This window comes from Helianthus annuus, chromosome 6, assembly GCF_002127325.2.
Source record: "Helianthus annuus cultivar XRQ/B chromosome 6, HanXRQr2.0-SUNRISE, whole genome shotgun sequence".
In the NCBI taxonomy this organism is placed as follows: Eukaryota; Viridiplantae; Streptophyta; class Magnoliopsida; order Asterales; family Asteraceae; genus Helianthus; species Helianthus annuus.
In genome coordinates, this window is record NC_035438.2 from 612,741 (window position 1) to 756,919 (window position 144,179).

Sequence of the window (144,179 nt, forward strand, 5' to 3'; positions counted from 1 at the left end):
CGCAAGTGATAAATAATCCAATTAAATCATTCGTTTGATAAGTTTGGTTTTTATGGAACGTATGTTACACCCAAAATTCGATAAAAGGGGTCAAGTATACTCACAGTGCGTATTCGGTTAGGTTAGCGGAATCGGTGCCGGAGAATGTCCTGATTTCAGACAATTTATGTGAGTGATAGATTACTGTGCGTTAAACGGTATCGATTTGCGTGAAATCGGGCAAAATTGGGTTAAAATTGGACAAAATGGTGAAATTGGGCTGGCCCAGTCGAACAGGCCACTCAATCGAGTGGGCCTGGTCGGTCGGACGGATGGGCCTGATCGATCGGACGGATGGGCCTGATCGATCGGACGGATGGGCCTGATCGATCGGACGGCTTGATCGATCGAATGGGCCGTTCGATCGAATGGGCCACTCGATCGATTGGCCTGTTCGATCGAATGGGCCACTCGATCGACTGGTCTGTTCGATCGATTGGGCCACTCGATCGACTGGTCTGTTCGATCGATTGGGCCACTCGATCGACTGGTCTGTTCGATCGATTGGGCCACTCGATTGGCCATCCTGTTCGGCTGTTTTCGATGATTTTTCGAGCGTTTTTCGGCGTTTTGGGTCGAGTCGTTACGACGAGGTGTTAAGCAACTGAAATTCCGTCACTTCCGACCTGTTTTAACGGCCGGGAATCACCCCGTTCGTCGGAACTGGTCGTTTTTGTCGGTTTTTCCGTGTTTAACCCGAAATCGATCATTTTATCACTAGAAATCAGATCCTAGACCAACACAACACTAAGAAATGTGTAGGAGATTGGTCTAAGTTCTGGTTTTACCATTTTTATGTATAGATCTGATGTAAAAACCTTGATTTTACTTAGGAAATGCCTTAGATCTGAGTTGTTCTTGATGATATGAGGTCAACACTTGAAGTTCATAAGAACTTTGTGATGAAATCTATCCGAACATCCCAAATCCGTGGCCTTTTGATTAGAAAAACATTGATTTGGTTGAGATTCATGAAGAATCGTATGTAAATCATCCGAATCTGAGTTGTTCTTCATGGGATGACATCACCTTTGAAGAACTTTATGGTGACATCACCTTAGAACACCCCAAATCCGTTGATTTCACGGTTAAAAATTGAGATTTGAAAGGTAGAAAGATGAAGGATCGCATTTGGATCAAGAAAGTACAAGATTCGGGTTGAAAACTTACAAGAATCGGAAGAAATCGAGAGATTTGAGGGCTGGAGCGTCTTGGTCGGCTAGGAGCAGCAACACAAGTGTTTAGGAGTGAATGGAGGGGTATTTATAGGCAAGGAAGGAGAAAGGAAGGCAAAACAGTGACTGGATCGGCTGGCCCAGTCGATCGGCTGGCCCAGTCGATCGGTTGGCCCAGTCGATCGGCTGGCCCAGTCGATCGGCTGGCCCAGTCGATCGGCTGGCCCATTCGATCGGACTGGCCCATCCGATCGGCTGGTCCATCCGATCGGACTGGCCTATCTGATTGGGCCGGTCTGACCAATTGGACTAGCCTGATCGAATTGATCCGTTCGGAAGCCTTTTGATCCCGTTTTTGGTGCGATTTCGACGGTTTGAACCATATTTTCATATATTTATATAATTATTAAATTATTTATTATTATTAATCACAAAAGGGCCGTATATACGTATTTATGTATCCAATTCTCAGTGCGGTGATCGAATTACGCGTGCCTTCGAGTGCGTTCTTCGATGTGATGTGCCACGATGACTACCGGGGCACTACTTACTCGTATTGCCATCATCGTCATGACGGTTAGAGTCATAGTACTCACCCGATAGCCCTCGTTAGCGTCGATTACTTACATTTTGACACCTCACGCTCGTCGAGAAGGGTAGATTAGGCCCTTATTCGACATCATCGTGAGTGTTATGCAAAATAGGTTTGTAATAGCGATAGAATATGCGTAGTTATTCGATTATACTTTGATTTAGCGATATAACTGGTATGATTTCATTATGATCCGAATCTCCGGTGCTAGGCGTAACGAGTGTGTCGAGTAGTAACAACGCACGAAGGTGCGGGTTGTTACAGTATCCCCTCCTTTAGGAAATTTCGTCCCGAAATTAATCCAATAGTAGGGTCGTAAGGGTTGATGCGATTGAGAGTAGAGATTATTAGCGTCTAGATAACGAGCGATCGATTACGATTTGGCGAGTGAAAATAGAGAGAGCATACGATTCGATTACTTAGAAGTGATAACACATACAAAAAGAAATTTTATAGCGTTTTAAACTTACCAATACTCGATTAATTTCCGAAGTTAATTAAGAAAAATCTCCTCATGGCGCGGTGTCGACCGTTTTGATGTCCACACCAGCGCTATGTGGAGGGTTTTGTTATTTGATAACAGGTTTTGAGTTTTACATTTTAAAAGAATCAGGTGGCAAAATAAGTTTTAAGAAAACTTTCCTACAACGTGGGTTGGAGCGGAACTCGACGGCCGAACCCTCGTTCTCGGGAAGATTCCTGTCGGTCATTGCAAAGGTTTTTAAGAAAAGAATTGGACTTATGAAATTTTCATTGGGCACGGAGCCAAACTGATTCAATGTTTTCTCCATGTTGTAAGGAATTTCATTTGTCCAACGGTTTTAGTAAAAATTTTATAAAAATAGGTTTTCCTTAATACTATGGAAAAATAACTTACATCGGGCCCCACGTGGCACCTTCCCACAAAAGTTCGTTAATATGGTTAAAACACTTATATATAGGAAGTACCAGCGGCGTATCCACCATGCTTTACCCATATTAACTCTGTTTCATGAGGCAGTGTCATGCGTGCCGATAAGACACAGATAGAATTTCGATTCCCTTGGTCCAAGCGATAGGGTGCTAGACCGAGCCTTAAGATAGGAGTGAGTTGGATGCAAACCAAGCATGGGAAGTGAGTGCGAGTAGTTCGGTTACACAAACGCTGATATGGTATGCTTGGTTGGATAACGAATGACACGATTTTGAGTCGACTAGATGCGATTTAGATTTGATTCCACACAAACTTCGCATGGCACGTTTCCACAAGACTTGCTAATACGACAAACGCCACGTTTTCCATGTTAGTTTTATCTTGTGAAGCGATGTCATGTCCCCTAACATTACACCACCTGCGATGACTTCCAAGTAACATTCGAATATCGATAGGCAATAGGTCCCGACAGATTGACAAGCGACGATTGTTGCGTTGCGAGTGATAGACGATTGATTGAACTGATTACACCACAATTAGTACTAATGCTAGTCCACACGGCCTTGTTCCACAAAAGTCAACTAATACGGTCAAAACATCACCATGTTTCAATCTTATCAGTTTCGTCTCGTGAAGCGAGGTCTTGCACGCTAACATGACACGTAGAATGCATGCATCGATAAGTAGTAGCGAACCGCGATAAGAGTATTGAGTTGATGGGTTAGGTGCGAGGCGTGTTAAAGTAAAAGGCGGCGAGTGATTCTCGATACTCGTCCAGCGATTCACAATAAGCGATCCATACTAGTTGATAGAGGTTCACACGATAGACGATAACCTGCGTTTAGAGATTCGCGAGACGAACACATGATGCGATTGCGATTTCGAGCCATATATCGATGGATTTGGTTGCGAGATAGATCTGGCAAAACTGCGATTGATTTGCATTCTAGACTTTACGACCAGTCTCGCGTTGCTCCAATTGCTCTTCGGGGTGAACTTACCCAAGTTCATTGATGTGGCAATTGCGTTGCGCACGCGGACTTACGAGGAGTCTCGCAGTGATGCGATTTGGTTTGTTACGCCTTGAGATTGATTGTAGAGTGTCAAATTAACCATAATAGTATAATAGGTCTAATAACGTCCAACTCCACATGGCACTTTCTTCACGAAGTTTCGGTAGTATGGTAAAGCGTACCCCCGCGTCACCCCTACTACTTATGCCCCGTGCTTTGGTGTCACACTTTGTTGACACGACCAAGACCCTTGACCGTGCTTTTAAACGTTATGGCACCATTAGAACTTCACTACGATCTCCGTGCACTGACCAAGATAATCCCGTGTGCACCCGTGATTAGTTGTCCCTTGCACGTATACCGTACCTCATTCTAAGAGTGTTATAGGGATAAAATACATAATATAGTACATAGTGTTAGCGTTTAGATAGTGCTCGATTGTAAGAGAAATAGAATCCACATACGATGATATATGAAATAGTTCCAGAAATGATAGCGATAAGTCGGATTATTACAACAACATTAGGATCAAAATAACGTTGTTGTGGATACTTGCGGAGACGGCGGTTGCTGATGACTTCCTTCCAGGTCACGGTCCTGTACGGCACTGCGACGTATAATGCCCATACCAGTTGCAATTTGCGCAATAGCGACATTTTGCTTCTAGCGGGTGATGATACGTGCATGTGAAACACAGGGGATGAGATCCATTGTAAGCGCGTTGTGACTGAACTGGGACTGATCGGAGAGGTTCGGGTTGCGGCAGTCCAGTTGTTGAAGAGTCTGGGCTCACGGTCCTTCGTTTGCGGCTCGGTTGGGCTTCTTGAGTTGATGCAGTGTCGTCTTCGGATTCGCCTGACGATTTAACGGAGGCATTGTCGGAGCGATTCTTGGAAGAATCCTCCGAGGCGCGGTCAGATGAACCATCGACCGATTCTCCAAAGGAATCGTCAGATGAGTTGATGATGATTGCTTGATGAGCTCGTGTGACAGGCTTCTTGGAGAAGGATCCGTCCACGACTCGTTTGCTGTTGAGCTCTGCGGCTAGACGGTAGGCTTCTTCGATGGTAGTAGGTTTTGCAGCTTCGACAAAATCACCCACACACTCTGGTAAGCCACGAATATACTTCGCGATAGCTTTCTTTGGAGTGTCGACTTGACTTGGGCAGATTATGCTAAGCTGTTTGAACCTTGCTGTATAGCACGCATTGTCACTTTCGGTTTGCTTGATTTCCCAAAATTCGTTCTCTAGCTTCTGGGCTTCGTGAGGAGGGCAATATTCTTCCTTCATGAGTTCCTTCATGTAACACCTCGAAAAATTTCGTCCAATAATGTCTTGACACGTGTCATAAGGTTCCGTTATGTGAAAACATACTTTAGAGGGACTAAAAGTGACAAACAGTGAAAACTATGGAACGTAAGGGTCCAAAGTGTCAACAATGGATAAATAGACTCTATGATAACCCCACATAATGTTTATAACCTTTAACGGATGGTTCATGGATCATACGACGCGGAAATTGCACAAAAGTGAAGTATTGTAAACTATAGGGGCCAAAAGTGTCAACATGTTTAATTTATACCTCTGAGTGAACTTTTGGCAGACCCGAAGCTTTGTATAGCTAAAATATACTCACTAGGATATGTGGTAAAAATTTCATGAAGTTTCGTCAACGTATGAGAAAGTTATGGCCAAAACCGTACTTAAGGGACTAAAAGCGTCAACGCCGAATTCAGGGCTTTTCGGTTGAGCGCAAAGTTATTCGAGGGCATTACCATGTTGGTAAAAGTCCTAAGGTTCTTAAAAACCAAGTTTGGGGGTTTACGGGTCGAGAAAAGTAGCCGAAACATCGCGTACAAGTTCAGGGGTCAAAGCTGTCAACATTGAAAGTTGTTTGGCTGAAACCAGGGTCAGGCGACCCGCCTGGGAAAGCCCAAGCGGGCCGCGTGGGACTACCAGCGACAGAAAATGGGTTTTGGGTCGAATTGAGTCCGAATTTGAAGTGGAATCCAGTTGTTTTCGCCTCCAATTGCACCAATAACCTTTCATGCATGCCTACATCTACAGTGGCCTCGAAAATTTGTGTTTAAATCAGATTATTGATCACTTTTGGTCATTTGCAATTGAAGAACATAAGCTCTCAACATTCAAGAACTTCAAGCAAGCTTTCTGGAGCATTTCTGAAGATCAAGGCCGACTCCTAGTGATCATTTAACATCTATAGGACTCTTGTAAGCCTTCAATTCGTTCTTTAATCCGTTTTTGTAGTGATTATTGCTAAAAGTCAAACTGGGTGTTCATAACCTTTGACTTTCTGATTAAACGGATTTCTTTCAGTAATTTCTCGAATTGAAACTTGTTATAGATTGGTATTTATGTGGGAAACAAACCCTCTAAAGGTTACTAACTGATTCCCACTACATGCATGCTTAATGTCGAGTCAAACCTGTTTCTAAAAAGTCAACAGAAGTGATTTTTGTGAAAAATGACATGATTAATGATATAGATGACATGCAAACTGATTGATCATTAAAAATGACTTGTAATATATATATAAAGGTGTTTTAATCATCATCAACTCGACAATCTATAGTATAGCCACGAATCGGAACCGAAAGTCTTGTAAAACGATTATTTCGTAGACTATCGATTTGGATTCATACATGCATGTTCGAGATCTGTATTGGAAAGTATTTTTGACTATTTTTATTTTAGTTAAACTTTCTGGAATTTTCTTTGATTGAGTCTATGCTTAGCCTATTCGAATGCTTGTTTCCGGTTTATGCATAAAGTTGACTATTTTGCCCTTTTTGATTTAAAACGGGATTTTTGGAAAAGTGAAAGGATAGAAATCTTTATTTTTATTATATAAACTTGCACCGAAAGTTTCGGATCAGTTGGTGGTCCAGATTGTGAGTTATGGCCATTAGCGTAAAACTATATTATAAATTTACATAAACGGTCCTTTTTGCGTAGAACCCGTTTCTGGCCACGTTTTGGTACAAAACTTTTTACCAACTGATTATATATAATATTCTGGGAATTTTGATGATTTTTAAGTAATTTTTGGCTGAACGGATCCTAGATCACCTAGTCATATCGGCTTATGTCGGTTTTGACCGTTTTAGCCATAAAAGGAGTTTTACACACCCGTTTGACCCGAAACCTTTTTCTACTGATTTTGTATGATGAATAAATTATTATAAGACTTCTGGAAATATAAAAATCTCAGATTTACTGTGAAAACCCGAAAACGCCCTTAAACCGTATTTTTAGCGTTTTAACGCATAGTAAAGCGTTATACTTGTTTTAAACCTACAAGACTTATACCTACTGATGTAAATTACATATTTTCATATAATAACAGTAAGTATAATATTTTGAACTCAGGTTTCCAGATTTGGCATTTTTAGCCCTTGTGAAATTACTAAATTGCCCCTACGGTGCATAGTTTGGTTTTAAATGATAAATTTGATATATGGGTCATACCCTACTGATATAATATGTTATATTAAGTATATTTACTGTATGAACCAGACCCGAAACTCAGATTTCTAATTTTATCCTTTTATTATCTTTTAAATGACCAAAATGCCCTTCTAAGGCATAAATTGAGTTTAAAATTATCCCGGGCAATATAGGACATAACTTACTGATATAATATCATATTCTAAGCATATTAATTCAGGGAACTTGCATTTGAATCTTTTGGCTACCCGTATCGCCCTTATCGCGTTCGGTTCGGTTTACGTAACTAGTTTGCGTAAATTGACCAACACGGGTCAAACGATATCATTTTTACTTCAAAATCCAGAATGTATTTAGTATACCCATATTATACAAGTATTCAAACTTGTCGGGTCTAAATCACATTCTATCCGGTCTTTCGCTTAATCGTGCGTAAACCGCATCATTCCTAAAACTAACCGGTCAAAGCTTAGGCTTAAATAAAAGGCCGTTAGGAATCTAATAGGTTAATTATAAACCTTTGTTCCAGATTAGGAAGCCCGGTAAAAGCTACCAACACTTATCGTTTGTGACTTATACTTGCTCAGGTAAATACATTTTGACTTATTTTCCCTATACGGGCTTGGGGTACGGTATTTAAAATACCGCTTGATCGGGCGCACAAGTCCTGCTCCTTATAGGTGTTCAGTCTTGAATAGCTTGTGCGACTTCGTTTAAACAGTTTTGTCTTACTTAAAAGGCTTTGGGGGGTTGTTGACCGTGTCCCGGATATCCTTGGCATTTTCTTACGAGATGGCCACGACCAGAGCACGGGGTGTAGGCGTACACCCGTCGTGTATAACTCTTTAATGTGGTGTGTCAATTAAATCTCTAGCCCGGACAGTAGATCCCGGGCCACCAGAGATATAAGTGCATGTAATTCGTTCACAAGTTTATATTATATAATTATCCCAAGTTAATAAAAATATTTATGCCTTGTGCATTTAAATAAATTTTAAATCATTTTCAAAATGAGTCAGTCGATTTGTATTTACCAGTGTAAACTGACGTATTTTTCCCAAAAGATTAAGTGCAGGTACTATACGGAAATAGGCTGGCTGTTTCCTAGAGAGCGTCCACAATAGTCTCGCAAACTCGGACGACATTTATCTGTTGAACTATTTATTTCTATTTTTATTTGATCCGCCTGTGGATCCATTTCAACTACTGTGATATTTATCATTACACTTTATTTAAAAGTTGAAATGTTTCTATTCTGCTTCCGCTGTGCATTATTATATTGTGTTGATTGTCTATGACGATGCCAACTACGTCACTGTACCCCACACCGGGCCCACCGGTGACACGTGGAATTTGGGGGTGTGACAGGTTGGTATCAGAGCCAACGCTGAGTGAATTAAACACTAGTCTTTTGTGTTTAATCTCAGTTACACAATTGCACATTCTCGATTTTCGAGTCTAGACAAAGAACTTAGGAAATGTTCGACATTTCGTTTAATTTATTTCTATTTATTATTGCATTGTCTTACATATATTGTTGTGCAACTTGTTTGACTTTTGACAGGATCAGGATGCCGCCAAGGATGAGAGGTCGTGGAGGATTTCCTACATCGCACGATCATGAGGCTGGTCCCTCGCATAGGCGGGCTCCATCTGCTACACATAACACAGCCGCTAACGACCTTTGGAGGTCTATTGCCGAGCCTGCTAGGCATTCGGTTTCCGCGAGCACTTCTCCGTCATTACCCCACTCGTTTGGGCCCCATTCGGAGAACGGGCCCCATGATTCGCTTGGATCATACATACCGTTGCACCAGTCACCGCACCAGCATCCAGCGCCAGCCTACCAGGGTTTGTATAACCCTAATGCTTACGTGGAGGAGCCAGTGGGCCATAACCCACTTGGACACGAGGACCACTTTTCTGGTGGTCACGAGATGGACGTGGACGAGGAGACGGACCCTTCGCTCCCGCCATCAGGTACACCAAACCACCCGATTGAGATATCGGATGGGTCGCCATACACAGGATCACCATTTAATGGTGTGGACAGCTTCCAGGAGAGGTTCAAGCAGCATGATTGGTACTTCACCCCTAGCCACAACTCTCCTATGCTTCAATCACTCCATGGTACTCCGATGCTTCAATCGCTCCATGGTTCGCCGGTGCACTCACAGCACCACTCGCAGCAGCAGCAGCTCCAGCAGCAGCCGCCTCTACCGCAGGACCTATCTGAGGCCCTGTGGCGTGACGTGATCACTCCGTCACCACCGCCGCCGCCAGTCTTACCTCCTCCGCCTCAGAGGCCAAGGAGGAACGCGCGCATGTCTACGCGCGGAGGGATTCGCATAGGCACCCCTCCACGTGTTAGTAGCAGTCGCTACACGTCTCTTCCCGGGGAGTCTGAGACAGGGGAGTCTCAGCATCCCGTATCGGAGGTTACTTCTGTTCCGATCCCGCCTCTGCCGCCGCAGAATTTTGGAGAGCCGATTCCGGCTTATGCTAGTGCCGCTCAGTTCAACCCGTTCGAGCAGGTGTTCCCTCAGGGTTGTGACTACACGGGAGACCCTTATTGGCAAGCTGTGAACTACAGCTCACTCCCACATAGTGGTCCACTTGGAGACCCTTGGGCTGCTGGCCCATCTACTTTTGGTTACCCTCCGGGTTACCAGCAGCCACCGCAGCCGCAGCCTTACCAGCCGCCGCAGCCGCAGCACTACCAGCCACCACCACCGGCGCCTATGATGTCGCCGCCGCAGGTTCAGGAGATCCTGCAGGGGATTGATAGCATGCGACGCGAGTTTCAGCACAATATGCGAGAGGATCGCCGACGCACCAGTGGCATGTTTAAGAAGGTATTTGATTTGCTCAAGGGTAAGGGCAAGAAGGATCGTTGAATCCTTCGATTATCATTGCATGTACTCATGTCCCTGCGTGGACATTTATTCCAGTACTCTACCCCTGCGTGGGTATATCTATTTTTCTCTACCCCTGTGTGGGTATGTTATCCTGTTAACCCCTGCGTGGGTTTGTTTTATTTTATTTTATTATTGTTGCACTTGTTTAGCCCCTGCGCGGGCATGTTATTCATGCTAGTTATGTTATTTCAAAGTCCCGTTTAGGGCAATTATGTACTGGTATTTTATTTGAAATTTGAAATGATTAATTTGAATTTCTCATTTTATTTATATGCATGAATATAATATTAAAATAATGGAAAATATCAATTTTTATTCGATTTGCCATTTTATAAGAATCTTAGTAAGGTATAACCTAGCCTGAATGCCTTATTAACAGGCCTGGCCCTGATGGTAAAACCTGGTTGAAAGGATTCAACTCCCTGTTAACATCTGAAAACATGTTAACATTCTGGCTAAGCGTGATCTGTAGAATCACACGACCCACCTTTTAATAAATTATCTACAGATTCTATCTGTATACAAGTCTATTAATGGCTTGATACCTACGGGTTATGACTAGGTCATATAGTGGCAGTTGTGGTCTATGACTCCCTGCCTAGTAAAAGAAATATCTACAGATTTATCTGTACACAAGTCTATTAATGGCTTGATACCTATGGGTTATAACTATGTTATATAATGACAGTTGTGGTTTATGACTCTCTGTCTAGTAAAGGATTATTTGTTTAATTATACAATTTATAATCCTATAAAAATCTAAATTTATAATTTAGTAATTGTCCTTGTGACTAGGCCTATGGTGCCAATATATATATTTTCATTCCTTGATTGCTATTAAGAGCCTGAATGAAATTTATTAAATTAACTGCTAAGGTTTTTGATACCATGGTTAATAAATCGTCTAGGACGATAATACTGTTAGGTTCTGAATAAGACCTTGTCCTTTATTGTAGCTTAAAGCTACGATGGCCAAATCGGAAGAAACCAACAGTCATTCTGGGGAACGCTCAGATAATGCAAAGATTCACGTTACCGGTGCAGAATTGCAAGCACTAATTGATAATGCTGTCGCCAAGGCTATGGATAGACAGTTCAAAGAATCTAGTGGTACTCAGAGTAGAACCCGCTCAGTGACGCATGTCAAGGCTAAGACTCATTCTGGGGCTCATAGTAAGCCGCCGTCTAAAAAGAGTGAGCCGAAGAAAGCCGAGGATGATAATCATTCCTCCAACCACAGCAGCGTCCCAAAGCAGGAGATTGAACTGAAACATGACACGTACAGCAGGTCCTGTACGTACAAATACTTTGTATCTTGCAAGCCCAGAGATTTCACTGGGGAAAAAGGAGCCGTCGACTGCATGACGTGGATTGACGAGATGGACACTGTAGTTGATATCAGCGGGTGTGCTGATAGGGACGTCGTTAAGTACGTGTCCCAGTCATTCAAAGGAGATGCGTTAGCATGGTGGAGGTCACTCCTACAAGCTGCCGGTAAGGCCACACTGTACGGTTTGTCATGGGAACAGTTTGTGGCCCTGATTAAAGAAAACTTCTGTCCGCAGCACGAGGTCGAGCGAATTGAATCAGATTTCGTATCCTTAGTCATGAAGAACCTCGATTGTCAAGCGTATCTTACTACGTTCAACACGCTGTCTCGTTTAGTGCCTTACTTGGTGACCCCGGAGCCGCGTAGGATTGCTCGATTCATTGGGGGTCTGGCACCGGAGATTAAAGCCAGCGTCAAAGCTTCAAGACCTACAACATTTAGATCCGTAGCGGATCTATCCCTCTCCCTCACTCAAGACGTGGTTAGATTGAGAGCTATGAGGAGCTCTGAGGAGAACAAACGAAAACGTGAGGATGACACCTCACGAAAATCTGAAAAGCGACATAGAGGGAACAACGACCACAGGAAAGGGTCGGGATCTAGGAGAAATGATCATCAGTCGGGTGAAAAACCCAGATGCAAGTTTTGTAGGAGACACCACTTTGGGAGGTGTCGGTTTGAAACAAAATCCCAGTCTTCGGAGAAACGATGTGGAATCTGCAAGTCCACAGATCATAAGGCGGTGGATTGTAAGAAGATGAAGGATGCAACGTGTTTTGGTTGCAACGAAAAAGGTCACATTCGGCCCAACTGTCCAAAGTTTGCGAAGAAGGCCGAGGAAGGGAAGAAGACTAATGCGAGAGTCTTCAAAATGGACGCAAAGGAAGCAGTCCTTGACGATAACGTCATTACCGGTACGTTTCTTGTAAACGATGTTTTTGCTAGAGTCTTGTTTGATTCTGGAGCTGATAAGTCGTTTGTAGATAATAAGTTTTGTAAACTGTTGAACCTTCCTGTTAAAACCTTAAGCGTGAAATATGAGGTGGAATTAGCCGATGGAACCTTAGAAACCGCCTCGACTGTTCTAGATGGATGTGTTATATCCATTAGGAACCATTCTTTCCCGTTATCCTTGCTTCCCTTTAAGCTAGCTGGATTCGACATAGTGATAGGCATGGATTGGTTGTCGAGTAACCAAGCCCAGATTCTGTGCAATAGAAAGCAAGTAATAGTTAAGACTCCGTCCGGTGAGTCACTTACTATTCAAGGAGATACCCAGCATGGATTGCCCGAGCAAGTGTCCATGCTCAAAGCATCCAGATGTATGCAGAAGGGATGTGTCATCTATATGGCACAAGTTACCATTGATGAGCCGAAGCCGAAGATTGAAGATATTCCTGTTATATCGGAGTATCCTGAAGTTTTCCCTGAAGAACTACCCGGTTTGCCACCGGATAGACAAGTAGAGTTTCGAATAGATATCATACCAGGTGCAGCACCTGTAGCAAGAGCACCATACAGATTGGCACCAACGAAGATGAAGGAGTTGAGGACGCAGTTGGATGAGCTTTTAGCCAAAGGTTTTATTAGACCTAGCTCGTCTCCTTGGGGAGCGCCAATCTTGTTCGTTAAAAAGAAGGATGGTTCGATGCGTCTGTGCATCGATTACCGTGAGCTTAACAAGGTCACTATCAAGAATAGGTATCCGTTACCCAGGATCGACGATCTGTTCGATCAGTTGCAAGGAGCAAGTTACTTCTCCAAGATTGACCTAAGGTCAGGATATCATCAGTTGAAGGTCAAGGATGAAGACGTACACAAGACCGCGTTTAGGACTCGTTATGGACATTACGAGTTCCTAGTGATGCCGTTTGGGCTCACCAACGCGCCAGCCGCATTCATGGACCTCATGAATCGCGTCTGCAAGCCTTATTTAGATAAGTTCGTCATCGTCTTCATTGATGACATTCTTATCTATTCGAAGAGCCAAGCTGATCATGAGAAACACCTTCGTTGTATTCTCAAACTTTTGAATCAAGAGAAGCTTTATGCCAAATTTTCGAAGTGTGAATTTTGGCTTCGAGAAGTCCAGTTCCTTGGACATGTTGTAAGTGAGCGTGGTATCCAAGTAGATCCCGCTAAAGTCGAAGCAGTCATGAATTGGCAGGAGCCGAAGACTCCTACTGAGATTCGCAGTTTCCTCGGATTGGCAGGATATTATAGGAGATTCATCGAGAACTTCTCAAGGATTGCTGCGCCCCTAACTTCGTTGACTCGTAAGAAGATTAAGTTTGACTGGGGCCCTAAGCAGCAGGAATCCTTTGACATTCTGAAGCAGAAGCTGAGCAATGCGCCAGTGTTGACATTGCCCGATGGTGTAGATGAATTTGTGGTGTACTGTGACGCATCACACACTGGCATGGGTTGTGTACTCATGCAGAAAGGCAAAGTCATTGCCTATGCTTCTCGCCAGCTAAAGGTGCACGAGAAGAACTACACCACCCACGATTTGGAATTGGGTGCGGTTGTATTTGCTTTGAAGTTATGGAGACATTACTTGTATGGAACCAAGTGCATAATTTATTCGGATCACAAGAGTCTTCAACACTTGTTCAATCAGAAGGAATTGAACATGCGTCAAAGGCGATGGATGGAAACTCTCAATGACTATGATTGTGAGATACGATACCATCCAGGCAAGGCAAATGTGGTTGCCGACGCCTTAAGTAGAAAGGAAAGGGTTAAACCGATCAGAATCAATGCCAAGCGCATTGAAATAAGAAATAATTTGAATGAAAGGGTGTTAGCTGCACAGAAGGAAGCTGTGCTGGAAGCTAACTATCCTGCGGAAAAGTTGGGAGTAACTGAGGAGCAGTTATCCCACGACAAAGATGGAATGCTACGTCTAAACGGACGAATATGGGTTCCGGTATATGGAGGACTTCGGGATGTTATCCTCCAGGAAGCCCACAGCTCTAAATACTCAGTTCATCCTGGAGCTGATAAGATGTACCAGGATTTGAAATCAAACTACTGGTGGATTGGTTTGAAAAAGTCCGTGGCCGAGTATGTGGCCAAATGTTTGACTTGTGCGCAAGTCAAGGCTGAGCATCAGAAGCCGTCAGGTTTGCTTCAACAACCTGAGATCCCCAAATGGAAATGGGAAATGGTGACAATGGATTTCATCACCAAGTTGCCAAAGACGAAAAACGGAAATGATACCATATGGGTCATAGTTGACAGACTGACTAAGTCAGCTCATTTTCTACCCATCAAAGAGACGTATAGCTCAGATATGTTAGCTCAATTATACGTCGATAAGATAGTAGCGCTACATGGTATACCTATATCTATTATCTCCGATAGAGATACTAGATATACGTCACATTTTTGGAAGAGTTTCCAACAGTCGTTGGGCACTCGTTTGAATTTTAGTACGGCTTACCATCCTCAGACCGATGGCCAGAGTGAGCGTACTATTCAAACTCTGGAAGACATGCTTCGTGCATGTGCGATCGACTTAGGTGGTAGTTGGGATAAGCACCTACCACTGATTGAATTCTCCTACAACAATAGCTACCATTCCAGCATAAAGGTTGCGCCTTTTGAGGCCCTATACGGTAGAAAGTGTAGATCGCCCATTTGTTGGGCAGAAGTTGGAGATGTCCAGTTATCTGGACCAGATATCGTCTTTGAGACGACAGACAAAATCGTTCAGATCCGTGATCGTTTGAAAGCTGCCAGGGATAGGCAGAAAAGTTATGCGGATCCTAAGCGCAAAGATTTTCACTTTGATGTGGGTGAAAAAGTGTTGCTTAAAGTATCACCTTGGAAAGGTGTCATGCGATTTGGAAAGAAAGGCAAGCTAAGCCCGAGATATATAGGACCTTTCGAGATAATCGAACGTGTTGGGGCAGTCGCTTACAAGTTAAACTTGCCTGAAGAGCTTAGTGCTATTCATAATGTGTTCCATATCTGTAACTTGAAGAAGTGTTTCGCTGACGATTCACTGGTTATACCGCATACAGATATACACATAGACGAAAGTCTAAAGTTTGTTGAAAAACCTTTGTCGATCGAGGATCGACAGGTAAAGAAGCTTCGAAGGAAGCACGTGCCTATTGTTAAGGTCAAGTGGGATGCCCGTAGAGGTCCCGAATACACGTGGGAAGTGGAATCCACGATGCAAGAGAAATATCCCCATTTGTTTGAATAAATCTCGGGGTCGAGATTTCTTTTAAGGGGGTGAGGATGTAACACCTCGAAAAATTTCGTCCAATAATGTCTTGACACGTGTCATAAGGTTCCGTTATGTGAAAACATACTTTAGAGGGACTAAAAGTGACAAACAGTGAAAACTATGGAACGTAAGGGTCCAAAGTGTCAACAATGGATAAATAGACTCTATGATAACCCCACATAATGTTTATAACCTTTAACGGATGGTTCATGGATCATACGACGCGGAAATTGCACAAAAGTGAAGTATTGTAAACTATAGGGGCCAAAAGTGTCAACATGTTTAATTTATACCTCTGAGTGAACTTTTGGCAGACCCGAAGCTTTGTATAGCTAAAATATACTCACTAGGATATGTGGTAAAAATTTCATGAAGTTTCGTCAACGTATGAGAAAGTTATGGCCAAAACCGTACTTAAGGGACTAAAAGCGTCAACGCCGAATTCAGGGCTTTTCGGTTGAGCGCAAAGTTATTCGAGGGCATTACCATGTTGGTAAAAGTCCTAAGGTTCTTAAAAACCAAGTTTGGGGGTTTACGGGTCGAGAAAAGTAGCCGAAACATCGCGTACAAGTTCAGGGGTCAAAGCTGTCAACATTGAAAGTTGTTTGGCTGAAACCAGGGTCAGGCGACCCGCCTGGGAAAGCCCAAGCGGGCCGCGTGGGACTACCAGCGACAGAAAATGGGTTTTGGGTCGAATTGAGTCCGAATTTGAAGTGGAATCCAGTTGTTTTCGCCTCCAATTGCACCAATAACCTTTCATGCATGCCTACATCTACAGTGGCCTCGAAAATTTGTGTTTAAATCAGATTATTGATCACTTTTGGTCATTTGCAATTGAAGAACATAAGCTCTCAACATTCAAGAACTTCAAGCAAGCTTTCTGGAGCATTTCTGAAGATCAAGGCCGACTCCTAGTGATCATTTAACATCTATAGGACTCTTGTAAGCCTTCAATTCGTTCTTTAATCCGTTTTTGTAGTGATTATTGCTAAAAGTCAAACTGGGTGTTCATAACCTTTGACTTTCTGATTAAACGGATTTCTTTCAGTAATTTCTCGAATTGAAACTTGTTATAGATTGGTATTTATGTGGGAAACAAACCCTCTAAAGGTTACTAACTGATTCCCACTACATGCATGCTTAATGTCGAGTCAAACCTGTTTCTAAAAAGTCAACAGAAGTGATTTTTGTGAAAAATGACATGATTAATGATATAGATGACATGCAAACTGATTGATCATTAAAAATGACTTGTAATATATATATAAAGGTGTTTTAATCATCATCAACTCGACAATCTATAGTATAGCCACGAATCGGAACCGAAAGTCTTGTAAAACGATTATTTCGTAGACTATCGATTCGGATTCATACATGCATGTTCGAGATCTGTATTGGAAAGTATTTTTGACTATTTTTATTTTAGTTAAACTTTCTGGAATTTTCTTTGATTGAGTCTATGCTTAGCCTATTCGAATGCTTGTTTCCGGTTTATGCATAAAGTTGACTATTTTGCCCTTTTTGATTTAAAACGGGATTTTTGGAAAAGTGAAAGGATAGAAATCTTTATTTTTATTATATAAACTTGCACCGAAAGTTTCGGATCAGTTGGTGGTCCAGATTGTGAGTTATGGCCATTAGCGTAAAACTATATTATAAATTTACATAAACGGTCCTTTTTGCGTAGAACCCGTTTCTGGCCACGTTTTGGTACAAAACTTTTTACCAACTGATTATATATAATATTCTGGGAATTTTGATGATTTTTAAGTAATTTTTGGCTGAACGGATCCTAGATCACCTAGTCATATCGGCTTATGTCGGTTTTGACCGTTTTAGCCATAAAAGGAGTTTTACACACCCGTTTGACCCGAAACCTTTTTCTACTGATTTTGTATGATGAATAAATTATTATAAGACTTCTGGAAATATAAAAATCTCAGATTTACTGTGAAAACCCGAAAACGCCCTTAAACCGTATTTTTAGCGTTTTAACGCATAGTAAAGCGTTATACTTGTTTTAAACCTACAAGACTTATACCTACTGATGTAAATTACATATTTTCATATAATAACAGTAAGTATAATATTTTGAACTCAGGTTTCCAGATTTGGCATTTTTAGCCCTTGTGAAATTACTAAATTGCCCCTACGGTGCATAGTTTGGTTTTAAATGATAAATTTGATATATGGGTCATACCCTACTGATATAATATGTTATATTAAGTATATTTACTGTATGAACCAGACCCGAAACTCAGATTTCTAATTTTATCCTTTTATTATCTTTTAAATGACCAAAATGCCCTTCTAAGGCATAAATTGAGTTTAAAATTATCCCGGGCAATATAGGACATAACTTACTGATATAATATCATATTCTAAGCATATTAATTCAGGGAACTTGCATTTGAATCTTTTGGCTACCCGTATCGCCCTTATCGCGTTCGGTTCGGTTTACGTAACTAGTTTGCGTAAATTGACCAACACGGGTCAAACGATATCATTTTTACTTCAAAATCCAGAATGTATTTAGTATACCCATATTATACAAGTATTCAAACTTGTCGGGTCTAAATCACATTCTATCCGGTCTTTCGCTTAATCGTGCGTAAACCGCATCATTCCTAAAACTAACCGGTCAAAGCTTAGGCTTAAATAAAAGGCCGTTAGGAATCTAATAGGTTAATTATAAACCTTTGTTCCAGATTAGGAAGCCCGGTAAAAGCTACCAACACTTATCGTTTGTGACTTATACTTGCTCAGGTAAATACATTTTGACTTATTTTCCCTATACGGGCTTGGGGTACGGTATTTAAAATACCGCTTGATCGGGCGCACAAGTCCTGCTCCTTATAGGTGTTCAGTCTTGAATAGCTTGTGCGACTTCGTTTAAACAGTTTTGTCTTACTTAAAAGGCTTTGGGGGGTTGTTGACCGTGTCCCGGATATCCTTGGCATTTTCTTACGAGATGGCCACGACCAGAGCACGGGGTGTAGGCGTACACCCGTCGTGTATAACTCTTTAATGTGGTGTGTCAATTAAATCTCTAGCCCGGACAGTAGATCCCGGGCCACCAGAGATATAAGTGCATGTAATTCGTTCACAAGTTTATATTATATAATTATCCCAAGTTAATAAAAATATTTATGCCTTGTGCATTTAAATAAATTTTAAATCATTTTCAAAATGAGTCAGTCGATTTGTATTTACCAGTGTAAACTGACGTATTTTTCCCAAAAGATTAAGTGCAGGTACTATACGGAAATAGGCTGGCTGTTTCCTAGAGAGCGTCCACAATAGTCTCGCAAACTCGGACGACATTTATCTGTTGAACTATTTATTTCTATTTTTATTTGATCCGCCTGTGGATCCATTTCAACTACTGTGATATTTATCATTACACTTTATTTAAAAGTTGAAATGTTTCTATTCTGCTTCCGCTGTGCATTATTATATTGTGTTGATTGTCTATGACGATGCCAACTACGTCACTGTACCCCACACCGGGCCCACCGGTGACACGTGGAATTTGGGGGTGTGACACTTCAGCTCGTCCCATGAGAGGGCGTAAGCTGCGGAGATCCCACGTTTGTTGCGTTCGGCGGTCCACCAGTCGAGTGCTCTCGATTGAAATACTCCGGTGGCGCAAGTAGTTTGGAAGGCCTTGGGGCACCCACTCTGACGAAGGGTAACCTCGATGGCATCGAACCACTGGAGTAATTGAGAAACATCTCCTTCACCCGTGAAAGGCATTGGATCACAGGCTTTGAAGTGTTTGTAGAGGAATGCAGATTCCGTCTTGACGTCTTCCGGGGCTCGAGAGTGGCTTTGAGAGTGCACTTTCGCGACAATTTGAGGAATGAGCTTGGCCACTTCTTTGGTCACAATCGAGGCAATCCTCTTATCCGCGCGTCGTTGAGCTCTTCTCCTAGCTACTCGTCTCGAGATCGAGTTGTTGGAAGGCATCTAGACAGAAGGATTCGGAATGAGTTTCGGTCATAATGATTTTGAGCTTTTGATGCGATTTGATTCGATCAAAACTTGTTATAGAATTTAATTTAACACATAGGAGCCACATAGGAAAATTCTAGGTTCCTAAACTCTCACATAATTGATTCGTTTTGTATTTAATACATATATAAATATAGTTGTAGGTTATACATAGATATTGATTCAGAATTTGTGAGGACGTGACAAGAGAAATAGCGTAAGCGAATTCGAGTACTTAGGCGTTTGTTTTGTTGCGATCATTCGGTCTTTGTTTTAGATTGCGATGGCTGTGCAGGTTGTGCGCTTTGTAAATCGAGGTTCGTAAATTCGATAAATCGAGAAATCGGTAAATCGTAAAGCTTAAATTTGAAAACTCATAGACGTAAACCATACACGTAAAATTTAGATGGAATGCCTTGGGTGTTTAGGCGTTGACTACCCAAGTAACCCGACTATAACCAACAGGTTCGGGCATACGCGTTGACCTAGAGGACTCACGCTTCCACTGGGATGCAGCTCCTAACATTCGTCTCTCTAGTCTTCGCGCAGCCTGAGTCGTTGTTATGGTCGTGTCCTTGGTGAGAGCTTTTGTAAACCATTTTATAGAGTGGAACAGTTGATTAAGGTATGGGTTTCACCCCTGGCTTAACAACTTCGTTCCCATTGGTGGTGGCGCTCATCGAATTAAATTCGAGAGTTCCACTAGAATTTTGAAATGGAGACCTTTTGTCGAGATGCGGATGTCACTCCTGGCTCGATGAAGAGTTCTCGTGCTAGGAAGATACGCTGAGTGAGCGACCTTATCGAGAGTTCTTGGTTTTCACACCTGGTCTCGACTAGATCACTTGGTTTTATTGTACGAGTAGTTTTGAAAGCATGTGTATTGTGTCGGCCTTAGGAAAGGCTAAGTAACATTCTAGCCTTAGGAAAGGCTCTTTGTGTGAAGCTGTAGTATGCGGTGTTCACACAATAGTTGTAACTTTCAACAAATTGGATCGAGGGTAGCAAGTTGGCCCAAACAAACCCTAACGAGTTCGTAAGAGTCGGCCTGTAGGTACTTAGACTATAGACTAGGTCAATTTTTCTAAGACATTGACCCGGACTAGGTCGAGTCTCAAACTTTGCCTAATTCCCTATAGTTATGGCTCTGATACCAATCTGTCACACCCCAACCGATGGCGGAATCATCGGGGCGCGGCACTAGGCGAATCAGATTGCTCAAGAGAATCCATAACAACTATATTGCAATAATATTTATTACATTTGTCATCCCATACTAACAAACAATACAATCACGTAAGTTATCACGGATTTCTTGTCCTCTCGAACAATTCAAATCCGACAATCTAGATTTTAGATGAGTTTCTAGACTTCCTAGCTTGATTTGATGTAAACTTCGGCTAAACCTGCAACATACGTTAAAACTTTGTCAATACAAAAGTATTGGCGAGTATACAGGTTTGATATGTGTAGTGTGATAGATTAAAAGCGCTGCGAATTTCCACATGCATAAACGTAATACACAACATATATACTCACAAAACTGATACTACCAGCTAAGTCCTCGATGCTCGACTCTTTGATGGCATAACTAGACCCCGTCGGGCGAAATAGTACTATACTAGTCTTGGTGGGACGTCACGAGTATAAGTCCTAGCATACATGTACTAGCATCACGTTTATCTATGCAAACAGTTATTCGCAAGTGATAAATAATCCAATTAAATCATTCGTTTGATAAGTTTGGTTTTTATGGAACGTATGTTACACCCAAAATTCGATAAAAGGGGTCAAGTATACTCACAGTGCGTATTCGGTTAGGTTAGCGGAATCGGTGCCGGAGAATGTCCTGATTTCAGACAATTTATGTGAGTGATAGATTACTGTGCGTTAAACGGTATCGATTTGCGTGAAATCGGGCAAAATTGGGTTAAAATTGGACAAAATGGTGAAATTGGGCTGGCCTAGTCGAACAGGCCACTCAATCGAGTGGGCCTGGTCGGTCGGACGGATGGGCCTGATCGATCGGACGGATGGGCCTGATCGATCGGACGGCTTGATCGATCGAATGGGCCGTTCGATCGAATGGGCCACTCGATCGATTGGCCTGTTCGATCGAATGGGCCACTCGATCGACTGGTCTGTTCGATCGATTGGGCCACTCGATCGACTGGTCTGTTCGATCGATTGGGCCACTCGATCGACTGGTCTGTTCGATCGATTGGGCCACTCGATTGGCCATCCTGTTCGGCTGTTTTCGATGATTTTTCGAGCGTTTTTCAGCGTTTTGGGTCGAGTCGTTACGACGAGGTGTTAAGCAACTGAAATTCCGTCACTTCCGACCTGTTTTAACGGCCGGGAATCACCCCGTTCGTCGGAACTGGTCGTTTTTGTCGGTTTTTCCGTGTTTAACCCGAAATCGATCATTTTATCACTAGAAATCAGATCCTAGACCAACACAACACTAAGAAATGTGTAGGAGATTGGTCTAAGTTCTGGTTTTACCATTTTTATGTATAGATCTGATGTAAAAACCTTGATTTTACTTAGGAAATGCCTTAGATCTGAGTTGTTCTTGATGATATGAGGTCAACACTTGAAGTTCATAAGAACTTTGTGATGAAATCTATCCGAACATCCCAAATCCGTGGCCTTTTGATTAGAAAAACATTGATTTGGTTGAGATTCATGAAGAATCGTATGTAAATCATCCGAATCTGAGTTGTTCTTCATGGGATGACATCACCTTTGAAGAACTTTATGGTGACATCACCTTAGAACACCCCAAATCCGTTGATTTCACGGTTAAAAATTGAGATTTGAAAGGTAGAAAGATGAAGGATCGCATTTGGATCAAGAAAGTACAAGATTCGGGTTGAAAACTTACAAGAATCGGAAGAAATCGAGAGATTTGAGGGCTGGAGCGTCTTGGTCGGCTAGGAGCAGCAACACAAGTGTTTAGGAGTGAATGGAGGGGTATTTATAGGCAAGGAAGGAGAAAGGAAGGCAAAACAGTGACTGGATCGGCTGGCCCAGTCGATCGGCTGGCCCAGTCGATCGGTTGGCCCAGTCGATCGGCTGGCCCAGTCGATCGGCTGGCCCAGTCGATCGGCTGGCCCAGTCGATCGGCTGGCCCAGTCGATCGGCTGGCCCATTCGATCGGACTGGCCCATCCGATCGGCTGGTCCATCCGATCGGACTGGCCTATCTGATTGGGCCGGTCTGACCAATTGGACTAGCCTGATCGAATTGATCCGTTCGGAAGCCTTTTGATCCCGTTTTTGGTGCGATTTCGACGGTTTGAACCATATTTTCATATATTTATATAATTATTAAATTATTTATTATTATTAATCACAAAAGGGCCGTATATACGTATTTATGTATCCAATTCTCAGTGCGGTGATCGAATTACGCGTGCCTTCGAGTGCGTTCTTCGATGTGATGTGCCACGATGACTACCGGGGCACTACTTACTCGTATTGCCATCATCGTCATGACGGTTAGAGTCATAGTACTCACCCGATAGCCCTCGTTAGCGTCGATTACTTACATTTTGACACCTCACGCTCGTCGAGAAGGGTAGATTAGGCCCTTATTCGACATCATCGTGAGTGTTATGCAAAATAGGTTTGTAATAGCGATAGAATATGCGTAGTTATTCGATTATACTTTGATTTAGCGATATAACTGGTATGATTTCATTATGATCCGAATCTCCGGTGCTAGGCGTAACGAGTGTGTCGAGTAGTAACAACGCACGAAGGTGCGGGTTGTTACACATACGATTTACGAAACGAACACTATAACTAAACAACCAATTGTGAACTCGCTCAACTAGTTGTTGACACTCTGTTACATGCCTTGCAGGTCGTTAGGTACACATGGAGCTTGCACAGGGAGGCGCGGTCGTTGTGGACATGGATCATGGATGCGTTGTTAAACATTTATGACATTTCAAACTTAGTACTTATGTTTGGGTTTTCACAATTATGCTTCCGCTAAACACTTACTATGCTTTGTTTTGAACACCTACTTATTATGTTCAATATGATTGGTGGCTTGATCCTGGTCGTGTCACGCCTCCAAGCGGTGATACTCCGCGTGTGGATTTTGGGGGTGCGACATCGCATGTGGAAGATTGAATATCGCATGTGAAAAAATGGCTAGCATGGGGTGATGTGAAAAATGGCATGGGGTGTGTAGAATCGCATGTGGAAAATTGAATATCGCATGTGAAAAAAATGGCATGGGGTAATGTGAAAAATGGCATGGCGTGTGTAGAATCGCATGTGGAAGATTGAATATCGCATGTGAAAAAATGGCTAGCATGGGGTAATGTGAAAAATGGCATGGGGTGTGTAGAATCGCATGTGGAAAATTGAATATTGCATGTGAAAAATGGTTAGCATTGGGTAATGTGAAAAATGGCATGGGGTGTGTAGATGGAGAAAATCGCATGTGGAAGATTGAATTCGCACAGCTCATACAGTTCGCATGGAGGTACGAAATCGCATGGGAGATGAAGATCTGACGGCTGGGGTTATCGCGTACGTAATGTACGATAAGCCCTATTGTATGTTAACCGGCCTCTATATATACATATATATATATATAGAGAGAGAGAGAGTAGGGTTCCTGCGGAAAGTGTGTTTTTCCTAGATAGTCTAGGAAGCAATAAGAACGCGACATGTGGCATTGAAGGATTTTAACTAAAAGGGCAATTGTGTAATTTGAATATTATTTTAATTATGGATTATTTTATTAGGATAACTAACTAACCAGAAAATTATGGAAACTAAATATTCCATTTAAATCAAATTAACAGTTTCAATTTAAATCATACAAGACGTTGTGTTTCTTGACAATGTGTTTTAACAGCAAGCGGATTTCTTGACCTGTGTTTTAACAACAAGCAGATTTCTTGACGCTGTGTTTTAACAGCAAGCAGATTGCTGGAGGATTACTGACACTGTGTTTTAATAGCAAGCAGATTGCTGGAGGATTCTTGACACTGTGTTTTAACAGCAAGCAGATTTCTTGACATTATGTTTTAACAGCAAGCTGATTTCCTTGACACTGTGTTTTAACAGCAAGCAGATTTCTTGACAGCTGTGTTTTAATAGCAAACAGATTGCTGAAGGATTCTTGACACTGTGTTTTAACAGCAAGCAGATTGCTGGAGGATTCTTGACACTGTGTTTTAACAGCAAGCATATTTCTTGACATTGTGTTTTAACATCAAGCAGATTGCTGGACACACTGTCAGTGTCTTCGTCTTCAACACAACCCAATGTCTTCGTCTTCAACACACTGTCATCATCAACATTAAAATGGTAAAACACATAAACCTTAAAACACACTGCCATCATCAACATATTCAGATGTCATTTTAAAACACAATTACATCTGTAGGTACTGCCATCAAGACGTCTGTAGGTAGCCCCAATTACATCTAGAGCCCACTCTAAGATGTCAAGCATTGAGGTCAATTGACTAAAAATAAGAACCCGATTCAATGATAGATAAAAAAATTAAAACAAGTATGAAAAACAACAACCGATAGGGAAACATCACCGGCAGACCAACGATTCCGACTACTATTTGAACGATAACCGTCAACAACATCAACAACACTGATCAACTGTCAAACAGAAGGCGTGCCTGATGACGTCATGATCGGCTTATACCTCGAAGGAACCGATATATGACCAATCGGAGAAGAATATTTGCAGGAAATATGGCTGGTTCTTCTTTGGTTGCGGTTAGGGAGAGAGAGAGAGAGAGAGAGAAAGAGGGGAAATCCCATGATTTTAGAGATTGGTTATTGATATGGCAGTTTCTTGACTGATTTAAAACACATCCAATTACCAAAATACCCTCACTATATTAAAAGTCTGTAATTATATAACTCAGATATTACGAAAATGCCATCCATTTGATCTAAGCCATTAAAAACACCAATCGAAGGGCCCAGATCGCTTCCTAGACTTTCTAGGAAAAACACACTTTCCGCAGAACTCCTACTCTATATATATATATATATTTATATATATATGGACCCGCTAAAATAGGAACCACCTCCAGTTGTAAGAACCGCGAGAACCACTCTCAACTAATTAGAATTTGACAACCCAAAGGGTATTATGGTCATTTACCCCATATGTCTAATCTCTCTATCTCTTTTTATTAATTGTAGCAGGTTTTTCTATTGTTTTTTTATCTCTCCTCTCTCTTCAATCTTCTCTTTCATGTCTTTTAAATTCAAAACTTTCTCCCCATTTTCATCTCTGTCATCGTCGAGAAGAACACAAAAGATGCAACCCTCTCAAAACCTCTCATCCACTCCTTTCATCCACCCTGTTTCCGACAACAACCACCAGCCGAAACACCCCCCCCCCTCATCTCTTTCATCCCGTTTATGGCGGTGGGCTCTCCGGCGATAGTTAACTGCAACCCACCCACCCCCCTCCGTCTCCACAGTAATCTCCGACCCCCCAACTGTCGTGGCGACGTGTGATGCCGGTGGTTCAGTTCTTCAGTGGTGGTGGAACACGAAGAGAGAGAGACAAAGGTAGCGATATTTTCTTTGTGTCTGTAACACCTCGAAAATTTACGTCCAATAATGTACTGACACATGTCATGGACTTTGAATATGCGAAAACAAACTTTAGAGGGACTAAAGTTGACAAACAGTGAAAACTATGGAACGTAAGGGTCCAAAGTGTCAACAATGGATAAATAGACTCTATGATAACCCTACATAATGTTTATAACCTTAAACGGATGGATCATGGATCATACGAAGCGGAAATTGCACGAAAGTGAGGAATTACAAACTATAGGGACTAAAAGTGTCAACATGTTGAATTTATACCTCTGAGTGAACTTTTGGCAGCCCCGAAGCTTTGTAATGCTAGAATATACTCACTAGAATATGTGGTAAAAATTTCATGAAGTTTCGTTATCGTATGAGAAAGTTATGGCCAAAACCGTACTTGAGGGGTTAAAAGCGTCAACGTCGAATTTCATGACTTTTCGGGTGAGCGCAAAGTTAACCGAGAACATTACCATGTTGGTAAATGTCCCAAGGTTCCTAAAAACCAAGTTTGAGGGTTTACGAGTCAAGATAAATAGCCAAATCATCGTAACCAAAGTGCAGGCACCAAAACAGCAACAATTGAACAAAGTTTGGAGCTGCAGACCCCAGGCGCCCGCCTGAGGCCTTACGCGGGCCGCGACCCAGCGCCCAGATACAGAAACTCGCGACCAGCTGCTGTTGGGTCCGAATTTTGAGTGCATAACAGCTATTTCCACCTCCAAGACTCACCAATCATATTACATGCAAGTATGGACACCTGTGAGCTTCCTATAACACCTGAATTCACAATAAAATCTGATCAATTCACCACATTTTGAGGACTTGTGTAACAACCAAGAACACTAGCAAACTTGCAAGAACTCACAAGGCATTCCAGGAGCAATCTGATCGACAAGGCAACTTCCAAGTGTTATCTAGGCTTCATTAGGACCTTTGTAAGCATTCATATCATTCTCTAATTCGTTCTAGCTTTGATTATTTGCCAAAAGTCAATCCGTTGTTCATATAGTTTGACTTTTCAATTAAACGAATTTGGCTCTGTCATTTCTCAAATTAAAACCACTTATAAGTTGGTATTTATGTGGGAAACAAACCCTCAAAAGGGTATTCTCTGATTCCCACTCTAAGCATGCTATTTGTCGAGTCAAAGTTGTTCTTAAAAAGTCAACAGGAAGTGTTTTTGCAAAATCTAGTATAAATGGTAATGTAGATGACATGCAATCAGTTTGATCATCAAAAATAACTTTATTATGAATATAAGAATATATTTTACCATGATCAACTCGACAATCTTTAGTATAAACTCGGATCGGAACCGAAAGTCTTATAAAACGACTTTTTCGTTGACTCTCGATTCGGATCCATGCATGCATGTTTGAGATCTGTATTGGAGTTTATTTTTGACCATTTTTATTTATGAGTAACTCTCTGGAATTTTTACAACTTGAGTCTATGCTTAACCGATTCATATGCATGTTTCCGATTATGCTTAAAGTTGACTATTTTGCCCTTTTTGTTATAAAACGTGATTTTTGGAAAAGTGAAAGAGTAGAAATCTTTATTACTGATTTATAAACTTGCACCGAAAATTTGAGGTCAGTTGGAGGTCCAGATTTTGAGTTATGGCCGATATCGTAAAACTATAGCTTTATGTTAAAGAAACGGCGCATTTAGCGTATAACCTATTTAAGACCACTTTTTGATATAAAACTTTTTACCCACTGATGTTATATAATATTTTGGGATTTTTGAAGATTTTTATTTAATTTTTGGCTGATCATATCATAGGTCGCTAAGTTTGATTCGGTTAATACCGGTTTTGACCTTTTAAGCCATAAAATGAGTTTTATGCATTCTTTTGACCCCAAACCTTTTTCTACTGATTTTATTTGTTAAATAAATTATTTTGAGCATTCTGGAAATATAAAAATCTCAGCTTTCTTTCGAAAACCCGGAAACGACTCTAAATCGCATTTCTAAGCGTTTTTAACGCATAGTATGCGTTATACCCATATTAAACATATAAGGATTATACCTACTGATGTATTTAGCATATTTTTATAAAATAACAGTAAGTATAAGTTTTTGAACTCAGGTTTCCAGTTTTGACATTTTTAGCCCTTGTGAAATTACTAAAATACCCCTACGGTGCATAGTTTGAGTTTAAATGATAAGTTTTGTATATGGGTCATACCCTACTGTTATAATATGTCAAATTAAGTATATTTACTGTATAAATCAGACCTGTAACTCAGATTTCCAATTTAACCCTTTTATAATCTTTTAAATGACCAAAATGCCCTTATAAGGCATAAATTGAGTTTAAATTCATCCGGGGCATAATAGAACATAACTTGCTGATATTATATCATGTTTAAAGCATATTATCTCAGGGAACTTGCATATGACTCTTCTGGCTACCCGTAACGCTCTTTTAGCGCTCGGTTCGGTTTATGTAACTAGTTTGCATAAATTGGCCGAAACGGGTCAAACGTTATCATTTTTGTCTTAAAATTCCAGAATGTATTTAGTATACCCATATTATACAAGTATTTAAACTTGTCGGGTCTAAATCACATTCTATCCGGTCTTCGCTTAATCGTGCGCTTGAACCGTATCGTCCTTAAAACTAACCGGTCAAGCTAAAGCTTAAATAAAAGACCCGTTAAGAATCTAATAGGTTATTATAAACCTTTGTTCCAGAATAGGAGACCTAGTAAAAGCTACCCTCACTTGCCAATTGTGATTCATACTTACTCAGGTAAATACTTTTAACTTATTTTCCCTATACGGGCTTGGGTTACGGTATATAGAATACCGCTTGATCGAGCGTACAAAATCTTGCACCCTTGGGTGTTCAATTGAATAATTTTGATCGGCTCGTTTAAACAGTCTTGTTTTACTTTAAGCCTTTGGGGGGTTAATGACCATGTCCCGGATATCCTTGGCATCATCTTACGAGATGGCCACGACCTGAGCATGGGGTGTAGGCGTACACCCGTCATGTATAACTCATTAATGTGGTGTGTCTATTAATCTTTAACCCGGACAAGATCCCGGGCTACTGAATGCACGAGTAACATGTAATTCGTTCACAAGATTATATTGCATAATTATCCCAAGTTATAAAAATATTTATGCCATGTGCATTTAAATCAATTTTCAATCATTTTCAAAATGAGTCAGTTAATTTGTATTTACCAGTGTAAACTGACGTATTTTCCCAAAAGGTTAAGTGCAGGTACTACACGTACTAGGCTGGCTGTCTCCTAGAGCGTCCACAATAGTCTCGCAAGCTCGGACGACAATAAAACTGTTGAACAATTATCTTATTTTATTTGATCCGCCTGTGGATCCGTTTCAACTACTCGTGATATTTATTATTACATTTTATTTAAAGTTGAAATGAATCTATTTCTGCTTCCGCTGTGCATTATTATATTGTGTTGTTTGTCTATGATGACGCCAACTACGTCACGATACCCCACACCGGGCCCACCGGTGACACGTGGAAATTGGGGGTGTGACAGTGTCTCTGTTTTGGGGGTTTTGTTTGATGTTTTTTGGTTCTGTATTTTTGATGTTGTTTAATGTTTTTTTGGTTATGATCTTGACGTTTTTTGGCGGCGGTGGCCGGTGAAGGGGGATTGTTGTGGTGGGTTAGGGAGGCGGTGTGTCAGCGGCAGCGGCGAAGGTGAATGATGGGTGGAGGGGTGGGGTGCGGTGAGGAGGGGTGTCTCTGTTTTGGTGGGTTGTTTGATGTTTTTGGTTCGGTTCTTGACGTTGTTTGATGTTTGAATGTTTTTTGGATCTGGATACAGGTTCCTTGAATGATCCATTTGTATTCTTTGATTATGTGGGTTTTGATCGGTTTGGATCTGGATATAGGTTTGAATCTGTTTGAATATGTTTGAATGATGTTCTTGTTTCTTTTGAATGTTTAAATTGGTTGAATCTGGTGCCTTATTGAATCGGCGGTAGGGCTGTAAACGAACCGAACGTTCAGCGAACAGTTCGTAAACCGTTCGGCAGGAAGTTCGTTTATGTTCGTTCGATTAGCTTAACGAACGAACACGAACAAAAAATTTCGTTCGGTTAGCTTAGCGAACGAACACGAACACAGGTCTCGTTCGTTCGACTACGTTCGTGAACGTTCGGTAATATGTTCGTTTAATTATATTAAAAAATAATAAATAATAAACTTTTTATCTAAACATATTGAAAACTTGAAACCCTATTTTTTTTTAAGTTAGCTAAAATTTGGACATTCTAAGACATTTTTGAGGATAATTATGTCTAAGTTAGTTAAACTTTATTTATCGTTTGATGGTGTGGTAGACTTCTTATGTTTTAATTTATCACTTAATGGTTGTATTTAACTACCTATATCCAATGTTTAAAGATAACAATGTTTTCATTTTTTTAATTTCAAGTTAAATGTTCGTTTGCGTTCATTTTTATTTGCTTGCGTTCGTTTGTGTTCGAGACTAGTGTTCACGAACTGTTCGTGAATAATTGAATTTCCTTAACGAACGAACACGAACATAAACTTATGTTCGGTATGCGTTCGTGAACAGTTCACGAACATGTTAATTTCCTTAACGAACGAACACGAACATGGCCTTGTTCGTGTTCGTTCGGTTCGTTTACAGCCCTAATCGGCGGTGATGATGCAAAAAAAAAAAAACTGACGATGGCGCGACAAGGATGGTGGAGGGTAGGTTTTTGAACCTGCAACCCCACTTTGCAACATCTGATTATCGGAAAATCTGAGCCAAAACTTCGTTTTTTTTCAAGAATCCACTCGTTCTTTTGATTTTTGTTTGTTGGGTTTTTTTTGAGGCGTCGATGATGATAGGAAACTTTCTGAGACACCTCCCGAGTGTGCGATTTTCTGGGTGCGTTCGGTTTTGCGTAAAAACGTTTTTGTAAAAAAAAAAAGTTAAACCGGAAACTTTTTAACGTAAAACGTAAAACGTAAAAAGTTTTACGTAAAACGTAAAAAGTTTTACGTAAAACGTAAAAAGTTTTTCGCAAAACGTAAAAAGTTTTAGGTAAAACGTAAATCGTAAATTTTTTTTAGTAAAACGTAAAAAGTTTTACGTAAAACGTAAAAAACCGGCGCGTAAAAAGTAAAAACGTAAAAAATGTTAACGTAAAAAACCGGCGCGTAAAACGTAAAAAAACGTTAACGTAAAAAACCGGCACGTAAAACGTAAAAAAACGTTAACGTAAAAAACCGGCGCGTAAAACGAAAATAACGTTAACGTAAAAACGGCGTAAAAACGACGCTTGAAAAAGCCGGGCGTAAAAACGGCGCGTCAAAAAACGAGGCGTGAAAAAGCCGGGTGTAAAAACGTAAAACGTAAAACGTAAAAATCTGTAAATAAATCTTAATTTGAAAATGGTTAATAAAAAACTATGTTTAAAAAATAAAAAACTAATATAATAATACAAAAAAGTAATAAAAAAACAATAAAGACAAAAAGACAAAATAGTGTAATTTTACTAAAATACTCTTTTGGATTAAATATTAAAGACATAATAAGACAAAAAATACTTAATATTATTTTTAAATACTTTTAATCTCATCCATCCATCTTCTTGATTTAATAGCTAGAAAGTGGATCTCATGGTTCTTACAACTGGAGGTGGTTTTCATTTTAGCGTTCCCCTATATATATATATATATATATATATATATATATATATATATATATATATATATATATATATATATATATATATATATAGGGTTAGGTTAACGTACAAATGCCCTTATCGTACATTACGTACGCTACAATCTCAGTCTTCCGATCATCTTCCCGCATTGAATTCGCATGTTGTTTTTTTGTAACAATTTCGCATGTTGGTTTTTTAACATGCGATTTCATCAAAATTACCACATGCGAAATTGTTACAGAAAAACAACATGCTATTTTATCAAAATTATCACATGCGAAATTGATACAAAAAAACAACATGCGAATTCATCAAAAATTATCACATGCGAAATTGTTATAAAAAAAACAACATGCGATTTTAAAATGCGGGAAGATGATCTGACGGCTGAGATTGAAGTTTGGTCTAATGTCTTTTGTACTTTAAATTTTTTTATATGAACATATATCTCAAATTTATAATTTAAATTTGAAGATAATATTTTATTAAAAAAATAGAATGATTTTATCCGACATTCAAAGTAAGATAAGATTTAATTAATTGAAATAAGATAAGAACGAAAATATGGGAAATTAAAACGTAAACGCCTTCAATGAATGACATATGTCCTCCCATTGGTTTCTTTTATTATATAGTATAGATATAGATATAGATATATATATAAACCTATTTAATTTTCTACTAAATTTGTTGTTTTATAAAACAACTTTTGTTTGTTAACTTTCTTAAAAAACGGAAGCTATCATTAGCTTTTTTTTATATTCTAATATTTTTTTTTTTGAAAATGAGGTTGTATTCAAAATCAAGCATTTTTATTGTAGTCCATAGCGAATCGCTACCACTACGTTACTGTGATAAACTGAACCAATAATGATCAGCGAATAACACCATTGATAGTAATGGTATTATAAAAAACGGTATCGATGTTCGTTCATAAAGCACACATTTATTTTTTGGTTACATTGTACATCATTTTTGTGACAAAACCAGCGCAAATACATTATTTTTTCTATTGTAATATATGTTGAGTCCCGTTGCGTTCACGAACAGACCCATAACTAATTGGACAACATCAGTAACGTTAATTGGAACCCACATTGCTATTTGTTTGTTTATTTCCGATGTAAATCACATTTAAATAAGATCATTGTGTGTCAATTATGGTTAATTATAAACAATGTTTGTCGATTAGGGTAATGGGTGGACGATTATTATAAATTATGGTTATTTAAGGTCATTATGTGTCAATTATGGTTAATCATAAACAATGTTTGTCGATTTGGGTCATGGGTGGACGATTAGAATAAATTACGGCTATTTAAGGTTATTGTGTGTCAACTAGTATCCATTAGGGCCGTTAAGTAGTAATTATTATCTAGTTGTGCTTATTGATGTTCAACTAGAATTAGTGAAGTTCAACTAGGGATGTTGATGGTAAAGGTAAATTAATACAGTGATTTTATGGTAGTTAATTCTCAGTTATCATTTCTTGAGCTAGTGGGGTCATTGATGGTCCTTTAGGCCCATTGATTATAAAGGAATTAATACTGTAAATTATTAGGGTGAAGGAGTGGTTAAACAGGTGAAAGTGGCAAACTTCAAAATCGACCAATCAGAGTGTGTCATGTCAATCAGTGTGAAGAGTTTAAACTTTGGCGAAAAGTGTTGGCAGTGGTTAAACAGTTGAAAGTGGTAAACTTTATATATATATACACACACATCAACACATACACACACATCAATCATCATCATTCTCTCTTTCCCGATTCGGTGATGCTTCCCCGCTTGTTCAAGTTTGCCGAGCGGCAAAGGAGGCCGGCGGCGGTGTTGCCGCGCGGCAAACTCCTTTGTCGTCGAGTTCACCGCTCCACTCCCTTTACCCTACAATGATTTTATGGTAGTTGATTCTCAGTTATCATTTCTTGAGCTCAGCGTGGTCATTGATGGTCTTTTAGGCCCATGGTTGGTCTATTAGGATCAATGATGTTCAATTAAGATTATTGATCATCTACTTGATTAATGGTAAGTTGGGGCATTTATTGTTGTGTTTAGTCAAATTATGGTTGTTGACGTTTAATTAGACCACCCGTAGTGGGGCGTGGTTTTTAAAAAAAACTGAAAAAAAAACGCTCCAAAACGCCCCTCCCTCTACTACACCGGGCGTTTTCCGGCGTTATAATTCAAAATTTTGCAAGCCGGCGTTTAAAAAAAAACACTAAATTGGATGTGCAAACCGGCGTTATATTTGAATAATGTGCAAGTGGTCAAATGCAATAATGGATGTGACCAATGGGAGACTTCCAAGTATAAGGTGCCATTTTTTTTTCTTTTCTCTATAAAAAAATAATTGTTTATTGATTTGAAGGGGCGTTATTGGAATAATGCCCCACTACGCCACTTTTGCAATAATGCCCCATGCTGACTGGGATGACACGTGTTGAATAATGCCCCATGGTGGGGGCATTATTTTGTTCCACCACTACACATGGTCTTAGGATGAATGATGGTCCACTAAAAACATTGATGATAATCTAAGGCCAATGGATGGTGGATTGGAGCTGTTGATGTTCAATTATCGCCATTAAAGGTAAATCAAGGTCATGGATGTCCCATTTTGGTCAATTAGGACTAACTAGTTATTTTCCGCCCGTGTGTTGCGGCGGGACCCAATGACTACAAAAGGCGTGTCAGCAACGGCAAACAAATACCGAATATCAAAACAAAAATAAAATGACGTGGTAAGGATAGTCACTCCGTCATAAAAAACAATTTTAAATTACATAATATATAATAATAGGACCCACACGTCCCAGACGTTGGAAATTCGGTCGTTTTCAGTTCAGTTATTACGGTGCTAACACGTTAAAATATGGATGAGCTCGGTACCGGTAACCGCAGCGAAAGTACCGATCCGGAAAATCATCGAAATTAGGTACCGGCACCGAAAATGCTCGGTACAATACGGTATGGTATTTGAAGGTAAAAATCAATAAATACATGTATGGTGCTAGACCGGTGTCGAACCGAAAGTAACCATTCTGAAAACACCAAAAGGTGGGTACCAAATTCGTACCGAAAATGATTCCGTATAGTAAATTTGGTACCGATACGATACCGGTTCGTTTACAGAATTTGATACGATTTGCTCATCAATATTCTAAATATCCAAGTTAATTTTACATGCTACAATTCATTCATTACAGAAAAAGACAAAAAAGAAAGCAAAATAAGTTGTTGTGTATATAAAACCTCATTCAAACGAAATACAGTTTACTTACTGTGTGTATGAAAAGTAATCTAAACGGTGAAATTACTTGCATTGCTACAGGATTTGATGAGCTCGGTACCAATCGGTACCGAAAATACCGTTACCGAAATCCCCAAAAGTGGGTACTGGTACCGAATATACCTAGTATGGTACGGTTCGGTACCGGTCGGTACTGGTCGGTACTGGTACGGCACCGGTATTTGAGGGTAAAAACCGGTGAATACATGTGCAGAACCGGTACCGAAAATACACCAGTTTGATAAATTTAAGACCGGTACCTATACCCGATACCATTTGCTCATCTTTTAATGATATTACTATAAATTAATGATAAATTCTAATTCTAATTTTAATTTAAAAAATAAACTACTTTTCATTAAGTTTTTTTTTTATCATATATGAATGGTATCCGATTAGGGTAATTGGTGGTGGATTAGAGTCATTGGTGACCAGTTAAGGTTAACTTGGTCAACCACAATCAATGTTGGTTAAAATGATAGTCAATAGTGACACATTATTATCAAACACAGTGGCTTATAGTCATATGCAGGTTGTATGGTCGTTATGACTTTCTTTATGGAGTGTTATTGACTTATAATGTATCCATTACAACCCACCATGCCAATATATCATGACTATTAAGATACATTATGCCTACTAAGTATGGATCATTAAGAAACTCATGACCACTATAACTTAGACTATGTGTTATGGAATGACACCCTCATGCCAAATTAGAATGGGGGGCGCCAAGGGCACCCCGCCATTCCATTAACGGGAGTTAGGCAATTATTGGGTATTTAGTTAATGCTCAAATTCATATGTGGCGATAATGTGGCAATGGTTTAGTTATCGGTCTAATACCTTTATTGGAATCGGAAACGAAATCAGTATCGGTTTCGATACCAGTATTTCGGTACTTAACGTTTTGATGTCTTTTTTTTACCTAATCTCCATTTTTGTTTCAACTTTTCGTTTTCTAAACTTTGTTTCTTTCAACATTCGGTTTAGTTACAATTCACCAACCTTGGTAACAAACTAAAGGCACTGTGCAAAGTTTTCTCTGTTATCCTTTCTCTCTCTATGACCTTTTACCTTCACCTTCAGGCGTCAGCCACAATATGTGTCACAATAAAGCTGCTCTAAAACTACAATGGTGGATTGACAATCAGACGATCCAAAATAAGAAGGGTAATGTTAAAGCTGCTCTAAAAATCACGGTGGATTGACAATCAAACGATCCAAAATAAGAAGGGTGTTGTTCCCTACCTTACTTTTTAAATATAAGAGTAATGCTATATATATTTTATTATTCTACTTATAATGAGTTAATTGTATATAAATTACAAGCTTTACCTTTCAACTAGGATTAACTATAATTGACGCACACAGTCCTTGTAAAAATAAGGAAAAAACTATAGAAAGGCATGATGTTCGCTGATGCACCAGCTTAATGTCATAAGTTAATTAAAATAAATATGAAAGAACATTTGTTGAACCGGATTAATACATGAGTTTTTTAACCTAGTTCTATAGAAAAACAAATGAAACCGAGTTAAGAGGTTAACCAATTCTTAAAGAGGTCTTGGACCTATTTATTAGGTGTGTCATATAAATTTAGGTTGACATTATAAATTCAGGTCGACATGTATTATGAAACGGGTTGTTTTAGACAACCCATTATTTTATTTTAGTTTTTGGTGAGCGGTGTTTTAAATAGTGTATCATTCATTTGTGAATAATTATAAAATCATTATATTATGTGAAGGGTTTTGTTTCGATTTAATTAAAGTGTTAAATATGCCGTTCAAAAAAAAATTAAAGTGTTAAATATAAGGGTTGTTGGGAGTGTTAATAAATCACATTTTAGTTACTTGAGGGGGTTTTAAAGGTGAGTATCTACTTTGGTGGCCAATCTTTATGTTTAGAAACTTGAGGGACCAAAGTTTGAAAGGCTAGTTTGTGATTTCTTCTATATAATAGCCATATGGTGCTTGCTAGACTCCATGTACTCCACCCACCATTGGTAACAATGAGCTCTAATCGTATTTCATGTTGGCATTATAGCCTAGTGAGATTTTGGGGGTGGGATAAGGCTTATGACTATCGGGTTATGGGTTCGATTCCCACAAGAGGGTTTCTTCAAGATTTATTGAGTTTCCTCCTGAATTGGTGTATTGGCATATTGCCTAGCGGAGATGAATATGATCGGGTGGTCTCAAGTGGTCTGTCAGTGATCCAAATTTGTAGTTCAAAAAATAATTTTTTTGAGCAAACTTTCCCAGACGACTGGCATTACAACAAACATCGCTGGGAACAACACGAGTTGACAACCCAGGATCGTCATGAGGTGGGTTGCTACAGGTGGTGCCTCTCATGCAACATGACTCTTGACACACCAAAAGAATTCGAGGAACATGAAGTCACAGTTCATGGGTCATGGCTCCCCGGCTTTTGGAAATGTATGTGTAAATCATCATTTGATGACCTTGGTAGTCTGATAAGATGAGCAAGAGTGTCGAGATTATTGTAATGTCAATAATCGTAGACCTTGTCCAGTCCCCTCTTTCTCTTCTCTTCTCTTCTCCTCCCCCTCAAAGTACCCCAGCACGGCATTTCCGTTGATGTTTCAAGTGGTTTTAGGATCTTTGTAAGCCTCCTAAAGGTCTTAGTTCCATAACTGTTGATGTTTCAAGTGTTTTTTGGATCTTTGTAAGCCTCTTAAAGGTCTTAGTTCCATAACCGTTGATGTTTCAAGTGTTTTTAGGATCTTTGTAAGCCTCTTAAAGGCCTTGGGATTTTCAAGTTTGTGTACATGAGCCTGCTATTTCAAGTAAGTGTTTTTAATTTATGTTTAAAAATTTCGTTAATTCGGCTTGTTCGGTGGAAATCAATGTAATTCTACATGGGTTTTTAACCCAATTAAGCTAATTTTGTATGATAATAAAAGTCCAAACAATTTCATTGTTAATTTAGTATATAAGTTAATTATATATTATTTTAAAAATTGAGTTTTCTCAAATTTAGATTGGAGTTGTTGTTGTAATAATTAATTTTTCTGTTTGTTTTTTTACTCTTTTCAAACACACATTTCCATTTTAAGTTCAAGTCAAAATATTGTGCATTTCTAGCTACTTTCTTTTATTATTTTTTTTGAAGACAAGAGATCAGAGCATTTCTAATATGAGGTTTTTAAAATTATTTTCAACAATTCATCTCCAATTTAATGTTCTTCCATCTTTGTATATCCTCATTAATAATTAAAGAGCATATGATACATTTCTGCATCTGCATCTTCTTGTTTTGATTCCACCATGTCTTGACCATTTTTAGAGGTTCGTAGCATGGTCCAATAATAATTGCAAAGACCTACCTAAAACTTAAGTCATTTTAGGACTCATACCAAGAGAAATAATTATAGTTTCTTATGATTTACGGAGTATCTAAAATAACTTTCCATTTAATCTTTGTAAGGCTACTTATAGTGGGCATCATGCCTAGTCGGGTTAGGCGTTAAACACCATTACCAGTGTCAAGGACAGAAGGTCTTGCCCGTGAGTGACTCGGTGGGCTCGAGGGTGGAGGTGAGCTTGTGGACCCCCTGTGTCAGCCCATAGGCCAATGAGTCACCTTCAAACGGGAGGAGGGGGGGGGGGGGGGCGGCATCACAACGTTTAGTCTAAGAGCATCCGACGCATCTGAGATTAGTGTACGTATGAAAAATGTCACGTAGGCGTTACATAGGGGGTGTTACTGTTTCCCCTCTCACACTTGAATGGGGACGGAATACCATGTATGAGTGTAAATGGAATGGTATATATTTTACTTTTTTTCATTAAAATTTAAATCAAAATGTTTGAAAAAAATAAACATCAGTAAGTATTTCGAGGTTTTGAGTAGAGCAAGGTGGCAAGGCTTGTAAAATGGAATGGTATATAGTTGTAATGATGTTTTTGAAACAATGAAGATGAATGGTGGTGAGGTGTTGTATTTTGAAGATGAATTGTGAAGCCCCCATTTTAACTTGAGAGGTGTTCTATTTTGGTAGTTTGAAATGATGCTTTGCTTCTTCGATCTATATGCTATGATGTATGTGTCTTAATCACTTAATGTAAAGGGAAAATGTTATCGTAATATTAATTGACAATAGAGTTATGTTTACCTAGAATCACTTATGTGTATCAAATACACAGTCTTTATGAACCTTAACACATCTATTCGACCAAAATAGTCTCAAAATGCATGTCTACTTTAATGACCTGACTTATTAAAAGGTCCTGATTTGTAATTTGGATGGGTTTACAAAGGTAAATACAACGTAATTAAGTTCTGCTATATGATATATTTTGTAAATATATAGTGGATATTTACCTATGAAAACCTAGATTTGTACAGCATTCTTCACAGTTAATACAATTTCCTTTTCAAACATTCTCTGTGAATCTGGTTGATTTAGAAGGTGTATAGGAGTTAGCCGTTAAAATGATTAATATAGAATAAAGTTTATAGATAATGCATAGGTTAGATTCAAAGGTAATCGAATGTGGTGCAGTGGGTGGTGGCGGAATCGCATGTCTTCCTTGCAACTCTTCTACAAACACACTAGCGTGTGTTCTTGATGCAGTCAAATTTTTGTTTGAACTTGATGGAGTTTATGGTTGTGGTGGTGGTTTGATTGTTGCATATAAAGAAAAAGAAAGAGAGAAAGGGGAGAGGGGTAGGGTAGGAAAAGGTTGGACTCACTTTATTTTAAATATTATAATTGGTTTATTGTTTTAATTATTTTTATTGAAGTAAGGGCAATCTCGTCATTTCACATCTACCAAACATCAAAAACTAATATTCATCCGCTTCAGGGACTATCCCGATAACGAATGTGCAAAAGTTAGGGACTATAGGTGTAATTTTAGAAGTGTATGAACTATAGGTGAAATCTGAGCAAACTACAGGGGTTATCCGAAGAGTTTTCTCCTTACATTATATCGGCGATTCTTTGGGTTACCAACAAAAATCTATTGGTGACGGGCCGTCAGAAATATGTACATGAGTAATATGATATGTGATAGACTATCACGGGATCACCGACAAAAACAAGCGACAAGTTACCAACAACTTTTGTAGCGTCGTCCTTAGATGTCTATTTTAACATAATACCGACAAAGATAATAGCATCAACAAAGTAACAAATGCGAACCCAAATTATCCATTTTGCAACGGAAACAACATAATAAGCTACATTAGACATAAATAAATCATTTATTTTGTAATACTATGAATACATATTTAAAACATTATCCTCCATGCAAATGTGAAAATCATTACTCAGCGGATCTCACTCACTTGACGTAATCCTAGTATTTGTGCATTGTGGCGACTCCTCAAAATTATCTATGTTGAATCCCGCCAACATCTTTCCCACCAAAAAATCTAGCTCATCGCCATGGCGAGTAACCTCCAGGATATCCACCCAAAACATCACTAGTTTTATGCTTACACCCTTCAAATTTGTGAGCTTGCGGGTACTGATCACCCCGCTAATGGTCGACTTGTATTTGAGATTGTAACCCCCAAGTGATAAGTTACATGTGGCATTGAGGTTAACATGGAGCTCCCCGGTGTCTGTGTTCAGGGTGTATGATGTTATGCCAGAGGCAAGTAGACCTATTGGAAAATCATAATCTTCTAGCACTTGGTATACCGTGAGTGTCTTGGCGAATGTGAATAGTAGGGGGGCCAAAAAGAGTATTGGAGAAGCCATTTGAGAGGTGGTAGAAGATGGTAATGATACGCGTTCGAGTGCTGGTTTTGTACTCCAGCAAAAAATCCCAAAACATTCTACTTGTTTCATTGATATATAATTAATAAATGTATTTTTCAAAGTAAATGCAACCTTTCTATTTTAAGTATTAAAAAACAACAATAACCTAACTTGTCTCGTATTAGTTTGGTAACAGTTTCGACATCCCTAAAATAAATTACCAGTTTGTTTTTTTTTTCTAAATCTTGGGCTTATATAGACGATGTGGGTCGTCAGTTGGATTACGAATGTTTAAAAGTTGGTGAACAAATGGGACTTTAGATGAGAATACTTCTCATTAAGAAGTGTTTCCATCCCCAATGGGACATCCAGGTGGTAAAGTAGTGTACCAAGTGGTCGTGGCTTCAAATTGGACAGAGTGCAAGTGTTGTGATTTTAGGAGTAGAGTAGAGAGTATGTGTTCACGGATTAGAAAAACATATGAAAGAGAATCACCGCTAGTCATGTAACAACCCGCACTTTCGTGCGTTGTTACTACTCAATACACTCGTTACGCCTAGCACCAGAGATTCGGATCATAATGTACCTATATCAGATCTATCGCTAAATCAGAGTATAATCGAATAATTACGCATATTCTATCGCTATTACAAACCTATTTTCAATAAATTATAACACTCACGATGATGTTGAGTGAGGGCTTAATCTACCCTCCTCGATAACCGTGAGGTGTCAAAACGTAAACAAGCAACGCTAACAAAGACTATCGGGTGAGTACCATGTCTCCAGCCATCATGACGATGACGGCAACACGAGCAAGTAGTGCCCCGATAATCATTGTGGCACATCACATCGAAGAACGCACTCGAAGGCACGCGTAACTCGATCATCGCACCGAATATTGGATATATAGATACGTATATACGGCCCTTTTTGTGATTAATCATAATAAATAATTAAATAATTATATAAATATATGAAAATACGGCCCAAACAGTCGAAATCGCGCCAAAAACGAGGAACCAGGGCTTCCGTACGGACGGGCCAGCCAAATGGCTGGGCCGGCCGATCGGACGGGCCAGCCGATTGGCTGGGCCGGCCGACCGAACGGGCCAGTCGATCCGGCCCACCTTTCCTCCTCCCTTGCCTATAAATACCCCTCTATCACCCTCAAACACTTGTTGTTGCTGCTGTTACTCGACCAAGACGTTCCAGCCCCTTAATCTTCCGATTTCTCGCGATTCTTGTAAGTTTTCAACTCAAATCTTGTACTTCCTTGATCTAAATGCAATCCTTCATCTCTCTATCTTTAAAAATCCGACTTTTAACCGTGAAATCAACGGATTCGGAGTGTTCTAGGGTGATGTCACCATGGAGTTCTTCAAAGGTGATGTCATCCCATGAAGAACAACTCGGATCCGAATGGCTTCCATGCGATTCTTAATGAATCTCGTCCAAATCCATGTTTTCTAATCAAGAAGTTACGGATTTGGGATGTTCTAGGGTGATGTCATCATGAAGTTCTTATGAACTTGAAATGTTGGCCATATTCCACCAAGAACAACTCAGATCTGAGAAATCCCACAAAGATAATCAAGGTTTTCATATCAAATCTATACACAAAAAAATGGTAGAAACAGAGCCTAGACCGACCTTCTACTCATTCTTAGTGTCGTGTTGGTCAGGGATCTGATTTCCTACCGAAGTGACGACCAATTTCGGGTTAAACACGGAAAAAAACTGCCAAGAACGGCCAGTTCTGATGGAACGGGGTGATTCCCGGCCGATAGAACACGTCGGAATTGATGGGATTTCAGTTGTTCAACACGTCACCACAACGTCTCGACCAAAAACACTCAAAAACCATCGAAAACAGCTGGACAGGCTGGCCGATCGAGCGGCCCAGCCGATCGAGCGGCCCAGTCGATCGAGCGGCCCAGCCGATCGGCTGGACCAGCCGATCGAACGGCCCACTCGATCGAGTGGCCCACTCGATCGAGCAGTCCATCCGAATGGGCCAGCTCAATTCAATTTTAGTCCAAATTCGTGTAAATTCGTTACCGTTTGACGCGTAATCCGATACTCATGCAATTAATCTAAAATCAGGACATCCTCAGGCACCATCCCGCCAATCCAACTGAATACACACTGTGAGTATACTTGACCCTTTTTATCGAATTTTGGGTGTAACATACGTTCCTTAAAAATCGAACTTATCAAACGAATGATTCAAATTGTTAATCTATCACTTGCGAATAACTGTTTGCATAGATATACGTGATGCTAGTTGCATGTATGCTAGGACTTATACTCGTGACGTCCCACCCAGACTAGTATAGTACTATTGCGCCCGACGGGGTCTAGTTGTGCCATCGAAGAGTCGAGCATCGAGGACTTAGCTGGTAGTATCAGTTTTGTGAGTATATATGTCGTGTATTACGCTTATGCATATGGAAATTCGCAGCACTTTTAATCTATTATACTATTACATATCAAACCTGTATACTCGCCAATACTTTTGTATTGACAATATTTTAACGTATGTTGCAGGACTAGTCGAAGTCTACACCAAATCAAGCTAGGAAGTCTAGAAACTCACCTAAATTCTAAGTTGACGGATTTGAATTTGTTCGAGAGAACAAGGAATCTGTAATAACTTATGTGATTGTATCGTTGTTATTATGGGATAACAAATGTAATGAATATTATCGCAATATAGTTGTTATGGATTCTCTTGAGCAATCTGGTTCGCCTAGTGCCGCGCCCCGATGATTCCGCCATCGGTTGGGGTGTCACAGATTGGTATCAGAGCCATAACTATAGGGAATTAGGCAAGACTCGACCTAGTCCGGTTCGACGTCTTAGAGAATGACCTAGTCTATAGTCTGAGCACCCACAGGCTGCCTCGTACGAACCCAGTAGGGTTTGTATTGCGCCTACCTGATGCTTCTGATCGAAATTGCAAAAACTATGACTTCGTGTGAACCCCGCATTACTACAACTTCACACGAAGAAGCCTTTCCTAAGGCTGAAATACTACTAGCCTTTCCTAAGGCAGACATAATACACATGTTTTCGAAAGTACTCGCATCTCACAACCGAGCGATCCAGTCGAGACCAGGTGTGAAAACCAGTAACTCTCGATAGGATTACTCACTCAGCGCATTTTTCTAGCACGAGAATCTTTCGTTGAGTCAGGAGTGACATCCATACCTTGACGAAAGCCTCCCTTTCGAAATTCTAGTGAAGCTCTCGGATTTATTCAATGAGCGTAATCACAAATTAGGGACGAAACTATTAAGTCAGGGGTGAAACCCGTACCTTAATAAACCGTTCCACTTCCTAAAATATTTTTTCAAAAAGCTCTCACCAGGGACTCGACCATCACAACGACTCGAGCCACGTGATGACTTGGAGGATGAATGCCATGAGCTGCATCCCAGTGGAAGCATAAACCTCCAGAGTCAACGCGTGTGCACGAGCTTGATGGGTGTGATCGAGTTACCTTGGGTAGTCGATGCCTAAACACCCGAGGCACTCCAAGAATTTTGCTAAGCCTACAACTCGCCGGATTTTACGATTTGATGAACTCAGTTACGTTTTATGTATTTAATTGCGATTATCAATTTTCGCTCCCTGTTTTACAAAACACACAACTCGCACAGCCATCGCAATCCAAAACAAAGACCAAAGGATCGCAACAAAACTAATGTCCAATTGTCCGATTTCTCTCGCAACCCCTCTCTCAACGCATCCTCGCGCATTCTAAACTATATATATGTGTGTATAAGAAAGAACTACGACTATCTATATCTAAGTACAATCAAGACGTCGCGTGAAAATCTAGGAAGTTCGTGTCTCCTATGTGGCTCCTATGTGAAGTCTATTTATATTGCACATTACAAGTTTCGACCGCGCTCAATCGCATCGTAAACTCGAAATCATTATGATCGAATCTCATTCCAAATCTCTCTATGTCTAGATGCCTTCCAACAACTCTATCTCGAGACGAATAGCTAAGAGAAGAGCCAAACGAAGAGCCGATAAGAGGATTGCCTCGATTGTGACCAAGGAAGTGGTCAAGCTCATTCCTCAAATTGTTGCTCAAGTGCACTCTCTCAGTAACTCTCGAGCCACGAAGGACTCTAAGATGGAATCGCCGCAATCTACTTTCCTCTACAAACACTTCAAAGCCTGTGACCCGATGGAATTCACAGGTGAAGGAGGTGCGACCCAACTGCTCCAGTGGTTCGATTCTATCGAAGTCACCCTTCGACAAAGTGGGTGTCCCGATAGTTTCCGTACTACTTGTGCTACCGGGGTATTTCAATCACGAGCACTCGACTGGTGGACCGCCGAACGCAACAAACGTGGGATCTCCGCAGCTTACGCCCTCTCTTGGGACGAGCTGAAGGAACTCATAAAGGAAGAATATTGTCCCCCTCACGAAGTCCAGAAGCTAGAAAACGAATTTTGGGAAGTCAAGCAAAACGGAGGTGACAATGCTGACTACACAGCAAGGTTCAAGCAGCTTAGTGCAATCTGCCCAAGTCAAGTTGACACTCCAAGGAAAGCCATCGCGAAGTACCTCCGCGGCTTACCTGAGAGTGTGGGTGATTTTGTAGAAGCGGCAAGACCTGCTACCATCGAAGAAGCCTACCGTTTAGCCGCAGAGATCAACAGCAAACGAGTCTTGGACGGGATTTTCTCCAAGAAGCCTGTCAAACAAGCTCGTCAAGCAATCATCATCAATTCATCCGACGATTCCTCTGGCGAATCGATCGAGGAATCATCTGACAGCTCCTCTGAAAGCTTTTCTAAGGATTGCTCCGACAATGTCTCCATCAAATCATCAGGTGAATCCGACAACGACACTGCATCATCTCAGGAAGCACAACCAAGCCGCAAACGAAAGACCGTGAGCCCAGACTCATCAACAACTGGACTGCCGCAACCCGAACCTCTCCAATCAGTCCCAGTTCAACCAAAACGTGCTTACAATGGGCCCCATCCCCTGTGTTTCACGTGCACGTATCATCACCCGCCAGAAGCAAATTGTCGCTATTGCACAAATTGCAACTGGTATGGTCATCGTACACAGCACTGCCGCGCAGGACCGCAACTTTGAAGGAAGTCAGCAACAACCGCAGTCTCCGCAGGTGCCCTCCACATCAACGTTAATTTGCTTCTAATGTTGTTGTAATAATCCGACTTATCGCTATCGTTTTCTTTTATGTGTGGAACTTATTTCATCAATCGTCGCATGTGGACTCTATTTCTCTTATACTCGAGCACCATCTAAACGCTGGCACTATGTACTATGTAATGTATTTTACCCTTACAACACTCTTAGAATAAGGTACGATAGACGTGCAAGGAACAACTAATCACGGGTGTACACGGGATTATTCTGGTCAGTGCACGGAGATCGTAGTGAAGTTCTAATGGTGCCATAACGTTTAAAAGCATGGTCAAGGGTCTTGGCCATGTCAACAAAGTGTGACACCAAAGCACGGGGCATAAGTAGTAGGGGTAACGCAAGGTGTGCTTTACCATACTACCGAAGCTTCGTGAAGAAAGTGCCATGTGGAGTTGGACGTTATTAGACCTATTGTATTATAATGGTTATTTTCGACACAATACAAATCGATCACAAGGCGTAACAAAAACTAAAATCGCATCACTGCGAGACTTCTCGTAAGTCTGCGTACGCAACGCAATTGCCACATCGATGGACTTAGGTAAGTTCACCCCGAAGAGCAATTGAAGCAACGCAAGACTGGTCGTAAGTCTAGAACGCAACTCAATCGCAGTTTTGCTGGATCCATCTCGCAATCTAAATCACTCGACATGTGGCTCGAAATCACAATCGCATCATGTGTTCATCTCGCAATCTCTAACGCTGGTTATTAACTACTGTGTGAACTTCTACCGCCTGGTGTGGATCGCTTATTGCGGATCGCTAGACGAATACCGAAAATCACTCGTCGCTTTTCGCTTTAACGCATTTCGCGCCTATTTCATCGACTCGATACTCTCATCACTTGTTGCTATCACTCATCGATACTCGTGTTATCTGTGCTATCTTAGCAGGCACGACCTCCCTTCACGAGACAAAACTAATAGGGTCGAAACATGGTGGTGTTTCGACCATATTAGTAGACTTTCGTGGAAAAAGGCCATGCGGGCTAGCAATGGTTACTGATTGTGGTGTATTCAACTCAATCGAATCGCATATCATTCACAACGCAACAATCGTCGCTTATCATCTATCAGGGTCTATTGCTTATCGATATTCGAGTGTCACTTGGAAGTCATCGCAGGATGTGTAGTATTAGGGTACATGGCATCGCTTCACGAGATGAAACTAATATGGGAAACGTGGCGTTTGTCGTGTTAGCAACTCTTGTGGAAACATGCCATGCGGGTTTTGTGTGGAATCGAATCGAAATCGCATCTAGTCGAATAAAAAATCGTGTCATTCGCTATCGCTTATCAATCGTCATCTAACCCTGTGTGCCATATCAATGTTTCGTATAATCAAACTACTCGCACTCACTATCAACGCTTTGTCAGTATCCAATTCGCTCCAATTCAAGACTCGGTCTAACCTCCTATCGCTCGAATGATTCGAACTTATCAAACGAATGATTCAAATTGTTAATCTATCACTTGCGAATAACTGTTTGCATAGATATACGTGATGCTAGTTGCATGTATGCTAGGACTTATACTCGTGACGTCCCACCCAGACTAGTATAGTACTATTGCGCCCGACGGGGTCTAGTTATGCCATCGAAGAGTCGAGCATCGAGGACTTAGCTGGTAGTATCAGTTTTGTGAGTATATATGTCGTGTATTACGCTTATGCATATGGAAATTCGCAGCACTTTTAATCTATTATACTATTACATATCAAACCTGTATACTCGCCAATACTTTTGTATTGACAATATTTTAACGTATGTTGCAGGACTAGTCGAAGTCTACATCAAATCAAGCTAGAAAGTCTAGAAACTCACCTAAATTCTAAGTTGACGGATTTGAATTTGTTCGAGAGAACAAGGAATCTGTAATAACTTATGTGATTGTATCGTTGTTATTATGGGATAACAAATGTAATGAATATTATCGCAATATAGTTGTTATGGATTCTCTTGAGCAATCTTATTCGCCTAGTGCCGCGCCCCGATGATTCCGCCATCGGTTGGGGTGTGACAAGTCAACTTAGGAGAAGTTGAATTAGCACAAAATACCAAGAATATTATTTATTTACATTGACTAGATTGTGTAACAGTAAAATTATTATTTGTTGAATTAGATTATTTGATCGATTTATATTTGTTATACGTGAATACCTTGACTATTGACGATATGACCGAGGAATTGAACCTCCTCAAGCCAAAATTCACACTTGGAGAACTTGACGTAGAGGCGATTCAACACAATTAAGATTCAAATAGTATTATGTAACACCCCGAAAATATAAAACTTTATATTAGAATTATAAAGTATAAAATAAACGAGAATAAACTGACTAGGACTAGATAACCCAGTTAGATACAACGTTGCGAAACCAAATAAATGGATGGGAACTCCTAAATTAATAAACGAAACAATAATTGAGGGACCTAAGTTACAAAGTTGGAAACTTGGGTGATTTTAATCAAAATAACACACACTTAGGTGTGTTTGGTCGAACAAGAACACAGGGGGCGACACAGGCTCCCCACCAAACCCTAGTGCATGTCAAAATTGATCAAATTGAGAGTTCAAATCAGCTTCAAATCGATTTTCAAGCACGAATTAATGATCACCTTGTTGAGGGGATCATAAGGTAAAGAATCCGGGTCGTCAAGTGGACAAGCTGGAGGTGATACACGCTTGAAAGGTGTGCTTTAAAGGTACGTAACTTTCGGTTTCGTTACAATACGCATAAACAATAGTCTTAGAAATGTTGATGAGATTATAGTGTCAAATGTGAGTTTGGTATGTCATAGAAGTGACGAAGTTCACTCGATGAACCAAACGGGTCAAAAAGTTAGTTAGATATGTTGGTTGACGATATGGCTAATTAGTTATTTTGGAATGTAAATAAAGTGATGTAGCATACTAGATAAATAAATGGGTTAAATGTTAGTTAGAACAAGTTTGGTATGTTGTAAAATGGTGGATCCCATTAAACAACCAAACGGGTCAAATAATGGTCGAATTTTGTAGTGTTGAAGTGATTAAAACATCACTCATTAAAATTGAGTTATAAAAACATAATCCATGGAATGGACATGATACGCTGAGATTGACAAGCCCGGGAATGGGTAATTTTAGTTAGAAACCAATGTCGTTGAATTACGCAAGTATGTAACTTGACCGTTACATTTAAGGAATTGTCGTTAAAATATGCGTAGTTGCATTCTAGACTAGAAGTTGTGTTGATTTTAGTGACCATGATCGTTATTTGAATTAATAGGGTTAGAATTGATAAGGAATCCGTTTGGTAGTCATCATATTGGAGGATTCCCACAAGATGAGCCAACGGGTCGAATAATAATGTAAATTGTAGTACTAGTGTTTCAATTTGTTAGAAATGGCGACATTAATCACAAGAGCATTAAACCATGGGATTGGTAAGGAAATGCAAGTGATACTAAGCCCTGGATGATGGGCATAAGGCGCCATAGGCTTACTAGCGAAATGGTAGTAAAAAGGGTAAAGTTAGAACGGGTCGAATAATTGCATAGTGACATTTAGTCGTTTGGTCCGTAAATTATTCGGTATGGTAACTGTAATGGGCACGTCGGTAATGAATTTACAGATGTATAGGAAAAAGAATCACCTAAAACGGACTTACGAGTCAAAAGTTATGGCCAAACGAAGTTGAAAATCTGAATTTCCGGAGCTGGCAGCAAATGCAGGTCACAAACCTGCACCTGCTGGAAAAACGCTTCTCCCGCGCCACACGGAAGGATCCTTTAGATCCCCCGCGACACGCGACAGGTGCCGCGATACGCGGCAAAATGAATAGAACCTGCCGCGACACGCGGCGGGGTAACTTTCGAAATTTTATTTTATTTTTCATGTTTCGATGTCTGAACTTGTTTACATGTACTATATCAATGTCAAAACTAATATTCTTAGTGGTTTTGACCTTAGGTGACCATGGGGGTCTCACAGATGGCGCTCAAGCAAGTTTTTGAAGAACCGAACACACTTTTGAAGCTTCCGCGATATCTAACTTTAATAGACAATGTTTTTGGGATGTAAACAAGTTGCTAAACAACTTATGATTATTCGAATTAGTCAGTAGTTGACTAATGTTTTGTTACTTTAGAACTTTACCTTTGGAACTTATGTTTTAATTGGACTTCTTTATTTAAAAAAAAATCATATGAATTATTATTAAATTCAAATAGTAATTGGACGGGTGTTACCTATTATTTCTCATTATGATCGATTGTCTCCAGTGTAAAAGCATCACAAAACAGGAAGTATGACGAGACTTGCCAAGATAATAAAAGTATCGAAACGCTAGGCGTATCATTAAGTGTGCCATGCCATCATCAATGATCGTTTTATCGTGAAACATTATTAAATCATACCATAGCCAATCGTAAACATATAAATAACAAGTGTGTTCCTTTCACAAACAAATAATAATAAGTGTATTGCAACTTTTAACACTTTAACTTATAACAAAGAGTGGTGTAAGAAAAAAAAATTATGAAGACTGATAATGATAAGATCAGGATAAAATGAATCTTAGAAAGAACAAAAAGATATAATTTTGACCTATATATTAAAAAGAAAACGAATTGAACAGTAATAATAAATTTAAATATTCAAAAGAGTGTTCAATGAAAACTAATAGAAAAATATCAAATTTACCAAAGTGAGTGTATTTTCGGTATCCGTTCGGCATCGGTATTCATCGGGTTTTACCCTCAAATACCGTTGTCGTACCAGTACCGTCCGTATCAAGCCGTACTGTACCAGTTATATTCGGTACCGGTACCCATTTTTGGGGATTTCGGTAACGGTATTTTCGGTACCGGTTGGTACCGAGCTCATCAAATCCTGTAGCAACGTACCAATGCAAGTAATTGCACATTTTAGATTACTTTTCATACACAGAGTAAGTAAACTGTATTTCGTTTGAATGAGGTTTTATATACACAACAACTTATTTTGCTTTATTTTTTGTCTTTTTACGTAATGAATGAATTGTAGCATGTAAAATTAACTTGGATATTTAAATTGTTGATGAGCAAATCGTATCAAATCCTGGAATCAAACCGACATCGTATCGGTACCAAATTTACTATACCAAATCATTTTCGGTACCAATTTGATACCCACCTTTTGGCGTTTTCAGAATCGTTACTTTCGGTTCGACACCGGTCTAGCACCATACCTATATTTATTGATTTTTACCTTCAAATACCATACCGTATTGTACCGAACATTTTCGGTGTCGGTACCTAATTTCGATGATTTTCCGGATCGGCACTTTCGGTGCCGTTACAGGTACCGAGCTCATCCATATTTTAACGTGTTAGCACTGTAATATCTGAACTGAAAACAACCGAATTTCCAACGTGTAGGACATGTGGGTCCTATTATTATATATTAGGTTATTTAAAATCGCTTTTTTAGGACGGATTGACTATCCTTTTCACGACATTTTTATTTATGTTTTGATATTCGGTATCTGCTTTCCGTTACTGACACGCGTTTTGTAGTCATTGGGTCCCCGCCGCAACGCGCGGGCAAAAATTTAGCTGGTTAAATATAAAAAAACTTAACAAGATACTTTTCTATATAAGTTGCAAAACTGTTACGAATAAAGCATTACACAAATATTAGTATACAATACAATAGCTTTTACTAATTTGTGTGGATCTACAAAATGTTTGTGATGAAAGAGGCTGATCTTATTCACAATTTAATATATCTTGTTTGTGTTCGCTTTTGTTCGTAAATGTTTGTTTGTGTTTGTTATCTAATATTAAAGAACGAACACAAACACATTCATTTCCTTACTGAATAAACACTAACAACGGAACTAGAAATCCTATTCGGTAAGTCTTCATGACTAGTTCATAAACACATTTATTTCCTTAACAAACAAAGCCTTACACGTGTTCGTTCGCTTCCCCTGTAGCCTTAGAGTTAACTGCCATTTTCGTCCCTGTGGTTTGGTCACTTTGGCCATTTCAGTCCATTTTTCAAAAATGCGCCATTTTCCTCCCCGACGTTCTGGAAAGGTGTCATTTCAGTCCAAAAATCATAACCCAGTTAAGTCAGTTTGTAAATAAGGACTGATTGTGTAAATTTGTAACATAAAGGACCATTTAAGGAAAATGGCGCATTTTTGAAAAATGGACTGAAATGACCAAAGTGACCAAACCACAGGGACGAAAATGGCACCAGTTCGTCTCTCTCTCTAAACCACCACCACCACCATCACCTTCACCTCCACCGCCGCCGCACCAGTTCCCACCACCGCCACCACCTCCTCTCTACACTCTCCACCACCTGCATCACCAGTTCCCACCACCGCCACCACAGCCACTGCCACCACCACCACTCCGATCTGCCACCAACATCTCATACCACCATCTCCGCCTCGTTCACCACTAACACACCACCACCACCACCACACCTGCCTTGGCCGCCATCAACATCTCAGGCCACCGTCACCGCCTCGTTCACCACCGTCACCATCCAATCCATAACCTGCAACAACTCCGACTAACCACCTCCGACACATTTCAATAACCACCTCTGTTTTCCGCCATAACCACCACCCTCCTTAAATTCCGTCATCATCTCCGGCTGTTTTCAACACATCACCACATCATCACCTTCAACTTGTTCGACCACATTCTCCTACCATTGTTCCGGTCACTCGAACCTAACCTCCTGTCATCATCTTCTTCACCGTTCAACGTCGTACATCATCTTCATCTCCGGTCATCATCTCTGTTTTTCTCCGTCATCATCCTCACCGTTCAACCTCGTCGTTCTTCGTCTCGGTCTGTATCTCCATCATTCATCGTCTCACCACTGAGTCCTCTGATCACCTCCGACCACCGTATCACCGGCGAACCACCATTCCGTTCCGTTATTACCGTTCTCTGCCGATCATAATCATCTCCGACGACCTCCGATCATCCTCCCGTCGAACACCACCATAAACCTGCATCAACCCACCTCCGTTCACCTTCTGGTTTGCCTTTTTTCATTTTTCATTCTTCAACAATCGTTGAAGAAGATCGATTGCGGCGGCAGAGATCATTAAATGACGATGATGACGTTGATGGTGGTGGTTCCGGCGGCCGCGGTGGTGACCACCGGAGCTCCGGTTCCGGCGGCGGTGGTGACCACCGGAGCTCCGGTTCCGGCGGCGGTGGTGTGTATACATTATATATATATATATTATATATTTTATAATTATATTAATATTTATACATTTTACTTAAATGGTCCTTTATGTTACAAATTTACACAATCAGTCCTTATTTACAAACCGACTTAACTGGGTTATGATTTTTGGACTGAAATGGCACCTTTCCAGAACGTCGGGGAGGAAAATGGCGCATTTTTGAAAAATGGACTGAAATGGCCAAAGTGACCAAACCATAGGGACGAAAATGGCAGTTAACTCGTAGCCTTACAAGAAAGTAAAAGACAACATTTTATATTTTATGTGGGCCAGTTTAAAAAAGTTACGGGCCTTATGCATACGAAACCCAGCATATGAACTGGGCCTGTTCGCTACCTAAAACCCAACCCAATCTCACAATCTACATTGTGTTAATATACCCTAGCTAGCATGACTCCTCTTTTCTGTGGATACACCATTTGTTTTTGCAGGTACCAGCAGCAGCAGCACCCGCCGTTACCATGGTAATATTACTCGCCTGAACCCTAACTAACTCTTATCATTCCTGCTTTCTAATTGATATTTATGCTTCGTGATCCAGGGTATAGATCTCGTTGCAGGTGGAAAGAGCAAGCGGACCAAAAGAACCGCCCCTAGATCCGATGATATCTACCTCAAGCTTCTCGTCAAGGTGTGAACATACATCGAGCACATTTTTGTTTACTGTTTGCTGTAGGTTTTGTAGAATGAACATACCGATTGTTTTTGTTTTCAGCTTTATCGGTTTTTAGTTAGGAGAACTGGAAGCAATTTCAATGCTGTGATTTTGAAGAGGCTCTTCATGAGCAAAATCAACAAGCCTCCGATTTCGCTTTCTCGTTTGATTCGTTACATGTCTGGCAAGGTATTTTATGATTTGACTTGATTTTAATAGTTAATTCATGATAGATAGATTTATTTATTGATAGGAGTCAGTGTTATGATTAGATTTTAACTTTTAATACGCGTTAAATAGATCTTTTCATCCGCAGAAGTTTTCTCGGTTCAATTGCAGAATCACTACTAATATTTGTCTCAATTTTCACTCGAATTCATATGTTATAGCATTATAGAGTGTGAATTTGTTTTATGTTTTAATGATTTTGTTAAGTTATTGTGTGTGTTTATTTGATTTTATTATGTTTTGCTGTTATTGGTTATGTGCATTTAATTTCGATGACTGGATTTATATAAACAGGAAGACAAGATTGCTGTGGTTGTGGGCACAGTTACCGATGATGTTAGGGTTCATGAGATCCCTTGCATCAAGGTTACTGCTCTCAGGTTTACAGAGACTGCTAGGGCAAGGATTGAGAAGGCTGGCGGTGAATGTTTGACATTTGACCAGTTGGCTCTCAGAGCTCCACTTGGACAGAACACGGTATGCCGCATTGTCACTGCTGTGTTGTTATTTTGAATGCAACGTAGGGAAAAACATCTGATGACTTTCAAACGCATGGTTGTTGTAGGTTTTGCTAAGAGGTCCAAAGAATGCTCGTGAAGCAGTGAAGCACTTTGGACCAGCGCCTGGTGTCCCACACAGTCACACCAAACCCTATGTGCGATCCAAGGGAAGGAAGTTTGAGAAGGCCAGAGGAAGAAGAAACAGCAGAGGCTTTAGAAACTAAGTTTTCTTTAATCGTACTTCTTGAGTTCATGCCATGTTCTATACATTTATCTTTATATTTCATCGCAGATTAAGGCGTTAGACTACTTTTTATTATGAAATTATTGTTCTTTAGGCATCTGTTTGGTATTGTTGAGTGTTTTGAATCTTCAAACATTTTCATTTAGATTTCTCTTATGATGTTTCAGTATAATGTTGATCTGCGGCGTTTAGAATGACGCTTGGTCTTGTTTTATTGTTCATCATTGATCATTTGAAAATGTGATGCGGGTAGGTAGCATGGTTAATAGTTGCTTAGCTAATCTGTTGTTTAATTTTAATTGCAATATGATCTCTATAGAGCTAGATATGAGTTGAGATTGGGCTCATTCTGATTTCTTGAGTAGACTTGCTTGAAGATATAGCCTTGAGGCTACCTTGATGTCACAGATCTGTCGTGTGAGCGTCCCCTGATCTCCTAAAACTGTTTTTTATGACTAAAATTTTGGAAAGCTGTAAAATATGTTTATAGTTGATTCGGAACTTGATTTCGAAATAATTATCAAAAACTGTTTTTTTACGGTGGAAGTTTAAAAAAGTATTTCTTTGGTGTTTTTTCACTCGTATACTTATCGTTTACAAGACAATGCCGTCGTTCACCGCGTTCAATTCTTGACCCTGATCATTTTTTCTCTGTCTTAATATTACATCATGTAAAAGCACAAAATGTTTGTGCAATTAAAAATTCAGATATCTGTTTTTATCCCTTACCCAGGCCCACAGGTCATGATGCGTGATTCTGATTTGTGTATAGCAAATGCGTATCTACGTGAGTTTGACGCAATACAATAGAATCTAAAAGTTCGTATTTGATTTGGACACCTAAGAGAATATAGAAAAAGTTAGCATAACAATATTTACCTTTCTTAAGTGAGTTATTTTGAAAATAACCTTCATATTTACTTTTATGAAGCGAGTTAGTTTTTTATATTTGTGTAACATGGTTTAAAAGCCTAAAATAGTTTATAATTGAAGGCAAACATAAAGCCAAAATGAAAATGAGGCATATAATCAAAGCTACATGTTGTAATTCAGGTATGAACATTTAGATTTCATAATTGTATTGTATTAAGTATATAAATTTGAAGACTATAAGATAGAAACTAATTTGATTTTACATTTTTTTATAACGATCATTACTAGTTTATATTAGCCCAACTAATAAACAAAAATAAGAAAATATATACCGTTTTGGAATGGGTTGAGGTTCCTATCCCAAAACATGAAAGTGGTCATTTACCCCATTACTTTGTGCAATGCTATCCTCACATTTAAAAGCATAGATCCCTTAACTTTAATATGATGACACCCGGGATTATATTCTCCTTACATATTTGTATATACACACATACATATTTGTATATACCAGCAACCTAGCTCTATATATACCTGGCTTCATCCCCTTTTCCTCTCTCACTACACAATTCAATATGGCTGCCTCACATCACATTCTCCTACTCTTATCCTTCGCATACTTGGCTGCCTTCTCCACCGCTCAAGCTCCATCGATGTCACCAATGATGATGCCCATGGCACCGACGATGATGCCCATGACACCACCACCAACAACAATGCCCATGACACCACCACCAACAATGATGCCCATGACACCACCACCAATGATGATGCCCATGGGACCGCCACCAATGATGATGCCCATGACACCACCACCAACGATGATGCCCATGAGCCCAGGACCATCCATGATGCCAGACTCCCCACCAGCACCCATGGCACCTTCCATGGCACCTGGACCAGCAACCATGTCGCCTGGACCTTCCATGATGCCTGAGACTCCGCCCAACGGTGCTATCATGCAGTATTCTAGCATCACCATGTTGGCATTCTGTGGAGGGCTCCTCCTCATCTAAACTAGGAAACCATTTGTTTTTTTTAGTTTATATCCTTATGTTTATTTATGTACCACTTTTCTTTCTATTTTTTGTTTTGTATTTTCTGTGATATGAAGAGATTCATCATGTGATGAATGTCGGACATTTTTCATATTTTGTAATAAAGAAAGCTCGATCTGAGTTGAGATTGTTGTAGATCCAATGACCGGTAGAATCGATTCTAAACAAATACGACGAATGCTAACCGAGTTTATTATTTATTATAGTTATTAGTATCTGATTTATTATTCATCTTTAAATATGTTTGTTAGTTATGAGGATAATCATTATCATTAGTTGGTCAGTTTTATCATTATCTGTTTCACTGTAATCTTTGCACATAAAGGGTCCGATTTTCATTTATTCGGTACATATAAAATATTATTGATCAATACAATACAATTTTTCAGTTGTTTTGAATTCTTTCACATTAAGGATTCGTCAACGATCTCTTTTGTTAACTTCCAACAAATGCAAACTAGACTAGATTCAAACAATTCCATTGAAAAACAAATAATTAGACGAAACAAACAAAAACAGTATATGACATCCGGTAAACTGTTCAATAAGGAATGGTGTTCTTGAAGAAGGGGAGGGGGTGTGGTGATAGTAACAGGAGGAATAGGTGGTTGAGGATGAACCATGAGATAAAGTATCCAAAGCAAGATAGCGATGCCCACATGCTGTGTTACCACCTCTTGGGTGCTATGCTCTTTCATGTGACAACATTTTACAATTGGAAACTTTAAAAAAATATATACACATAATAAGTGAAATATTCCAAATGAAGAAACAAGCTTGATTCCCATATTATTAGTAAATTGTGGTTTAACACGTCAAGTAAATTTAAAGCATTTATTCCATTCTTTTTCAACCGTCAATATAAAAAATAATGAGCTTAAGTAGAATATTGTAAAGTTTTGTCACATAAGTAGTTTAGATGCATGAACGTGTCAAAACCTCACGACTTATCGTTGGAAAATGTTAGAATTCTTCGCGTAAGTTTCTATGAGTACAACATTCAGTGTTCAAGAAATTGACGAAGATGACCAACGAGTCTAGCAATAGCATTTGTTATTCTGTGTTGAATCTTTTGAAAAAACCACACTATATGGAAAATCAATATATTAAGAACTAATGAAGCTTAACTCACTAAAATGTTTAATGTATTAAGAAAATAACCAATAATAACCATAGGTCTAATAAAAGTAATGCTTTTTATGGCCCTTGCTTTAAAATAAGACACCAAAGCAGTAGTAGATGGTCCCATAAAGCATGGAGCCAAAAAAGAATGGAGCAAATATTTTGTATTTGTTTCATTTCTGTCAACCAATCAAAAAATCTAAAAATACAAAACCAACAACATCAAATGCATTACACTCACACCCTAGGGGACCAGATACAGCTTGCATCCTTTGTTTCAAACCAAAATATGCCATCTATCTAATGCGATTTTTATACAAGATGTGACCATCATTCTGACCCAGTTCGCAAAAACAAAAGTCGTTGAGGTTGGTTAAACTTAAACATGGATGAGTATACGCGTTTTACTAGTTGTTACCTTCTCCTATCTCTTCTTTGTCTCCTTCGACACTCGAAACAATCACTACAGTATGTATTCCCGGATCCTGAGCCTGTATATCCGTTGACTTTGAATTTGTCAGGTGAAACTTTCAAGTCTTCCACTAATATTCGCTGAAGCTTCTCATTTTCTTCTTTTAGCTTCTCAAGAGCAAGTTGTTGTTTCAAGACCTACATAACACATAACAATTCTTTGAGAGAAAGAGACACCATGGTTTAACCTTTTGTGGCCATGCTTGCTACTTTTCAACTTTATGACCAACGTTTAGCGTGTTGAAAGTATAAAGAAGGAACACCATACCAATTGAATCACATCCTTCTCAGACTGCAAGTGTCCAACCTACAAAACGCAAGACTTTAGTTGGAACGCCTAATAAGGTCCATCACAATCAATTACGTAATGAATCATTCTATAGATAGAGGATCCTGTACATTAATCCAGAAGTGTGAGAAGTGTATTATAACACTATATATAACACTATATAACACCATATAAACACCGTATAACACTTTGTAAGACCATATAACATTATGTAACACTATATAACACTATATAACAAATATAACACTATATTTTGTCTGATAGCATGTCTATGATAGATGTATAGTGTTATATTTGTTATATAGTGTTACATAGTGTTATATGGTGTTACATAGTGTTATACGGTGTTTATATGGTGTTATATAGTGTTATATATAGTGTTATAATACACTTCTCACACTTCTGGATTAATGTACATGATCCCTACCCTCATTCTATATAACTCATTAACACCTAACAAGGCTTGATAAGGCCCATAAGGGTCAATTAGGTAATGTCTCGAGGTTTACAGGAATCAAAATAACTAAAGGTCACACTGTTGCATACCTGATTTTTTGTTTCACCTTCTAAAAGGGGACTCTGCAAGAAATTGTTAATAACCTTCTCTGTACGACTTGCATAAGATGAACTCGATGATGGAAATTTCTCGCTTGTGCTTAAGTCTCCATCTTTAGATGTAGATCCCGTTGCCAATTTCATCATATTCTCCATCGGATTTATGGTACTAATACCACTTTGTGATAACGGAGGAATCATGCCTGCGGTAACACTTGGCAAACTGGGTGTCACTCCAAATTTCATCATCAACTTTGTGGCGGTTTGCTGGAACATTTCAAGGCGTATAAGACGCAAAACGCTTTACAGGAAAAAAAAAGTAAGACTAGATAATCTAAAGAAGTCACTTACTAAAAGACTAGCTTGTATTTGATGCAAGACCCCAGGCTTTATAGCAATACCTGTCATGCAAATATAATTGTTTCTTTATTTTCTTTTTGTAGCACGCGAAATAACAAAAAAAAAAAAAAAATACAACTTATTATCTCAGTTGCAGAATAGAAAGAAAACATTACAAATAACTATTATTTTTTTAATATTTAAAATACATACCAGCTCCAAAACCATGGCCGAAACCAATTCCACATCCGATGCCTGCTTCAATGTTTTTGGCTCCAACCACTTTTAACTGAAAGATTATAAACGAGTGATCATGATGTTCCATATATGAACTAAATAAAGCAGCGGGAATAGCTTACAGAGCGGTTAACATGTCTTCCAACTCCCGAGACAACATCTGATGCTCCTCTAGCCGCAACCATAACTTGATTTAATACCGGTATTGCACCTGATAAAATCAAAATAACATCTGTAAGGTATCGGAAATCGTAGTTGTATAAAGACAACTTTGTAACATATTTTATGATTCGTAATTTCAGATTTATTGGGATCTTCAAGGATTGGGGGTTGTCAGCTCGATACTTCTTATCAGTTGTAGATTTTTCAACATAATAAGTACGCATTTGATAAGTTTTGGTAGTGAAAGACTTATTGAAAAGGACATGCACTGGTTTGGAGTACTGCGATCGACAGTTGAAAAACTTTGCAAGTCACGTGGTAGCTAGACATTAACTATAGTAGGAATCCCTCAGCAAAATGAACAAAAGGAGAGGATGAATAGAACCCTACTTTATAAGGTAAGATGTATACGCTATAAACATTTACTCATGGACCTCACCTACACAGCTACACTCACAGGAAAACTGATACGGAAGCTTGGTCTGGCCAGCCTTCAGATAATAAACACTTAAAGGTGTTTGGATGCACCGCATATGCAGTCCTTGGTTTTAAACAGCATGCCTGAGGCGATCAGAAAAACGCCTCGGGGCCTAGTTATCAGACAGATAAAAGTCATAAAACTAGAAGGCAAATCAAGCCACCTACCCTGTTCAGACAAGACGACATTAGTGCATACGCATTCACAGCTGCTGAAGAAGAAGATGATAGCCTTGGAAATTTAGTAGACTCATCAACTACCAGCAGCATTTTAAGGTTTAAGCATTATTGTTATCTGCACATTATCTCTTAACACAGTTGACTATAAATGAAGTGCAATCCTACAAATAAGTTTCAGCTTTTAACTGATCAATTTCACATCCCTTTGCTTTGCCCCATATTGTATCAAATTTAACCTACATACATTTCATTCAAACTATCAAATCTACAAGCCCAATGAACATAGAAATATATTGCAATCAAAATCCAATAACAAAACAAACCCAAAATTTCAAATTCAAAAACAATCCAGCATATTCAAACATATTATTCAAAAAAAAAAATGCATAAGAAACAACATACGGGCATCATGGTTTTTCCCATCATTAGGTTTAACAAATCCCCAAAAATTCATCCTGTTCTTCAACAGCTTTCACTTGTAATTAAAAAGAAAAAAAAAACAAAGGGCAGTTACCTAAATTTATAGGCCTGCCAACACCGATACCAAGACCGCAGCCGACGCCAAATCCTGTAAATACTTGACCCACTTTCAAAGTAAACGGATTCTGTATCCCTTTTGATGATACAATTATACTGCCGCTACTGCTTTCCATATTTAAGAACCCACTTGATTTCTTCTTTCTTTTCTTGGGTGTTTAATATTTAGGACTAAACTTTAACTTCTCTGAAATAAAAGTGGCGGCCGGCTTGTTCATCCCTCGTTTGAGGTTTCACGCAGGGGCGTACCAAGGGGCCGGGACGCTCAACCCCTTAAACTTTTCGCTTAATAGTGTTATGTATGTATATTTCGTGTATAAATTTTTAGGTATATACGTTTTCGACTCTCGGTTTTATAAAAAAAAATTACTTATATAGAATTTTTAGGTTCGGTAACTTCCGACACCCTAGTGGAAATTTTCAAGCTTCGTCACTGATTTCACAATGGAATATTGGATCTGATGAACTGATTTTGTATGTTAAACTTATAATAATATTATTTTACTATGTGAAAATTATATTAATCTCGACTATTTTATTTTTAAATATTTATATTTGATTTTTTCTTATGTTTGTCAAGTGTCAATGATAAACAAATTTCATAAAACTAGTTGATTTTCACCCCGCGCGTTGCGGCGGGACCCAATGACTACAAAGGGCGTATCAGCAACGGCAGGCGGATACCGAATATCAAAACATAAATAAAAAAGACGTGGTAAGGATAGTCACTCCGTCCAAAAAAGCGATTTTAAATAACCTAATATATAATAATAGGACCCACACGTCCTACACGTTGGAAATTCGATTGTTTTCAGTTCAGTTATTACGGTGCTAACACGTTAAAATATGGATGAGCTCGGTACCGGTAACGGCACCGAAAATACCGATCCGGAAAATCATCGAAATTAGGTACCGGCACCGAAAATGCTCGATACAATACGATATGGTATTTGAAGGTAAAAATAAATAAATACAGGTATGGTGCTAGACCAGTGTTGAACCGTAAGTAACGATTCTGAAAACGCCAAAAGGTGGGTACCAAATTGATACCGGAAATGATTTGGTATAGTAAATTTGGTACCGATACGATACCGGTTTAATTATAGGATTTGATATGATTTACTCATCAATATTCTAAATATCTAAGTTAATTTTACATGCTACAATTCATTCATTACAGAAAAAGACAAAAAAAAAGCAAACTAAGTTGTTGTGTATTTAAAACCTCATTCAAACGAAATACAGTTTACTTACTGTGTGTATGAAAAGTAATCTAAACGGTGCAATTACTTGCATTGTTGCGTTGCTACAGGATTTGATGAGCTCGGTACCAACCGGTACCGAAAATATCGTTACCGAAATCCCCAAAAGTGGATACCGATACCGAATATACCTGGTACGGTACGATTCCGTACCGGTCGGTACTGGTATGTCACCGGTATTTGAGGATAAAAACCAGTGAATACCGGTGCCGAACTGGTACCGAAAATACACCGGTTTGGTAAATCGGGTACCGATACCAGTACCGGTACCCGATACCATTTGCTCATCTGTTAGTGATTTTACTATTTATAGAACAAATTGATGATAGTATCTTTAAATTACTTGAAAAAAAAACGACTGGTTACTGTTCAAAACCCTCAAAATTTAATATAAGGATAATTTGTTTCACAGTGATATACTTTTATTACTTTTACTATGTATGATCACCTTTCCACTAACAAATTGATGATAGAATCTTTAAATTACTTGAAAAAAAAACGACTGGTTACTGTTCAAAACCCTTACTGTTCAAAACCCTCAAAATTTAATATAAGGATAATACTATAAAAATACTGAATTTGCTTAGGAATATAATCTTTTATTTATAAATAATAAGTATACTTCATTTTGACTGAGTAATTTGGTATGGTACTTATGACTCTTAGGTCGCCTAGCTACGTCAATGACTTGGTGGTGGAGGGGTAAGGGAGAGGTCAAGTGTTCTGAGTGACCTAGGTTCGATTTTTGTCCTCTCATTAGTTTCTAGACATCTGATGATGATGGGAGACTAGGCGGAGATTGCTAGTTCTATCCCTGAATTGAGTGAATTTTACTTCACTGCACTGTCGTGCCTTCGAGCGAGTGTTCACGGGTTGTGACCCTAGGTGAGGGTTTTCACAGCTCGGTGTTAGTGTATCTTTATGTGGTGAATTTCGTCAGTAGCTCATTTGGTGGGTTCTTTATCTACTAAAAAAAGGCAACCTATTCATCAGGTCTGGGTATGATCAGGTATTGGAAAATTGGATATTGAGAGAAACCAGGTAGGGTATAAGTCCGAGTATTAATACCTGGTTTTAAAAACTATATATTTTTATTATTTTACACAAAAGTAAATTCATTTAAAAATTAAATTTGGTTTGTAATTTGTAAATAATTAAAATAAATTGCAACAACACAAATCCACTCAAGCACAAATTGTTTGATTTATAATATGCATTTTTATAAACTTAAATATAAAAGTTGTAAAGTAAACTTAAAAAATTTATACTTTAAATATTTAAGTACTCTATTGGGTATTATAAAAACCGGTATCGTGTATAAGGTATGTTCGAGTTCGGATATAGGGTATAATCAGTTTTGCGTATTTTTAGGTATAAATCGGGTACGGTTATGGATACATGCATTGAGCTCAAAATATATATTATCCATACCGTACGCTCTACGGGTAAGGTTAGGTTCAGTTAGGGGTATAAGAGACCCATATACAAAAATAACTGGTTCCAAGTCTTTTTTCGGGTTTGTTTCGGGTTTTTTTGTGCGCCTCTAATTCCCGTGTACTAGGGGAAAAAGCCTCACTCAACCTCAGCGGCCCAGCCCAACAATGTGTAGAAGTGAGGCCCCTTCTAATCCTTCACAATCTGCCTGATTGCCAGGCAATAGCAAATTTGTTCATCGCAATTTCAATCACAAACACTACTTATCAATTGGATATTTCTATTTTTTTTTTTTTTTACAAAAATGGATATTCTTTTCATTCCACACGAAAAAGGGCAATTACAAAGCAATGGCAGGTAGTCGGGCAACAAGTTGGTTAGCTACAATTTAGTAGTTAGTTAACATCTCATTTCTATATGGTCAAGCACGTGGTCCATATTTCCTATTTTATTTCTCAATTTTCAGTAATGGTTAGCTACAATTTAGTAGTTAGTTAACATCTCATTTCTATTTAAGCATTGTAATTGCTATCAATTAGATTATGAATTGTAAGACCCAACTTAATGTAACAAGATTAATTAAATAAAACAAGGAATTGATACTAAAATATCAAGTTTACAAAGAAAAAAAAAACTTTCTTGACTAAAAGACCATATTTGATCCATTAAACATACAAAACATAACTTCAAGTGTCTACTAGATAACATTTGAAAACATAGTTCAAGTATCTACATAATGCTAAGACAAAATAGATCAAGTGCGGAAGCTTCGTTTAGTGCGTTCGGTTCTTGATAATAGTTTGATCACCATCCGGATTTGGTTCCATATTCACCTACGGTCAAAACCATTTAAAATTATTAGTTTGACACTTTAAACACCAAGTATAAGCAAGTTCCATACTCAAAGTATTAAAAAAAAAAAAAAAACAAGAAAATCTCGGTTCTTGGTGCTGGCGTCGCGCGAGGGAGGCCATGGCGTCGCGCCACCGCCGTCGCGTCACGCGAGGGAGGTCGTGGCGTCGCGCAACGGCGTGATTTCGACAAATTGTTGCTTGTTGGAGCTGTGTATCAGTGCAACACCAAATTTTAACGTTTTAAACTTTAAATCAACATAACTTTTGACTCGTAAGTCCGTTTTAAACGATTCTTTTTCCTACACGTCCGAAATTTAATTACGGACCCGTTTACCATCATTATTCGCGTTAAAACCTGGTTTATAAGCAATTTGCTATTAAATCCATTTTTCAATTATTCGACCCGTTTGTTTGTAAGTCATACAACTTGTTTTATTGTCATCTCTTGTTTTCAAAGATTTTGCCCATTCCCGGGCTTACCAACAATAGCGTTTCACTCTCTTACCGAGAGTTGCTTACGCCTTAATGACATGCTTGATTTTCGAGGATTTAAACATGCTCCTCTTAACAGTTTGACAAGCATAATTTCTAAACTTTAATCCTCATACCAAGGGTTCATTTGCAACTAGTTTAGCGTGTCCGCTTCACGGCTTACGCTTTAATTAAAATCAATCATCGAGTGATGCTTTAGTCACTTCAACAATTACAACTCGACATTGTTTTTGACTTGTTTAGATGTCGAATTGAGACCACCATTTCAAAGACATACTAACTCTATTTTTACCAAATGTTTTGACCCGTTTTATTTGTCAAGTGAACTTTGTCACTTTCGCGACATTACGGGTTTTCTCTTTTGCTAATTTTCACTACAACAAGCTAGGATAAATAAATAAACATAATGTAACGAAATCATAGTTCGCGTACCTTTAGAGCACACCCTTCAACCGCGTATCACCTAATGCTTGTCCACTTGACGATCCGGATTCTTTACCTAAAGAGTTCCATTCACAACTAATTTAGAACCCTTTTTACAATCATTTATCATAATTCATTATGATATCCTAATCTGCGTTTTTGTCCAATTATTAACATTTTAATCCTCACTTAGGCGTTTTAACAAACACCAAGCGGGTCGGATTTTTACATAATCAATACAAAATTCATGATTTGTTGTTTCCATCTAAATCAACTTCAATTTAGCAAATCTATACTAAATTTTAACATCAATATTTCAGAATTTACCACATGAATTCAGATTTCACTAGAATAAGAACCATAATCCTAGTGTTTATTTAGTTTCTACAAATTCACTAATCACCTACAATGATGATTATAAACCCCACAAGTATAATGCTAGATTTTAACAAGAAATCATCTAGGGTTTATCTCTAGACATCAATTCGCTTCTAATTTAATCAATACAACAATCATGCATGCTCAATTTCAAAGCTCATGAGTTCATCTAAAATTTGAAGTGGAACCAAATATCAAAATTTCACATACCTTACGATCCCTTTGTCGAGGTCATCACTAATATGTATTCAGATTTCGATTCAGACTTGATTTAGGCTTCCAATTTGTGAGTTTTTGTGAATTTTAGGGTTTGAAAGAAACCCCCTGGTCGCCCTTTTCTTCTGTTTGATCCAAGCACACACACATGTGTGTGTTTGGTGAGTTATTTGCTATTTTAATCATTAAAGTTTCAGTTTTTACTAATTTGGTCCCTCAACTTTTATTTAACTTAGAGTTTAGGTATTTTAACCTTAATATAAGTCACTTCAAGACTCGTAACTATCTGGGTTATAATTTCCTAGTTAGTTTGTTCTTGTTTGATTAATACTTTATAATTCTAATATAAAATTTTATATTTTCGAGGTGTTACATGAATGAAAAATATTAGTCTTGAATTCTCTCACTATATTGCTTTCTGGTTTCCTTTCTATTTTCTTTGGCCAACGAAATCGTTGGAACCACATCAGTGGTATCAGAGCAGTCTTGATCCAATCCTATGGACGCTCGTGAATGGACGGCTTCAATGGATCAGATTGAGTCGACTCTTTTTGAGATAATCAATCTTCTAAAAGAGGAGTCTCGAAGATGGGCAACCGCGCCCATTTTTTCTACACCACGACCCGTTTCCGTCAACGCACCACCAACCTCGTCACCCGCTGCCGCTACACCGCCTACAACTACCACTCCAAAACCAGCTCTAAACACTTCACCATCACCCACTTTTGTTATCGTACAACCACCAACACAAGTTTCTTCAGCCACACCGGCACCAAAAATCACCCTAAAACTGCAAACACCACCACCAAACAGGGCCTCTTCACCTTCTATATCAGCACCAAAACGAGCCACGTTACCACAATCTGTTGCACCAAAAACCTTGTCGTTACAGGAACCGGGTGCATCAAAAATTGCTGCAACACCAACCTCATTTGCGGGCCACAATTTGATCTCTCAGGTGCAACCGACTTCCACCGCAAAGCATGAGTGGTGACCATTATGGAGTCATGGTGAGACCGCTCTATATGTGATTGTCCGACTCGAATGGCGGCCACCGTGGTCTCTCCGAAGTTTCGCCTTGAGGACAAGGTGAGTTCGAGTGGGGTGGATTGTTACGTGTCCACTGTACTAGTCCCATGCAAGCTTATCAATTGGATATTTCTATTAGTTGTTTTTTTAATAAACTATATGGTCAAGCACGTGGTCCATGTTTCCTATTTTATTTCCCAATTTTCAGTAATGGTTAGCTACAATTTAGTAGTTAGTTAACATCTCATTTCTATTTAAGCATTGTAATTGCTATCAATTAGATTATGAATGAAAAATATTAGTCTTGAATTCTCTCACTATATTGCTTTCTGGTTTCCTTTCTATTTTTTTTTGGCCAACGAAATCGTTGGAACCACATCACACAACTACAGTAATATTACATCATGTCAAACAAATACCTGTTTCTGAATTTGTTTTGTCATAAGAAGTTGCCATTTAGGAGATTCACATTCAAATTTCATGATTTTCAGTCATTTGCTTTTGAGTCCCTTTGAATCATGTAGTAAACCTTCTTTATTATTATTTTTTATGTAAAAGTTTAGTAGTATTTGTTTTTGTTTTTTGTACCCTATGCACTATGATGATATAGATTCTTGGAAATGGAGGTTAACAACATTATTGCAATACAAGGTTAACCAAGAGCTGGTGTTAAAAGGAAAATAATGGTTAGGCTACTCGGTATGGGAGGAGGGTAGTCCTTGGAGGATGACCCTTCACCTCAGCACCACGTCATAGTTCTTGGAGGCAGTGGCGAAGTATAGAAGGGGCAGGGAGGGGCACCCGACCCCCTGAACTTTTCGCTCAGTAGTGTTATATATGTAGTTTTCGTATAGAAATTTTTGGGTATATACGTTTTCGACCCCCCGGTTCTATAGAACTTTTTTGGTATATACGTTTTTGACCCCCCCCCCCCCCCCCCGGTCATCCGGGTCAAGCTTCGCCACTGCTTGGATGATGCCCCTCCAAGGATGGAAGCAAGGAAATGTGTGATGGCTTTACCCCACCTAGTTAATTAATTTATTTTTTTTAATCCATCTATGTTTTTAGAATGTAACAAAAGTATATATTAAAAAAATTTTAAAATTTATATATTTTTAGTATAAAATTTATATTTTTTTACATACCGACAATGGGGCTTTTTCATGTGCTAACCCACGCCTTCGCTAACGCTGCTCCTCGATCTTTGTCCAGGTTTGCCTTGGCTTTCGAAGGTTGATCTTTGTCACCCGCCACTTGCTTCCCTTTTTTCCGTTTCGAGGATTGTGGTTGCGTCTCCGGAACACATTCAACGTCATCTTCTACGGGTTGTGGTTGGGGAGACGATTCTACTGGTGTTGGTGAAGGTTGTGGTTGAGATTGAAGTTGCGAGTTGAACGGGTTTCGCATCATCATTTGTTGTAACGATTGCATTTGTTGCATTGATTGGAGTTGTTCATTTGCGAGAAACCGTAGGGTGTTTGTTGGAAACCCGAGAAAGCGTTGAGAGAAAATTGCGAGGATGACCAACTCGATTCCATCGTAGGATCATAGTAGGCGGGTAGCGAAAAAACGTTTTGGTTCAGGTTTGGGTTAGCGTTTGGGTTGGGGTTGTTCGGGTTGTATGGATCCATGGCAAAAGTAGAAGAATGTTATAAAAAGTAGAAGAATTTTATTAAAAGTAGAAGAATTGTATAAAGTTGAGAGAGAGAATTGGTTGAAGTGTGTAAAAAATGGGGTTATTTTGGTGTATTTATAGGTAAAATTATTAATTTTTTTTATTTTTCAAAAATATGGCCATTGGTTTTTATTGTTTTTAATGAAAATTGATTTTTTTTAATTGTTTTTAATAGTGGCCTTATAATCAAATAGCATCCATGACAAGTAACAATATGATTTACTTTCAACAGCAATTATTATTACTAATTGTCTATCATGATCATGAGAGTTTGAATTTTTACCGACCCATTCTAACATGCATGATCCATTTTTTGACCCCATTTGATGAAAAATCATAATTCACCACCAGAAACATTTATATCTCACAACATAATTATACCAACAAGGACAAAACTAACACGTAGATAATGGTTGCATGTGGATACCTTATCTTTGCAGGGTTTAAGAGTGAAGAATATACAAAAGTTGGTACCATCACATAATTTTTTAACACACACACTTTATATTATATATTTATAATTTGTCAAAAATGTACTTATCATCAAATTAACGATAAACGATAAACCATTACGATGGAATATAAGCATGTGCATGTTTTTTTATTTGTTCAAATATGTGCTACAATCTAGAAAAATATATTTAATAAATTATAGTACACGCTTATCAGTTTTAAATAATAAAAAAGTTCTTGAGAGTCGCACAAACCCTTCTTATCTTTTGATAGCTACTTATTCTCATTTTAACCATACGATAAGCAACTACCCACAAGTATATTAGAGCATCTTACATGTTTGTTATGTTTATATATATAACTAGTAAGTTTTCATCCACGCGTTGCGGCGGAGACCCGATGGAAGTTCAGTAGGTAAGTGAAAGAGAATAACCAAAAAATAAATTCGTATATGACTTAAACGATATTTGCATGTGTTCGGTTGCAGCGGCTATATTATCAACATCGAAACGTAAATAAAAAACACATTATTTTGTAAATTCTTCTAACACACATATACATACAACATATACATATATATTTTAAGTCCATCCTCCATTTCCTTAGATCCATCTCTTTGCCCCATACTCACACCCATCCTACGTGGCACTGACGTGAAGGGTCATTTACCCATACCGAGTAGCCTAACGTTCCCTCCCTTCCATAGGAAAAAATAGACAATTCAGCCGCACGTGTTTCGTGTGCGCACACGCTTTGACTCATTGAGATTGGAGACACGTCATTTTGAATATACAATAATAAATTTAATGATTCTTCTGTTATCCATCGTATATTCGTATGTAACTTATATAATACTAACATGGTCTGTTTTTTAAGCTACACACCCTCACACTCGCTCCTCCACCACACGATCTCTTGATTTTAATCTTCAAACCAAACCAAACCTTGCAGTTTCACACAAACCCCATTTCACTAATTCCCTTTTTCACCTTTAAAAATATCTCATTTTCTATTTCTTGATCCTTCCTTCCTTGTATACGCACCAGCTTTAGTTTTCCCCGACATTGATAATCTCCAACAACTCCCCTTGTTTTAATCAAGATTCTTCAAGTAGACCTTTTTTTTTATAGTTTGATAACTTATCTGGGTATCATTCATTGACCTTGTGGTGTAGATTTGAGTAATGGATTTGAAACTATTTGATCCCAAATCAGTTTTTCTGTCAAATTTGATTGGTCAAAAGGGGATGTTGTCTTTCTCCACTTTTAACTTCAAGGCTGCCTCTCTTAACCTCTCCCCCTTCTTCATCCGTTCTTACAAAGGTATTATTATTATTATTTTTCTGAAAGAGTTAGGATTCTTTGAACTAAAAATATTAATCAAGATGGTTACTTTTGCACTTAATCTGCAAAAGTTTGAAAGATTATAAGCTAAAGTTGTTTTAATAGCATTTTCCCAACTCATGTGTTGGAAAGTTGAATTGGGCATTGATTATTTGCATATTTATCTTGTTGTTTTAAAGGTGCTTCTCATGAGGCTGCTTGTTTAAGCACTTCTTCACCAGATGGTGTTAGTTTAGTTGGGAAAGAACAGTATGGTGTGGAAACTCATACATATCGATACGATGGCTCAAGCACAAACTTTGGTAGTAGCATTTTGTTTAGGGAAAAGCGAGTTCTCGATGCATTTGATGATGAGTATGGTGGTGTTGTTGTAAATCCAGAGAAACTACCATCCGATACGGATGTTTTCGTCTCTATTCTTCGATCATCTCTTTCACTTTGGAGGACAGAGGTGAAATAAACCTCATATATGATATACCCTCTAGCTATTTAAAAAACATATTCCCAAAATATGCCCTTGTGTTAGGCTCTTACAATGTGTTTATTCATTCCGATCGCAGGGTAAGAAAGGAATTTGGCTAAAGTTGCCTGTAGAAAAATGTGATCTTGTTCCTATAGCAATAAGGGTAAGTTCCTTTTGGGCTTTGTTATTCATCTTCATAATTTAAAGAAACGTATGCAAGATTAAAGTGAAATAATGAAAGACTTTGGCTTTTCGTATTCGTTACAGGAAGGGTTTCAGTACCATCATGCGGAAAGAGGATACGTTATGATGACATATTGGATTCCGGATGAACCATGTATGCTACCTGCCAATGCTTCCCATCAAGTAGGGGTCGGGGGTTTCGTGATGAATGACAAGAATGAGGTAAGTGTTCCATGTTTCATGAATCTAACTTGACATGTTATTTATGAATTTGCGAAAGTTAAGAAAAATGTTGTTGGGTGCAGGTTCTTGTGGTCCAAGAGAAACACTGTGCACCTGAGCTTGCTGGGCTTTGGAAGTTACCAACTGGATTCATTCTTGAGGTGTGCATTGTTACACTTAATCTTACACTTGCTTTCTACATAACTCACATTTACATTTTTTTAAAAGAAATTGTTTTTCCTTTTGATGTTAAACAGTCAGAGGAGATATTCAGTGGAGCGGTGAGAGAAGTGAAAGAGGAAACCGGGGTAAGAATCCATAAAAATAAAATGGTAACTTTTATTAGTTTGTTAACTGAGGTCTAAAGTTGTATGCTTAATTTTTCTTTTGCAGATTGATACTGAGTTTTTGGAAGTTATAGCTTTCAGGCATGCGCACAATGTGGCTTTTGAAAAATCCGATTTGTTCTTCATCTGTATGCTGAGACCAGTTTCAAGTGATATCAAGATTGATGATCTTGAAGTTCAAGCAGCCAAGGTAAAATCTGTGATATGTGTCGGTTTTCAAATAAAAAGTTAGAAAATATCTGTAAAAATCAAATAGCTTGCTCCATTTTGTTGCTCTACACATGATATTAATTATCAAAGGATTGAGGGTTATTCTGATATTTGTAGTGGATGGCACTTAGGGAGTTTGTTGAACAACCGTTAATCAAAGGAGACAATATGTTCAAGAAGATCATCGACATGTGCATTGCTAGGATGGGGAAGCGCTACTGTGGATTATCTGTCCATAAAGTGGTGTCTAAGTTCGACAACAGATTATCTTCCTTGTATTATAACGTTGTTGATGATCAAAGGCTTGGTTGTTCTTCCCATGATTCTTGCACCTCAACTTGATCCTAACTCAATGTATCTGTTGTTAAAAGGATAACTATATGCTGCTGCTGTATATATGTGTATACTAGCTAGAAGGAGGTGGTTTGTGAAATGTATATTCGGTCATAAATGTATAGATGCTTATTACATAATGGTAATCCATGTCTACACAGTATGTGTAGACCTTATATACTAGTAATGTGACACACATCTTATAGAAGTAACATAAATAGTTTAATACCACTCTAATGCGTGTGTTAGCGTGTTGTTTTTATTCCTTATTGCACAACTGAGCATTTCATGATCTCATATATTCGATGATTTGTTACGTTGAGAAATTTTTACATATAAATATTTTTATAAGTGGTACGTGTTCCTAATTAATTTAGTTTGTTTCTTACTTATACAAATGGGTTTTTGACTTTCCTATGCATATTCCAAATGCTTTATTAGTTCACACAACAATCAATTTTAGAGTTTACAAATTCCTGTAACAAAATGTTTGGGGTTATTCATCTTTGGTGGACCAGAAAAGTGACTGGCCCAAGCTGTTGTAACCCACCGTTACTTTGGGGTTCGGTGGGCCAAGCTCCAGCACGCGTTGCAAAACGTAGTCCGTGTGTGGCCATGGTATGGTACCATCATCAAAACAAGACACGTGATTGGAATTTGTAGATAAAACTTTTCTATTTCAATTCTTTTTCCAAACATCCTACCTGACTACTATTCAATTTCATGCTTTTTAAGGGAAAATTTAGAATTAAGTGTAATTTAGTCTATGTGGTTTGAGACAGTTTGCGAGTTTAGTCTAAAGGTTTCCTTTTTTGTCTGTGGGTTCAAAAAAGTTTCACCGTTGTTATTTTAGTCCACTGGGTTACCTTCATCTATTATTTCTGTTAATAAGAAGGGTAATTCGGTCATTTTATATGGCCGAATTGCCCTTCTAGTTAATGGAATTACATATAAAATGACCAAATTGCACTTCTCGTTAACAGAAATAATGGATGAAGTTAATTCAATAGACTAAAATGGCAACAGTGAAACCTTTTTGGACCCACAGGTAAAAAATGAAACATTTGAACTAAACTGACAAAATGGCACAAACCACATGGACTAAAATGACTTTTAATTCAGAAATTTATTTTAATTTCTGTGGCCCTTTTTGTTTTTATCAGCAAATCACCATCTCATTGGTACTATTTAATTTCATGTTATTTTATAAGGTTGTATCATATGCATTCTTGCTACTTGCTAATTTCATTATTGTATCCATGGTTGTTTGTCATGCATCTTAATTTCACTTTTCTTCCCTGGACTTTAGTGAGTTTTTATTTTATGTTATTAATAAACCATATACACTATTATTATTATTATTATTATTATTATTATTATTATTATTATTATTATTATTATTATTATTATTATTATTATTATTACTATTATTATTATAACCTATTTGAATAATGTTCTTTAGCATTCCGAACTAGGTATTCTCTTACTGTCTTACATGTGCCACATGTTTTTTTTTTTTTTTGCGAGTTTTGATTTGGGTATTGTTTTCTATGCTTTATGTATCTTTTTTGAAGTTAACGTGCGTGTGTGGTTCAACTTTTATAGCAGTCTAACATCGCAACACGCGGATACTTAATACTAGTTTTAAATAAATAGGTACTCGTTTTTCTGTGTTAGTTTTTTTCACATTTTACTAATGATCAAATGACACATGATGTGCAATGCGGTTAATTACACCTTTAGCGTAAAGATCCGTGGCACAATTCTCGCTAAAAGTGAAGTTGTATTCACAGTGAAATATTTTTTAGTATCGTAAGTTATAGCGAGTGCTGATACCATGAAGAATTGTACCGACATTCATTTTTTATTGATGTAAAACACATATTGATATCGTATTGGGTATATCATGACTTTAGTTTTTTTTTCCTTTTGATTGCTATACTAAGTACCATTGTCATACTTGTGTCGGAACGAATGAAACTGATATCGAACGAACATCCGCCTCGTAAGACCGGAGGGTATGGGCTCCGTCCTCCCGCCGCCGCCCCAAAAAGACCACCCCCATGCCCGTCGCCATCCCAGCCCTGTCCAAATCGTCCTCCCCAAGCCGACGGGCCAACTTCTTCTCTCCTCACACAAACACATCTATACATACATACATACATATATATAAAAACCAAAAAATTTTTATATATAAAAACCAGCGATTTTTATTAAAAAAATTGAAAAAAAAAATTTGCGTGTTTTTTAGGCTTTTTTTAGTTAGTTTTCGAGTTTTCGCGTTAAAAGTGGTTTTCATTTGAACCATCTTCTCTCTCTCTCTCTCTCTCTCTCTATATATATATATATATATATATAAGGCTGCTAGAATGAAAACCACCTCGAGTTGTAAGAACCGCGAGAACTACACCCCACGGGTGGGCGTTCACCATGATTTTTTTTACAACTAGATGTGTGTATTATAAACACAGCCGTAAAAAAAAAAATTTAAACGCCGCGGCCGAGGGGGTAGTTTTTTACACCACAAGTTTGGTGTTTTTAATTTTAATCAATAAACCACCACCTCATTGGTACTATTTAATTTCATGTTAGAGCATTCACATCCAACTCACCATATTTTCACACTAAATTACACTAAAAAAACACTATATATTCTATCTCATTTTCAATTAAATAATATTTTTTATACCTTTATCATTACCTTTTCTCTCTCTCCTCCACTCACAACCACTTTCAAAATATATTAAAAAATTATAGGGGGTGAACAGTGTCTCCCCCAAATATACAGATGTACAGTAACATTTTCTCTCTCATCCACTCACAACCACTTTTTATACTCTTTATATTTTAAAAACACCACACACATATTTTGATGCCATGGATATGAATGCTTAAGGTTGTATCCTATGCATTTTTGGTAATTTCTATCCCATGGTTGTTGGTCATACATCTTAGTTCACTTTTCTTCCGTGGACTTTAGTGAGTTTTTATTTTCTTTCTTAGACTATGACTTTTACTTTTCACCACTCAGACTATTAGTAATAATACAATATAACACTTATCGTTTAATTTGAATTTTAATAAACCATATACACTATTATTTTAATTCTAATATTACTATTATTATTATTATTATTATTATTATTATTATTATTATTATTATTATTATTATTATTATTATTACATACTTGAATAATGTTCTTTTCCGTTTCAAACTAGGTATTCTCTTACATGTGCTACATGTTTTTTTTTTTTGCGAGTTTTGACTTGGGTATTGTTTTCTATGCTTTATGTATCTTTTTTGAATTTAACGTGCGCGTGTGGTTCAACTTTTATAACAGTCTCACATCGCAACACACGGGTACTAAATACTAGTTTTAAATAAATAGGTACTCATTTTTCTATGTTAGTTTTTTTTTCCATTTTACTAATGATCAAATGACACATGACGTGCAATGCGGTTAATTACACCTTTAGTGTAAAGATCCGTGGCATAATTCTCACTAAAAGTGGAGTTGTATTCAATGTGGAATATTTTTTAGAACCTTAAGTTATAGCGAGTGCTGATACCATAAACTCATAAAGAAATGTACCGACATTCATTTTTTTATTGATGTAAAACACATATTGATATCGTATTGGTATATCATAACTTTAGTTTTTATGTTTTTTTTTTCTTTTTGATTGCTATACTAAGTACCATTGTTATACTTGTGTCGAATGAACATCCGCCTCGTAAAGGGAAGCACACCAGTTATGGTGAATTTTCCGTTATTTTGTCCTTTATATAATAAAATAAAAATGTAGGAAAAGGTCAAGTATTTATGACCCTGAAACAAAGCAATCATAATAATCCATCCGCCTTCCAACTTTTGGTTACTTCATACCTACGCACACCTCTTTTGTTTTTCCGACTGTCTCTTTGATTGAACCATAATCTGTCTTGTCTGTCTTCTAATCTGATCCATCCATCCATGTAAGTTTTCGTAATTCTTCAAGCTAAAAGCTTCAGATTCATGTTTAATGTTTAGTTGTACCAACTAAGTACAATTAACTTAATTTACTTTCAATCGGTGGTTAATTAATGGTTTTTGTTTTGAATTTGATTAGGGTTTAGTAGGAGAGGGTCTAACAATGCGGCTGTTTCCCTTAATTTCTTGGAAAGAGCAGAAGAACACATCAAATAACCATGCTTTGATGTATCTAAATGTTTATGATCTCACTCCTGTTAACAACTACATGTACTGGTTTGGTTTGGGCGTTTTTCACTCTGGAATTGAAGGTACACAATTCTCTAATTACTTTCATATTTCATCAACTGTTTGAGTTTGACTTCACTTGTTAATATTAAAGGACTTATTTTCTTGTTAAAAGTTTTAGTCTTTAGATTTTTGTGCATTAATGGTTTGCTTAGTTGGTAAGTTAAGTGTCTTTTACAAGTGGTTGACAACTACATTAATAAATAGCGAATCTCTTCCGTTTTCATCGTAAATTTTGTTGGTCGATGGTCTATGTTTATCAGTGTGGACAGAATACTTGGTGAGTAGTCTTCCACAGGGTCTAGTCAGTGTTTGATGATTCAATTATTATTTCTTATGACTCTGTCTTAGACTCTTAGTATGTGAGAGAAATAAACTGACCTAGGATTGGAGTTGTGCCATAATGAATTGCATATTTTTTTTGACTCGTTGGTGCTGTTGGTTACTATTTTATGGTGTTTATCGTTGACGTGCCATACCGTTGCATACAAATTTACTTCTTCTATCACAAGGACTTGCAGTATTTTTCTTGCTTATTAGGCCAGAGTAAGTGATAGGAACTTGAAATAGGATTGATTGAAATTAAACAACTGATAATTGGTAAAACTGGAAAAGAGAAATAACTGCCGATACACTAACCCGCCATAAGCTAAGGTTTCTCCTTTAGTGGGTTGAGGGTTGACCCGAAAAGTAATACCAGCTGCTCCATGCTAATCGGGTGGGTCCTGCTCCTACCCTGTTTACAAGAGTACACCCTCAGTGGTTTCATATCAGTAAGTGGATTGAGTTTGTATAGGATAGAAAGTGCTGCTTGAGGCGTTGAGCAACTAAATCTTATGATTAGTAGCTGGGTCATGTCTACTCATGTGGTGCTGTATGCTGCTGATGTTTCTGTTATCATAACAGTGTCACTTTTCGGACTTCTGATTTAATCACGTACCGATTCTTGTCCTCAGCGTTTCAGAACGCTATATCAGATCATTACCATCTATTATTACCTTGTATAGTACTATAGTTTAGTTTGTGAATAAGTAATGGTCCTGTCCTATAACTTTGAAAACTAGACATTTTTATTTTGTTGTCACTTCACTTTCCTTGCCTTGCCTTTAACAATTAGTTAATAAATATATGGTGTAATTTTCATTAGAATAATGTATTGTATGATATGATTAACAGCACATGGTATGGAATATGCATTCGGAGCCCACGAATATCCAAGCAGTGGGGTGTTTGAGGTGGAACCAAGAAGTTGCCCAGGTTTTGTCTTCAGGCGGTCCATTCTTTTGGGCAGCACGGATATGTCATCTACAGAGTTCCGTTTATTTATGGAACATCTTTCTAATAAATATCATGGCGACACCTATCATTTGATTGCTAAAAATTGCAATCATTTTACTGATGAAGTCTCTACACGTCTCACTGGAAACCCCATTCCGCGATGGGTCAATCGTTTAGCTAAACTAGGTAACAAATGGCCACTATAATTTTAAAAATGGGATTACAGATGTACCTGTTTCTTTTCTTTTCTTTTATTTATTTATTTTTTTTTTTTGTAATAAAAATGATGTTTTTGATAAGCAGGTTCTTTATGCAACTGTCTACTGTCGGAGAAAATTCAAGTTCGGGCTGTTGGACACATACCTGAGCATGGGACATATTCTGGCTAGTGATCTATTCTATTCTACCATGTTTGTTATTCTGTGACTGAAATGAAAACCCGTAACCGAAGCTAATTTTTTATTTATTTATCAGGTGACCAAGGATCAGAATCCGGCTATTCATCTTTAACAATGCTGAGCGAAGGGGAGGATGAAGATGAGGAGGATAGCCATCATCATGATCATGTTCATGATCATCTGCTCACTGCACCGAACATGGATGTCGCGTTTCTGCAGGATAAACCAGTGAAACTGGGTACTGCGTAAAAAGCAGTCTTGAATTTGTTGTAAGTGGTGTTTGTGATGGTTGTGCATATATTTATTTTATTATCAAGGGTGTAGATTATAAATACTATAAGAATTTAGGTAGTGGTGACGGGTGAATAGGTTATTTTTAAATGTATTCCGATATATTAAACTTTGTTTGTTGATAAGAGTATTTGTTGTAAAAAAATCGTCCAGTCGCACAAAATAACTAGAGTGAAGTTGGAGATAAGGGACCACATTCGCATACGTCCACTCTTTGGTCTTAACCAATATTTTGTCTTAACTGGCGTTCCTTTAAACTGACAGAGATTATCGTTTACAAAGGTCACCAAGATTTCTTCCTGATTACACTTTTGTAGGGATCATCAAATGCAACTTCTATCTAATGAATTTTACATACGAGCATAAATGTTACAGTCAACTGCCCTCTTGCCATCTTTGATCTTGAGTCTAATATACGAGACGTGAAGGTTGTCTTAAAAAACAAGAAGCGAGTTGGTGATGATGGGAAGATTACTTAAATCGAAAGTGTGAGAGAAGCTATCAAAAAGTTGACACACGAGCGATCCATGATCAAATGTGCTTATGTTTGGAGAATTTCTCATAAATTTATAAATTTATGGTCGTCCTGTCTAGTCAAAGGGGCTGTTTGGCTGAGCTTTTCAAAACAGCTTATTTGCTGTTCTGAAAAGCAAATAAGTCAATAAGCTCTTTTGAAAAGCTTTAAAATGGAGCTTTTCAAAACAATTTATTGACTTATTTGCTTTTCAGAAAGCAAATAAGCAAATAAGCTCTTTTGAAAAGCTCAGCCAAACAGCCCCAAAATCTATTTTATAGATTTTTCAAGGACATGCACACTGCTTAAAAATTTCCTTAGATTAGTTTGCAAACACTTTTTTTTTCTTGTTAAGGATATGAAATAGACCAACGCATCCTTTATAAGATTGGTTTGGTTTCTTGAAACATCTTTCATTAGGAAGATTCTTTCTGGATATAATAACTACTCATTATTAAAGTTATTTTACAAAAGTTGGAGGAATTTTATAAAATAGCTTGCTTTTTATAAACTTTGTTTCAAGTGATTGTTGGTTATTATTTAACACGACTCCTTATCGATTGCTTGAATATATCTTGGATGTTTTTGGACATGTACTGTACCAATAATGTCAACTAAAAAAATGAAAATCGAATTGAATAACTTAAAATTCTTCTATTTGAATGACATGTTTTTTTTCTATGCTTTTTTATTTAATCCATAAAAAGGCCAATCCATTGTGCTTTTATGTTGTCTTAAATTCTTGAAATCTAGTCATATCTTGGTGCAATTGATCTACTCGTGTATCGACACTATATCTCATGTCCTTAAACTCTTCCATTTGAGCTTAGATGTTTTTGCACGATTGATATCTTCCATCTGCTTGACCTTTTAGACATTCCCGATGAGGATTAAAAAATGCATCCATGGTATAAATGATATCCGTAAATAATTTTAACAATGAATAAAATTTGTAATTTATACCCAATCATAGGAATAATTCATAGACTTTACTCCTTGTCTAATATTATAATATAATGGTGTTAAAAGGCAAAATCATATGATCTCCCATGTTTATACATAACGTTATAAATAAACTGTCAAAATGGTCCCTAAGGTTTGGTCACTTTTGTCCAAAACTTAAATCTTTTGAATTTGGGTCCCTATGGTTTCAATTTTGTTGTCATTTTCATCAAAAAACAAAATCTGGTCAGATTTTTCATTAACATCCACTTTTTTTGTCTTTTTCCTCCCTTTTAGGGCATGTTTGGCTAAGCTTTTTGAAAAGTGCTTATTGACTTATTGGCTTTTTGAAAAGTCAGTATGGAGTGACTTTTTGGAAAAGTCACTTTTCCCACTCACATACACCCTCATTGCCAAACACCATTTTAGAGCTTATGACTTTTCAAAAAGCCAATAAGTCAATAAGTTGTTACAAAATGCTTAGCCAAACATGCCCTTAATGAATGACAAAAGTGTCAGATTTTTTAATTTGCTATAATAAAATGTTAAAAGACCATTTTGCCCTTCATTTAAAGAGAGGTAAAAGACAAAAAAACTGAATGTTAACTGAAAAATCTGACCAGATTTTGATTTTGGATGAAAATATCAACAAAATTGAAACCATAGGGACCCATATTTAAAAGGTTTAAGTTTTATACAAAAGTGACAACCTAAGGGACCATTTTGGCAGTTTACTCTCCTAAACACAGGGAGAGGAGCAAACAGGGGTTTTGGATTGAAGAAGAAGAACCCAACCCCACCCCATGGATTCATCATCATCATCATCATCAAAACTAGTGATCTCCGTGTTCATCCTCTTCCTCTTCCCAATCTCATCTTTCTCTCTCCCTTTCATCATACTTCACGGTAATATTATATACTTATATCTGTAATTAAATTAGGGTTCTTACTCGCTTTCATTTCCTTTTCGTAATTGGACTGCGATATAACATAGTAATTGATTTGGAATCGATCAAGTACATCCTTTGTCGTCTACCCATCATAATTTGTATTACAATTTACTACATTGAAAAAAGCGCAACTTTGTTGTTTACTAGCAAGTGTTGTGTGATTATATATTTATTGACAAAGTTAACTGACCCTGTGTTATAAAACATTAAAACCCATTGCCAACTATAGTTTGGGGATACTACTTTACATTATGTATTGGAGACTTGGATCTAATTTATTTTTTTTATATAATTTTCATTTTGCACCAAATTATTGTTTTTCTCTCAAGGATATTTTTATTGATCTTAACTTTTTAAGGTCAAACCCATTCGTAATGTGTCACCTTAATCAATAGTTGAACACTTTAATCACAAATAAATTATAGCTAAAACAATACACAGCAAAAAAAAAATGATCGGTTCAAATTTAGTTCATGCTTGGTTGCATATTTTTATATATGGTTTTTGTTTCGTATAGTTGAGGGTTCTCACTGTATATTTAAGTGTATCTGTATATTGCTGGTTACTTGGGTTTTAGCTATCTTTTAGGAGCTTAGGTGAAACAAAGAAGGCACATGCATACTATTGCGTATTCATCGTATATTCATATGATGCTTTATTTTTCCTCCTAGGATAAGTATTCATAGGATGGAGACTTGTGTGTATAGTAGCGATGAATCCCGTGAAAAGGCGGCTTTTCCTAGGAAAATAACGTAACAGTTAGTGATTGTGGATCTCTTGGAGCTACCATTAGGCATGTGATTTCCCTGCTAGTGTTTGACCTTAAATGGGAGAAAAATGTCCAAATGCAAGTAATTTATGGAAAACCGACGAGTTCGAAGACCACTAACATGGTATCTTACTTGCGCCATGGATGGGGTGTACTCTCCTAAGTTTTTGCTTGAATTGGTAAAGGTTCAAAGAGCCAATCAGGTGCTTAGGGTTAAGACTTTGCTTGTTGACAAGCCAATCACTTATGGATTTAAGTGCAAACGTCATGCTTCATCTTTGGCAAAAAAAAAAAAAAAAAAAAAAAGAGAAGCTGAAGAGTGGAGGGACTTTAAATTTTCAATGTGATCGGCTGTATGGGTGGAAAAAGAAAATCTGTTGAAGAAATATAATAATTAACTGAAGAGAAACATTGTTTGGGTCAACTAACCTCTACTTGTAAGAGAATTTACTAAAGTGTAAATCTATCGTAGGGGAAGGTCAGGCCTTTGATAAATAGCTTCCAGGAGTGTATGGATTCCCTTTTCTTGTAGGAACTAAGCCAATTAAGTGAGCAAAGTTCAATTAAAAGGGCTAAGAAATCGACATATAGGGAGAGTGAGTATAGACTTATGTTCCAACTTTGGTGGAAATCTGATGTAGCGCGTGATACGGAAACGAAGATCGAACACGTTGATTCTAAGAATACCCGTGTAGTTCTTCCCAACCCCCAAGATTCCTCCCAAAAGGCACGGAATTTGAAGTGAAAATTCAAATAATTATTTTATAAAACTCAAAAACTATCCCCCAATACAAATTACATAAGAACTTATATAGAGTTTTTATGATCAACTCAATGGACATAAATTAAAACAAAACTTAATGAACACTAAATGTGGATTTATTTCATTACATAATTGAGTTGACACTTGATATTCCCGCATCATTCTCCCCACCTTTGGAAAAACTCGACCTCGAGTTTTGTCCTAGGCTAAAGCCACCTGGATCGAAAGGAACATCAATCTGATTCTTTTCGATTGTTATCAAGGCCCGCCCAAATAGTTCTACTTCACGGGTTATCTCATTTGACTCTGAACCTGTACCACCTGGGTCGAACGAAGCATAGGACCATTTCTTGTTCACTATTGTCTTGGCCCTCTCAATTAATATAGTTCCAACTAAATAACCATATAGTCGTAAACCATGGACCTCATTGTATTTTTTTACAAAATACCCATCAATTTTAACAACTTTTTCTTCATTTTGATCAATATGATAGGCATCTTTTGACGACATAGCTTCTCCAACCTCCACAATCTGGCCATCAACCAAATTTTCAAATAGAACCTCGTACCAGATTTTTACAGCATGAGAATTTTGTATACCATGGTTTTCATCATCAAAAATAATTTCCTCAAAACTATTTGTTGGAAAATTACCTTTTAAAATTGTACAAAAGTAAATTTGAGAAGCACCAAAATCTATTGTGTTTCTTAATGCCTTCGACTTCATTGCTTTGCTCATGAAATTTTTTTGCAAGCCCCTCATGCTAACAGGTTGAGTTCCAAATGTAGCCGCTGGACCACCCATTACCATAGTAGGACCATCACCCTTAACGCTATGACTTTTGAAACTTGATTCGTCATCACCGGCTCCCATGATCGTCGTCTCTTTTTTGTGGTCATGTCTAATGGTGAGCACACTAGTACCACCCGAATCATCGTCGCATGCCCAAGAATACCATTGCTCATCCTCGTATTCATCAAAACATGGTAGAGTGTGGTACAAGTGATAATCCCTCTCACAAGCCATTTTGAGCCAGGAATTTAGCTCTGATACCAACTGATGTAGCGCGTGATACGGAAACGAAGATCGACACGTTGATTCTACGAATACCCGTGTGTCTCTTCCCCAACCCCCAAATTGCAACCCAAAGGCCACGGAATTTGAAGTGAAAATTCAAATAATTATTTTATAAAACTCAAAAACTATCCCCCAATACAAATTACATAAGAACTTATATAGAGTTTTTATGATCAACTCAATGGACATAAATTAAAACAAAACTTAATGAACACTAAATGTGGATTTATTTCATTACATAATTGAGTTGACACTTGATATTCCCGCATCAAAATCGAATAGCAATATTTTCATACGTAACCAACTGTTGCACACTGGTAGAGAATATCTGTACAGAATCCATGTGTGCTGTTTGGTGATGAATAGCAACAGACACCCTCAAACAGAAACCTAGAGAAGCATGTCTAAATAGCCGACAAGATCGTTTATACCGGGCCTGCGTGTACCGGGCCTGCGTGTACAGGATCACTTAGATACCCAAGTGAGTTAAAGGGATATTTTAGGGGCGTAGGGTTTCTTATTCTTTAAGTGACCTTACCGGTGATTGCATTCCTGTGTTCATGCCCAAATGTTGTTGTATGATATTATACATGATTTACATTATATTGTGTCACTCTTATAACTTTCTTGGTATTGCTGACTTCTTATTTCTATATTCTTTGACTTGGTGTGTTGGTATGTTGTTCGTTTTGGAGCCGAGGGTCTCTCTGGAAGCAGCCTCTCTATCCCTAGGGATAGAGGCAAGGTCTGTCTACATCCCACCCTCCCCAGACCCTATAAGTAGCTTTGCTATTTGTGGGATTTACCGGGTGTGGTTGTTGTTGTTGTTGTAGTTAAAGGGATATGTAATTTTAATCAGCAAATTTGAATTAATGCAGTTACATAAAAGGTAATCCATATCGAAACCATACAATAAGTCAGATAATTTATGACTATCTAGACCAAACAATAAAATACTATTAAACAACCAACACATTCCACGGATATAACAAAAAAAGAACTAGAAAGTGAATGTAAAGTAGTTCTAGATATTCCTAAACACCCGTAACCTGCTATATATATTGTAATTTTCACAGCTGACTTCAACCGATGGATCGTAGAACAAGTCTTTAAGGGAGTTGTTGCACTTACCAGTTCCTAGATTCTGAATATCTGAATTTCCATGACAGGTATCGGAGATCAATGTTCAAATAAAGGAATGACACAGTTCACTCAGGAACTCACCGACTTGTCCAAGTCTCAAGGATTTTGCATGTATGCCGAATTTACTTTTTTATGGTTTGATTTATCTGCATTTTGTAATTTTTTTTATCTTTCTGGTTCCATGTTACTCATGCAATGCTCTAGTGAAATTGGGTCTGGAGCATGGGATTCTTGGTTTATGCCCTTACTAGAACAGGTAGATTTTCGGTAGTCCTGTCCGTTGAGATGCTTTCAACTATCAAATATTATGTTTTTATAATCTACTAATTGAAATCATCTTATTGTTGTATGTTTCTCAGACTCAAGTTGTTTGCGACAAGGTGGAGATATTTCTGTGAAGGAAGATTTATGATTTTATTGTTCCGCTCTCTTTGTTTCAACTTGTTTGGCTTACTAGTAAATGTAAATGGTTGCTTCAGGTGAAGAAAATGAAAGAACTCAGTAATGGTTACAACATAGTTGGACTCTCCCAGGTGACTATTAAGATCCGCTGTTTCTTCTAATTATATTTTTCTCTTTTTGCAATGTGCTTCATTTTGCTTCTAACTACAACAAGCGTTCTTTATTTATTATATCTAACTGCCCCTCTGCGTACAGGGTAATGTAATCGGCCGAGGTGTTGTAGAATTTTGTGATGGCGGACCTCAGGCAAGTACATCTGTTTCCCCTAGTTTAATGCACAGAGTACAATTGCTAAGTTAAAGTTATAAGCACCATGTCATTGTTATACTTAACACTCGGGGTTTGGGGTGGGTACCAAATAGGTTGGTCAAATACTAAAGGAAGTAGAAAACAATATGCTTCGAGGTTGTACTTAAAAATTGCAAAGTTTTAGTATCAGTTCACACATTATGTTGATGCTCTTTTCAATTATCTACTTGATGATTTAACATTGTATGTTTTTATTTAATTGTGCTTTTTGTCCTAGACAGGTTCATAATCTAATATCCTTGGGAGGACCTCATGCTGGTACAGCCTCAGTGCCACTTTGTGGCGTAAGTGCTTCCTTTTTTATTGACATATAGAAGTTTAAGGGAATTTATGTGTTAGTAGCCTGAGATCACGCTTGATAGAAATTGAAGTGGTAATCCTTTTTGTATGATTCTAAATTTCTAATCTGTTTGGTATATTTGTTTGTTAATCAATTACCCCAAAGGGTAAAAATTAAAATAGTGAAATACGGGCACGATAGTTTTTCTGTCTGAATAGATCTAATTTTTAATTTTTAATCTGAAATGTAACATGGGTTATCATATGTTTTGGTTTTGCAGTCCGGCATATTCTGCAAGATAGCAGATGCACTTATCAAGTCAGAGGTCTATAGTGATTATATCCAGGTATGTAGGGATGACGGAAAAACCTGAACCCAATAGGAAAACCTTAACATTGGGGACGGGTATTCGGGTTTGGACTGGATATGGTATTAGGTAATACTCGACCGATTACCTGAAACCTGAGGTATGATATCTTCACCAGCATGCTTATTTTGCTAACAATATTCGACTTGTTAATGGACAGGAACACCTGGCCCCGAGCGGTTATCTGAAATTGCCAAATGTAAGCCCCCTCTACTTACTCGCGTTATTATCAACTTCATTGCATGTTTGTTAAAGATATCACACAAAAAAGTTTACAGTAGATTTGGTATTTGTAAATTGTCTCTATTGATAGGATAATTGATTATGATTAGTATTTGTTTTCAGAGCATTGACACCTACTTACAACACTGCCGATTTCTCCCAAAGCTTAACAATGAAATTCCAGAAGAAAGAAACTCCACTTACAAGGAGAGATTAATCAGCTTACAAAATCTGGTGCTTATCATGGTACGTACGTAACGACCTTTTACTGTATGTATACTAGAAAATGGTTCCTTTATTTCCTATCTATTTAATGGTTCTCATTTGAACCTCCCTCTTTCCAATATGTGTGTTTTGGCTGCTGCAACAGTTTGAACAGGATACAGTTTTGATACCTAAAGAAACTGCTTGGTTTGGATACTACCCAGATGGAAAGTTCACTCCAGTTTTGGCTCCACAGCAGGTTGTTAACAGTCCTGTTTGGCTAATTTTGGCAAAAATTCTAGGCTGAATGCCTGAACCGCTAACTATGGTTTTGGAAAACAACAAACAAAACCATATGGGTTTGATGGGTAGACTGGTCGATTTGACGGTTTAATGATCCGGTTTTAGCAGTTTTAATCGATTCTTTTTTTCAAACTCACAAGTTTTAGTTTGTATAAAAAAGTAAATGCTAAAAGATGAATTATATTGCAATACAAATACATAACTACATATTCGGCTTGTTTCAGTTGTTTGGTTTATATGGCTTGTTTGGTTTATATGGACGGTTCTAAGTTCCAACAGCTTGATTGGACGCTTTGGCCAGTCTTAGCGGTTTTTGAACACCCCTACCACTTTCTAACTATATTTTTTTTCTGTTGTTTTTAACTTTTCATCACAGACCCAACTTTATATTGAAGACTGGATTGGTCTAAGAACACTGGATGAAGCTGGAAGAGTGAAGTACATCAACGTGTCAGGAAATCATCTCGGGATTTCTGACAGCGACATAAAAAAACATGTTATCCCGTACTTGAAAGATGAAACCATTACAGTTGATGACAAAATCCCACAGAGGGCGGCGTCGTTGTTGCATGGATACTCATCTTATACATGGCCACCATCAGTTAAAAGTTTCTTCAGCGATTTAATTGGGCTTTCAGGCATATATTAGTGTGCCATGTGTAAGCTCACAAGCATTTGTTGTCCTGAAAATATGTTATGTTGTGAACCGCACGCCTGGTTGCAATTTGCAAATGCGACACATTCAGTTATACTCCACCAAGCTAATGTAATTGAAATATTGAGATTTCAAACAAACTCTCATGTGTCATACTTATATACATATTATGATATGGTAGTATTTACAAGAATACTGTATAAACGAACACATCAGTATGTTTTGCTAATACATGCCAGCAAGAATATGTACACAAACCAGTGATATTTTTTCTCTAGTAGAGATGGATGTTTATGCTGACACCAGTTTTCGAAGAGTATTTGTCCTCCCTGGTTACAAAGCGAACGCTTGAAATCTTGTTGCTGCTGTGCAACAAACTGGAAAATCTCGCCAAAGTAGCAACTCCAACCCGACAAACCAAATTCACACCTGACCAGATTTGCCGACCGCCACCACGCCTTTCATCTTCATATTCATATCCATCAAGATCAGCTTTAGCTATCACAACTACCGAGCCATCATCAAATGTGAACACATCTGCTGCCGCTGGATAGAACCTCGGCGATCTACAAATCATACTACAACTTTGGCTGCTGTTGCCAGACCAGATATTGCTTGGAAATTGCATCTTCTTCACTATCAGATGGTAATATTCCTCCACTGCCTGACGCTGAGCGGATGCCAATAGAACCCTCGGCCGGATTGACCTCACGTATGCATAGGCAGCATCCGGGTCCATATGCCTATGCTGAATCTATTAAACAAAAGAAGATAACATATTAAATGAATGGGATACGCACACAAACGCACATACATCACCAGATACCTTACCAGATAACATATTACAATGGTTGTGCTGCGTCCACGACCAGCTTTACAGTGAACATACGTAGCCTGTTTGAGAAGCGTTTTACCTTCATAAGAAAGAGAACAAGGTTTAAACAGTTTAAAAATGTTACTCTAGTCATCACTGATCAACAAAAAGAAAAGACCAAAAGACGAATTATAATCAAACAAATGATCAAAGATGAAAAGAAATGGAGAGCATGCAGTTTACAAATAATATTTACCATGGATGAAATTTACAGCTTTAAATATGTCATCCAGTGATGGAGCAAATAGGTAGTCCCGTGTTGGAAGTACAAGATGATCAATACCATGAGCCTACGCAAATCAGCAGATTATTACAACTGATCAGCTATATCAGACGATACATATCAGGAACAATAACTCGTATACAGTTAAGCCACACTATTAAAACGAAACAGATATTTAGAGATCTACATGCATAGCAGATTCGTTACAACAGAACAGGTCAGCTGCAAAATCAGATTCGGTGTGGTTGCATACACAAAGCGTTTGTGTATGTGTGTAAGCATATGTGTATATGCATAATGAATTCCTAACACAATACATACCTGTTTGAGTATGTGTGTATGGGAATATATACGCATATGCATACGTTTGTATGTGCGTAAAGCACATGTCATACAAATCACATAAGTGAAACAATAAGCTAATGAGAAAAACGAGAGATTACTTTGTATAAAGACGTAGGGACCAAAGTCTCGTACGGCTCATTGAGGGTAATCACTCCATGAACACCAAGATCCTTGAGCCGTTTCACATCAGACGGAAATGGCACAGCACCTAGCAGAAGAAACTGAACACAGACATATTAAAACATCAACAAGAAACAATAACAACAATATGGAAAACAGATCAAGCATGTTAGAAAAGTTGATACCTCTTGAATCTGATCCCACCAACGAAAGTCGGGCTCGAATCGGTTTCTAACAACATTATATAGAAGAGTAGGGTAGAACAAGGCACGAGCACCTGCTCCTACCAAAACTCTTTTAGAATCCGATAAACCACCACTCTCCCCTGATGACTCACCAACACCCTTCTTCAAATCTTCAATATGCATAATAATAACTACCGTATCTTCCGGTAAAATCCGATTGTCTCCTTATGAAATTCCGATAAAGTCGCTCCTAAAAACATACACTGATTGATACATACAGCAACTCCAAAATCTGAAACTACAGATTGAAAATTGAGAATCGAATCGGTTAGTTACATACCTTGAATCGAACCACAAGAAGTAGGTCAAGTTGATCTGAGGAAATCTGGATGACAAAAAAGACGTAGCATCATCGGTTATAAGCCCTAATTTCAAGGTTTCGAATACTCTGTTCCTTTTCCCCTCTTTACGAAACCACACCACGTGAGATACTTATTAATATCACGTCACATATACATTAAAAAAATGTTATTTAATTTTATTACTCTTTAACTATGGCAAATTCGGATCACTAACGGACCACTGGAGTATCATCGTGCCACCAGTAGAACCACCCGATTATATCCATCTCCACTAGGCAATAATGCCACTAGGCAATAATGCCTATACACCAATTCAGAATGAAACCCAATAAATCTGGGAAAAACCCCCCTTTGTGGGAATCGAACCCATGACCTAGCGGTCATAAGCCTTATCCCACCACCAAGATACCACTAGGCTATAATGCCATGGGTTAACTATTACTTTAACTTTCACCATCCTTAGAATATAGGGTATGGTGGGGCTTGGGTTGGGGCATTTGTTAACACGTGGAATGGGAGCCCCCCCCACCACTCAAACCCACGCCCATGGGGTATGGTGGGTTGGGTTTAGGGGCATGATTTTGGTTTGGCCATTGAGAGCCTGCCATGTCATTTACTACCCCGCCCCACGCTCGGCTTCAAACCGACGCTAATGGGGCCACGCCCCGAACCCACGCCCCAACCCAAGCCCCCGGGGTGGTGGCTTGGGCGTTTTCAGCCAACCCACGCCCCAACCCAAGCCCCATACCCCATGGCCTTAACTTAACATTTTGTGTCACTCCGGTTGAGTGGTTTTTGGCTCTCCTTTTGTTTTTTAGGAGTAGATTGACCCGCAATCATTATAATTCACAAAATATTAGCCTAATATCACAAATAACACAAGTCAAACACTAAGAAATGTTCACTTGCGGAGTGACACAGCACACAAAATGTTAAATTGGGAGTAGGGCTGTAAACGAACACGAACAAAAAGTAAATAACACAAGTAACACAAAAAGTCCTGAGAATTCAGTCCATTTTCGAAGGGCATCTGGGTGAAGGGATAAATTAGGGCTTTAATCCCGGGTTCGAACCTGACGGGGGCGAGGATTTACAGATCCATTCGGTTCCCGCGCATCAGGGGATACGATCTCATAACGGTCGAAGAGTCGACCTTAGACATAGCCCCAAACATAATAAGTTTACACGTGATATTCTTTACTGTAAAAAACACAAGTACACAAAAGCTTTCTCGTATAAAAAAAGTTATTAAAGTATGGTTTGAATACTAAAATAGGATTTGCCTAAAAAGAAGTGCTTAATCAATCTTTGATGGATGATATATGGAATAATGGGATGTGTCGAGTGTGAAGAAAAGCATACCGAAATACCCACAAAAGTTGTAAACTGTCCACATTCTTCCTTTTCTTTTTCTTAATATTTCACTTTTCATTTACATTTTATTTTTTTCTTAATATTTCGTTTTTCATTTACATTTTTTTTAATATGCGTCAAACGTTTGAAGATCGAATCTACTCAATTGTGCTGAAATGTGTTGAGTTTAGTTGCTAGTTTTGCGTCTCAGCTTGGTCAACGATTAAAGAAAGTCATGCAATAAAACTGTTTACACTTATTGCATACCACTGGTTTGAGAGTTGGGTTACTTCTCTAACAAATTTACGATAAAACGAAACTAGTAACTCGTATTAATAACAAAGTAGATGACCGTCTCTCAAGTCTTTCGAGACCGATTGCACCACAAGTGACGATTGAGGATGACCGGGTGATTATTGGAATCCCTAAAGAGGATCAGTCATCACTGCATCCAAGCAACCTACTTGCATTTGCTACCCATTCCCATTTACCAAAACACCCTTCCACACCACCCTCTTCTTGTTCTACTTCATACATCAATTTACCAAAATGCCAACATTCCCTTTATGCTTTACACTTAATACTAAAGTCTTAAAACTATATATTTGCTACCTAACCCAGCTGTGAAGATAAGTATTTGTGGACATGATATATATAATTTATTTTTAAATAGCTTCTATTCCTATAAATTACTATTACTATTACTATTACTAGTAGAAGTGCCAAGAGGACTTCATGGACTATGCAGGCGGCGACAATAGATGTGATATCGAAGATTAAAGCGCTGACGATGGATGCGACCAAAGATAAGTTGGATGTCGGTAGTTTTGGTCAAAGGTGTAGAGACGACAAAAGTATTCGAATCCTATGTGAAATCTAAAAACAAAACCATAAGTTTTTTACTTTTGTGTATAGGGGAGCTTGTTTAGATTGTGCTAAGATGAAATAAAAGTTTTGTTTAATGTTATAAAGAAAGCAAGAAAAACAAACAAGTAAAGCATATAAGCTCCAAACCAACTCATTCTAAAATCTTTCCATTTCCCCTGCCTTTCAAGACTTGTCCTCCATCATCATCATCTTCTCCTAATCAAAATCTCTCATCTTTATCAATGGCAGAAGCTACCATCAACGACAACAACCCAACAAAGTTTTACACCCATTTCTTGTACAAAGCCATTTTCATATCTTTTTTCTTCTTGCTTCTTCCATTATCCCCTTCCCAACCCCATGAGTTCATAAACCACAAAACAATAACTACCACATGTTGGGAGTTTCTTCAACTCGTGTTTGTCGGAATAGCGGTCTCTTACGGCCTTTTAAGCAAACGAAACGATGAAACCCACAAAGAAGAGGGACCGTTTAAGTCTGATAACAACGATCAGTCATATGTGGCCAGGCTGCTTCAAGTATCATCAGTTTTTGATGATGATTCTGAAAACAAGGTGCAGACGTGGAAAGCTCAGTATTATAGAGGGGAACCCATTGTAGTTGTCGCTAAGGAATCCGATGAAGCAACAACAATCGAAAAACCTCTGTTTTCCCCTGTTGGCAGTTTTAAAAACAGTGTTTCTGAATCTTCCATGATCGATTCTATTGTTTTGCGGTCACCGATCCCATGGAGATCAAGATCAGGAAGAGTGGAAGTCAAAGAAGATCTTTCTCAAACATCTTACGTGCATGATACGTCTGAAATGAACCCCACGGACTCATCTTTTCGATATCAATCGAAATCTTTAAAACACGTTTTGAATCCTTCATGTCAAAAGAAAATTCATCCTTCGTCTCCGACATTATCCTCAGAAATCCGATTAAAATCGCTAGAATACGTTAGCCGGAGAAACATTATCCAGAAGTCATCTAGAAGTGATACTTTAGAAGCAACAAAATCATTCAGAACACGAGAAGAAGCCGAAATGGACGAATATTTATCACATGACAAAGAAATAGGAAGGTTTGTGGAAAGAAGAGGGAGCCAGATTAAGAGGTTTATGGATGACGAAACACAAACTTTTTCTGGGTACTCAAAAGAAAAGTTGATAGAAACGGGTCAAAATTCAGACGAAAGCGAGGTTGAGGAGGAAGAAGATGATGAAGCTAGTTTAATAGAGAATGTGGAAATGGTGGCGAGTGATAGCTGTCCGGATGTAGATAAGAAAGCTGATGAGTTCATAGCAAAATTTAGAGAGCAGATTAAGCTACAAAGAACATTGTCTTTGAGAAGATGAACCTGAAAATGGAACCAGGTTTCTTTCTTTGTATCATAATCACTTTGTATACTTAAGAGGGTTATTTTCGTCTTTTTGATTGGTGGATCTAACTCTTCTACATGTATCATCAATTTATCATTGCCTCATTTCACTTTGATTATTGCTATTTTGTTTTAGTTATGATATTATGTGATTTGTGTTCATGCAAGTTGTGACAAACATTATATTTAAATCATAACATAATCATTTTATCACCACTTCCATGCCCAAAACTTTGATAACGTCTCACAAACTTCATCATCTACTCCGACCATCTCCATTTGACAGTCCACCGCTCCTCCAACCACCTCTTCTACGGTTGAACGCAAAAACATTGTTCCGCGTTGGCTTTCTTCCCAAAGAAAGAAACTAGTCAGCGCATCAGCGCCACCAGTTTCACTTGAAAATGCCACACTTAGATTTGAGCTCAACTGGTGCTTGGATTTTGACGTCAATTAGGGATTCATTCGAGTTTGGGTTATGTTAAGGTTTGATTCATCATCAAACTGGCACCAATCATCACCAAATGACAAAGTTCCATCATCGCCAACAAAGATTAGGACGTTGCCACCCACACTTGCACAAGGTATCATCTCCCCATTTGAGTGTGAGAGGGGAAACACCTCAAGCACATATGGTGCCTAGGTGGCACTGCTCACATTCACACTCACCCCATGTATGGCGGATGGTCTAATGTCCGAGTTCCATGGTCACCAACACAAGTATGAAGTCCAATCATGGGTCGAATTGACCATTGACGTTTCTCTCAAGGTTGGTTGCTCACACCATTTACATTTCTCCGGGTCATGTCATTTCATCTACTACGTTTGAAATTAAAAGGAAGTGTGAATTTTAAAAACCAAGTAAAAGAGTTAATCATAGTAAAATGTTTCTTTCATCAAGTTTTTTTAAGTGAATTATTTGTCGTGGATTGAAAAGCATAGCAAACATATGAAGAAGGAATCTAATCATAGTGATTCCTCAAGTTACATCATCATCTTGGTATCATCTTTCACAGCCTTTGTCACCTCAAAGTCACATGGCAAAGTCTTAATTTTTTAGTAATTATGGTGTGTAAACCGGTCATTTTTATTGAATTCACCCGTGACGATTCATTAACCAAAATCAAAGTAAAACATAGAAATAAAACATAATATAATATCTTGATAAATAAAAAAAAAAAAAAAACATAGAATAGTTGAACCTATATATTGAACCATGGTTGTAAAAGTCCCGCCTAGGCTCCGAGTACTCCCCGAGTACTCGCTACAAGGTAGGTTGTCGAGGCACGAGTACTCTTCTCCCAGGCCAATTACTCCCCGAGTACTCCCGAATACTCCCGAATCCGACTAGGGAGCGCCTAGCGACTTTTGCAAATTGAACATAAATATCCTCCTAAGCATAGGATCATGCATGCATATATATATGTATAGTGAGGCACCAACAATACATGGATATTAACCCGAGGTTGCAAGTCCATCTTTGATGCATACACATGTTGTAGTTGAACATTGAAGCATCTCAAACGCATATTTTACCTAAGACGAAAATTGACATGCTTTTGTTGTATGTGGTAACATCCAAATAATTATGTTATAAAGGTTTATGTCATAAATGAAAATTTTAAGATTATGTGTAGTGCACTACCGCATGCGCTAGTGTCAAAGATTTTCGGGCGTTGAAATTCATAGAATCTTACCGTTTAAAAAAAACTTATTATTTGTACAAAAATTATTACTATTTATATTATATAAAACACAATATATAAACACATAGAAAATACTGTTATATGTATATGCAAGTATAATAAATAATCATGTTGGATAAAAAATAAAATATAATGCCTAAAAAAGAGCCAAAGTCATTATATAATTATTTATAAGTGGACTTTGAGCTTTAGGAGCAAGGCTTGACGAGCATCAATATACAAGATCGAAAGAGGCTTCTTTTAATGTGTCCAGTGCCGAAGCTTGAGATTTCCGACCGGCGGGTCGAAATCACCGGACTAAAATTATACCTAAAAAAATTATAATATCGGGGGTTGAAAACGTATATACCTAAGATATTATATACGAAAACTACATACCGGACACTACTTTGCGAAAAGTTCGGAAGATCGTGCCCCATTTCCCCCCAACTATGCTACGCCCATGAGTGTGTTGTCATTATAAAAGTTATTTATAAGTCGACCTTGCAATTAAGAAATTCAGTTGACATGAAAAATTCAACTATGTCGGCACGCAAGCTCTGCCCAAACAAAACGGCAATTCATCGAAAACAAATCTAATAGATATCCCTTCAAAACTGTAATCAATAGTCTACACATTTTTCTTTATGTTTATTTACAGACCACCAACATTGCAAAAACAAAATGGGCGAAAAGAGGAATTGTTACCGAAGGAATGCAAGCAAGCAATCTAAGGTCGATAAGAATCTGGCGAAATCCCATCCAAGTAAAGCCCTGGAAACAGATTCTGCACAAAACAAAGCCAATGAAATTCAACAGTAAATAAATGTATGAATGAATTAAATAAATAAATAAACATATTATATTACGTCAACTTGTTTCTGAACGGTCTTGTTCCTCTTCTTAGGGCGTCGAGCTGGTTTTGATCCCGTTAACGCATACACGTCTTCCTCGATCTCCTCCTTGGATAAGGAGATCCACAGTTTCCTCTTTTTATTACAATCTTCGTTTTCCGTACCCTTACCGTAACTACTACTAACCCTATGGTTATTGATCATCAGTGACCTTCTCGGCCTCAGATTCCACGGCTTAACGTCTCCGTCAGTGGCATCAACATCGGAGACTACTTTGCTATCATCACTATTCTCCTCTCTTTGGACGTCTTGGATGGTGTATTTAGCAGCGTGATTGGAGGTGTGAGATAAGAGGCGGCGGCAGCCCCATTTTAAGAAAGGGAGAGAGAAGTTGTGCATAGACCTCGCCGTCGTCATCAACAGAGATATTTGGTACTTGTGGATATAGCGTCCGAGCGAAAGAGAACTGGAACTCTGTCTGGTTATGATGATGTTAACGAAAAAGCCCTAGAAAGAAATCTATGGGCATGGAAAAACTGAGACAGAGAATAGAGAAGAGTGTGTGTATATATGGGTGCGTGTTTGTCCATTATACGTACATATTTTACACGCATATACATACATACATGTTATATACTAGTAATTAAACGTATTTTCTCAACACCAGTTAGAGCACCCGGGGCGGTGCGTGGAAGTATCACGGCCATCAACATCCACGTGTTATACTCCACCGCCGGCAACAAGTTCAACGCGTTAATCTTCAACGAAATCAAATTTTTGTTATCTTTATCACGCGTTAATGTTTTGTTTTGGGATGGTATTTGTTGGTTGGGGATAAATTGTTGGGTGTGGTGATGAGTGATGACCACCCCCACTAAAAAAAGTTGTGAGTGATAAAAAAATGGTCGATAACATGGCGAAACTTGATTGGTGCTTATGAGTGATAGAAACTATCACAAATGAATCACCCCTCATCCCCTTATGCCGTAACAGGCCTTATACAATATTCAAATTCCACTTGAGTTGAGAACGAGGTCAAATTAATTCAACCTAATTAATTTCATAAAAAAAAACTATATTATATAAATATTAAATAATGCATTATGAATCATCATCATTTATAATATACATAATACATTTTGTCCTTTGTTGTGAAATATCGTTCAAACAACATCAAGATATGTGTGGCTGTATTGATTTTTATTTTTATAGTTTTCTAGACATTCTTACCGGTGTCGTGATGAATTGAATCAATTATGATCAAATAACATTGGTATTGATATCGGTTGCTATATCTTATACCAGTACTGTAATGAATTGAACCAATATTAATATAAGTATCCATCGTAACACACATATAATTTTAGTGGTTTTCGTCAGGTATTGAACTCCATGTAGACGAGGAATTACAAAAGTTAATAAAGTTTCATATTAGCTTGTTAAACCTTTTACATAAAACTTAGAGTAAAGTACAATTCCAGTCTTTGAGATTTACACACAATCACACTTTCAACCCTCATTTGAAAAAACCAAACAGTCGAGTCCCTGTAATTGGCAATTGCTCGCAATCAAGTCCTTGTCATTAACAACCGTTAGTTGACCGTCATTTGACTTAACGGTAGAGAGGGCAGAATGGTCCTTTTAGTTAAATCTGATTTAGTAAGTGAATATGTGGGTTGAAAATAAATAGAATAATATGTGAAAATTCAATAAAAAATGACGAAGTAAACATGTGTTGATATAGTGTACTTTTTGGTTTTTCCCCTTTACTACTCACTTAAATTTAAGTTAATAACCACTAACACATGTAACACACATTTTTTTTTATTTTTTCATCTGCTATAGGGAGTACATCGAAACCGACCAAATTTCCGCTCGCCGCAACGTGAGGGTTTTATTTCCAAACTTTTCTACTTAATAACTTGACACATCACTTTGTTTAAATTACTTTTATGACTTTACACCGCAACGTCTGAGACATACTCTTTTTTAATCTATGTCTAATGACGTTAATGTCACGAACGTAACGTATAAAACAAAGTTGAAAACACGTAATCTCACATACAGACAACGCACCTTAATGTAATCATCGTTACGTATGTAACGAAGTCGTAAACACAACGTTGCCGCTGCAATGCACGACACAGGTCAAAATTATAGTTTACTCTAAAAATGCAAATCAAAATGAACTTTGCAATTTCTTTTTTCTAAGGCCAACCTTTTTTCCACAATCACAAACAAAAGAAACAAAAAACAAGCAAGAAGATCGATTAAAAAATGGCGGAATCTTTGGAGCTTCCCGTTATCGATCTTTCTTCACCGGATCGCATCTCCACCGCTAATTTTATCCGTCAGGTCTTTTCTTTGTTTCTTCTTTCTTTTTGGGCTTGAATCTTCTATGTGCAGTCATTCTTTTCACTATCTCTTTAGTTCCGTGTAGCAAAACCTGATTATTGAAGATAAACACCTAATTATATGATTCTTTAGTCATAGTAACCAACCACTTGTGTAACAAAAAGTCAACTCTTTGTCTTAGATATGATTATAGATCATACAAGAAGAAGACTTAGTTATGTTTATAGTATAAATCCTGCAACTTGTATGGTATTAAGCCTGGTAAACTAGGCGAGTGGGGTGGGTTACGGTGACGAGTCAAAACGTGTTTGGGTCAATATGGCTCTGTGCAATATGAGTTTGGATAAAAAAAAGTGACCTTTTAAAAGAAGAATCAATTTTTTTCTTAGGTTAATTGGTTTTTGGCATGGGTTCGGTTCAGTTATGGGTCGGTTAACTGTTTTGCTGCTGCGGATCCATTTTACTGTTTCTGACCCAATTTGCTGTTGTTGACTGCTGTTTCATTTTGCCTGTTTCTATATTGTTGATACTGCTATGTTTAATACATGCAAAACAAACCCATGGCTGCTCTTATTCCAGACACATCGGTTCAGTCCGATTCCGGTTATATTGGTCAGTTATTTACAAATCATGAAACCAAGCCGTTGGTTATGTTGGTTATCGGTTATATCTGCGTTTGTTTTGTCGGTTATGGGTCAGTTATTGGTTATGTTGTTTATCTTTGCTCGCCCCCAGCAGCGGTGGTGCCGGCGGTGTCACTGGTGGCAGCAACGGTGGAGGTATATAATTGTTGCCCGTTTTGACCCTTTGACTAAATTAGGAATTTGAGTAGATCCAAATTGGCCCGTTTACTAATAAGAGGTGACCCAAATGAACCCGTATATAGTTTATTTTGCCCAAATTAACCCATTGGGTTATGAATGCCACCTAAATATATAGTATTGTCACTTTAAGAGTATTTTTGAAGGTAGAGGGCACTTATTCTTGTATTTCTTAATGTCCATAGGCCTGCATAGACTACGGCTTCTTTTACCTCATCAATCATGGGGTAGAGGAACAACTGTTACAAAATGTGTTTGATGAAAGTCGAAAGTTTTTCTCGCTTCCGCTTGAAGAGAAGATGAAGCTGGGTCGCAAGGGAGACGTGGGATTTGCTCCAATTTACGCAGAGAACCTCGATTCTTCTACCAGTTCTAAAGGTAACTCTTCAGCTAATTGATTATGTGCTTTCTTCAAACTACCGACTATAAAGATCAATATTAAAATGATTATGTGAGAAAATGTAGCTTGTTAGCAAATGTCTGATTGAGTCTGATCTGATGGAACATGACAATGAATTATACTCTAATTCGAACAACAGGGGATTTGAAAGAAACATTCCATATCGGCCCCTTAGAAGGTTACGAGAGTCATATAAAAAATCAATGGCCTTCTAAAGGTACTACTACCATTGTTATGCCCTTTGTTCTTTCATTGAGCTCCATTCTTACTATCTTCACGAAATTGCAGAACTATTACCTTCTTGGCGATTCATAATGGAGGAGTATTACCAAAAAGTCGTGTAAGTGTTACTTCTTTAGTTATATGTATCTTTCTCTTTCTATTTAAAGAGTAACCCGTATCTAGTTTAACTTTTAATTTTTCTCAAGACTGTTTTTTTTTTTTTTTTTTTTAAATCAGTTCATAAAATATTCTTATGGGAAATAACAGATCTGTAGGGAAGCGGTTGACCTCTTTGATTGCAATGGCGTTGAATTTAGAGGATGACTTTTTTGAGAAAGTGGGGGCTTTAGATAAACCATACGCTTTTCTGCGACTGTTACATTATCCAGGTAAATTTTCCATCCCTTTTTACTAATTTATTTATTATTATATTTAATGATAGACGAAACTGTTTAAGCACATGATTAAGGTTTAAATCCAGGTGAAGTGGGGGATTCTGATGAGGTTATATATGGTGCTTCTGCACATTCTGATTATGGAATGGTCACTCTTCTGGCAACAGATGCTGTTCCTGGCCTCCAGGCAATTTAACATAAGCTTTGTTAATCAATGTAAGCTGTGTTTGTTGTTTGGGTTTCTTATTTACAATATGTTTTTTTTTTGGGTTTACAGGTGTGCAGGGAAAAACATAAGCAGCCACGGATTTGGGAGGATGTTCGTCATATCAAGGGGTGCGTTTCTATACCTACACTTGTCTTTGACTAATACTCAAGCTTTTTTTTTTCTTGGATTGTTGGTACTATCCTTTTGAATACCACAACTGCGTTTAGTAATTAGTAGTCTTAAATTTCAGTCGCACATGTGGTTAAAGCGTTTTGTGGTGGTGCAGAGCCTTCATTATTAATCTTGGGGACATGATGGAACGATGGACAAATTGTTTGTTCAGGTAAGCTACTCTTTTTATGGTTGGAATTTTTCCCATTATAACGCAAAATGAACGTGTTCTGTATCTATCTGTTGCAGATCAACACTACACCGCGTTATGCCAACTGGGAAAGAGCGATATTCTGTAATTACTTACTTATCAACCAATCACACTTACATCTGTTTTTGTGCTTTATTTAACCAATTTTTTTACATAAAAACCCACCCAATCTAAGGTTTTTCGTTTTGAAGATATAGCATTTCGTTCTGTGGCTATTGTTTTTTTTTTCCAACTGTAAACAACTCACAATATGATATGCAGATGGCGTTGTTTTTGGATCCTAATCCCGATTGTATTGTTGAGTGCTTGAAAAGCTGCTGCAGCGACTCATCTCCTCCAAGGTATGTGTGTGCGCACGCTACCACGAAAATGTGGCATTACTGAGTTACTGACCGCATTGTCATTTTATCTTTGCTTTCAAGCAGTAAACTTGAGTTCAATTCTTTGCGTTAGTATCAAATTGTTGAAACATAAAGATTGGGTTGGTTTGTAGGTTTCCTCCAATACGCAGTGGAGACCACCTGAGGGAGCGTATCAATGCTGCCTATTCCGCTTCCTCATAGAATGTATTGTAGTTGCTATCTTAAAAGGCTTGAGTTATGGTATAATTAAAATAGTTTTAACTTTTAAAAAAATGTTTTATGTAGTGTGGATACAAGATTTTTTACTACCACAATGATTTTAGCTCTAGTTGTAACTAAATGTTCATTTTTATGTTTATTTATATAGTGATATCTGGACGACTTTTTTTCATCATAAATTACCATCATTTTTAGAGATGGTCTTTACTCTTCCGTAATCAAAACCATATGAACAACAAGATTCCAATTATTCACAAAAAGTTATTTATACGCTATTAATTGTTGTGTGGCTATTTCTTTCGTTTGAATATCTTTATTCAAACGTAGATGCCAAGAGATCTTAGAGTGCATGGCATATGACTTTTGTTCACATTTCACAATGAACTCATCTGGGTTTTGTTGAAACCATTGATATCATCTGCAAAGAGATTATTAACATCTTTTAAAGATGAATGAAGACTGACGTTCATATTTGAGGATATGCTGGTACTGCATTACTCGGAGCACTTTATGAATGAAATGCGTTCACAACTTGGTGCATTTGATCTTGGAGTTTGGATTAATCATTACGTCAAAAGTCATAATCTTTCTTTAACTGTCGAGTTTGGATTAATCGCTACGTAAGGGGGGAGGGGGGGGGGGGGTTGGTCACTAGTGACCATTTTTCCATCACTCACAATATCCAATCATGTTCCGCCATGTCAGCAACCATTTTTCCATCACTCACAACCTTTTTTAGTGGGGGTGGTCATCACTCACCACCACACCCAACAATTTTCCCCCAACTAACAATTACACTCACAAAACAAAACCATCACGCGTTGAAAATATCACGAAAATTGAATCCGTGGAAAATATAACGCGTTGACATTTGTTGTGGGGGTGGGAATTGTTCATGTATAACGCGTTGTAGTTGATTTCCGTGATAAAATAACGCACGGCCCCGTGTGGCCTAAAAAGTCACATTCTATCTACAACTTGGTGCACCAGATATGCCAATTCCATATCTTGTGAATTAGAATCAAACATGGTTAATTAAACTCTCTCAAGCTTGACTTTGTTTTGTTAAACTCTCTCAAGTTTGTCTTTGGTTTGTTGGAATTAATCCGAAAATGATTCAGTTTGTATTGCTGCGAATTTGTCCGTGTGTGATTGAACATATGTAAACGAAAAATACAATTCGAGTTTAAGATTAATACATTGATTTTTACCTTATTTTTCTAATTTTCTGAAACAAACAAGTAACAAATTCAACTAAACATATTCAGTTGTTAACTTTTAGGTGAGCCCTTAAATGGCCGACTTAAATGAGCGAACTTACCTTGGATTGACACTTACACGAGCCAGCTCGGCTTGGGTATTTACAAGCTAGCTATTTGATCAGCCCTAGTTCCGACTCAAAAATACCATTCTGCTGATTAATATCCATTACAAAACAAGCCAAAAGGCATAAACCACCTTGTTATTTTGTTATACAGACAACCTGTCACTACATTATACAACAATGAGACATGAAATTCAAACAAAGGTTGAAACAAAATTCAGGGAAATTGACATAAGACCATGGTCCACTATTCAATCTAGTATCTGTATTAAGGTGTGGCCCCTTCAAAGGAACTGAATGCCTTAATAATGGATTCATATACCTTAATTCCCTCCAAAAAGACTGCATCCTTCAAAAACTCATTATGCTCATGCAGTAAAATTGGAGTGTTCTTCATAGGAGAAAAACCAAGTGACGGAATACCACGTACCCGCATATACCTAGCATCCGTAGTAGAAGCCAATATCTCCGGTTTCGAAAGCTTCCCACCGCAGGCCTCAACAGCATTTTTAAAAACCGTCCACCAAGGATTTGAATCATTCGTCGCAGTTATCAAAGGCCGCCCCTTATAATCCCTCAGCGGTCCTTTCTCAACAATATGATAACTCATATTCCTTGTCGCAGGCGCCCACTCATCAGCAATCCGTTTCTTCAACAAATCCGGATCAGCAGTTGGCGGCAACCGAATATTATACCCCGCTTCCGCCTCAGAAGGCTGCACATTCATCACAAACTTACCATCACCAGAATCAATCCCCGCTTTTAAATAAACCGGATTAGCCGAAATAACCTCAGAGTTGGGCAACACACCAGCCTTAACCAAATCAAACTGATTCTCCCTAAACTTAGACACAACCTCAACACTCTTCATCAAATTCTCCATCGCGCTATTATCATACATCCTGGACCCATGACCCGGCTTGCCCGTAGCCTTGATAACAAGATCCCAAGGCGACCGATCCGCGTAAAACACGCGATACTCGTTGTTGGTCGACGCCTGCCCCTCATCTAGAAAAAACCCAACATTCATTTCCTTAAACTGGTTAGACTCCGCAAACTTATCCATCCCATCGAATCCACCAATCTCCTCATCAGGGACATAACATATATGAAGCGTTCGAACCGGTGTAAACCCGGGATCTTGTTGAAAAATGTTTCTAATAGCTTCTAAGTACTGGATAGCTATAGACTTATCATCCTGTGCACCTCTAGCATATATTTTACCATCAGGGGTTTTGAGAGCGGAAAAAGGGGGGTGGGACCATTTGGATGGTTCAGCAGGGACAGAGTCAAGGTGGGAGTTGAGTAGGACTGAGGGGAGTGATGGGTTGGAGCCGGGGAGAGTGACTAGAAGCAGAGGTTTGTTAGGGGTGGTTAGGTGGAGGGTTCGGGTTTGGAGGTTGGGGATGGATGTGGCTAAGTTGTTGAGGAAGGAGACTGCGGTGGTGTAGTCTGGGTCTGGGTGGGCGGTGTTGATTCGGAGGTATTGTTGGAAGTGGTTGACGGCGGGGTTAAGTGGTGGTGTTGCGGTGGAGAGAGTGAGTGTGAGAGTGAGGGTTGAGAGGATGAGTGTGTACCAGATTGGTTCCACCATGGTTGCTTTGCAACGTGAGTGTGTGTGTTCCTGTTTCGATTCCACTGGTCGTAGGTTGAGTTCCACACACAGACGCAAGTACAATATATAATATTATCTAAAAAGATATAGATCTCTAGTGTCCGAGAATAGACTAAGATTCTTTTAAGTTAAGTGTGTGGTTTGGATTGTAAAACTAAATTTTCCCATTTTTAGAACATCATCAACAAACGTTCATGGGATTGTGGTTACAACTTGTTGGATGCTGTGGAAAGCGAGAAATAACGTGAGATTCAACGGCTTTAGGAGTAGTGTGGAGGAGATATTTAGTGAAGTTAGAGTTGTTAGTTTTTTTTGGTACAAGCATAGAGCGAAGAAAGGGGTTTTCGAGTGGGGGGATTGGTGTAAATTTGTGAGTATGTAGTTTTTGTTTGTTTTGTTTTTCCGGCCCGGTTTTCGGGTTCGGAGTTGTGAATGAAGTTCTCTTTTCAAAAAAAAAAAAAAAAAAAAACAAACGTTCATAAATCTTGCTTCAGTGTACTCTAACATCTAGAGTGTTAATAATGACATGACATGTTAACTAAAATTGCAAACCACTTCCTCCTTGTGTTAAAGTGCATTAAATAAGTTATGTGTTAACATGTTAACCCAATGTTAAGAGATTGAATTAATTATTATTTTCTTTTTTTAGACAAAAACCTGATGTTAAAGTGCATTAAATGAGTTATTTGTTAACATGTTAAACCATTTCCTTAGAGTGAAACAAAGTGAAATGAGGAGAAAAAGTTGATGTGTCCCTTAGGTGGAGTTAAGTTAGGTTAAAGTATACCCAAAGGCCTAACATTGGATTTTAAACTTTATTAAAAAACACTCATTTTTCTCCTAACAACAAACCTTCATCACACACACATAGGGGTGCAAACGAGCCGAGCTACTCGTGAGCTACTCGAGCTCGGCTCGAAAAAGAGCTCGAACGAGCCGAGCTTAAACGAGCTCGAGCTCGAGCCTGAGCCTAAAAACAAGCTCGTTTAGTAAACGAGCCCGAGCTTTGCTTATCGAGCTCGAGCCGGCTCGCGAGCCTTAACGAGCTTTCTTTTTATATATTTTTTTATTAATATATTAAACATATATTTAAATAATAATGTTTACCATTTATAAAAATCTAAAAAATAAATAAATTAGATGTATAACAATAATTATAATTAATAAAAATTAATTAATAAATACTAAACGAGCCGAGCTCGAGCTTGAAAAATAACCTTCAAGCCGAGCTCGAGCTTTAGAAATTAAGCTCGAATCGAGCCGAGCTCGAGCTCGAGCTTTCATATGTTAAACGAGCTCGAGCCTAGTCGAGCTCGGGCTCGGCTCGGCTCGGCTCGGCTCGTTTGCACCCCTACACACACACACATACTACAACATATTAATTCATATTATATAATATACATACACGACCGGTCATCCGTACTTCACCTCCATGTTGGAGGTTGTCCGGTTCATCTTCATCTTTATTTGACGGACTTTGCCACATAAAGATCGATGTAGATGTTACAATGCTTTAATTTTATATTATAATATAAACATATTTCTAAACTCAATTAGACTATACGGTGTCGGGGGGCATGAAAAGGGGATGTTAAGCGCCATGTGACAGTCACGTCAACCAATAGGCGTGCGTGGTAAAAAAAGCACGGGGTGGTTTTGGGCGTGGAAAGAGCCCCACCTTTTGTTTTTTTTAAAATAACTCACCAATAATATTGTACCATGTCACCATCCAATACACCATTTACACCTTTCTAAAAAATGCATACAACTTTAAAGAAATCCATCCAGCAACGGGTTCGAGAACTCATGAGAATTACAACTTATGGACTAAGAATCTCGGTGAATCACCATTTACCCCCATCATATACAATTTCATTCCTTATCTTTTTCAGTTCACAAATCAAAGCAAGAAGACACGGAGAAAAAAGACAATTGCACGACGTCCATCGAAGATGAAGAAACAAAGCAATGGTTCCAATAATTTAGGTTCGACAAAGGACTTCAGTTGAGGTGAACTTTCAGCTCAATTCAATGTATGTTGTGTTCGATTGGTAAGATGATTAGGGTCTAGGGACCAACGAAACTTGGTAAAATTGATAGCGTAGGTTAGTTTCATTGTAAAAAAATATGAAATAAGACAAAGGGTAACATTTTGGACTGGACCCAAACTCAGTTTTTTATCATTTCAGTTTTATGCTTTTGGGTCGATGAACTAGGCCCAATTGAAAAGACAGGAAACAATTCTGTTGGATCAAGCCCAGTTGATAAGCTTGGTAAACAACTGGAATTTTATTTTAGTAATTTGTTACATTAAATATTTATTTTATTTATAAGATTTAACTCATAACCCAAACTATTTAGATATAGAATTTCATCAAACTTTGTATCATATATAAGATTTAACTCATAACCCAAACTTAAAGGATTTAGATATAGAATTTCATTAAACTGTGTATCATATTTAAAGGATTTAGATATAGAATTTCATTAAACTGTGTATCATATAAATAACATGAACAATTATATAAAAAGTTCATTAGACTATAGTTTCGACATTTTGGTTTGGTGGAAAGAAAAGGAACCCAATTTCCGACTTTTTGATTTGACTATACTTTCCACATTTTGTAAAGTTTCGACATTTTGGTTTGACTATAGTTTCGACATTTTGTATTCTAATAAGTTTTATAAAATACATAGTTTACAAGATTGAACCTCAAGTTAAATATAGTAAACGGTTATAGGTTTGTAACAAAATCAGTTATAAGTTATAACAATCCGTTTATCATACAATAATAATGCATAAAAGTAAATACAATGATATTAGAATTTCTTTTTCCCATTTTATACTAAATCTATTAAATGCACATCACCACCTGTTTATGAGTTATCTTCACAATACTGCAACTCAGATTATTAAATAATAAAATAACCTAAATACCTTGAATTCAAAGTTAATGAGACATAAATAAATTGGCCATGTGATTTTGAAGTCTTAAAAATTTTTATTGGTAAGATTTAATTGACTTTATTTAAATAAGCCCACCGAAAATTTGTTAGTTGGTCAACGTTTTTGACCAATTTCTTCGTGTGGTAAATATGTCAACTTTGGATCTGCTTCCATTTTCACATGGATTTGTACTCTACAATCTATATTTGAAGTTTTTAGCTCAAACAAAGTTAGGTGTTTTTACATCTAATATTTTTGGACCTTAATGCATGTAACAAAGTTATTACAAAAAAATATTAATATTTACACCGTATCTTATTATAATACATTTTTATTATTTCTGTATTTTAACCAACTGATATGTAAAATTAAATAATTAAAGAATCTCGACTGTTTTATTTCAACCAGATTATATACATTAGTACATTAAACTAGTTTCGTATTTTATCATCTAACTTTAACCCATGTACCAAATTTTAACACTAGGGAGAAGATCTCTTAAAAAGTAAGGTTTGTCTAAATAGTTTAAGAAATGAGTAAACTGCCATTTTGGTCCCTAAGGTTTGGCCAGTTTTACCACTTTAGTCCAAATTTCAAACCTTTTGCCATTTTGATCCTTGTGGTTTCATTTTTTTGCAATTTTTGTCCAAATTTCAAATTTGGTCAAATTCCCCAACTTAAAACCTTCTATTTTGTCTTTATTCTCAGGGGCATTATGGTAATTTTAGAATTATTATAACTCACAACTGATTAAAAACCATCTAAGTCAACCTACTCATTGTCTTCATCTGCATCAACATTATTGCACACACTACACACTATCTCTCTCTCATAAACACCCTCTGTCTCTCTCTTCTCCCTCCCCCTCTCTCTCTCGAGCAACACAACCTCCACCAGAACTCCACCACCGCCACCATCAACACCCAGCCATCAACACTGAATCATCATCATCTGTTTCACCCCTTTGTCTCTCTCTCTTCTCTCTCTCTAACACAAATCAGGTCCAGTTTCATTTTAATTCTAGAAAACCACAAATCAAGTCCAGTTTCATGTAAGCACCGGAATCAGAAAACAAAGAATCATTCAACCACATTACACCGGAGAAGTAGAAGTCTATTCCGGCACCTGGATCGGCGTCGATTGGGACAGATCAGTTAATGGAGAAGTCACCATCAATTGAAACCCTTCAATAGAGGGTTAAGTTTCCCCGCCGTCAACAACCAAAAAAAACATGTTGCTTAGAGAGAGAGAGAGGGAGAGAGAGAGAGAGAGATCTAACAGAGGGTTTAGTTTCCCCGTCGTCGCCGCTTCCACCGTCAACAACCTCTCAAAAATGTCAAAACCCTAACCCTCCACCGGATCTGCAACCACCTTCGACCAATTTCCCTATTATCTAAGGTATATATATTTATCTGGATTTGAGAAAGAGAGAGAGAGAGAGAGAGAGAGAGAGAGAGAAGGGAAAAAGATGAGGTGGGGATGATGGTAGCGCAGTGGTGGTGGTGCGGGGGTGAAGGTGAAGCCGTCGGGGATGGTGGTTGTTGGGGTTTTGAGAGGATGGTGGTGTTGGTGGTTGTCTAGAGGTGGCGGTAGTTGGATGGTGGTGTTGGGGTTTCAGTGGGATGGTGGTGTTGGCGGCACTGGGATGGTGGTGGTGGGATGATGCGGTGGTGGTGGGATGATGCGGTGGTGGTGGTGGTGGTGGTGTGGTGGTGGTAGTTCAGATAGAGAGAGAGAGAGAGCAGAGTGAGAAAGAAAGTTGAGAGAGAGAGTTGTCTGTATGTGTGTGTGTATATATATATATATAATTGTTTTAGGGTATTATATATATAATTGAGTTATAATAATTTTAAAATAACCAAAATGCCCCTAAGAATAAAGACAAAATAGAATATTTTAAGTTAGGGAATTTGGCCAAATTTGAAATTTGGACCAAAATGGCAAAAAAAAAAAACGAAACCACAAGGACCAAAATGGCAAAAGGTTTGAAATTTGGACTAAAGTGGCAAAATTGGTCATACCTCAGGGACCAAAATGGCAGTTTACTCATAAGAAATATTGTAGAGCTTAAAAGATTAGATTTGTCTAAGTAGTTTAAGAAATATTGTAGAGATAACATGTGACACTTTTTATGATTATTAGGATTAAAGGGTACTTTGGTCTTAAAACAAAAACTCTTACCCTTTTGTTTTCTCAAAATACAATACAAAAAAAATCAAGTACAAAAATCTAACACAAAAAATCTAGTATAAAAAAATATAGTACAAAAAAAATCTAGCACGAAAAATCAGTACAAAAATTAGCATAAATAATACATCACAAAAAATGTATCAAAAAAAATACAGGACAAAAAAATCAAACACAAAAATGTTATACAACATAGATATAAAACACAATATTTACAAAAAATCAAACACAAAAATGTTATACAACATAGATATAAATCACAATGTTTAGATTTTTTTAGTTGTCATTTTTATATAGCAATAAAAGATGGTCAATTTAAGGCGCAAATTTTGTTAAAAGATAGAGTCGTATAAAAGGTTAGGAAAATTTAAAAAAGGGGGGGGGGGGGGTTGAAAAAAGTCAACATAAGTAGCTATTCCAAAACTACCCATACACCCCTCTTTTTTCCTATAGTAGTATCTTAGTTATTGATTTCAAAAATGAAAGGTTAAGATAACTTATTAGCTCACTCAAGCAAAATCACCTTTTAATTCGATCCAACCGAATACAACATTCTTTTGCTAAGAAATAAATTTTGTTCACTTCACTATATATAGTTTTTTTTTTTTTTTGAACGGCCACTATATAAATCTATCATATTCTATCCTATCTAATAAATAAAGAACTTGGGTTGCCATGTGGCACCCTTGACAATCCAAAGTTTTGGAGGGAAAGTTTTCTAAAATTTAGAATTTTATATTAAAAATTAATATAACTAACTAATATGGTTGTTCCAAAATATATGCTCTATATTAGATATCTTATCTTATATTGATTTTATATCAAAAAGTAAATATAACTAACTAATTACATAACAAAACTAACTATTATGGTTGTTTACCATATATGATGCACTATATTAGATATTTTATATTGATTTATGTTTAAGACGTTAATTTTGAAGAAACGGTGTGTTCGATGATTAGTGATTTGCGTGGTAAGAAAAATGACTAAATCAAAAAGCGGTAATTAATTAAAAATTTTGCAGCTGCATTATTATGAGTTAAGTTCACGTACAAGCAACATTATTATACAAAACGTACGAAAGGTATGAAAAGCAAAAAAAAAAAAAAATATGGTGACATTTTCATAATTATTTGCTCGTAAGGTAATTATCAAACTTACTCTACAAAGCTTTTGGTCATTTTCAATTTGTATTTGTTATTGGTTATTGATATGAGTTTTGGTAATTATGAATTTATATTTGTTATTGATGTGAATGGTTTTGAATTGTATTAGTTATTGGTATGGTCATTAGGTTTTATTACATGTTTTCCAAACTTGTAACCACTCTTCTATTTCTACTACATTTTTATTTTATGATCCTTGTCGTATATTTAAAAAAAATAAAATATTACCAAGTATTAAACATTTATGTTACAATTTTATGAATTTTATCATTTTTATATATCAACCCGTGTAATACACGGGTTACTAACCTAGTAAAATATATATTAAAAAGTGTGATAGGAAAATAGTATTTTAATTAACTTTTTGTTCATGTGTTTTTATCTTTTCTACTTTTTATTGTGTTATTATTACCATTATAAACTATAAACCTTTTTTTCTTATAACTTTTATTATATAATCTTTTGTAAATTTTTGAGTATAATGTTATGTGTAACGCCCTAACACGCTTTTACTGAAAAGACGCAGCGGAAATTCGTACCATAAAATTTCTTTCATTAAAAACGTCTTAGTTTACTCGAAGTCCATTTAACGGTGACAATTTTACAATAAATACATCAATAGAACTCATTTGTGAAATAGAAACATAAACTATGTTTGCTAAATTACTTATTCAAGCATCCCGTACGATCTAACTCGTGACTCGATCCTTGATCTTCACTCCTCGGTGATCCTCTGTGCCTCGCACAACCTACACTCACCATACCAATTCACACGTTAGTACACATTATGAACGTATCAAGATTCATACTCTTTTACTTTCCATTCCGTTATTCCTCTACGAAAGGCGTTTCCGTCTGAGTATCCATTTCCTGGTGAGACTTCAACATTGTACCTGCATTATACTTTATTCTCAAGGTACACTGTTAATAGCATCAATACTCAATCGTATTTAAAACATACGAGCATACTTACAGGCCTACTGGCATACATTTATACATACATACTTACATCCACATATAAAACGAATCATAACTATACCGTGCATACCCTCACTAGTGAAAACTATACATACATACATACATACATACATACATACATACATACATACATACATACATACATACATACATACATACATACATACATACATACATACATACATACATACATACATACATACATACATACATACATACATACATACATACATACATACATACATACATACATACATACATACATACATACATACATACATACATACATACATACATACATACATACGTACATACATACGTGCCCACGTACTTAATTCATCACCCCGCATACTCACTCACGTATCCCGTTCCTACTCACACATCAATAACACTTTTAAATATCTTTCTGGTATGCTTCGGATCTTTGAGAATGAGTTCCAATCTCACCCGTAACTTACCAAGTCCTTTGGTAGGATTGAGGTGCATTATAAAAACTTATCAAGACTTGGAATGGGTTCACGGGGCCCGAAATCGAAGGAAAACGAATGATTACGTAAACCTTATAAGTTGCACCTGACCTCCACCGTAAGCTACAGTGGCTACCGTAGCTTACGGTGGCCATAAACCCTTACGGTACATTTCTACTGCCTTACGACAGGAAGAAAGGCCCAGTACCTACCGTAGCTTACGGTGGCTACTGTAAGCTACGGTAGAGCCCAGTTCAGCCTACCATTTAAAAACTAAAACTCGCATAACTTGCTCGTTTTGCATCCGTTTCACCTGAAACTTATTTCTAATTGTCCGTAAAACATTTCCCTACATATTAGACTAAGAATCCTTCCCCCGAGTCCTTAATCCTTACAAATTTCATTACCGCAACCCTTTTAATCACATCAAATTACCTTCGACTTAGATAACTACCCTCGTCTAACTAGATCAATACTTTATCTTAAAATTTCCATTATTTCATAGCCTTACATAATTTTCCCCGCATTCATAAACATAAAAACTCTATATGCATACTAAGAAGTGAGTCGGAAGTCACTTACCTTGTGCTCGCCATGTTTATGCTAGTTTCTTTGCCTCCTCTTTGACCCATTTGCCTCCCATGATATGGTCCATCTTGACATGGTTCTTATTCTTTCAAGCTATCATATTTACAACATTGTTAGCATGTATGCTCATACGTAATAACATCCACTTCCAACTCGCCCTTCATTTTATGGCTATGCCTTCCTAAGAAAGCAAAAGCGATTCCCGTAGTAGCGGCGAGCGAACACACGGGTCACATTGACTTTCACTAATCCATTATAACATACACAAGTCCTACTTTAACAATTATTTCATTCCAATTCCACACAATTTAACATATCATCAAAATAACACATGGTGATCTATTAGGCATCACATTATCTTCCTAATCTTACAATCATGTTGGATAAGCCTAGTCACAACATTTCTACATTCATTGACTTTTAGAAAGTCAACTATCAAGCAACCTAAATTCCAATCTAAACACACACATACATCAGATCGTGGCATGTTAGAACATAACCATTATACTATATACGCTTCACACTCATGTAGTAAGACGCATACAACCACATTCACCTAGATTTCACATATGTATATTAACAACTTCCATTCATACTAGTATTTATGTAATCCTACATGTAGCATCATAACCCATGATTCGCCAACCTAAATCATCATTCTAATATTTCTTCTTCCTTATACATTCACGTTCTTCACAATTAATTCACAGCCATATTTAGAAAGTCCAGCAACACATGGTGTCCATTGTATCATTTAAGCATAAGGTACCACTCCTAAAGCATACTACTACCACATGATACTAGCAAATCAAATTTTCTACATGAATCATATCTAAAGCACACTTCTTATGTTAATTCACTATTCAACACACCATTATCACTTCCTATACACATTCATTCATTGTTTACATCCAATCTCATCTAATAATTCCACCTATGCATTTCATCAAACACTTGGTGTGCATGCCATTATTTAAGCCTACAGTACAAGTATTTTATGCATACTCTTCCTAGTTCATAACATAGATCATCAATTTCAACTAGAATCATATAACTTTTATACCATTATTTAACAATTACTCATTATATACAACATCAAATATCAACATCACACAAGTATTGAACATGCATAATCATCCATATCATCATCTCTACTACTAAAAGTGGGTTTCACCCCAAAACATCAAATTACTCAAAATCTTGCATAACACATGTTCTATTTAATGATTCTAACACCCATTCATGCTTAGTTTCATACAATATCACGGATTTGTTCATAGCCCATTTCTTAAAAGTTCACCAAATAGCAATCTACAACTTACCACATGTTTGTTAATGTTGGGTGATGCTAATTCTTCATTCATGCATGATTTTCCATTCGATTTTAGCTTTGATTGGGCTGAATTTGTGTTGATGTTCTTGAGAGCTAGGGTTCATCCTTCTGCTCTTTCTCCTGATCGAAGTCACGCACACACATCTTGTGTGTGTGTGTGTGATATTTTGTTTAATACATTTTAGTTTCCATTTTGGCACACTAAGTCCCTCAAGATTCACCATATTCCCATATGAAAGGGGCCAAAACTTAAAGGACACTAACAAGCTTCATTCGGCAAAAATACCAAACGGGTCAAATAATTCATAAGCAAAAATTTTTGCATTAACCATAGCATGCCTAACTAGGAGGTGTTAAAATAACTTACAATCCAACATTCATAAACAACTAACATAGACTTCGACTACGAGTTCGACATCTAATAACAAACAAGTTTGGTTACTTACAAAAAGACCCATTTTACCAAAAAGTACAATTAACAAAAGTTTGACCCAAGCTAATATCCTTGCGGAAGCGTGCTTCATGGGTGTGTTCGATCCGAGTGACGCCATTTAACAAGTAGATTTACCTACATACAAGCAAACCGTTAGACATTCTCATTACAAAATTCATACGACATCAATTACAAGTATGGACCTCAAGTGAGCCTTTTAGACCTTCTTTCGGACATAAGCTCCTCTAAACTTCTCATTCTACCCTTTTAACTCGTTCGACCCTTATATAATTTACATGTACGACTCACATCAACTTGTCAAAATTAGACAATTCCAACCATTGAACAATAGGATATAACCACATTACATACTAATAATACAATGTAAGCAAGAACTTACCTTTGTCGTGTTTTGCTTGTGCTCCGGAATGGCTTGTGTCTTCCTCTTTTACTCCTACAATTCATAATCAACATATTTAAATCTCATGTCTTTATCTCTCATTCTAGCCGTCTAACATCCTACTCACATGAGATTATCTTTTTCACATAAAAGTTCTTCACTCAAGCATTTTAACAAACACTTGGTGTGCATATCATCAACAAAGCATATTGTACAAGTATTCTATGCATACTTTTCCTATTTCTCAACATTAACCATTATAGTCAATTAATTTCACATAATCAACATCTTATATCAAACATTCACTAATATTCTAACACATACAATCCTTACATCAATATTGCATGAATTTGAATTAACAAGATCATCACATTTTACTATCTTCCTAACCTTCATAATGGGTCTTTCATATATCATCGAAATAATCAGAATTCAAGCATGATTTATCCTCCATATAATGATTCTAACATACATTCATAATCAATTTCAAGGAAACATCATGTTTCAATCAAGACCCACTTATGAAAAATCACCAAATCATAAAATTTGACTTACCATTCGATAGACTAACTTAGTTGAATGTTTCTATGTGCACATGCAATGATTTAGACCATGGATTCCCTTTCAATTTGCTGATTTTATGATGTTGAGGGTTTTGGTTCTTGCTTCTTTGTTCCAGGCGACACCCACACACACTGAAGTGTGTGTGGTGTGTGTTGATTTTCTTTTTAATATGTTAACTTTCCCCATTTCCTCCTTTAGTCCCTCATGTATATACATATGTTTTTAATTGACTAAAACTTACTCTTTTAGATTACCCTTCTTAGTGACATTCTAACTAAGTTTACATTTTTATCTAACTATATAATGTACATGCTTGTAGGTTTTGGGGTGTTACAAGTCCACCCCCCTTAAAAGAGGTTTCGTCCTCGAAACCCGGTTAACGTACCAAATAAAAACGGGTAGAACTTCTTCATTTCATCCTCCGGCTCCCAAGTGAGATCCGATCCCTTTCTGTGTTGCCATTGGACTAAGACTTGCTTGATTTCCTTGTTACGAAGCGTCTTTACTTTGGAATCTTTTATAGCTACCGGTCTTTCTATATAGTTCATTTTCTCATCAATCTCAATGTCTTCAATTGGCACATGGGCCGTTTCATCCGCTAAGCATTTTCGTAATTGTGACACGTGAAAGGTATTATGAATCCCTTCCAAAGAAGTAGGTAGATTTAACCGGTAAGCCACCTTCCAACTCGAGCTAGAATCTCGAACGGTCCGATATATCGGGGACCTAACTTTCCTCGCTTACGAAATCGAATTATACCTTTCCACGGAGACACCTTCAAGAATACTCGGTCCCCCACTTGGAACTCAATAGGGCGACTTCTTCTATCCGCATAGGACTTTTGTCGGTCTTGCGCCGCTTTTAACCGAGCCCGTACGACGTCGATCTTTTCATTGGTTATCGCCACCACATCATTCGGTGCGAGTTCCCTTTGCCCTACTTCTCCCCAACAAACCGGGGTTCTACACCTTCTTCCATACAGCATTTCATACGGCGCCATTTGTATGCTACTTTGATAGCTATTATTATATGAAAATTCTACTAGCGGCAAATGTTCATCCCAATTTCCCCCGAAATCCATCACGCATGCTCTCAACATGTCCATGAGAGTTTGAATCGTTCGTTCGGATTGGCCATCCGTTTGCGGGTGGTATGCGGTACTTAGATGCAATTGAGTACCCATTCCTTCATGAAATTTCCGCCAATAGCGGGAGGTGAATCGCGTATCCCGATCTGAGACGATAGACACCGGCACACCATGGCGGGAAACGATCTCATTCACATAAACTTCCGCTAACCTCTTCGAGGAATAGGTCTCTCGAATGGGTAGAAAATGGGCGCTTTTGGTAAGGCGGTCAACAACGACCCATATTGCATCATGCCCTTTCTTGGTTCTTGGAAGTTTGGTCACAAGGTCCATAGCCACATTCTCCCATTTCCACACCGGAATTTCTAAGGGTTGTAATTTCCCGTAAGGTTTTTGATGTTCCGCCTTAACTTGAGAACATGTCAAGCATTTAGATACATACTTGACAATGTCGCGTTTCATTCCCGGCCACCAAAAATTTTCTTTCAAATCTCGGTACATTTTTGTGGCTCCCGGATGAACTGAGTAACGGGACTTGTGTGCTTCTTCCAATAATAAGGTCTTTGCTTCACAGTATCGCGGTATCCAAACTCGCCCAAACCTTGTTCTTAACCCGCTCGTGTTTGCTTCAAGTTCACTTTCAAACCCTTTCGTTCTTTCACCTTTCGGATCGCCTTTATTCAAGGATTCGTCTTGCTCCTTTCGTATCGTTTCAAGAAGGGTTGGTGTAACTATCATTCTCATCGATTTCACTCGAATGGGTGGTGGGTACTCCTTCCGGCTTAACGCATCCGCTACAACATTAGCTTTTCCCGGATGGTAAAGAATGTCGCAGTCGTAATCTTTGATTAACTCTAGCCACCTTCGTTGCCTCATATTGAGATCTTTCTGCTCGAAGAAGTATTTAAGGCTTTTGTGGTCCGAATAAATGGTGCATTTCGTTCCATACAAATAATGCCTCCAGATTTTTAAGGCAAACACTACCGCCGCCAGTTCGAGATCGTGGGTTGGATAGTTAATTTCATGTTGCTTTAGTTGTCTTGATGCATAGGCAATGACCTTGCCCCGTTGCATCAAGACACAACCCAACCCTTGATGAGATGCATCTGCATAAACCACAAAGTCTTCTGTTCCTTCTGGCAGCGTTAGAACGGGGGAACTTGACAATTTCTCCTTTAACATTCGAAAAGCTTTCTGCTGATCATCATTCCATTCGAACCTTTCTTCTTTCTTTGTTAGTTTAGTTAAAGGGAGGGCTATTTTGGAGAAGTCTTGGATAAATCTCCGATAATAGCCGGCTAGACCTAGGAAACTTCTTACCTCACCTACATTCTTCGGGGGTACCCATTTCATCACGGCTTCTACCTTAGAGGGATCCACCAAAATCCCCTTTTTGTTAATTACATGTCCCAAAAACTGCACTTCCCTAAGCCAAAACGCACACTTAGAAAACTTAGCATATAATCTTTCCTTTCGAAGCGTTTCGAGTACCTGACGTAAATGACTTGCATGTTCAGACTCGCTACGAGAGTATACTAAAATGTCATCAATAAACACTATGACAAACCGGTCTAACATATTTCGGCATACCCTATTCATTAGATCCATAAAAGCGGCCGGAGCGTTAGTTAACCCGAATGACATTACCAAGAATTCGTAATGTCCGTAGCGAGTTCTGAACGCAGTCTTAGGTACATCCTCCTCCCTTACTCGTACTTGATGGTAGCCCGATCGCAAGTCGATTTTTGAGAACCAACTTGCCCCTTGTAGTTGATCAAAGAGATCATCTATTCTCGGAAGTGGGTATCGGTTCTTTACCGTGAGTTTGTTAAGTTCACGGTAGTCGATGCACATTCTCATCGACCCATCTTTCTTTTTAACAAACAAAACAGGCGCTCCCCACGGGGATACGCTAGGGCGTATGAAACCCTTGTCAAGAAGTTCTTGTAGTTGGACCATTAATTCCCGTACTTCCGCGGGTGCCAACCGGTAAGGGGCTTTGGCTACCGGTTTGGCATTTGGTTCTAATTCGATACGAAACTCGACTTCCCGCTCGGGTGGAAGTCCCGGCAATTCGTCCGGAAATACATCCGGGTATTCATTCACTACCTTAGTATCTTCAAGTTTTAAAGCTTCTAATTTGGTATCAACTACATAGGCCAAAAATGCTTTACTTCCATTCCTCACGTACTTAATGGCTTCTAGGATAGTGCAAAATTTTGCTCCTACTTCCCTTTCCCCATGAATGGTTACCCGTTTCCCTTTAGGGGATGTCACATGAATAATTTTGTTTTCGCATAAAATTTCCGCGTGATAACGGGATAACCAATCCATACCTATCACTACTTTAAATTCTCCCAAAACCATGGGAATCAAATCAATATCAAAATCTTCATCATCTATGGTGATTTTACAACCTCTACATATTTCGTGCAAAAGGTAACTCTTACAATCGGCAATTTCTACTTCGAGAGGTGTACACATTCTTTCTATCGTGAATAAAGGAAAACGTACAAGCTCACTAGAAATGAATGACCTACTAGCTCCGGTATCAAATAATATATACGTGGGTATAGAGTTTATCATATAGATACCTGAGACCACATTCGGGTGAGCTCTTGCTTCTTCCGTGGAGATTTGAAACATTCTTCCCTTTGCTTTCGCAGTTTCTTCTTTCTTTCCTTCTTTCTTCGGCCCTTGTTTGAGCTTTGGGCAATCGGCTTTCACATGGCCCGATTCATTACAATTGTAGCACACCCTCTTGGGATTCGGACAGTTATAGTACGGATGCCCTTCTTGCCCGCAATTGTAACACCCCTTCCTTCCCAATAAGCATTCACCGGAATGGGGTTTTCCACATGTTTTGCATCGTGGGAACCCGCCTTTGGAAGCTTCCTTCTTTCCTTGATCTTGCGTTTTGGGTTTCTTGGATGAGCCTTGAGTTGACCCCTTCTCGACTTGCCTTTTCTCCCCACGTTCATCTTGCCTCTTTATCTCGATTTCTCTATCCCTTGCTAAATCAATGATCTCGTCCAAAGTTTCACATTTTAAAGGAGTTATGAACTCCCGAATTTCAGCTTTGAGCATGCCATGATAACGAATAATCTTCTTCCTTTCTGTCCCAACTATTTCTTCACAAAACTTCAGCTGATCGAGGAAAGTGTTCGTGATTTCATTAACTGATTCATCCCTTTGTCGTAATCGGAGAAAATCTTCTTGAATCCGATCCACAGCTGATTGTGGACAATGGTACTTGATAAAAGGCTGTTTGAATTCTTGCCAAGTCAAGGTTTGAACTCGATTTTCTCCAATCTCCTTACTATACGAGTCACACCAATCTTTAGCCCTTCGCATGAGTTGCCCCGTGGCAAACATGACTTGGTCTTCTTTGTCACAATGACTCCGAATGAATACCCCTTCCATGTTAGCTATCCATCTTTGGCATTCTATGGGGTCGATTTCCCCGTCAAAGGTCGTAGGCTTACATGCCATAAAATCCTTGTAGGTGCACCGTCTTGCCTCTTTCTTGCCTTGAATTCCAGCTATCATTTCCTTTAATTCATCCACCTTGGCCGTGATCATGTTTTCTACCGTACTAAGTACTTGGCCCTCCACCTCTTGTGCTAGCCTTGAAACATTTGCATCAATTGCCTTCGTTACTTCATCGGAAATCATCTTGTTTAACTCATCTCGAGTTATACGTTCGGTAGTATGCGTATTTCCTCCACTAGCCATCTACAAATAAACATTCGTGTCAAGTATTATCACATTCGTTCTCCTCATCGTTCTATATACTATTCATTCTTAATAACTCATTCTCGTAAGTCATAAACTTCTTAAATCTTTCCTTTCAACATTCTAAGACATTAGTTACTTCATTCTTTTATATACATGACTTCCGTCCTTTTACACATTCGTCATTAAAACATGTTAATTATCTTAAATTCTTAGCTTCATAAACAATTTGAGGTGTTTCTTAGGTTTAACAAGTGTTTGGAACGGGTTTGGAAGCCTTGGAATTACAAACAAAACAATTCAGCAAAGCAGCTCAGGAGAGGGCGTCGCCGACGGCACAAGGCTGCGTCGGCGACGGTTCCCCAAAAAGTCCGTCGCTGAGTTTTCTCCGTAGGCAGGAAGTTAAGCCGTCGGAGCCTCCCAGTGCGTCGCCGACGCCCAAAAAGGCCGTCGCCGACGGTGCTTCTGGCCTGCAATCGCTGTTTAATCAGAACTTTCATTCTCAACCTCTTTTTCCAACCCGAAATGGTCTCGGGCAGCCCCGAAACCTCCCATAGCGCACCTTAACGTCCCCAGTCATGTTATACTAACAATTAAACCATGACCCAATCCCATTTCTATCTATAAACATAAAATCTTTAAATTACTTACTTGCGTGGCGCTTTGGAACGAACACACTTTCACAAGAGCTTTCGGTTTGAGTTCGAGCACCATCACCTACTCGAATCCCTCAAACCTGGGCTCTGATACCAACTTGAAAGGGGCCAAAACTTAAAGGACACTAACAAGCTTCATTCGGCAAAAATACCAAACGGGTCAAATAATTCGTAAGCAAAAATTTTTGCATTAACCATAGCATGACTAACTAGGAGGTGTTAAAATAACTTACAATCCAACATTCATAAACAACTAACATAGACTTCGACTACGAGTTCGACATCTAATAACAAACAAGTTTGGTTACTTACAAAAAGACCCATTTTACCAAAAAGTACAATTAACAAAAGTTTGACCCAAGCTAATATCCTTGCGGAAGCGTGCTTCATGGGTGTGTTCGATCCGAGTGACGCCATTTAACAAGTAGATTTACCTACATACAAGCAAACCGTTAGACATTCTCATTACAAAATTCATACGACATCAATTACAAGTATGGACCTCAAGTGAGCCTTTTAGACCTTCTTTCGGACATAAGCTCCTCTAAACTTCTCATTCTACCCTTTTAACTCGTTCGACCCTTATATAATTTACATGTACGACTCACATCAACTTGTCAAAATTAGACAATTCCAACCATTGAACAATAGGATATAACCACATTACATACTAATAATACAATGTAAGCAAGAACTTACCTTTGTCGTGTTTTGCTTGTGCTCCGGAATGGCTTATGTCTTCCTCTTTTACTCCTACAATTCATAATCAACATATTTAAATCTCATGTCTTTATCTCTCATTCTAGCCGTCTAACATCCTACTCACATGAGATTATCTTTTTCACATAAAAGTTCTTCACTCAAGCATTTTAACAAACACTTGGTGTGCATATCATCAACAAAGCATATTGTACAAGTATTCTATGCATACTTTTCCTATTTCTCAACATTAACCATTATAGTCAATTAATTTCACATAATCAACATCTTATATCAAACATTCACTAATATTCTAACACATACAATCCTTACATCAATATTGCATGAATTTGAATTAACAAGATCATCACATTTTACTATCTTCCTAACCTTCATAATGGGTCTTTCATATATCATCGAAATAATCAGAATTCAAGCATGATTTATCCTCCATATAATGATTCTAACATACATTCATAATCAATTTCAAGGAAACATCATGTTTCAATCAAGACCCACTTATGAAAAATCACCAAATCATAAAATTTGACTTACCATTCGATAGACTAACTTAGTTGAATGTTTCTATGTGCACATGCAATGATTTAGACCATGGATTCCCTTTCAATTTGCTGATTTTATGATGTTGAGGGTTTTGGTTCTTGCTTCTTTGTTCCAGGCGACACCCACACACACTGAAGTGTGTGTGGTGTGTGTTGATTTTCTTTTTAATATGTTAACTTTCCCCATTTCCTCCTTTAGTCCCTCATGTATATACATATGTTTTTAATTGACTAAAACTTACTCTTTTAGATTACCCTTCTTAGTGACATTCTAACTAAGTTTACATTTTTATCTAACTATATAATGTACATGCTTGTAGGTTTTGGGGTGTTACACCATACTTGCCACAACTTCATTCCTTTAAATAAAACACTTTCCATTTATTCTCTTTTAACCCTTGAAATTTGTTAATTGTTAGTCATAAAAATTCCATTCCTAATATTTAACTTGTAACTATAACTAAGTTAACTAACTTAGTTACCATGTCACATCGTGTAAAACAAAACATGCTCAAAATTTAACATTCGGGTTTTGGGGTGTTACATTATGATGTGGTTATTTTTATACATATGTCTAGGTACTATAGGAAGTGCTGCCACTGCAAGAAAATGGGGTAATAGTGACGACACTATTAGGGTCTGTTTGGTATGGGGTAATGGAATCGACGAAGTAATGGAATGGACGAGGTAATGGAATGGACGAGGGAATGCAATGGATCATTACCATTCCATGTCGTGTTTGGTTACCATGTGAATGGAAAGAATTATTATTGTGTATTGTTCGGTAGGCAAGAAAAACAGAGTAATAAAATTAGCGGTGAGTGGTGGTGGTGGTCGGTGGTAGTGATTGTGGGTGGTTATAGGTGGCGGTGGTGGGTGTCGGCGGCCGCGATGGGTGGTGGTGGCGGCGAGTGGCGGTGGGTGCGGCGGTGACGACGAGTGGTGGTGGCGACAAGGTGGCCGTTGGTGGTGGGTGGCAGCAAAGGCGGCGGTTGGTGGTGGCGGTGGTGGTGGTGGCGTCGACGATGGTGGTGGGCGACAGCGGCGAGTGGCGTTGGCGGTTGGTCGTAGCTGTGGATGATAACGGCGGCGAGTGGGTGGCGGCGGCGGCGGCGGTGGTTGTCGAGGTGAGGTGGTGGCAGGTGGTGGCAGGTGGCGGCGATGGCGTCGGTGGTGGGTGGTGGTGGTGGTGGGTTGTGGCGACGGTCGTGGGTTGTGGTGTTGTTGATGAATGGTGCAAGAGGGGATGGAATGGAAAAAAAACATGGGGGTGGAAGGAATGATTTTGAGGGAATGGAATGCTTTTTGGAATGGGTGATTCCATTCCATTGACCAACCAAACACTTTTTTCTTCATTCCCTCGTAATCACTCATTCCATTCCTCCTCTCATTCCTGCATACCAAACACTACCTTAGCGGTGACATCCAATATGTCGCTGTTATTGCCCTTATCCGCACCCGGTGTCGCAATTGAAACCCTAGCCACACGTTTCTTATCGTTATCTAACGGATGGGGTTTATCCACCTTAATAGCGATGACATTTTAGGTCAATAGGGGCGACATCTTGTCGCCCCTATTAGTCCTTCGAATAAACAACAGAAACATTGCCATTTCTTCCCTCTTTCTTCCACTTTCCCCAAAACCTTTCATCTCCTCTCACGGGTTCTTCTCCAAATCGGCTATATCTCTTCATTTTTACCAATTTCTACTTCAAATTGGTTAGTATTATTTGTTTTATGTTGAATTTCTTGTTTATTTTGTTATAATGTTGTTAATTTCTTGATTCTTGGTGTATGTATATGTGTGTGCTAGAGCATTTCGGTCATCTACATACGTCTCCACCTCCTCCACGAGATGAAACATCAGTTTGAAGGTTAGTTTCCTATTTATTTTTGTTGAAGATGAGAAATTGTGTAATGTAGGTGTATGTTAGTATATATGTTTGTGTAAAGTATGAGAAATTGTGTAATATAGGTGTATGCACTGCGGGTGTGTAACACCTCGAAAATTCACGTCCTGTAATGTGTTGACACGTGTCATAAAGTTTGAACGTGTGAAAGAAATATTATAGAAGGACTAAAGTTGACAAACATGGAAAGTATGTGAATATACGTATTCTAAGTGTCAACTGTGAATAAATATAATGTACATTAACCCTACATGATGCTCATACCTTCAAACGAATAAATCATGGATCATACGAAGCTAAAAGTGAGAGATTACAAACTACAGGGGTTAAATGTGTCAACATGTTTAAAGATATACCTCTGAGTGACCTTTTGACAAACCCGAAGCTTTGTAAATGTTAATCATGCTCACTAGAATGCACGATTTAAATTTCGTAAAGTTTCGTTAACGTATGAGAAAGTTATGATCGAATTCGTGTGCGAGGGGTTAAAGCGTCAACGTTGAAAGTTAGGCCTTTTCGGGTAACAATAAAGTTACCCGGGGACTTAACAAAGTGGGTATATGTCTTGAGGCCCTTATAGATCAGTCACGAGGGCTCAAAATGCAATAAACTAGTGCCTAATCGAAGTTTGAAGAGCCAGGGACCAAAACTGCAATTAATAAAAGTTTTGTTGGATGACCCTAGGGGCTCGCGTAGCGCGAGCACTAACTACTAATGCAGTAGCGCTACACCACTGCCATGTCTGGACAGAAACTGATTTTCTTTGATCCTTGTCTGCCCCAGCCCTTGTAACCCCATTATTTCGACTTGCCTCTTCAAGCTTGGCCCCTTAACAACCCCTAGAACATCTAGGATATGTGTTGATGAGTTGTGGTGGGTTGTAGGCTTGTGTGTCAACAAATTGTGGTGACTAAAACCACTATATAAAGGACCATAAGTTGCAACATTCTTCACACCATTCATTCTTGAAATCTGATCATTCTTGGAGCTCCAAGGCACTCTCAAGTGATCACTAATCAAGCTTAGGACTCTTGTAAGTTTGCTTGACCTTTCTTAATAAACTTTTAGCTTAGTTTTAGCTTAAAAGTCAAACCATCGTAATTAACGGTTGACTTAACGATTAGTCATTGTTAGCTCAGTGATTAGTCGAAGTGAAAGCAGTTATAAGTTGGTAATTATGTGGGTAATAAACCCTCAAAAGGGTTTCCCCTGATCACCACTCTAACCAGGTCAAAAGTCGGGTCAAACATATAATTAAAAAGTCAACAGGATGCTTAAAATGTCATTTATGCATAATTAGCTATCTAGAACATATACAACCTGTTTGATCATTGTTATAACTTAGTAATAAGTGTAAGAACATGTCTAAACATGTTCCACCCGACTATTTCCTGTTTAGACCCGGTTCGGAACCGAAAGTCACATAGTTTGACTTTCATTTTGACTTTCAGTTCTGACCCGTTTAGGCATGTTTTAGAAATGCCTCAGAGCTTTAATTGGATTAGGATACATGTTAGAACAACCCTCTACGATTATGCACCTTGGTTCACTAGTTATCCAATTAATATGCATATTTCCGTTAATTGCTCATATGTTGACCGTTATGCCCTTATTATCTTAAAAACGTGATTTATGAAAATGTAAAAGTGTAGAAACCTTAGTTACCGATATATAAACTTGTATGCAAAGTTTGACATCAGTTTGACTTGTAGATTAAGAGTTATGCTCAATATCGCTAAATCAATGCTTTATGTTAATAAAATGGCGTAATTAGCGTATAGCCTAGTTAAGCCTACTTTTTGGTATCAAACTTAATACCCACTGATGTAATATACTATTTTGGCATTTTTAAAGATTTTTAATTAATTTTAGGCTGAGCATAACTAGTAGTCGTAGGCTTAAGCCGGTAATTGTCGGTTTGCCCTTACGGGCCATAAAAATGAGTTTTACTTATCGAAACGACTCCAAACCTTTTGCTACCGACCACATATAATAAATAAATTATTTTAAGCCTTCTGGAAATATAAAAATATCAGATTTAAGTATCAAACCCGGAAATGGCCTTTAATCGCCTTATTTAGCGTTTTTAACGCATAGTATGTTTTAAAATCATATTGAACATACTCGGGTTGATACCTACTGATATATGAGGCAAATTATGATATTCTAACAGTAAGAAAAGGTTGATTAACTCAGACTTCGTTTTTGAGCTTTTCGGCTTATGTGAAATTACCAAAATACCCCTACGGGGCATAGTTTGGTTAAAAATGATAAATTTCACATATATGCTTTAGCCTACTGTTATAACTCATCAAATTGAGTAGGTTTGCTGTTTACATCAGACCAGTAACTCAGTTAAACATCTAAGCGCTTTTACAAACTTTAAAACGACCAAACTACCCCTACGGGGCATAGTTTGTGTTTAAATTAGTTCGGGGCATAATGAAAGACATCCTACTGATGTCACAACATATTTGAAGCATATTAACTTAGGAAACCTGTATATGGCTCTTACGGATACCCGTTACGCATTTTACGCGTTCGGTTCGGTTTATGTAACAAGTTTACATAAATTAACCGACACGGGTCAAACCTTATCGGTTTCATCTCAAAATCCAGAATGTGAATAATAAACCCACATTAAACAAGTCTCTGAACTTGTCGGGTCTAAATCACATTCTATCCGGTCTTCGCTTAATCGTGCGTACGAACCGTATCTTTGAAACTAGTCGGTCTAAGCTTAAGCTTAATAAAAGACCCGTTAGTATTCTAATAGGTTATATTAAACCTTCGTTCCAGATTAGGAGAACCAGTAAAAGCTACGTGCATTTTGCTTATTGTGATTTATACTTTGCATCAGGTAAATACTTTTAACTTATTTTCCCTATACGGGCTTGGGTTACGGTACATAGCGTACCGCTTGATCGAGCATCAAATCTCCACGCTTAGTGGGTAGTTGAATAATTTGATCGGCTCGTTTAAACAGTCTTGTTTACTTTACAGCCTTTGGGGGGTTAATGACCATGTCCCGGATATCCTTGGCATCATCTTACGAGATTGGCCACGACCTGAGCACGGCGTGTAGGCGTACACCGTCCGTGTATAACTCAATTATGTGGTGTGTCTATTGATCTTTAACCCGGACTAGATCCGGGCTACTGAACGCATAAGTAACATGTAATTCGTTCACAAGATTATAATATTAAATAATTCTCCCAAGTTAATAAAAAGATTAATCTTGCCTCTGTGCACTTTAATCAAATTATAAAAACATTTATGCCATGTGCATCCAAACCAATTTTTAAATCATTTTCCAAAATGAGTCAGTTGATTGTATTTACCAGTGTAAACTGACGTATTTTCCCAAAAAGACTAAATGCAGGTACTAAACGTAATTGGCTGGATTGTCTCCTTAGCATCAATAAAGAGTTTCGCAAGCTTAAGATGCCTGAAGTCTGTTGAACTATTGTTTCCATTTTATGTTCGATCCTTCTGTGGATAAGCTCCCGAATATTGTGATAGTTGATATTACAATAATAAATTGGGTTGTATTATATTTTAATTGCTTCCGCTGTGCTTAATAATATTGTGTTGTTTGACTATTATGTTGCCAACCATGACGTCACGATACTCCCCACCGGGCCCACCGGTGACACGTGGAAAATCGGGGTGTGACAGGTTGGTATCAGAGCCAACACTGAGTGAATTAAACACTAGCCTTAGTGTTTAATCTCAGTTACACAAAATTGCACATATCTAAACCTTCTGAGTCTAGACTTAACTTAGGAATATTCTCAATCCTAATCTTGAAATTTTTACTTTCAAATTTTTGTTGGATACGTCGCCAAGCGAAGAAGCCGTAATAGGAGTTCTCCACACCCGGAGCCCTGAGATGCTGAGCTTCGTACCGCGGCTAGAATGAAACGAGCATCCAAGGAGAAAGCATTCAGAAATAAAATGAAGAAGAAACTCCTTTTATTGAAGATCGTTTCCTTATTAGTCCTTATAAGGACATAATTATCTTTCAGTCCCTACGAGGACAACATTATTCCTTTCAAGTCCCGCTTAGGGCAACTTTATACTTTTATTTTTATATAATGGAATGATTAAGTTTAAACTTTCATTCTAAACAAGAAATATTAAATAAATGTAAAATAACATTTCTTTTATAAGATCTACCATTATAATAAAATGGCAAAGTCTAAAAAGGACAAGACCTAGCCACGTGTCATTTTAAGACCGGGCCAAGATGGTAATTCCATAATTAGATTTAGATCCATATGGACACCTCAATTTAAAATTGTTCTACGTTAATTATTAATTAAGAATCTTAAGTGTGAAACCTAGCCTACGGGTCAATTATAAGACCGGGCCAAGATGGTAAGACCTGTTAAAAAGATTCAAATCATTAATTAAGAATCTTAAGTGTGAAACCTAGCCTACGGGTCAATTATAAGACCGGGCCAAGATGGTAAGACCTGTTAAAAAGATTCAAATCATTAATTAAGAATCTTGAGAGTGAAACCTAGCCTTCGTGTCAATTATAAGACCGGGTCAAGATGGTAAGACCTGTGTAAAAGATTCAGATCTCTGTTAACATCTTAAAACATGTTAACACTCCTGGCAGATGTGATTTCATTTAAAATCACACACGTCATTTTATAAAGGATTCTTCAAAAGATTCCTAACCCAGTTTAATGATCTCTGAATCCTGGGTTTACATCATTAATTAAGATGATCATATTTTAACCATACGTGGTAACATAATGCCTACGGGCCCTGCTCATTTCCATATGAGCCAAAAGACAGTGGTAGCAAAGACTCCCTGTCAGATAAAGCTAATGAACTAGGTTCAAACCTCAAATGCTTTGATTCTCTGAAATCCTAGCATATAATTTATAATTGTCCATGTGACTAGGCCTATTGTGCCAATATACTTTCATGCTTTGATTCTCTGAAATCATAGCTTAAAATTTATAAATGTCCATGTGACCAGGCCGTTGGGTGCCACTGATAAAACTGTTAATGTTTTATAATTAGGATAAATTATAATAGAAATCCTAAATAAATATATGAATAATAAATTAACCAAATATGGTCTCTGTTTACCATGGTTAATGAATTTCCCTAAGGGCAATTCTGTAATAAACATCCCTTAGAAGGGAAGTGCCTACGGGCTATAGTTAATGTCCTCTGAGACTGAAGACAGTGGCAGCCTACAGCTCCCTGTCAGGAAAAAGGTAATGAACTTTGATTCAAACCTTAATGCCGTGATTCTCTGAAATCATGGCTTATAAATTTAACTTGTCTACGCGACTAGGCCATCTGTGCTATTATTATTAACTTATGAATTAGGATTTATGATAAAAATCCTGAATAAAATAAATATCCTTCCTTCCCTGTCAGTAAGCAGTTTAAAAGAAAATCTTAAAGGTGAAACCTGGCCTACGCGGCCAAGATGGTGAAACCTGCTCAAGGAATTCAGATCCTTGTTAACACTTAGGAACGTGTTAGCACTCTTGACTAATGTGATTCGAGAAAATCACAACAGTCATCCTTATATTGGATTCTTCCAATCCCCTTATCTAAACCTAGAAATTTAGGAATCATGGCTTATACCATCCTATAAGATGATCATATTAGGAACATCCGTTAGTGATGATGTGCCTACGGGCTAAACTTGTTGTCCGATAAGACAACGACAGTGATGGTCTTTGACCTCCTGTCTAAAATATTGGACTATGTCCAGACATAATAGTCTACATGATTCAATGCGATCACGACTAATATCATTTAATATGATGATAATATTATTTAACATCCTTTAGTGATGTTTTGCCTACGAGCTATAATATATTGTCCATTTGAGACATTGACATTGTTATCTTTATGATTCCTTGTCTGAGGTGGTGAGCTATGCTCAAGCCAAAATAGTCAATATGATTAATGCAATCATGACTTATATCTTCTAATAGGATGAACCTATTATAAACATCCATTAGTGATGTTTCGCCTATGGGCCATATTATATTGTCCATGTGTGACAAAGACATTGTGATCGTTACGATTCCATGTCCAAGGTAGTGAGCTATGCTCAAGCCTAATAGTCGATACGATCAATACAAGCATGACAAAAATCATCAATACGATGATTAAAACAGTTTCAACATCCTTAGAGATGTTTTGCCTAAGGGCTATATTATGTTGTCCAATCGAGACGAGGCAATTTTAATCTTTTGTGATTCTTTGCCAAAGGGGTGAGCTATACTCAAACCCCATAATCTATACTCGTTGCGATCCTGACTGGTATCATCAGTATGATGATCATAATATTAACATCCCTCGCGATGAAATGCCTACGGGCTATACCCTATTCTGGTGTCGGTAAGACAACGATAGTAGTGATCTTTATGATCCCCTAGTCAAAATGGTGTGATTATACCCAAACCTAATAGTCAATATGATCGATGTGATCATGACTAATATCATTAGATACGATGGTTATATATAAACATCCATTAGTGATGTTGATTGGCTTCTTTTCTGCCAAATGAATCGTCCTTCAAGACGATGACGGTTGTGGTCCATGACTCCCTGTCCAAAGGTGAAGAACCACGTTCAAACCTGGAAGCCCTAATCTAATAAGATTGCGGCTAATAAATTAAGGTCCTTGAAAATAGACCATCGAGTTATGTTTTAAAGTCATTCAGGACAAGCCTATGTGCTATAATTGGTCATTCGTGACAAGTTGACCTATTAAATGTTAACATTCCTGGTGACATGCCTTTGTACCAGATTTGAAGAATGTCCTTATAACAAGGCCGTTTGTGCCATATCTAAATGTCCTTTGTGACAAGGCCTTCGTGCCGTATAATCATTTATGTCCTTCATGACTGGGCTTTATGCCATATTTTCTACGTCCCTCGCGACAGGCTTCTATACCATATATGTATAAAAATATATAACCGAAGTCATGAAAGGCTAGCCCTTGAGCTATTTATAATCGTAATTGTGACAAAGACAGTTGTGACATTATGGTCCCCGGTCAAGCAAGTATTGGACTCGCTCCAAACTTTGAATGCCATTGATGGTCCAGTTGTGACCTAGGCTAAATATAATGGAATTTCGTTCAAGATAACATTCGCTATGAATGTTCGGAACAGAATAGCCCATACGGTTTATGAATGCCGTGGCTAATGTAAGTCAGGTCATCAGGATGATGACTAATAATGGGTAAATCTTGGTGATTGGTACCAAGTTTCGAGTATGGAAAACTCGGGTGAGGTAGACGAAAGTCGCAACACTATTAAGGCGACGAAAGTTGATAAAACTACAAACGTAAACCTCAATATTAATGGAGTTAATCATCGGGCTGTGGTTGACGCAGCAATTGAAAGGACCATGGAAAAGGTCATGAGACAATACAAAAAGCTGAATACTTCTCGCTCTAAATCTCATTCAAAACCATGTTAAATTACTCATGAGGAGAGCTATGCTTACACTTCAAATATGAAGGATGAACTAAAGAAGGAGGATAACTCCCAGAAATCTGAGAAAGAGAGCGAGTACAGGCTTAATAAAAAGTAACGAAAGTTCGGTAAGAAGCCTGTATACCTCTGAGACTGCTTCAGCATTATTAGATGGATGTTTTATATCCATAAAGAATCATTTTTCCGATGTCCTAGTTCCGTTAAATATAAGGACTCAATAAAGTGATAAAAATCGATTGGTTGCCTCGAAAAATCAAGCCCATATCGTGGGTGATAAGAAGCAATTGATTATCAAGACTCCTTATGAGACAACTCTCATAATTACACGTATCCGTACGATTAATTAAAATTAAACAAAAAAAAATGGTGGAATTGGCCATCCCCGGCGTCGAACCTGGGTCTAGGCCGCACCTTTCGCGCGCCTAGCCAACTGAGCTAGGTGCCTAGTTTGTGAAACTTCCATTATTGATTTAATATAAGCACTTGCACAATAAACTTCCTTATCATTTATCAATGATAACATCTGCTAAGTGTCCTGTTTTTAATACAGGCAATAATAAATCTTCATGAACCATAAACTTAGCAAAATTTTTATTATCATCCACAAGGTATAACTTACCAAGGAAACCATAGTAACCGATTCTTATGGATCGGCAAGGAGTCCTTCCGAAAATCTAAAAGCACTCTTTCTTTGCATAGGGTGCGACAACATATGTTATTTTAATTATTTTTTTTCATTGTTTTCTATCGCCTGCGAATGCCAAACTATGTTGATAAAAGTGTCATATGAGGATTGGCGTATCCTAGTGTGTCCCATAGATTATTTCCATGTCTGATCAGCATGGAGGTTTAATACATGGAACCCCTAAGATATCCCAATGATCATATTGTACTAAAGTCGACTAGTAGTATTCAAAGAAGATATCCAGAATGGAATTTTCCAAGTAAATGTTCCCGATTAAGGAATTCGTGAACTAGTAGCATAAAGGTGTCACTTATTTGACACGAGCAATGGTGGATGAACTGGAGCCTGAGATATGGAAAATCTCTGTAGCCTCCTTGTACCTTGATTATCTTCTCATAAGTTTTCCCTGCTCACCTCCTGGAAGGCAGGTAGAATTAAGTTTTAATACTCCATTTAAGACTGCACTATTATGAAATCTCCATGACGGCTAGTACCATCATTGGAAGAATCGAAACCCTGATTAATTAAGCTTTTAAATAGAGGGTTCATATAGCCTAACTCGATATTCCGAGAGTTGATATTGTTAAATAAGAAAGACGGTTCATTTTGCTTACGCATTAATTGCCGCAACCCTAATTAGTCAACGATTAGAAATTTGCCATCAGCTATCCAGGATCTAAGGGCAAACTATTGGTGGATAGGCTTGAAGAAGTCTGTGGCCACCTATGTAGCTAAATGCTTGGCTCATGCGCAAGTCAAAGCCGAGCATCAGAAACCATCAGGTTTGCTACAACAGCCTGAACTTCCTACGTGGAAGTGGGAAATGGTAACCATGGATTTTATTACCAAGTTACCAAAGATCAGGAAAGGAAATGATACAATATGGGTTATAGTTGATAGACTGACTAAGTCAGCACATTTTTACCCATCAAGGAGACTTATAGCTCCGACATGTTAGCCCAGTTTTACGTTGATAAGATTGTAGCCTTACATGGCATACCTGTGTCTATTATCTCTGATAGAGATACTAGGTACACGTCGCATTTTTGGAAGAGTTTCCAGCAATCTTTGGGCACATGTTTGAATTTTAGTACGGCTTACCATCCTCAGACAGACGGTCAGAGTGAGCGTACTATTCGAACGTTGGAAGACATGCTACGTGCATGTGCAATCGATTTGGGTGGTAGTTGGGATAAGAACCTACCATTAATCGAATTCTCCTACAACAATAGCTACCACACCAGCATCAAGGCTGCGCCTTTTGGGGCATTATACGGTAGAAAGTGTAGATCACCCGTTTGTTGGGCGGAAGTTGGAGACGTCCAGTTATCAGGACCAGAGATAGTGTTCGAAACCTCGGACAAGATTGTCCAGATTCGAGACCGTCTCAAAGCTGCCCGGGATAGGCAGAAGGGTTACGCTGATCCTAAGCGTAAGGATTTTCACTTCGAAATAGGAGACAAAGTCCTACTTAAAGTGTCACCCTGGAAAGGTGTGATGCGGTTTGGTAAGAAAGGCAAGCTAAGCCCGAGATACATAGGACCTTTCGAGGTTATCGAGCATATTAGGTCAGTTGCCTATAAGTTAAACTTACCAGAAGAGCTCAGTGGAATTCACAATGTGTTCCACATCTGCAATCTGAAGAAGTGTTTCGCTGACGAATCACTGGTTATACCACATACAGATGTGCATATATATGAGAGCTTAGAGTTTGTGGAAAAAAAAACCTTTGTCGATTGAAGGTCGACAGGTAAAGAAGCTTCGAAGGAAGCATGTACCTATTGTTAAGGTCAAATGGGATGCCCGTAGAGGTTCCGAATTCACGTGGGAGGTTGAATCCACGATGAAAGAAAAGTACCCTTACTTAGTTCAGTAAATCTCGGGTCGAGATTTATTCTAAGGGGGTGAGGATGTAACACCTCGAAAATTCACGTCCTGTAATGTGTTGACACGTGTCATAAAGTTTGAACGTGTGAAAGAAATATTATAGAAGGACTAAAGTTGACAAACATGGAAAGTATGTGAATATACGTATTCTTGGAGCTCCAAGGCACTCTCAAGTGATCACTAATCAAGCTTAGGACTCTTGTAAGTTTGCTTGACCTTTCTTAATAAACTTTTAGCTTAGTTTTAGCTTAAAAGTCAAACCATCGTAATTAACGGTTGACTTAACGATTAGTCATTGTTAGCTCAGTGATTAGTCGAAGTGAAAGCAGTTATAAGTTGGTAATTATGTGGGTAATAAACCCTCAAAAGGGTTTCCCCTGATCACCACTCTAACCAGGTCAAAAGTCGGGTCAAACATATAATTAAAAAGTCAACAGGATGCTTAAAATGTCATTTATGCATAATTAGCTATCTAGAACATATACAACCTGTTTGATCATTGTTATAACTTAGTAATAAGTGTAAGAACATGCCTAAACATGTTCCACCCGACTATTTCCTGTTTAGACCCGGTTCGGAACCGAAAGTCACATAGTTTGACTTTCATTTTGACTTTCAGTTCTGACCCGTTTAGGCATGTTTTAGAAATGCCTCAGAGCTTTAATTGGATTAGGATACATGTTAGAACAACCCTCTACGATTATGCACCTTGGTTCACTAGTTATCCAATTAATATGCATATTTCCGTTAATTGCTCATATGTTGACCGTTATGCCCTTATTATCTTAAAAACGTGATTTATGAAAATGTAAAAGTGTAGAAACCTTAGTTACCGATATATAAACTTGTATGCAAAGTTTGACATCAGTTTGACTTGTAGATTAAGAGTTATGCTCAATATCGCTAAATCAATGCTTTATGTTAATAAAATGGCGTAATTAGCGTATAGCCTAGTTAAGCCTACTTTTTGGTATCAAACTTAATACCCACTGATGTAATATACTATTTTGGCATTTTTAAAGATTTTTAATTAATTTTAGGCTGAGCATAACTAGTAGTCGTAGGCTTAAGCCGGTAATTGTCGGTTTGCCCTTACGGGCCATAAAAATGAGTTTTACTTATCGAAACGACTCCAAACCTTTTGCTACCGACCACATATAATAAATAAATTATTTTAAGCCTTCTGGAAATATAAAAATATCAGATTTAAGTATCAAACCCGGAAATGGCCTTTAATCGCCTTATTTAGCGTTTTTAACGCATAGTATGTTTTAAAATCATATTGAACATACTCGGGTTGATACCTACTGATATATGAGGCAAATTATGATATTCTAACAGTAAGAAAAGGTTGATTAACTCAGACTTCGTTTTTGAGCTTTTCGGCTTATGTGAAATTACCAAAATACCCCTACGGGGCATAGTTTGGTTAAAAATGATAAATTTCACATATATGCTTTAGCCTACTGTTATAACTCATCAAATTGAGTAGGTTTGCTGTTTACATCAGACCAGTAACTCAGTTAAACATCTAAGCGCTTTTACAAACTTTAAAACGACCAAACTACCCCTACGGGGCATAGTTTGTGTTTAAATTAGTTCGGGGCATAATGAAAGACATCCTACTGATGTCACAACATATTTGAAGCATATTAACTTAGGAAACCTGTATATGGCTCTTACGGATACCCGTTACGCATTTTACGCGTTCGGTTCGGTTTATGTAACAAGTTTACATAAATTAACCGACACGGGTCAAACCTTATCGGTTTCATCTCAAAATCCAGAATGTGAATAATAAACCCACATTAAACAAGTCTCTGAACTTGTCGGGTCTAAATCACATTCTATCCGGTCTTCGCTTAATCGTGCGTACGAACCGTATCTTTGAAACTAGTCGGTCTAAGCTTAAGCTTAATAAAAGACCCGTTAGTATTCTAATAGGTTATATTAAACCTTCGTTCCAGATTAGGAGAACCAGTAAAAGCTACGTGCATTTTGCTTATTGTGATTTATACTTTGCATCAGGTAAATACTTTTAACTTATTTTCCCTATACGGGCTTGGGTTACGGTACATAGCGTACCGCTTGATCGAGCATCAAATCTCCACGCTTAATGGGTAGTTGAATAATTTGATCGGCTCGTTTAAACAGTCTTGTTTACTTTACAGCCTTTGGGGGGTTAATGACCATGTCCCGGATATCCTTGGCATCATCTTACGAGATTGGCCACGACCTGAGCACGGCGTGTAGGCGTACACCGTCCGTGTATAACTCAATTATGTGGTGTGTCTATTGATCTTTAACCCGGACTAGATCCGGGCTACTGAACGCATAAGTAACATGTAATTCGTTCACAAGATTATAATATTAAATAATTCTCCCAAGTTAATAAAAAGATTAATCTTGCCTCTGTGCACTTTAATCAAATTATAAAAACATTTATGCCATGTGCATCCAAACCAATTTTTAAATCATTTTCCAAAATGAGTCAGTTGATTGTATTTACCAGTGTAAACTGACGTATTTTCCCAAAAAGACTAAATGCAGGTAGGGGTGTTCAAGATCGGATTATCCGGTTTTCGGATATCCGAAAACCGGATATCCGAAAATTTCGGATATTGAATATTGATATCCGAATCCGTATCCGAAATTTCGGATATCCGATTTTCGGATATCCGAAATTTCGGATACGGATTCGGATATCCAAACGGATATCCGAATTTATAAAAAAAAAATCAAAAAATCCGTTTCGTGTATAGATTAAAACTAAACTTATATTCGATTTTATAAATTTCCAACATTTAAAACTAAAAACAATCATAAATTCACACGAATACAATTATTTACTACTTTTTTACTAACTTTTACAATACTTTAAATAAAATATAATGCTCATATACTATATATATTTATAAAAAAATAATTAGTTTTCGGATATCGGATAATCGGATTATCCGAAATTTTTGAAATTCATATCCGAATCCGAATCCGAAAATTCGGATTATCCGATTTTCGGATATCCGAATTTTCGGATATCCGAAATTTCGGATATTTCGGATACGGATTTTCGGATATTTCGGATTCGGTTTCGGATCCGGATTTTTTTGAACACCCCTAAATGCAGGTACTAAACGTAATTGGCTGGATTGTCTCCTTAGCATCAATAAAGAGTTTCGCAAGCTTAAGATGCCTGAAGTCTGTTGAACTATTGTTTCCATTTTATGTTCGATCCTTCTGTGGATAAGCTCCCGAATATTGTGATAGTTGATATTACAATAATAAATTGGGTTGTATTATATTTTAATTGCTTCCGCTGTGCTTAATAATATTGTGTTGTTTGACTATTATGTTGCCAACCATGACGTCACGATACTCCCCACCGGGCCCACCGGTGACACGTGGAAAATCGGGGTGTGACAGGGTGTGTCGTGATTGCGATGAACTATTTGTTTGGAATTTATTAAACAATTATGGTTTTAACTATCGTCTGGATTTTTAAACATTTTGCTTCCGCTGTTGACTTAGACTTTATTTTGAACGTTTAAAAACTTAATAACTAATCGTGTTGATGGTGATGGACTTTGTTATATTATTTAATTGTTCAATATGATTAGTGGCTTGATCCTGGTCAGTCGTACGTCTCGCGGTAAAACTTCGCAAGCGGATTTTGAGGGTGTGACATCCTAGATCAACTTAGTTATTTTTTCTATATTTTACGCTTTGGTCTAATTTATTCGCATTAACACACCATAACTTCAATGTTGGTGGTTGCTGACGGTGACGTGACATTGATGCTATTTAGCATGGTTTTACGCCTCCCCACAACGCGGAGGTGCTTAATACTAGTTTATTTATGATAACTTTGCAACATCTTTTAGTTTCAAATGTTTACCTTTACTTTTATTTGATTGATTTTAAGAAATTGGAAAACGAATTACTATGAACAAATTAAAAAGTAAAAAAATATTATAAATGATTTTATTAAAAAAAACGTACATCTTCATTTTGGTTGTAAAATGTTCTTTTAGAATTACTATAAAAAATATATCTATTATAAGTTTTTTGCAGTCTTAAGTGATAATTATTTGCTATTTATTACTCTTAAGAATTATTTAAAAAATATATCATGTTTTATAAGTTTTTTTGCAGCTTTAAGTGATAATTATTTGCTTTTTTTTTTCGGCAAATTTATTTTTAGTTTTTATCATCTATGACACTTGAATTCAAAATATGCTCCTTCAAAGGAATTTAAAGGGTTGCTTTTGCCAATAAACCAACACGCACAGCCGCACAGGTAATAATTATCTGCTATTTATAACTATTGTTAATACGACTTATTTCCTTCCATTTGCTAAAAGAATATTCTTACTGATTTGCTTATGTCATTAGATCTTAAATCGTAATAATTAATTATTATTCTTAGTATAAAAAAATAATCCCCCCTCCCTTCGGTACCTACAAGAATACAAACAAAACATACATTTTTATTTATTTTATTTTGATATAAATTTGATGTCCGTTGTAACACTAGGGATGAAAACAAGTTGAGTCGAATTCAAGCCTAGCTCAACCTCGTTTAACATGTGAGAAATTGAGCTCGACTCGGTTTAAATTATATTTTTAAAGCTCTATCACAACTCGTGAGTAGTTTTTAAAATTCAAGCATGACTCAGACTTGCCTCGTTTATTATATATTAATTAATTTATATACATTTATAATTACTTTTTATATATTTTTAAACTATAAATTTTATATATAACATAATGTATAACATTTATGTAGTTTCATCATAACTTTATATATAGTAATAACTATTATATAAATATATGTTAATATATTAAAATAAAAATTATATAAATAAAAGCTCTTTTAGGCATATGAGCGACTCAAGCTTGATAAGTGACGTTCGCACTTGTTTATTAAACAAGCTTAACTTTAGGCTTGGGTTTGTGCTTGAGCTCGTTTAAGCTCGACTCGATTCAAGATTTTAACGAGTCGAGCTCAGGTAGCCCATGAGCGGCTTAACTCGCTTACACCCCAGTTTAAGACCTTGCGTAGTTGTCGTGGGATCCACGCCACGTCGGAATCCAGCCTCCACACGCCCCTTTAGCCGGGGTTAGAACCACACGCCCCCTCCATGCCCACCAGTGCGGTGTACCTCCTGCAAGACACCCCAAAAGGCCCACCACGTTGTTGCTGAATCGACTGTACTACGCATGGTCTAACAATTTTCAAGATTTTTTCTTTTACAACATGTAACATGCAATAAAATACAAAGTTATAGTCGAACAGATACAAACTATTTAATGTGTATTATTATGTAGTTATTGAGGGAGATATTTTCTCCATATTCTCAGTTTGTCTTGATGTATATATGGAGGTGGTTATCAATAGAATTATTCACTTTTCCAAATTCTCTCATGGTATCAGAGCAATTAGGCCACTCCCTTCCTTTTCGTTTTTTTTTCTTTTTTCAACCTTCTCCATCTGCCTCTTTCTTTCATCCTTTGCATATTCACCATGGCTCCATCTGAATCCTCTCTACCTTCCCTAAATACAATCCTTCACCTCCTCACCATCAAGCTATCATCCTCTAACTTTCTCCTATGGAAAAATCAAATTTTTCCACTTCTCTCCTACCTTGGCCTTCTTGGTCACATCGACGGTTCTTCCGACTGTCCCACGGAAACTGTCAAGGTTAATGACAAGACCGAACCTAACCCAGCCTTTACCCCCTGGACAGAGGCTGACAAACGGGCCATTTTGATCCTCCATTCCTCTCTCACGGAGGAGTCCATGGTCGAGGCACTCGGTCTCTCTACTGCTCGCCAGATCTGATGTGCTCTCGAGGCTGCCTACAGCCATCAATCGATCGAACGTATGCACACCCTTCGTGACTCCCTTCGTCAACTAACGAAAGGGCAGTCCATAGTTGCTGAGTTTGGCCGAAAGTTCAAACTTATATGCGAGCAGTTGGCCGCCATCGGTCACGCGGTGAAAGAACACGACAAACATCACTGGTTCTTATGTGGTCTTGGTGCCGCCTTCGAAACTTTCTCTACCTCTCAACGAGCAATCGTTCCTCGCTCCTCATTCCGTGACTTGCTTGCCCAAGCAGAGAGTCATGAAATGTTTCTCCAATCGATTCATGCTTCAAACCCTCCCCAAGCCGCCTTCGTTGCCCGTGAGTTTCGCAACAACCATGGTTCTAATTCCCGTTCTGGCTGTGACTCAAACAATCGTGGCCAATCTCGTCAGTCGGCTAATCGTGGTAGGTCGAACGGCAATTGACGACCACCTAATTGTCAATTGTGCAGGAAAGAGGGTCATTATGCCAGCTCTTGTCCGACCTCGGATCGTTTGCCAAGAAAACTGTCCCTCTTGATGCTAATCTAGCACAGGCATTCCATGCCCAGTGCAACATTGCTCCGGATGTTCCAGATTGGACCGCCGACACAGGAGCTACCGGTCACATGGGTCCGAATGCAAATGGTCTTGCCGATGTTCTCCCAAATCCCGGTAATAACTTTGTTACCTTTGGTAATAGCCTTTCTTCGCCAATTACTCATATCGGCACGGGTCGTTTAAATGACAACATTTCTTTACAGAACGTCCTTATCGTGCCAAATTTAACGAGAAACTTGCTTTCTGTCAGTAAATTAACCAATGACTCTCCTGTTGATGTCTTGTTTTCTAATACGTTCTTTAATATTCAGGACCGAAAAACCAAGGCGGTTCTTGCTCGGGGAACGTGTGAAAACGGACTATATGTCCTATCTCAAAGTCACAAAGCCTTGGTTGCTGCCTTGCAACTTCCTCATCTTCGTGCGTCCGTGGATAAATGGCATAGTCGTTTAGGACACGTAGCTTTTGATGTTATTTTCAAATTGAATAAAATTGGACATTTGTTTGTTACTTCTTTGTTACCGAAACCGGGGCTTTGTTCTTCTTGTCAGTTATCTAAATCTCATCGTTTACCTTTTATTGAAAATGATAAACGTGCATCTAATGTTCTTGATTTGATACACTGTGATCTTTGGGGTCCAGCACCCATTCCATCCACCGATGGATATTTATTGTCACACCCCGATCTCCACGTGTCACCGGTGGGCCCGGTGTGGGGTATGGTGACGTAGTTGGCATTGTCATAGACAAACAACACAATATAATAATGCACAGCGGAAGCAGAAATAGATTCATTTCAACTTTAATTAAAATGTAATAATAAATATCACAAGTAGTTGAAACGGATCCACAGGCGGATCAAATAAGATAAGATAAATGTTCAACAGTTTATTTGTCGTCCGAGCTTGCGAGACTATTGTGGACGCTCTAGGAGACAGCCAGCCTAGTACGTGTAGTACCTGCACTTAACCTTTTGGAAAAAATACGTCAGTTTACACTGGTAAATACAAATTAACTGACTCATTTTGAAAATGATTGAAAATTGATTTAAATGCACATGGCATAAATATTTTTATTAACTTGGGATAATTATGCAATATAAACTTGTGAACGAATTACATGCTACTCGTACGTTCGGTAGCCCGGATCTTGTCCGGGTTAAAGATTAATTGACACACCACATTAAAGAGTTATACACGACGGGTGTACGCCTACACCCCGTGCTCTGGTCGTGGCCATCTCGTAAGATAATGCCAAGGATATCCGGGACACGGTCAATAACCCCCCAAATGCTTAAAGTAAAACAAGACTATTTAAACGAGCCGATCAAATTATTCCAACTGGACACCCAAGGGTGCAGGATTTGTACGCTCGATCAAGCGGTATTCTATATACCGTACCCCAAGCCCGTATAGGGAAAATAAGTCAAAATGTATTTACCTGAGTAAGTATGAATCACAATTGGTAAGTGTAGATAGCTTTTACTGGGCCTCCTATTCTGGAACAAAGGTTTATAATAACCTATTAGATTCCTAACGGGTCTTTATTTAAGCCTAAGCTTTGACCGGTTAGTTTTAAGGACGATACGGTACAAGCGCACGATTAAGCGAAGACCGGATAGAACGTGATTTAGACCCGACAAGTTTGAATACTTGTATAATATGGGTATACTAAATACATTCTGGATTTTGAGACAAAAATGATAACGTTTGACCCGTTTCGGTCAATTTATGCAAACTAGTTACATAAACCGAACCGAGCGCTAAAAGAGCGTTACGGGTAGTCAAAAGAGTCATATGCAAGTTCCCTGAGATAATATGCTTTAAATATGTTATAATATCAGCAAGTTATGTTCTAGATTGCCCCGAATGAATTTAAACTCAATTTATGCCTTATAAGGGCATTTTGGTCATTTAAAAGATTATAAAAGAGTTAAATTGGAAATCTGAGTTACAGGTCTGATTTATACAGTAAATATACTTAATTTGACATATTATAACAGTAGGGTATGACCCGTATACAAAACTTACCATTTAAAATCAAACTATGCACCGTAGGGGTATTTTGGTAATTTCACAAGGGCTAAAATGCCAAAACTGGAAATCTGAGTTCAAGAACTTATACTTACTGTTATTTTATAAAAATATACTAAATACATCAGTAGGTATGAACCTTATATGTTTAATTTGGGTGTAACGCATACTATGCGTTAAAAACGCTTAAAAGTGCGATTTAAAGCCGTTTCCGGGTTTTTAAAAGAAAGCTGAGATTTTTATATTTCCAGAATGCTCAAAATAATTTATTTAACAAATAAAATCAGTAGAAAAAGGTTTGGGGTCAAAAGGATTTATAAAACTCATTTTATGGCTTAAACGGTCAAAACCGGCATCAACCGAATCAACTTAGCGACCTATGATACGATCAGCCAAAAATTAAATAAAAACATTCAAAAATCCCAAAATATTATATAACATCAGTGGGTAAAAAGTTTTATACCAAAAAGTGGCCTTAAATAGGTTATACGCTAAATGCGCCGTTTATTTAACATAAAGATATAGTTTTACGATATCGGCCATAACTCAAAATCTGGACCACCAACTGATCTCAAATTTTCGGTGCAAGTTTATAAATCAGTAATAAAGATTCCTACTCTTTCACTTTTCCAAAAATCACGTTTTATATCAAAAAGGGCAAAATAGTCAACTTTAAGCATAAATCGGAAACATGCATATGAATCGGTTAAGCATAGACTCAAGTTGTAAAAAATTCCAGAGAGTTACACTTAAATAAAAATGGTCAAAAATATACTCTAATACAGATCTCAAACATGCATGCATGGATCCGAATCGAGAGTCAACGAAAAAGTCGTTTTATAAGACTTTCGGTTCCGATCCGAGCTTATACTAAAGATTGTCGAGTTGATCATGATAAAACATATTCCTATATTCATTATAATGTTATTTTTGATGATCAATCTGATTGCATGTCATCTACATTACCATTTGTGCTATATTTCGCAAAAACGATTTCTGTTGACTTTTTAAGAACATCTTTGACTCGACAAATAGCATGCTTAGAGTGGGAATCAGAGAATACCCTTTTGAGGGTTTGTTTCCCACATAAATACCAACTTATAAGTGGTTTCAATTTGAGAAATGACAGAGCCAATTTCGTTTAATCGAAAAGTCAAACTATATGAACAACGGTTTGACTTTTAACTAATAATCTATGCTAGAACGGATTAGAAGATGATATGAATGCTTACCAAGGTCCTAATGAAGCCTAGATAGTACTTGGAAGTTGCCTTTTCGTTCAGATTGCTCCTGGATTGCTTGAGAGTTCTTGCAAGTTTGAATGTGTTCTTGTTTACAATGCAAGTGCCTCAAAAATGAACAAATGATCTAAATTATAAGGGAAATCAGATGTTGTAAGGAGGCAACAAGTGTCCCAACATGCATGTAATCTTATTGGTGAGAAATGGAGGTGATCACAGCTGTTTTGCACTCAAATTCGGACCCAAAATGGTTTAATTCGCGAATTCTGCATCTGGCAGGGGCATGCGGCCCGCATTAG

General features: G+C 37.9%; 11 protein-coding genes and 2 long non-coding RNA genes across 23 annotated transcripts; 6 read left to right on the forward strand and 7 right to left on the reverse strand.

Annotated features, from left to right (window-relative positions):
• The first annotated feature begins 53,779 nt into the window (after positions 1 to 53,779).
• LOC110864307 (60S ribosomal protein L18-3) lies at positions 53,780 to 55,229 on the forward strand. Its single transcript, XM_022113361.2, has 5 exons — positions 53,780 to 53,900; positions 53,978 to 54,067; positions 54,152 to 54,280; positions 54,614 to 54,796; positions 54,885 to 55,229. The coding sequence occupies exons 1-5, from the start codon at positions 53,898 to 53,900 to the stop codon at positions 55,041 to 55,043; spliced, it is 564 nt and encodes a 187-aa protein (XP_021969053.1). The 5' UTR covers positions 53,780 to 53,897; the 3' UTR covers positions 55,044 to 55,229.
• Positions 55,230 to 58,263: 3,034 nt separating this feature from the next.
• Positions 58,264 to 61,552, reverse strand: LOC110864306. Of its 4 annotated transcripts, XM_022113360.2 has the most exons (8): positions 61,341 to 61,465; positions 60,815 to 61,062; positions 60,130 to 60,218; positions 59,984 to 60,059; positions 59,783 to 59,832; positions 59,423 to 59,698; positions 58,856 to 58,894; positions 58,277 to 58,725 (listed from the first exon to the last, which is right to left on the reverse strand). In XM_022113360.2, exons 3-8 carry the CDS (start codon positions 60,190 to 60,192, stop codon positions 58,531 to 58,533), a joined length of 699 nt encoding a protein of 232 aa, XP_021969052.1. In that variant the 5' UTR covers positions 60,193 to 60,218; positions 60,815 to 61,062; positions 61,341 to 61,465; the 3' UTR covers positions 58,277 to 58,530. The 4 variants fall into 4 exon arrangements, with proteins under 4 accessions (XP_021969050.1, XP_021969052.1, XP_021969051.1 ...); XM_022113358.2 differs by lacking the exon at positions 60,815 to 61,062 and having other exon boundaries at positions 58,264 to 58,725; positions 61,341 to 61,552; XM_022113359.2 differs by lacking the exons at positions 60,815 to 61,062; positions 61,341 to 61,465 and adding an exon at positions 61,229 to 61,295.
• A 3,074-nt stretch (positions 61,553 to 64,626) lies between these two features.
• On the reverse strand, positions 64,627 to 66,580 carry LOC110864305. The gene is made up of 3 exons (XR_002549782.2): positions 66,417 to 66,580; positions 65,838 to 65,904; positions 64,627 to 64,892 (listed from the first exon to the last, which is right to left on the reverse strand). It is a non-coding gene; the product is annotated as an uncharacterized LOC110864305 (long non-coding RNA).
• A 3,870-nt stretch (positions 66,581 to 70,450) lies between these two features.
• Positions 70,451 to 72,860, forward strand: LOC110864304 (nudix hydrolase 8). 3 transcript variants are annotated; one of them, XM_022113355.2, is made up of 8 exons: positions 70,487 to 70,901; positions 71,102 to 71,373; positions 71,483 to 71,548; positions 71,653 to 71,790; positions 71,874 to 71,951; positions 72,048 to 72,098; positions 72,184 to 72,327; positions 72,465 to 72,860. In XM_022113355.2, the coding sequence occupies exons 1-8, from the start codon at positions 70,763 to 70,765 to the stop codon at positions 72,687 to 72,689; spliced, it is 1,113 nt and encodes a 370-aa protein (XP_021969047.1). In that variant the 5' UTR covers positions 70,487 to 70,762; the 3' UTR covers positions 72,690 to 72,860. The 3 variants fall into 3 exon arrangements, with proteins under 3 accessions (XP_021969048.1, XP_021969046.1, XP_021969047.1); XM_022113356.2 differs by having other exon boundaries at positions 70,451 to 70,901; positions 71,874 to 72,098; positions 72,479 to 72,860; XM_022113354.2 differs by having other exon boundaries at positions 70,452 to 70,901; positions 71,874 to 72,098.
• Positions 72,861 to 76,512: 3,652 nt separating this feature from the next.
• On the forward strand, positions 76,513 to 79,051 carry LOC110864303 (deSI-like protein At4g17486). Its single transcript, XM_022113353.2, has 5 exons — positions 76,513 to 76,656; positions 76,791 to 76,962; positions 78,116 to 78,403; positions 78,521 to 78,601; positions 78,692 to 79,051. Exons 2-5 carry the CDS (start codon positions 76,815 to 76,817, stop codon positions 78,862 to 78,864), a joined length of 690 nt encoding a protein of 229 aa, XP_021969045.1. The 5' UTR covers positions 76,513 to 76,656; positions 76,791 to 76,814; the 3' UTR covers positions 78,865 to 79,051.
• A 2,013-nt stretch (positions 79,052 to 81,064) lies between these two features.
• On the forward strand, positions 81,065 to 88,124 carry LOC110864301 (palmitoyl-protein thioesterase 1). Its single transcript, XM_022113351.2, has 12 exons — positions 81,065 to 81,268; positions 85,092 to 85,176; positions 85,270 to 85,321; positions 85,425 to 85,445; positions 85,545 to 85,598; positions 85,723 to 85,773; positions 86,058 to 86,120; positions 86,397 to 86,462; positions 86,644 to 86,682; positions 86,829 to 86,951; positions 87,076 to 87,168; positions 87,589 to 88,124. Exons 1-12 carry the CDS (start codon positions 81,166 to 81,168, stop codon positions 87,859 to 87,861), a joined length of 1,023 nt encoding a protein of 340 aa, XP_021969043.1. The 5' UTR covers positions 81,065 to 81,165; the 3' UTR covers positions 87,862 to 88,124.
• LOC110864302 (phosphatidylglycerophosphate phosphatase PTPMT1) lies at positions 87,975 to 90,109 on the reverse strand. The gene is made up of 6 exons (XM_022113352.2): positions 89,955 to 90,109; positions 89,615 to 89,864; positions 89,408 to 89,530; positions 88,938 to 89,031; positions 88,699 to 88,781; positions 87,975 to 88,621 (listed from the first exon to the last, which is right to left on the reverse strand). The coding sequence occupies exons 2-6, from the start codon at positions 89,795 to 89,797 to the stop codon at positions 88,142 to 88,144; spliced, it is 963 nt and encodes a 320-aa protein (XP_021969044.1). The 5' UTR covers positions 89,798 to 89,864; positions 89,955 to 90,109; the 3' UTR covers positions 87,975 to 88,141.
• Positions 90,110 to 92,275: 2,166 nt separating this feature from the next.
• Positions 92,276 to 93,764, forward strand: LOC110864300. Its single transcript, XM_022113349.2, is given in 1 exon segment — positions 92,276 to 93,764. A coding segment is annotated over 1 exon segment (1,155 nt). The 5' UTR covers positions 92,276 to 92,438; the 3' UTR covers positions 93,594 to 93,764.
• Positions 93,765 to 95,823: 2,059 nt separating this feature from the next.
• Positions 95,824 to 96,729, reverse strand: LOC110864299. The gene is made up of 2 exons (XM_022113348.2): positions 96,132 to 96,729; positions 95,824 to 96,049 (listed from the first exon to the last, which is right to left on the reverse strand). The coding sequence occupies exons 1-2, from the start codon at positions 96,531 to 96,533 to the stop codon at positions 95,993 to 95,995; spliced, it is 459 nt and encodes a 152-aa protein (XP_021969040.1). The 5' UTR covers positions 96,534 to 96,729; the 3' UTR covers positions 95,824 to 95,992.
• A 1,584-nt stretch (positions 96,730 to 98,313) lies between these two features.
• On the forward strand, positions 98,314 to 101,659 carry LOC110864298 (2-oxoglutarate-Fe(II) type oxidoreductase hxnY). Of its 5 annotated transcripts, none has more exons than XM_022113345.2 (11): positions 98,314 to 98,471; positions 99,478 to 99,670; positions 99,832 to 99,909; positions 99,981 to 100,032; positions 100,182 to 100,303; positions 100,384 to 100,496; positions 100,587 to 100,645; positions 100,804 to 100,860; positions 100,938 to 100,983; positions 101,161 to 101,240; positions 101,393 to 101,659. In XM_022113345.2, the coding sequence occupies exons 1-11, from the start codon at positions 98,394 to 98,396 to the stop codon at positions 101,460 to 101,462; spliced, it is 948 nt and encodes a 315-aa protein (XP_021969037.1). In that variant the 5' UTR covers positions 98,314 to 98,393; the 3' UTR covers positions 101,463 to 101,659. The 5 variants fall into 5 exon arrangements, with proteins under 5 accessions (XP_021969037.1, XP_021969038.1, XP_035830188.1 ...); XM_022113346.2 differs by having other exon boundaries at positions 98,315 to 98,471; positions 100,396 to 100,496; XM_035974293.1 differs by lacking the exon at positions 98,314 to 98,471 and adding an exon at positions 98,802 to 99,250.
• Positions 101,660 to 102,870: 1,211 nt separating this feature from the next.
• Positions 102,871 to 104,496, reverse strand: LOC110864297 (aminoacylase-1). The gene has a single exon (XM_022113344.2). The coding sequence runs from the start codon at positions 104,396 to 104,398 to the stop codon at positions 103,073 to 103,075; it is 1,326 nt and encodes a 441-aa protein (XP_021969036.1). The 5' UTR covers positions 104,399 to 104,496; the 3' UTR covers positions 102,871 to 103,072.
• A 9,937-nt stretch (positions 104,497 to 114,433) lies between these two features.
• On the reverse strand, positions 114,434 to 120,303 carry LOC110945128. 2 transcript variants are annotated; one of them, XR_002595047.2, is made up of 3 exons: positions 115,477 to 115,623; positions 114,922 to 114,975; positions 114,434 to 114,656 (listed from the first exon to the last, which is right to left on the reverse strand). XR_002595047.2 is itself a non-coding variant. In XM_035974296.1 (3 exons), exons 1-3 carry the CDS (start codon positions 120,245 to 120,247, stop codon positions 114,640 to 114,642), a joined length of 1,152 nt encoding a protein of 383 aa, XP_035830189.1. In that variant the 5' UTR covers positions 120,248 to 120,303; the 3' UTR covers positions 114,434 to 114,639. The 2 variants fall into 2 exon arrangements, 1 of the variants encoding a protein (XP_035830189.1); XM_035974296.1 differs by lacking the exon at positions 115,477 to 115,623 and adding an exon at positions 119,167 to 120,303.
• An 860-nt stretch (positions 120,304 to 121,163) lies between these two features.
• On the reverse strand, positions 121,164 to 122,364 carry LOC110945127. Its single transcript, XR_002595046.2, has 3 exons — positions 122,218 to 122,364; positions 121,663 to 121,716; positions 121,164 to 121,397 (listed from the first exon to the last, which is right to left on the reverse strand). It is a non-coding gene; the product is annotated as an uncharacterized LOC110945127 (long non-coding RNA).
• Between the last annotated feature and the right edge of the window lie 21,815 nt (positions 122,365 to 144,179).

What these genes read in the sequence shown, in the direction of transcription:
- LOC110864303 (XM_022113353.2), top strand. Translation starts at nt 76,815, where the DNA reads ATGCGGCTGTTTCCCTTAATTTCTTGGAAAGAGCAGAAGAACACATCA. An exon ending in TTTTCACTCTGGAATTGAAG is followed by an intron (nt 76,963 to 78,115) that starts GTACACAATTCT and finishes TATGATTAACAG; the next exon opens with CACATGGTATGGAATATGCA. An exon ending in CAATCGTTTAGCTAAACTAG is followed by an intron (nt 78,404 to 78,520) that starts GTAACAAATGGC and finishes TTTGATAAGCAG; the next exon opens with GTTCTTTATGCAACTGTCTA.
- LOC110864299 (XM_022113348.2), bottom strand. Translation starts at nt 96,533, where the DNA reads ATGACGACGGCGAGGTCTATGCACAACTTCTCTCTCCCTTTCTTAAAA. An exon ending in CCGTTCAGAAACAAGTTGAC is followed by an intron (nt 96,050 to 96,131) that starts GTAATATAATAT and finishes TGTTTTGTGCAG; the next exon opens with AATCTGTTTCCAGGGCTTTA.
- LOC110945128 (XM_035974296.1), bottom strand. Translation starts at nt 120,247, where the DNA reads ATGATTTCCGATGAAGTAACGAAGGCAATTGATGCAAATGTTTCAAGG. An exon ending in TCACCCGAATGTGGTCTCAG is followed by an intron (nt 114,976 to 119,166) that starts GTATCTATATGA and finishes TATGAATTGTAG; the next exon opens with GAGTAAAAGAGGAAGACACA.
- LOC110864307 (XM_022113361.2), top strand. An exon ending in ACCTCAAGCTTCTCGTCAAG is followed by an intron (nt 54,068 to 54,151) that starts GTGTGAACATAC and finishes TTTTGTTTTCAG; the next exon opens with CTTTATCGGTTTTTAGTTAG. An exon ending in TTCGTTACATGTCTGGCAAG is followed by an intron (nt 54,281 to 54,613) that starts GTATTTTATGAT and finishes TTATATAAACAG; the next exon opens with GAAGACAAGATTGCTGTGGT.
- LOC110864298 (XM_035974293.1), top strand. Translation starts at nt 99,017, where the DNA reads ATGCAAAACAAACCCATGGCTGCTCTTATTCCAGACACATCGGTTCAG. An exon ending in TTCTTCTACCAGTTCTAAAG is followed by an intron (nt 99,671 to 99,831) that starts GTAACTCTTCAG and finishes TTCGAACAACAG; the next exon opens with GGGATTTGAAAGAAACATTC. An exon ending in AAATCAATGGCCTTCTAAAG is followed by an intron (nt 99,910 to 99,980) that starts GTACTACTACCA and finishes ACGAAATTGCAG; the next exon opens with AACTATTACCTTCTTGGCGA.
- LOC110864302 (XM_022113352.2), bottom strand. Translation starts at nt 89,797, where the DNA reads ATGCATATTGAAGATTTGAAGAAGGGTGTTGGTGAGTCATCAGGGGAG. An exon ending in TCCCTACGTCTTTATACAAA is followed by an intron (nt 89,032 to 89,407) that starts GTAATCTCTCGT and finishes TGATTTGCGTAG; the next exon opens with GCTCATGGTATTGATCATCT. An exon ending in CCATTGTAATATGTTATCTG is followed by an intron (nt 88,622 to 88,698) that starts GTAAGGTATCTG and finishes TTTGTTTAATAG; the next exon opens with ATTCAGCATAGGCATATGGA.
- LOC110864304 (XM_022113354.2), top strand. Translation starts at nt 70,763, where the DNA reads ATGGATTTGAAACTATTTGATCCCAAATCAGTTTTTCTGTCAAATTTG. An exon ending in AAGTGAAAGAGGAAACCGGG is followed by an intron (nt 72,099 to 72,183) that starts GTAAGAATCCAT and finishes TTTCTTTTGCAG; the next exon opens with ATTGATACTGAGTTTTTGGA. An exon ending in TTGAAGTTCAAGCAGCCAAG is followed by an intron (nt 72,328 to 72,464) that starts GTAAAATCTGTG and finishes TGATATTTGTAG; the next exon opens with TGGATGGCACTTAGGGAGTT.
- LOC110864297 (XM_022113344.2), bottom strand. Translation starts at nt 104,398, where the DNA reads ATGGTGGAACCAATCTGGTACACACTCATCCTCTCAACCCTCACTCTC.
- LOC110864301 (XM_022113351.2), top strand. Translation starts at nt 81,166, where the DNA reads ATGGATTCATCATCATCATCATCATCAAAACTAGTGATCTCCGTGTTC. An exon ending in AAGTCTCAAGGATTTTGCAT is followed by an intron (nt 85,177 to 85,269) that starts GTATGCCGAATT and finishes GCAATGCTCTAG; the next exon opens with TGAAATTGGGTCTGGAGCAT. An exon ending in TTATGCCCTTACTAGAACAG is followed by an intron (nt 85,322 to 85,424) that starts GTAGATTTTCGG and finishes TATGTTTCTCAG; the next exon opens with ACTCAAGTTGTTTGCGACAA.
- LOC110864306 (XM_022113358.2), bottom strand. Translation starts at nt 61,479, where the DNA reads ATGGAAAGCAGTAGCGGCAGTATAATTGTATCATCAAAAGGGATACAG. An exon ending in CGGCCATGGTTTTGGAGCTG is followed by an intron (nt 59,833 to 59,983) that starts GTATGTATTTTA and finishes TTTGCATGACAG; the next exon opens with GTATTGCTATAAAGCCTGGG. An exon ending in AAATACAAGCTAGTCTTTTA is followed by an intron (nt 59,699 to 59,782) that starts GTAAGTGACTTC and finishes GAAATGTTCCAG; the next exon opens with CAAACCGCCACAAAGTTGAT.